Here is a 143387-nt window from a genome sequence, read left to right as displayed (position 1 = left end):
TACAGGTGAAAAATATATAGAAACCTAATTTAATTTAATTCCCCCCTGAAGGAGATTTGTCTGTTACCTCAGCTTATTCCCAATGTGATTACATATGAGATTATAGTGACATTTTTTCTTTATAAACACGTCATGGTTTTAATCCAAAGCCTCTGAGGAAGCAGGATCAGGCTGGATTCACGGTTAAAAATATTGATTGTGTCATTATTGTGAATTTCTTTCCTCATGTCACAGTCGACACGTGACGAGCAGGAGGACGAGATTTGATCCTGCAATCCTGTTCATTCTCAAAGCTTATTTCCATCACCATGATTTTTCTTACATTGCTTTCCGTCGATTACTCTGTACTGCCTTTATGTATTTACCCGCACAGCGAGGCTCCCTGGAGTGGGCCGAAGCGTCACAACACATCAGTGACTCAGTCACGTGCCTCACGTCTACTCTGGGATAAGCTGTTTCTGAAAGACGGCTGTCTTCAAGGTTAGTCTTAATAACACAAGAAAGGCAGCAGATTGACTGCTAAATAAGATCAATGTCACTGTCAAATCGTTTCCTTCAAACGACTCTGGAATGTAATAAAACTTTTAAATTGACACAGATTAATGGTTTTAAGTGTCTGGTCACAGTTGGTAATTAATGTCAATTGTCTTTCAAACTGGCTTTTATCTCGGTTTGTATCCTGCGGCGACATCATTTAAAAAATAAAATGTCATACGATAAGGTTTGTGCCGCTATGGATCTGGTACTAAAAAGCGGGTTTCATGAGAATTTGGGCAGGTAGGTATTAACGGAAGGTTTGGTTTCTTTGAAGGAGAGTTTTCTAATGTATTTATCCACCATGGATGTCAGAGTATTAACCACAGTAGATGGTGGTCAGCACAGCTCCACACACAAAAAAAATAACTGAACCAAAAATGTTGACTTTAAGTTTTTTAATTATTTCAATGTAATTTTATTAAGCAAGTTCAATGTGTGGGTCCCTTTTAAATCAATGTGCTGTGAATAAATTAAATAAAGTTAATGCAAACATTTACATAAACCATATGCATTTATTCAGTTAAGGTGAACTTTCACATAAATCCTGTCATAGGTCTTCAACAGGGGGTACTGCAAGGGGGATCGCAAAATTATTATTATTATTTTTTTTATTTTCCCCCACAAATTTAAATTTCTTTAAATGCACATTAACTTGAATCCAACATATTTTTGTAAAAGACTAAATGGAGTCAGAAGACATTACCTACTGGTGCACATATTTGAAATAAAAAACTGAATATTTGTACCTATGTATTATTGAATAGCTTAATACTGAATGCAAAGTGATAATAACACTGCAGATTTATGAATAGCACTGGGATGAGTTTGATACAAACATAGTAGGTAGGGCGTCCCTACTTAAGCTCTCCATCAGTTTGGCCTGAAAAATATTAAAAGACCCTTGCCCTATGTGTTTAAGAATATATATATATATATACACACAATAGTAATGCACTTCAAATATGTTATCCTCTCTCCTGTTAAAATCACAAAGCAGATCTGCAAACGTTATTGGCAGTAACTTCGAAATTAACTTAACATCACAAATGAACACATAACATTGATCAATCAGTTAATTTCTGATTGTTCATATGAATGATTTTGGTGAGTTCTTCTTCAATAAGATAAAAGTGATCAATGAAGTAGTCAATGAAAGACCAAAGAAGCATGTTCCTCCAACAAATCTATCCCTTCCAAAAGCACATTATATGAAGAATCCACAATTTCAAGCAAATTGTAATTGTTGGGGACAGCTCAGGTTGTAGATGAGGCCAAAAAGCATGGCATATCTGAAGGAAATACTTCCCAGCTTGCATAGAACATCCAACATCCTCTGGCTTTTCCTCATCATCAGCACACATGAAGCCCCATGGTGGTCTGTGCGATGTCTCTCTCAGCTTCATGCAAGACTGAAAGCTCACAGTAAAACCCAATTACTGACGAAGTACTCCGTGATAAGGGTATTTCTGTCGTCACCGAGATAAGCAGAAAGACTTCAATATTATAGAACATATATATATATAGAATATAGAATTAATATTAAAGCTATGCATTTTCCAAGACCCTTTCCAGCATTTAACCCCCATGTGAGGTGAAGAGGAAGGTCGTAAGGATAAATAAAGATGCAGGGCATAGAAAGGAAGATGAATGGGAGGAAGAGAAGATGGAAGAAAGACGGGAGCTCACTATACATTTTCCCGCTTAGAACATCACCTACAGCAAAATTGTTATGTGACACTTTTTTCTTCTTGTAGCTGACGTTTCCTATCCCCAGGAGCACGTCTCACCGGCTCACAATCACTCATTTGGACTCACGAATAAACAAAACTCTCCCGCTTCACGGCGCCGCCATGTTGGCTTGTTTGGAACGCTCATTCCACTTCTCTGATGCTAGGAGCCCAGTGGATGTGTGCGCTGCTCTCACACGTGTGACCAGTGACTGAAATTATCTCCCTGGTCTCCAGACCGACGCGTGAGAACAGCTGCACGGCCGTGATCCTTAGGCTGTGGTTGGTGTGTCTGCGGGAGAGAGCCCAGCGGCCTGGCGAATAGTAGGAAGCATTTGCCCAAGCAAATTACGGCCCACGGGCTCGTAGGAGTACTTTTTTCTTTTTTCAGGGGGGTGCAGATAAAATGCCTTGCTGGTTTTGTTTCTCAATACGGGCAATGGGACAATTTGGGTTTTCTGGCTCTGTGAATATGCATCCCTTGTAATTTTGTTTACACAGATCTCGGGTGTCTTTGTGAGTTTTTGTCTCCAGGTGTGAAATATTAATTTCCATTTTCATCCCATTTCAATTCAAATGCATCCCTTATTAGATCTTGGTTCCCCTCTCTACCACGTCTCGCCAGATGCATTTGGACTTCAAACCACAGTTTTTTCGCCAGTCTGCTCGTTGTGTGTTGTGACAGTGCCTCTGACGCTGTGCTGAGCTGCAGGTCTGAGGCTGAGATGGAGGGGTAGTGCTGGCTCACACCTTGCCCTTTTTTGCGCAGAGTTCTAATGACCGATTTAAACACCCCATTGCTGGATGTGAAGGAGGAACTTTTTAGGATGTCAAACTTGACGGGATATCCCAGACCGGAGAGCGATATAACTGGCGGCACGGAGGTTTGCCGGTGGCATTCTGTACCGATGCATAAAATGAACAGACCTGATTTAGGCTCTAGGCATCATAGCTGTCAAAAGCTGTTGCCATTTTCTCCTCCTCTAACCAGTCTCTCAACACGTTCATGGCCCATGCTGTGTTCTTCTTAGTGTTTTTTTCATATCTGTCCACTTCAATTTGGTCAGTCTGTTCAGTTGTTTGTGCTTTTTCGCCTCTCTTACCATTTCTGAGGTTGTTTTTTTGTTGTTTTCTTCTTCTTCCAGTGTTGTGTCTTTTCCAAATATATTAAATGTTATATTAGAAAAATACTCTGTTTTGCCTGTTATGAAGTGTGCTCACATTTGGTGCCGATGCTGGATCAGTGGCGGTTTGTCGAGAAATAAATACCACCAAATGTTTTCCTATTTTTTACTACCGTTTATCATCGGGCGAGAGGTGGGGTACATCCTGGACAGGCTAGTTTATTACTGGGCTAACGCATAGACAAACAACCATTCGCACTCATACTTCAGTGTTAGTGAAAAATTTGTGAGTTTGGTTTTATTGTACCACTTAATTTATCTAAACCAACACCTAAAGTGGAATTTCCTAAAAGTGCTGCGTCTCCATTACTCCCAAACCCAAATATTACAACCAAAAACTGTTAATGGAAACACCTACATTTTAATAAACCTCTCAAATAACCTCTCAAAACAATTCCCCGTCACCAGTGTCACTGGAGATGGGGATTGTGACCAGTTCATTTGATGTCAGTTTCCTCAAAGTGACATCTCACTTTACAAGAATTTAAGAGAATTTACGAGACTTTATGAGAGTCACAGCTCGCTCGCAAAACACCATTCCTCGAAAAACCTCATCAAAACGCAATTGTACTTTATCGGAATTTTGGAATCACTTTTTGGATCACTTTTATTTTGTGAAAAACTGCAATGGACAAGCAGCTACTGACAAAAAACATTCTACCCTTAAATGGTTGTCAGTCGTAGACCAGAAACTACTGAGATCTATAAGGTGAAAATTTGTCAATGGAGTTTGGTGGTTGTGAAGAGAGCATAAATCAATTTATCGACTCTGGTTCCACGTCATTAGAAAGTGTTGTCTGATAGCACAGTGGACATCAAATCCTAAAAATAGCATCGACTTAAACTTATTTTAGTTGCATCCTTGTGGATTTGCTGCTGACCTTGTTCATAGTGCTTCATTGCTTGGCTTCCGTGCAGGTACTCGTGTCTCTAAACTGGGACACGCTGACCATTATCTACTAGGGAATACACTGACTATGGATAAGTACTTCATACGAACCCACTTCACGCTAACCTTCTCACAATAACGCTAACACACGATACTTTGCAGGTATAAAAATACCACGTTCGACATTTGAAAAAGGTTTATTTTCAGTTACTGAACCAGTTTTTTATGCATTGGTGCCAGCTTATGTTCAAACAACCAGTTTATGTCACGCCCCCACGCCTCTCCTTCCACACGCTCTTCCTTTTCCCCTCCGACTCATTCATCACCTTCTGTATCTCACCCTCTTCCTCCGTTCCTCGATGCATTCAGTCACCAGCGTGAGTGGTTGTGGGAGGGGGGGCAGAGTACGCCGCCACATGCAAAAAAAAAGATCTTGCTGTCACTAATTCAGCAAGATCAAAGGTTACCCACTTGAAGTCCATTCATTACCATGACACGCTGTGTTTGTCAGGAGCAGAATGTCAGACCAGACAGAGACTGAGGCTGCTCTGCATTTCGTTGCAGAGCAGCCTCAACATTTTACGCATTCCTGCTACTGTCACTAATTACACGGATCAGGCGTAACATTATGACCACAATATCGTATAGGTCTCCCTTCTGCTTCCAAAACAGTTGTGGCTCATCAGAGAATGGACATGGTTGTCCTGCGGTGTCTAGAAACAGAATATTGTTAGTGGGGGCCATTGGTTGAGGGGAGGGGGCTCTGTGGATCAGGCTTTTTCCAGTGCATCCCACAGATACTTGATCAATCAACGGGCTGTGACTGGTTTGCTTGGTAGTAACGTGTTTCCACTTTAGTATTTCCTGCTGCTTCTCCATATTCACAATTTTCGCATTGATTGTTTTAGATCAATAATAATGGAACACAGAGGAAAGGTTAACTGAGAGAGGTTCTAGATGCAGAAAGTGAAGCAGGAAGTAGACTACTAGATTTGGACTAGCATTAGCACTAGACTAGTATAGGTTATGGCGACTAGTCCCCCAGAGGCATAAACTTAAATTCTATCCACACAAACCAGCAGAACATTGTTTAGTCACAAGATGGTCAACATTATTTACTTCTTTTGCCAGTGTTTTTAGTTGCTTTGTGTTTTTAAAATGGTCAAATAAAAACAAATGTTGAACCTTTATTTACTTTCAAGCTGTCCAAGTGTTTGCGGTGTATTTAAATGCAACTTTCTGGTCCATTCTCAGCCTTGTCACAGTCTGCCTCCAGAGAAGCTTTAGGGGAATCCTGCAATAAAGTGAAACAAAGAGTTGTGATAGTCACTAAAAACGACCCGAGAGCTGGAGCAGGAGTAGAACAAAGGTGTTTGGCTTTGGTGGGGTCAGGTTGTAGACTTTCTCCTCCAGGGACATGAAGTACAGGGGAGGCTGCCTCCTTCAGTGACAGGTGATGTGACGGGGCACAGTGCAGTGGGCATGACACATCACCATTCAGCAGGATCAGCAGAATGTGACTGAGGCCCAGAGGTGAAGCTGACAACAAGCAAAGGTTACCTCAATAAAACCTGAATTCGAAAGTGTGACATATATTCTAAAGTTTGAATGTGTATATTGAAAATATTCAAAAACCTGTAGTTAAACTTTTCAAAAAAACAAAACAAAAAAACAACTTCAAATAAGAAGCTGCACCTTGATTCACAAAGCAATTGGAAAAAGCTGATTCTACAGCTGGTGCAGTAAATTCAGCAGCAGCTGAGCGTATGGATGACGAAAAAACAAGATCTAATAAACCAAACAGAAACTGACCCGACTGAACTCCAAACATGTTTAACCTCTGGGCGGCGATCTCTTGACCGTGCTGTCAAAACAAAGAGTTATCTTTTCACTTTAGAAGTGCCATAAATGTGTGTAAACATTTGCACTACAGCCTGAAGGCTTTTAAGACTGGTCTTTTTGAAACTTGCAGCATTGTTGTTATTTCTTTCTCCAAGATGTTACTCCATCGCAGCAGCCCATATTGAATGCTGCCTTTCAGCACATTGTTGAACACGCCTTTCGAGAATATAATTTAAACCGGGGTGAACTCTCGCTGTGAATTCACAGAGCAAGGAGTGCCGAGACCAATTATTAAATGCTTTGAAGAAGGGAAAAGAAGAAGGAGGCAAACCTCCATCCTCCCCTACATATCAAAGCTTCGCCTCAGCAACATTTTCCAGTCGCCCATTGAACATGCTTTTGAACAGATAGACTCCGCTCTCTCGTCCGTGCAGACAGCTAAACAGATTAGAGTAAGAGCCTATCTTTTGTGATTCATGACTGCAATACAAACTTTTACCGACATGTAATGAAAGTTTGTAGGGAAAAAGAGATGTCGTAATTAATCAGTGTTTACAGCTCGCTTTTTTTTACTGTACTGTAGCAAGCCGTGTCTGCCTCTGCTACACGAGACGTGCTGTGGAGGACGCATGTTGCTCCGACAGCTGTTCAGTCTTACAAGCTGCTTTGGCGACGACTCATGCATGAACAAGACAAGATGGCCAGGTTGGATGTTACTGTGACTGGTATGAAGTTGGAGCTGTATGCAAAATATGCTTCATGCTCTGTCACACCACTACAGAGTACAAGATGCTCAACGGTACACCTCAACGGCAAGTAAATGTTGGACCCCCTTTTGCCTTCATTGGATAGTTTCAACAAGGTGTTGGAAACATTCCTCAGAGATTTTGGTCCATATTGACATGATAGCATCAGACAGTTGCTGCAGATTTGTTGGCTGCACATCTATGATGCGAATCTCCCGTTCCACCACATCCCAAAGGTGCTCTATTGGATTGAGATCTGGTGACCGTGGAGGTAATATGAGATGATATGAGCTTTGTGACATGGTGCATTATCCTGCTGGAAGTAGCCGTCATTAGATGGGTACACTGTGTTCATAAAGGGATTGACACGGTCAGCAACAATACTCAGGTAGGCAGTGTGCCAAGAAAATATCCCCCACACCATTACACCACCACCACCAGCTTGAACCATTGATTCAAGGCAGAATGGATCCATGCTTTCATGTTGTTTACGCCAAATTCTGACCCTGCCATCCGAATGTCGCAGCTGAAATTGAGACTCGTCAGACCAGGCAACATTTTTACAATCTTCTATTGTCCTGTGCTGGTGAGCCTGTGTGAACTGTAGTCTCAGTTTCTTGTTCTTAACTGACAGGAATGGCACCTGGTGTGGTCTTCTGCTGCTGTAGCCCATCTTCTGGATATTTTCTGTTTTTTGGACTGTCCTTTGTAAACCATAGAGATGGTTGTGTTGGTTCAAAGTCACTTAAACCCTCTTTAGTCACCACCAACAAAAGGTCACACTCTAATATTTTGTTGGACCGCTTATCTTTGATTACAGCACGCGTTCACTGTGTCATTGTTTCGATAAATTTCTGCAATGTCACAAGATTTGTTTCCGTTCAGTGTTGCATTCATTTTTCATCAAGATCAGGAATACGTCGTAGTGCTAGATGTTTTATCTGTTCATATCAAAACCAGGACTCTGGCTTCTTTTAAGTAATCTCTGCAAACATCTGTCAGCTTTCAACAGAATTCACGGGTACAGTAAAACCACCCCTGACCTTCTGTCCAGCCTTTATCTGTATTATGAAGAGGTCGATATGGTTTCTGCTTTCCACGTCCCTGCTGGGAGCCACCGAGAAATGTCAATAGCGAGCCGAATTGGAGAGTCACTTCAAGATCAAAAGGCTGACTCTGAACTCATATAAAAGCCTGGCCATTCGCCGCTTCTCAGGGATTTGAGCGGTGTGACAACGTGAATACAGATTGTTTGTGCTTCTACTCTGCCATTTGTAATTTGGGCCTCGTTGTTTACTGGGATTTACTTTGAGTGTAATGGACTGGAAGAGTCTGTTATAGTTAGCTGAGGCTTTCGATTGTCTTAGTTTAGGTGTCTTAAAAATACCCCGTGTGGTTCGTTTAGAGAAATTAAAAAAAAAAAAAAATCATTATCAGTAATTGATTGTTTACACTTGATGGAGCAGCAATTACTGTAAGCCACTAATAGTGCTCAAACAGAGGTCTAGAAAAAATATTCAGAGTGGTGTAGTGGAGTCGTGCCAGAAGAGATTAGTTAGCCTATAATTAGATTCCACAATAATTACAGGGACTGTACTACAAATTATGCTGCTGGTAAAATTGCCCTCTGTGCTGTTTTAGCCCACCCTACGCCACGTCTAATAATTTATTTAATTTAATTCCTTTACATTTCTAAAACTTACCATTTTGGGACCAATTAACATGTGTGAATCTGTGCTGTAGGGACAATTTGTATGTACGGGTGTTTCTCCCTTGCTCAAATTAAAAAGGCTATAAGCTTATTTTTGGGGAAAAAAAAATATTGCAAATTAAAGTTACGATGCACACAAACTGGACAAGGTATCTTGGTGCAGGCAAACAGCCCGTCCCATCCCCATTTCAAGTGTAAATCACTGCAGGTGATTCGTCTTTGCAGCTAATCCGCTGAGGCTGTGACCCCCTGCCCTAAGGACTGAAGAGCCCTTTTTAATTTAAGTGAGATTCCAGGATCGAACACCATCTCGTTCTCTTGCTCGCCTGACTTGCGGGTAACAATACCTCCATTACAGCGGTGAAAGCCACCTTAGTGTCACCTTTAAAAGCCACTACCTCAATTTAGGGGAATTATTCTCAAGGGTTTTTGATTTCGGTGTTGTGCTTGTGTTTACCTTGTGTCACAATGTCTCACAATGTGCGATGAAAAAAACATAAAACTTAATCTATAGGTTGAAATGGCCTCAGTTTCAGTTTAGGGTCCACTTATTCACTCTGTTGTTAACTCTTTGAAATGCTTCGAAACATTCAATTTTTGTACTTTTTGTAATCCTGAGCTATTTCAGGACACCTCATCAGGGTGACTCAAAGTTGAGCCTGCTGGAATGAATTAAGGCCAAATCTCAATGCTATGAGCTTAAAAAGGAACCCAGCGCTCCGTGTTAGACACCGTGGTAGACGTGAGTATAAATAGTGGAACCCCGGCTGGTGGGATTAGCAAGCCTTCACAATTGCCAGCAAAATGACAGAACAGGGCAGGGACAGAAGAGGAGATTTATTATTTGCACACAGCATTGTACAGCCTGTAATTGTTGTGATATATGTTATTATATATGTTACATGGCGGGGAATAATAAAGTTAATACAATACAATCATGTGATTATTATTAGCTCAAAGCCCCACACATGTTTGAGTGCACATCTTGTGACTGCTCTCGCACACATACATACGAGTGCATGTGCTTGTGTAAACCAGCAGTTTCTCTAAATATGGACCACATGTTGTTTATCTCATTTATGTGTTTTTCATTTTCTTTTGTGCGTACGTGAATGATTTTCCTTTCCGGTGATTGTATGAGACTGGCACATACAGTATTATAGCAACAGCAATGAACCTCACACTGCACATGGCCACATGCACGGATCAGCCACAACATAACGACCACCTTACTAATATTGTGTAGGTGGACATGGGCCTTCTGAGGGTGTCCAGAGTGCAGTTAGTCTGAGCCTTTTTAGTTGTTCCTATGTGTGTCTGTGTCAGGCTGCCATCAAGGAGTGTTATTGGGGTGGAGGTACCTGTTCTGCCAGGTCCAGCATATTTCAAGTAGAACATTATATCATCACAAGATGATTAATATTACTCACTTCTCCTGTCAGTGGTTTTTAATGTTGTGGCTGATCGGTATAGTAGAGTAATTCATGTCTTTGTGCACACACAAAAGGTGACTGGAATTTAACTAATTGAAGGTAAAATACCAATAGAGTTAATGCAGTTAGCGCTGTGTAAAAAATGTGTGCAGCTGTCTCTGCACGGTGACACTGATATGGTTCCTGCTGTTATATGAAAGCTGCAGGTTGGCCCCAGCGGAGACTCCTAGAGACAAACTACATGCAACAAACTAAACTTTAGCCATATGTAACCCATATTATATTACTTCAGTTGTGAGTCTCATCTGTTTCGATGTGTAAGTGCTAAGTGAGCAAGCAAAGCACCCCAGGCTGGGGAGTGCTCCATAGCTGCATAACGTATTGCAGCTTTTTTTGTGACCTCAGCCAGTGATGGGTAGGCCACGAAACCCAAAACAATGCGGCCACTCTCTGTGGGGTTGAGACAAATGGCGGGGTTGGATGATAATTCTAACACTGGAGAGAACGCACAAGAGGCTGCTTTCACTTCCCACATCATGATTTAATCCACTGTTAACATGCTAAACATGTTTAACTTATCTTGTCATTTCAAAGAGACAAAGGTCCCTCTTATCTATCTGTCTACCCTCGGTCAAAAACTATAAGTCACACACTTCCCCCTTGTGTTTCTTTCTCTCTGCTTACACAGAATCCCATCTCATCCTGTTTGATGGCTCGTATCTCAGTGGATTAATGGAATCGCAGGCGGAGGCAGAGGTAACATACATCTTTGAGGTTTGCTTTGGGTTATTTCCTCCACAGGTACTTTAAACTGAAGAGACTGCACAGAGGTCATAAATCAGTCAGTCATATAATTTCTATTGTTTCACTGTGATTTCTGTTTTATGGCTGAAATAAAAAGCAATCCATTTCCTCATACATCCTCGCAACCCTGCAAAGAGGAGCCACGTTGTGTAAATGAATCAGCCGCTGTGGTCTCTCCGCTCTCCTCTGTGTGTGTTTGTTGCTCATACCCCTCCAGTCACTCAGTCACACAGACCCGAAGCTCTTTATACATCCACGATGGCTGACAGTTGGCTAGGGGCTATGCACCCACTGCCCTAAGGCTGAAGCCCTGCACACAACGGAATAAGAAGAAAACGGGCACAGATAAACACACTTCTAGTGGAGATGATACATAGAAACTGAGAGGAACTAGTTTTCTTTCTTTTCTTTTTTTAAATTAATGTTGTGGTTGCTAACTGGTGGATTTTAACAAGACAAATACATCAGTTGTCATGTTATTGTACAACACCAAAGACAACCAAAAAAATGTTCTTTATGTGTCACCTTTGCATCCGCAGTAGTGTTGAACATTTTATAGTAAGCTCACAGATCCAGGTTTCTGATCTTCTCCGGAGTAGCTGATGCCAAGCAGAGAAAAATATCACAGCACCTCCTGTCTTTGATCCTTTTAGATGTCCGTGAATTGTAGACAGTGACTGGGCTGTCCTGACTTCAGTGACTAATAACATCTCATTATATTTCGCACATTTTCCACCAGCTGATTGGAAGCACTTGGAATGTGGCTCATCTTAAACGTTTAATCAAATGGAAGTGAGACCAAGGTCACTCTTCAGGTTTTATATAACATCATCCATTCCTTTTTCGCAAGATAACATCACTGTGTGTTGTGTAATCGTTAGCTTGAATCTATTTAATGACCGAGCTTCTGCTCCAGTCGAGACAGCTGCTAGCGTGGCTACAGGTGTTCAAATTCAGCCTCCCGACCTCACATACTACAGTGCATCTTTAACATTAACGAAACATTTACAGCAACACAAACTTGAAAGTTTTCCTCATTTCACGGAGTAATGCTAGCCGCCGTTTTTTTTAATTGTGAAGAATGTACTAATAAACTTAAAGCCATGCTAGAGAGTGCACTTAATCGCAATTCATAATGTCAGCACATTTACCCTTTAGTGCATTTAGTAGCACTGAACACAAATTAACACTGAGGGGGTTGTCATTTTCATTAATATGTAGTCATCAACAAAAATATGACCTCTTTGACTTTTTTTTTTTGCCATCTGAAGGATCTCATAAACACTGGTGTCTGCTCAAGCTGCCTCGAAGGAAACATGTGGCTGTTTTGCATAATCCCTGCCTTAAAGTGGAATGTGTTATGGATATGAGCAGTATGGTCTATACTCTGTGTCGCTTGTGCGGTTTTCATGCAATTTCATACAGTATGTTGACTTGTGAAATTCTGGTTGGACAAAATACAATAAAATGTGCTGATCAGATGATGTGGCCACAAAATACAGTAAAACAGCCCTAGAGTATATTAAATATCATAGTAACATACAAACATACAGTATACCTCAGTCTTATTGGGTCCTGTATAAGTGTTCCTTTTCCTTGAGACTGAACCATATGAAGATGGAAACAGTGCACGTTTGATGAAATTGTGCAGGGTCAGAAGGTACAGACACTGCATGAATTATACAATGTGCTATGTGAGCTGCAGTCTTCCCCCACTTTTCACTGGTTCTACCTAAAGGTTCAACGTGACGTGCGTCCTGGAGACGTCAGGTCAGGTCCCCAAAACAACAGTGTGCGATGATTTATCCTAGAAATGCTACTTGTAGTTAGTGATGGATGTAATTTATCGCACTCACCTGCTTTTTCACTCAGAAATATCTGTGTTTTCACATATTCTTTTAAACCTGAAGGTGTTCATTGAAAACCGGCCTACTGTTCAGGCTTGATAGTGTGAAACTGTTAGACTATCACCTGGGTTTTTTTTCTCCCATCAGTCTGCATCAGGAAATATTTCAGTCTCCCCGGGATTATGGCCTCTCAGATGTGCATAAAATGACAGCTACTTTATTTAAATATCTCATAGGGAGAAGTAAGATTGTGCTAGAATATGTCTGAAAGTGGTTCCTTTGAAAGCTGCTCCCAGTTATTTGAAATAACAAAGGTGACATCTTTAAGGGAAGCTTTCAAAACCAAATGGAGCGTATATATCTTTTCGCAGATTTTTGTCAAATTCTGGCATTTCCACAGGGGTGCACCATCAATACAGCCATGCAAACCAGTTATTTGGGACCCCAGGGGAAAAAAAAGAAGGAAAAAGAAGAAAGGATGCTCCCCTTTTGGCATATTTTGTGATGACAACCATGAACCCCTTAAACCTATTCAGGCTCTAACGATGCCCATTTTCCCCTTCTATCTGCCCAATGACAGATATTGCTAGTTTGGACTGGGGGTGAAAGCACACATAAATGGTTTTCTAAGTTTTTAGTTTGAGTGTATGAATTAATTAATGGATTCAGAGTGTGCTGAAGGGCGTACATGCAAGAACACAAAGTGTCTTTTGAATTAACAGAAACTAAGAAAATAAATCAGAAACCTGTAATTAGAGCCCAAGGCATGCCGCAGTTTTTATGGTCTTGTTTTTACTACGCTGCCTACTGAGTCAAAGCCGCCCCAAATTGAAAGGAAAACACGCATATATTCAGTTTTTAACTTTTTAATAGAATCTTCGCCTTGTTTGCTATTTATTAGCCATTGATAGTTGAGGCACCATCTCATTCACTGGTTTGTATTTTTAATGTTTTCTACATTGTAGATTCATACTGAAGAATTCCACGTCTCAATGAACAGCCAGAATATGCTGTATATTTTAGATTCTACAACATAGCCCCCAGTTAGTCAGCAAGAAGGTCTGGGTTTGGATCTGACTGGGGTCTTTCTGCGTGGAGATTGCAGCTGTGATAGGCTCCAGCACCCCTTCCATGACCCTCCAGGGGACAAGCAGTTATAGAATATGAGAACATAACCCCCTTTGCTCTTTCAGACAGCTTCATGAGGGAGCCACCTGGAATGATTGTCCAACAGCACCTAGAGGTGCTGATCACTCATTGGATGCTTTGTGTTGACTCATCTGTCCAACTCATCTCAAACCATCTCAAATGGGTTTAGGTTAGATGATTGCGGATTTGCCCTCCTCCTTAGTGAAGTAGCCCTCACATAGCCTGGAGGTGTTTGGGCTCATTATCTTGTTAAAAACAATCGTGCTGTGATTGCCATGCTGGTTAAATGTGCCTTGACTTTTGATCTCCACCTCCATGCTTCACGGTGGGATCCACGTATGTAGAAGCCATCCGCTCACCGTTTCTTTCCCTCACAAAGATATGGCCGATGGATGTGAAATGTCCAGTTTGGATTTATCAGATCAAAGATTTTCATTTGTCCAATGTTCATTCCTTGTGGAGATGCATCTTCCACTTGAACTGTTTGAAGGATTTATTGGGGCTCAATCCTGAGGTGCTATTTATTTGTGTTGTCTGAGGCTGGTAACTAATAATGAAGTTACCTCTTATCCTCTACAGCTGAGGAGGCGCTTTGGTCTTTCCTTCCTGGGGCGGTCCTCATGAGAGCCGGTTTCATCATAGCGTTTGATGAGTTTCTCTTGAGCATAAAATCAAAGCCCTGTCATTTTTCTTTACCGCCAAAATATGGATTAGAACAGCAGTCAAACAGGGCTATTGTAGAGAACACTGTACCGACCCCACCTCTGCACAGCACAACTGATGGTATCAAAAACATTAGGAAGACCAGAAACTCCACCTTAAAAGATGTCTTCTAAGAGACAAAACCCTTTTGGGGGCATGGAAGCAAATGACGCATACTTTAAAGAATCTAAAACATCTTCTTAACCTTTTTTCCTTTTTGTGTTTTGATTTTTTGTGTCTGTCTTTCTGTCTCTGTGGCACTCTTTAGAGCAAAGTGCTCAAACAGGTTCACAGTAAAACTTCTAACATGCTAGTGTTTGTCAGAGACATAACACATTATTACAGGATTATTGGTGAAGTTGGATCCAAATGCATGGTACAGACGGAGGCAGAACCAGGAAGCACAATGACTTTAATAAAAACTCAAAATCCAGAACTGCAGAGAAACTCCAAAAACGACCAAGACCAAAACCACGGAGAGAACACCAGGAAGCACAAGAAACCAAATGACGAGACCAATGGGGAAACACCACAACGATTTGACAAAGGAAAAGTAAAACGCATGGTTATATACACACACAGGAAAGCAGAAAACACCAGAAAAACCGAACAAGGTTACAGGAAACATTCCAGCCTCAAATGACACTATGTTCATCACAGTTTAGCTTCTTGGCAATCTAATATTTTCCAAGCATCACTTAACACTAATGTATCTATGTCATGCTGAAAACTGACAACAGTATTGGCCACAATGACATGTAGCATAGGTTTTACTTGTCATTATTCAAAGGCAAGTGCAGGAATGCAAATCTAAATGAACATCTGCTGCATCAAAGCACTTGCCAAACGACTTTGAGGTGAATCTTTTTGTATTTCACAGCCTTCACTGATTACTGATGCAGGATTCCTGAGCTGACATACTGGTAGCAACATGTTTTCCCTTAACCGGCAGTAATTGCCCTCTGAGGGGAAGGACACAGAGCAATCTATAGCAACTGGGCATGGATGAGTAAAAGAGTTACTAACGGATCTTAGGTTCTATGAATTCACCACGGTTTTTGATGCTAAAGGAATATCATTCAGAGGAATGATAACAGTCTAAAAAAGACAGCGGTCAATGGTGATGACAAATACATATTTCCTGGTTGGAGAATGCTGAAATAAGAGATGGGACTGAGGGGATTGTAAAATGTCGGTACACGCCATTTGCATGCATCGATAGTGTTTCAGTAATTACTCTCACAGCCAGGAGCTGGAGATAAAAGGACTGCACTGTGGTGTTAATTTCCACTCCAAAGTGAGTGTTGGCCACTGTGAGGACACGAAAATCTATCCGGGCCATTCATGGAAAACCATTATTCAACATGACACTTGAAATTGTCACCACCTGTTTTATTGATGTCACTGAATGTGTGGTAGCATGGTGCTGCCGTGTCGGGGCGTGGCTGCGAACTCAGACTCGGTCCCGGTATCATTCCATGTGCAAAACTGGGTGGGAGCAGCCTCATTTCGACTTTACATCCCAGCATGACATCTGAAGTGTTGGGAAAGAAGGGAATACATGACCCTAGGCAGAGTCACAGATTTCCATACAGTTGTATAATGTAGCGTTACTCTGGTTTTATATTTGACAGCAGGTGGGGTGAGGAGACAAGTACTACACAAAGGGCAAAGTAACCCATGTTTCCAGTTTTTCTCCAACGAGCAGTATAATGAATGAGAAGCTGCATACATTCTGCATATACTCTATGTTCACCCACTGCACGCCCCCACATACTTGCGGTGCGGTACTGTGCACATTTCCAGAGGGGACAAAATGTTCCGAGGTTGCTTCATCTTATGTCAGTGCACAGCTTATTAATATATTAATGACTAAACCTTTGATATGCTGTATGGACAGAAAGAGAAAGCAGCGTGCTCTTGCTTCTGGTATTTCCTCCATCCTACCCCAGGCGACCAAGCTAAGGTTTTTATCTAACCCCCAGCTTGTGTCCAGGTGGCTAACTGCTCTTCTGCCGCTGCTTCTCGTAATGCCTCAGTTGGCTTTTCTTTTCCTATCCCCTCCCCAACAATATTGAAGAACGCTCAAGGCTGCTGGAGATGGAGAGGACTCTAAAACCCCTGCATCTAACCTCACATGGCATGAATCCACAGCTCCAGCTGCTGTGGCAGCAGAAGCTCGCACTGTGTGAATTTTTCCTCAAAGACCTCCCCAGTTGCTCTGCTTCAGGGACTTCTGTTCCAGCAGCACAACCTGTTTTAATCCATCAGTATGCCCAGTGCTGGGATGACTTTTGCAAAAGCCAAGGTTTGGTTTAAGCCTCCAGAGGCCCTTATTCCATTTTTGGTGCCAGCAACAACAAGCCGATGCTGATCGTATATTTGCATCATCTCCCAACATCCGAACACAGAGTTGCTTTTTGCCAGCTGTCCATATTGAATAATGGCAATCCAGTGCAATTGATTGTGTTTGTATTGATGGAGGAGTTTATCTCAGAGATGATGCAATTGATTCCAAGCAGGAATATTCATGGAGCATTTCTCAATGCTTTAAATATGCCAAAACACAGCAATGGCTGAAAATACTCGGAGACAAGATTTTTAGATTTCATGGTGATAGTCGTTTTGTGATGATTGGTAGTATTCTGGAGCAGACATTCACAGTATATCACCATAAACATGCTTTATCATTTCATACTAGCATGAAATGACAGAACAGGTATGACGTCAATCAAACTGACCGACTGGGTGTGTCCTCCACCCACTTGGACAATGCTGCATTTTAGAAGAGCGGATGGACAATACAATAAAAACTTGCTTGGGATGTTGTGTCAAACTGGGAGACACCTATAATATTCACATGCCAACACACATGCCACTTATTCCTTCATTTCTTTTAACAGACCAATATTTACACACCGGGACAACACAAGACAGATCTGCAGCCGAGCTGTTTGCCACTGAATTCAGTTTACATCTGTCCGTGATCTTCTGCCTGCCTTTTGTGTTAGACTATTCCCATAGGGTTTGTTTGCCAACTCTGACAGCTTTCCTGTTGGAAAGATCTGCTTTTTAACTTACTGCTGCTAGTGCACCACCATTAACCCTTTATAGGGCACTCATTGAAATACTTAAATTACTTTACTTTTTATGCTGGTGAAAACTTAAATTATTTTTTTCATGGAGAAAATCAAGGTTAATAAATTTACCATATATCGTCCCGTGCCCTTAAGTGGTAAACAAATGTAAGCATGTTTTTACAACATAATACACAGACAATAAGTGTGCAGCAGTACGGTGCAACTGCAGTGAACATACATATATTTATGCATAATATGCAGCCTCGTGATTGGCTCAGCAGCAACAGGGGCGGGGCCTACTGTGCACAGAAGGCTTAGATTGACGGGTCTTGGATAGTGTGGTGCTTTGTATGAAACCGTGCACTCCTGTATCGCTAAATGAGTAGAGTACTGACTGAAAGAGAACGTCTTCTGCCTCCATTTATCCCTTTGCTAAAATATGTTGGATTCATGTTAATGTGTATTTAAAGAAATTTAAATCTGGGGCAAAATTAAGCAATGTATGAAAAATGTCTCATCAACCAAACATTTTGCGACCCCGCCTTCAGGACCCATGCGGACCCCCCTGTTTAGAGCATTAGAACTGATTGAGACACTCGCCAGCATACACATTATCACATTAGACAACATTAGACCCCTTCTTTGTGGTAATAAAGCAGTTATGCTCAGCGTTCATACAGAGTGGGACCTAGGAGACCACGTTTGACCCTTTGAATCTGGAGGAGCTACCATGTTGTTCCAGATCACATAACCCCAAACCTAGTCCCACTCCCCTTCTCTTTTTTTATTTGTCAGTAAGCTGCTGTAGCCAGCACCTCACTAACACTGATATATGTTGTCGCACCTCCTTTCCTCTTAAAAACTACACTCCAAAAAAGAGCCTCTTCCTGATTGATTGCTGTGTTGTTTTGGATTCCACATTTGAAAGGGATCAGTGGGTTTTTGTCTTTCCTCTCTTCCCCACCTCTTATCCTGTCAGAAAACAGTTGACTGCGTTTTCCCAGCCCGCCTTTAATCTCCCAGTGATGAGATGGAAGATGTGGAGAGTGTATTTTTCTCGGTTACTGTCTAAGACTCTGGAGGCAATCTGTCAACTCAATCCCCTCCAACCTGTGTGTATGTGAGTGCGTGGACACGTTTGTTCTTCATGTGCGTGCTCCTACTCACTACGCCTGTCACCATTCAATTGTGTGAAGCCACCCATGGTAAGCTCCATTTCTTTTCATGGCTCTGTGGGTTTCTCTGCCTTTGAGGCCGCTTTGCTCCCCACAACATCAGCGGGATACTGGTGATAAGAATTACTACATGAGGTTACAGCTACTATTAACTGTGGCTGACAGACCAGGGGTGACACTGGGGAACAGCATTGCACAACTCTACGGAGGAAGAGGGATGACGTGGAAGTATTGCATTAATGAAATCCCGGCAAAAGTTGGTAATGATCATGTGCACCATCTATTGCTGCACTGAACCATGAAAGTGAGTGAGAAGCTGCTACTGAATGTGATATTGTTGATTCAACAAATGATAAATCTGGACGTCTTGTAACGTTACAGTGAAGCACGCACACTCATCCTCAAGTATGGTTTCAGGAGTACCGGTACAGACAACAATTGATTGACTGTGACAATCGATAGGAAAAATTATTCAAGATCAGTAATTCTCCCCTTCAGAGCTCGCAGCGGCACATGTGGAGACTGCAACTGTTAACCTTGGTAGGCATGCCAATAGATTCACTGGAATGACGGAGCAGGCTCAAGTTTCATGGACTGCTGAACACACTAATCCTTTGTGCCTTTGTTGAAAGACTGCAGCCTCCTAACAGGAAAAACTATCCATGATAATGACTGCCATCATATATTTACATGCAGAATAGGATTTACTCCATTCTTTCTTCTATTTTATTTTAAGTCAGTAGTGTGGAGCCATATTTATTCCACATTACCTTCTAGGTCATAGGTCTTCAACAGGGGGTCGCAAATCTTTGGTTGATTAGACATTTTTTATAGTTCCCCCCATTTTTTAAAATTTCTTTAAATAGACAGGAATTAAACACATTTTAGTAAAATGATAAGGGATAGCTTAATATTGAATGCAAAATTATAATAAAAAAGTATACTATGAATAGCAAAAGGCCAAGTTTAATATAGAATGCATATAATAATAGGTAGGAGGTTCCTACCTAGTGTCTCCATCAGTTTGTTGGTCCTTTACCATTTACCGTGCATTCTTTCATGGCCGCCATATGTTACCTATGTGAAGTCTCCATGAACAGTTTGGAGTTTTAGTGCCATACTTTTTGTAGACTGTGCAGTTTGAAACACAGCACAAACCTCTAAATCACCGCCAATGAACTCAGAAAGCAACACAGACAAGAAGCACTAGCCTCCTTAAGACGCATGTGTTTCTTCTGTCTCAACCATCTGTGTACTTTTAAGAGTCAGCTGTTTCTGTCTTTTAGGGGAGCATTTTAGGGTTATAAATGAGGCTGGCATCACCCTGCTTGGTGCCTAGCTTTCCAGCTACATCCATTATCGCGACACGACATGATTCAGACTGACGTGCTTGTACAGGTGGATTAACAGAAATGACAACAACTGAAGAAAAGCAGTTTAGCTCTTTAGGAAGAAGTGTACTGTATGCAATAGAAAAAAAATGAACAGGAAGTTAATTAAACATATGCAAATCCTTCGTGTTCTCTTCAGGCTCTGTGTGTACGGCAAAGCAGTGATTAACATAATGCATCACGCGGTATTTATCTGGTGGTGAATACACTTTGAAGAACCTGAGTGTCACTCAGGTGGGAAATGCAAATGTCTTTAATCCCCACACTAATCATCCTCGTATTATTGTTGGTGTATTTTTACATCTGCGCTGAACGCTGCACTGTTGATTATTAAATGTCAGTAGAGCAGTCCATCAAACAGCTCCCTAAGTCAAGCCATTATCTTGTGTGAGTGTGCTGCCAGGCATCCTGCCAGTGTGGCTCCGTTCTGGTTATTTATGCAGCAATGCCTTATTACCGAGTAGCGGGTGCATATGCGTGTGATTGATTGCATCAATTTTTTCACCCCTTTCAGGATCTAATATGATGTGAATGTATATCATAAACAGCCTCCTGGTTTTTGGATTTCACCGTGAGGCTAGTCAATCCATGTGAAGTGCGGTGCAATCCCATAACATGGTACATAAACTCCCAAAATACATCTGCATTGTCTTTTTCCCTTTCACATCAGTCATTCACACAAAGGATTTTGCTGCCCCGCTCGTGTTCTCTCACGCCTTTCTCTCACTGTTAAATGTTTGTTAAGTGATGCAGGGTTTTATGTCTGTATTTGTCTGTGCGTATCAACGCGTCCGCAGCTTCACCCTCTGTTGTGCGGGCAGCTTTAGGATGTGGCTTGATTTGATTTGTGAAAATAAAGTAAATCTCAGTGAGTCAGAGGGCACCGACGTGTCACAGATGAGGTTCAATGGCGTGAGGGTTGTAAAAGACTCAGGTGAAGCCTGTAGCTCTTCACTTATAAACATGCAAATCAGTGCAAATAATGGGTTTGTACAAAAACACTGCTAGCATTTGACAAGCTGCTCTGTAAACTGTCAATAAGATAAAAATCTAGTTACTACACTGAATACTACTTTAGAGTCGTGTTTTATAGGGTTATAGGCTGGCAGTGTTACGCTTTACAATTTCATGCACCTCCACTCCATTTTTCTTCTTTTTAATTGTCAATTTAAGGTCATGCCTAACATCCGTCTCTTGACAATCTGAGTTGTATCTACAGATGGATTACAGATACACAATTGTGTAATCGCACTCTGAACCCATATGTAATATATATACTAGATTATGACATGTATGATTTGTATTGATCCGAAAATCAACGTAAACCTCAGTGAAATTTTTCAACTGGTTTAATCACATGATCATGTGCTCCTGACAGCTAAAGCTACAGCGGGTCTCTGGCGCAGCAGTGCCTTACAGCACTACTGTTTAATGCTGCCTATTATTTATGTGGGGAACTTTGTCAGTATTCTGGGTTACTGAGGTCAGAGTTCATGCACATGTTACAAATTTTAAGTAGAGCGTGACCTGTAACCAGGATCCAGAGAACTCTGTTCCAAATCCACCGCATGCAATATTTGCCTTGAACTACATTACTACTTGTTCACAGAAATGTTTTTTTTTTAGGCTCATCACTTAGGTTTTAAACACAACTAGTTTTGTGTGTGCCCTCTAAAAACTCATTTACTGTTTACAACTCATGCTGCATGCTACTCTACCTAGTATATGCAAGGTGTGTGTCTGCATTAAATATGTTGCCCAGGCAGAAATCTCTTCACAGTAGCTGCGTTTTCTAAAATTTCTGAAATAAAGTACAATTGCTCTTTGTAGGTGTTTCCTGGTGTTGTTTGAAAAGTGTTTCGCTCTCGTAACATCTCGTCTCGTGATGCTTCACGATGGTCACATGACACCCTGCGTCACCTACCGTGATGGTGAAATGTGAAAAAAGTGTTTCCGTTGCACTTTTGCAATAAACTTTTATATCGATACGTCTGGAAAAAAAAAAACCATCATGATATTTGTGTCAAGTAGGATGGGTGTTGTAGAGGTGAGGACCCAAACGCAGGACAATACGGATGAGGAGGCAGGGAATCCAGGGAAATGGGGGTTTTAACAAAAATTAACAAAAAGCGCTGCGCATGGCAGGAAAACCAAAAACACAAAAGAATCATCATACATGGCAAGGCAACATGGTAACAAGGAACAAGACGTGGAAACATGGATCTAACTAGGAACATGGGTTAATGACGCAACAAGGAGCAAAGGGAAAGGCAGGGCTATATATACACAAGAGGGCTCAGGGCTGACAAGACACAGGTGAGACGCATGAAGATCGACACAGGTGAGACAAATTAACAATCAAGAGACAAAGAGGCACAAGACAGGAAATCCAGAACAAAATAAAACAGGATACACAACATGACATGGACAGACATGACAAAACCACAAGGAAACAAGATGGATAAGAAACTAGGAAACACGACAAAATAAAAGACAGGCATAGAACCTTGGTAATTTGATATTTTGCGAAATGTCGGCATTTCCATTGCCATTTTTTTATTGCGATAATTAGGTTTTGCACATTTCTAAGAGTAATGGAAACACAGCAAATACCAATCCCGATTCCCTTTTGCAGACAATAAGCCAGTGACATTTCAAGATTCATTTCAAGATTTTAGGGTCAGTCTGTGTTGAAGGTACGGGTTAGGGCTAAAGTCCCGTACCGACTACACTCTTTAGTCTACGTAAATCTTGAGATGAAGATATGTATGTTGGATTTAGGGCCTGAGCAGCCGTGCACAACAACTTTTACGTAAGTCGACCCCGCAGTTCAAAATGTCATGTCCCGGTGGTGATATTTTACTTACTGTGCTCAGAGGACAACAATGCATTACTGTGTTTTCTTTTCGTGTGTGTACTCAGTCCGCTGTTTTAGCTTTAGGTGCTTCTCTTTGTGTGTCGGAGAGCAGAAAGCTACTGATGTCATCGAATGGTACAGAAAAGTAAAGGTTAATTGTCCCTGAGATCTTATTTCACACCCACAGTTGCATAAAGAAATACTGCAGCCCTCATGTTCCTCTGGGTTTGTGGCTCCCACAGGCAACATCTTGTCTATGTTGACCTATTAAAAAGTATCATGTAAAAGAGCTGAAGGCCCCGGAGCACCTTCTGTGAATTGCTCGTGTACGCTGCTGATCCACTTTTTTTATTTAGCTGGATTTTTATTCAGCCTGAAGTTCAAGTAGCTTGTCAAACCCTGAACCATCCAACACACACATGATCTGCACGTAGTTAGTTACACACGATTTAAAGCCTGGATTTATGTTTTTCCAAATTGCATGTCAGAAGGCTATTGAAACCCCTAAATCCCATAGCATTACCACTAATTATCTGTGACTTTCCAGCAATCATTCACATCCATTTCACACTATCATCGGTCAGCTGTGTGGAAGTGAGGAAGGGGCAAGGCGCTCGTCTGTCTAGTTTTCTTTTAACCTTTATTACACCCATATGTTTCAATTCATGGTCATGAAGAAACACACTGCAAAGGACATTTTAAATTATATATGGAATAAACATACATATAGGCAGTTGCACATCTGCAAAATGGACTAAACCTACATACATATGTACCAATCAGGGAACGCCTAAAAGTGTGAGCTGGGCATATTATCATATGGTTTCTGGCCTATCATTAAACTAGACCACCGAACGAGAGTGACGCCCTGCAGAGATCAGTGGTAAAAACTATAAAATCTATAAACACAATAAAATAAGCAAAAGCTGAATGAACATTGCATATGAAAGATTCAAAGGTGTACGTTTGTGACAGAGTAAAAAAAAAAAAAGTAGTAAAGTAGAATAAATAAAATTTACGCAGAAAAAAAATTAATTTAGAAAGGAAGAAAATTTAAATAAAAGAAAAATAATCCCAATTCCAACCTCTTTTTCCCACTTTGCTGAAATGTCATTCATTCATTCGTTTTCTGTAACCACTTGTCCTCTGGAGGGTTGCGTGGGGGCTGGAGTCCAACCCCAGCTGTCATCGGGTGACACCCCTGGAGGGGTCTGCAGTCTATCGCATTCACACTCGCACCTATGACCAGTTTAGCATCACCAGTTAAACTAACGAGGATGACTTTGGACGGTGGGAGGAATCAGAGAACAGTGGACACTGAGAATCAGTCCCTATTAAGACCCTTTTTAAAGTGAGTTATATTTTAAGTGGGTCATGGCTGAGGTGACACTTTAGTTTGAGTTAGGATTAAAGATAGGGATAGGTGGTCTTACGTTGATAAAAGCAGAAATGCTTACTGACAGCTTCCTGGTGAGACCTGGTGTGTTACTCCTGCAGTTATATGTTATTTGGTTGGGATGAAAGTTAAAGTCAGAACTTAATCCCAAAGGGCTGAAAGAAGGCAGCTCCAAACTTTACATTAAAAGTTACTGAAAAGGCTATGCTTGGTTAGAAATTGTGTGTTTACTGGCATGTTAGTGAAACTTTGTTGACTCTCAGTATCATCTGGGCTCATCATCTCATCTGAAAACCCCGTGCAGTTTGAATTTCAGTCCGCCAAAGCAAACAGTGCTGAATCTCAGCTTTCATCAACAAGAACGTGCTCCTGTTCCTCGTGTGTATCCGATAATCAGAGTGATTTCACGCATGACTAAACAGATACATCACGCTCAAGAACGACTGTGATTCTGAATGCAGATCAAGCAGACATCATTATCATCGCTGGGGATGAGTCATTAGTTTGGCGTGCATGCGTCGGCTCTCACACCTTCCAAATACTCGCGTCTGATTGAGTAAACTAGCGTAGCTAAATGAAGGCAAATGAATCAGGCGGTGGATAAGCACTTCACTGTGATTTCTTTGAGGGTTATAAACTTAATGGTCCTCAGAGGATTTTGTTAAATGTAATTCACAATGTCTTGTTTGTCACTTAACACATAAGAAGAAGAAAAAAAAAGGAAAAACATTATTGCATTCATCTATTCCTGCCACTCTGCACCTGAAATTTGCATCATTCATGCTGGTACATGTTTACTGTATTCCATAATGGGGCCTCGATTAGTCCATGACAAAGACAACATTAATTTTCTGTGTTCTTAGTTCTGAACGAGCTGGCCTTCACCTTCTCCTCTGACATCCACTTTCTTAGTTTATGTAAAGATTAAGTTTTACTCAAAACCCCGTTTCTTCTGTTAAATCTAAGAAATCACCTTGAGATGTCTGATAGACAGGCGTCGACCAGCTGTCGAACTTTCATAAGATAAGATAAGATAAGATAAGATAAGGGACTGCCTTCATCAAAAAGGAGGGGGCTGTCAACAGCAGCAGCAGTCTATTTCTGTTTGTTCAGGGAGGTCATTGCTGACAGGATGAAAGATTTTTTAAAAGATGTTTTTCCGGGCCAGTGGACCCTTGCAGCGTTTGCCTGATGGCAGCATCTGAAAGCCGTGATGGAGGGGTTGAGAGGGGTCTTTTCTGGTCACAGACCAGCAGTACAGTTCTGAGAGGGGGTTCTGTGGCGCTCCAATGACTTTGCTGGCTTGGTTAACCGTACAGACGAGTTTTGTTTTGAGTCTAGATGAGAGGAAGCTGTGCCAAGAAGAGTTGTTGAAGGTGAGTATAGATTCAAAGAGAGACTGATAAATGTGTGCTGACATTGAAAGGACCTTAGCTTTCTCAGCAGGTGGAGGTGCTGTTGAGATTTTTTGAAGATGGTGCCTGCATGCTGGGAAAAGGAGGAGCAGTCCGGGTCACTGCCCAGGTACTTAAAAGAGTGGACCTGTTCCACAAGTTGACAATGGATGCTCAGCGGTTTAAGAATCGATTGATCACAAAGCAGCTGCAATAGATAGTGTAACTGTTGTTGTGAAGGACAGACCAGAATTTGCACATTTGGCCCAGCTCCAACTGCCATTTACTGTTCTTTGAAATGAGTTTTGCTGTTTACTTCATTACCAAGTTATATTCTCAAGGAGGCCAGCGACCCGCAGACCACCGCATACAGGCAAACACAGCAAACTCTTCTGTTTGTCCAAAAAGAAAAAGAATCCAATATAAATGGCACCTCAGCTAGTTTTGAGGCCACACCGACACATTCACCAGTGCATTTATATGCAAATAACAACCATTCAGGTATCTGGTTTAAATCTTGGCGACACATAAACAACCTGTTCCCTTGTCAATAATCTGGACATGTGCCAAATGTGACAAAAAAATAAAAAAATAAAAATAAAATGACAGCTGGAATTTGCCAGTATGTAAATACATTTCAGTTTATATATATATATGCTGTCAGGGCCATGCAGCAGAGAATATCTAAATATCTACACATCCGTGTTATTTTGTGACGACAAAACCAAGATTCAGATTCACCAGGATGCGCTTAGAGACAGGGCAGTGCAATGTTAATATCGGCATGCCAGTAAGCAGGTGTAATGTTTAAATAAATGATCAAGCCTGAATCTAAAAACAAAGCAGAGCTGGGGGTAATGGGAATAGCATTAATTTTTAATTGACGTTCATAAATCAGTGTGAACTTGTGGGGAGCGTGAATCTTGTTGCCAAATCTCATAAACAAAACATCTGGAATCACCAAAGAGAACCATGAATACAAACACAAAGCATTGTGTTGAACACTGAAAATTGCTGTTGTGGCTTTATCAAAAATTTGGTATTAATCATTATCTTTAACATCCATACTCATCCTCTGTGGATCTTGAACAGTTGTATTGGATTCAGTTACGAAAATAGATATTTCACTTAAGACATATGTAGGGGAAATAAGTTATTAAACAATCAAGTGTAATAACTGCACTCGTCGAAAGGGGGCACCACTCACAGATTTAGAATCCACTGTGAGAATAAATCAATTAATATTGGATCAATATTAATAATTAGTAATTAATCAATCTCATAATATCTGAGGCGTCAGATATGAAAAAAAAATGTTCTCCTACACATACTAGTGGTGTTAGAGGTGCCAGAGTCCTTAGGGTTCATTTTCTGGGGATCTTTTGTATTTTTCATCATGTTTCACAACAACAATACCAACAGCTATGTTTTTTGTAACATAATTAAAACAATAAAACGTCAGTTTGATAGCAGTTCTAGAGTATCGACTTATTATCTGAGCAAAAATTCAAGTCAATCCATTCAATATTTGGATTTACAACTACAGACGTGGACAGAAAAGGGCACGTAAACTCTGTGTCTACAAAAGAAGAACATCTAATCATTATGTCCGATGGAAGTTAAAATGATTTAATGAGTTCATTTTTTTTCCCCCCACAGGGAATAATGACAGTAGTTTATTATCAGCGAGGAACTGATGTACGGCGAGACTCTACAGGGGTGAAACTAATTTGCACACCTGTCACATTCTAATGCAGTGGGAAATTGAGGTTGTACATATTGACCACCTACTCAGCACGTCTCCTCTCTCGCGCCTTGAAACCTGAGAAACGGACACATTAGGCTGGTGAGAAGGAAAATGAACAATTTACTAATTCCCGTAGCTCTGTTTGAACACAATATGGAGCAGATGCCGACCCTTAGTCTTATTCACATTTCCCTGAATTACATATCTGTGGTTGCTTTTACAGAGGTGATACTTCAGCTCTTTAAAGTAAAGTTCAAGCTACAAAATACGGGCAGATTGAAGTTAAAAACTCTTCTTTGCTCCAATTCTTTGTATGTACAAATATACTTGGCAATAAAGTATTTTCTGATTCTGTTCTCAAAAGCATATTTGTGCCTTTTTCCTCTTTTGCAAACGGTTCTCGTTTCCTTAGATCAATTAATTATAATACGTGTCACATTTCATGAGAAAACCACACTTTGAATTCTTCCTCAAAGGATGGAGTTGTTGATTTATCAGTGACTTGTATTCCAGACAGAAACATTAAATATGTATTGTGTTGAGATGATCCTTGGTTCGGAAGATTGGAGCAGCGAATACAGCGTGCGTGCATCAGTGTGTGGGTTGTGATGTGTTTAATCAGGAGATCGTTCCTGAGTGATTGACTCCTGAGGAGAGTGATGCCTTGGAGGCTTTACCACTCACTGTCAGCATTATCACACGGTGTAAATAACACACTGACGGCAGTGATGGAAGTGGGTGCTTTGTCTGGACACACACTTTTTCCGGTGCAGCGCTGTGTCACCGACATCCTCAGAGACAGGTACAATGAGGAAAAAGGGATAAAGAGGAGCTAAAGAGAGGGATTTTCCCCTGAGAGAAAACAGTTGATTTAACAGTCTTTGACTCTGTGCTGACTCATCTCAGCAGAGTGATTCATGATTTATTGTTTAAAAGTTGGGAGGTTTCCCGCATTTCTAGTAGCAGCAGCTGCGGTCAGCTTTAATTAACGTCAGTTACAATGTGCCCCAGACTGAAGAGTTGTTTTTTAAGTGAGGGGGGGAAAAAAAGAAAAAAGTAAAAGTTCAGCAACACATAATTGTCAAAAAAAAAAAGTCTCAATATGTGTATAATACTTTTTTGAGATACTGACTATAAAGAAAAATCAGTTATCACTTGTCACACTTTTTTTTTGTGTACTGACAACCAGGTAGAGAAGTCAAAGCAGGCAGAATGACTTGAGATGCAGAAAGCCATTAACGATATCAGAGTTTAACCATCTAGTCCATAAGTGTGACTGTCTGACTGGGATGTGGAGCAAGCGGCATGTAAACGTCAAATCTGACTCACAGTAAAATCCAGGACGTGAATACACTCACTGATGAACCCAGCAGCTGTTCAAAGCGAAGTATTAACTCAACACAAGGTTTGAATATGTCTCACGTGAGTTACCATGGAAACACAAATCTCCAGACTAACTTGGTCCCAGAGTGATTAGTTCCAATCAGTCCACTGTATGAACTCCCTCCCTGAAGGTACGTGGGTCTGCGTAGTATTCCAATCACCGTGTGTTATGAATCCACAGCATTACAAATGTAACAAGCAATCTTGACCCACAACCTTTCAGAACGAAACATTTCACCGTTTGTTTACATTTTAAATATCACTCAGAATGAGCAAAACAGACGGATGGAAATTTATTTGAAATACAAGAGGGTCAGGGACCCCGGTTTTCACCATGTGGAGGCTGTTAAGTCACTTACACAAACCAAATAATGGAACTGATTAAAAAAAGGGAATTATTTTGGTTTCTTGCCATAAAATAAACCAATTGGCTGTTTTCCACTGAGATATTTCATGGATTTTAAATGTCATGTTGATCGGCTTAAGGATCTTTGTTGATTTGGCGCTTGTTGTTATTCATGGAACCATAGTGTTTTAATGCTATAGGTCACCTAATTCTGGGGGCAGAAAAGTAAGCTACTGTCGTTTTAATATTCAGATAATAATTGCACATGATTCTGTGAATAGCCGTGGCCTGATTTCATCCTTCACATGGTGTGAGTCTGTGAACAGCAGGGCATGGTGAAAGGAGCTGGTCGCTTTGCTGAGAAGCTGGAGGTTTACAGCCTGTTGTCTGCAGCTCTTCATCTAACAGATCACTGCGGTGGCTCCTTCTTGTTCCATTACTCCTTGCAGAGGTACATACCAAAACTCACTGACAAAACAAATTGCATTTCCTGTGACTGCTTCATGATAAAGTTGTCAGTTAAGTGTATTTAATGCTGCAGATCTGTCTGAGATACTATATACATTCATTTCAGATTTGCTGGAAAAATGCTTTGAAAGTGGATTTGAAGTAATTTGACCTTGTCTGTCAATTTGTATTTGAATGTTAAATCTCAGTAATTCTGCCATGTATGCTAGCAAAGGATGGGGGACCCAAATACAGGAGCAGGTGACAAAATGACTTTAATAAAAAATCCAACAACAGGCAAGGACCAAAACCAAGGCAAGAGCTCAGAAACACAAGGAAGCCTGAGTATAGGACAAACGGGTAAAATCACAGACAACTTGTCATAGAACCAGGTAAAGGCAGGGTTATATATGGACTCACACATGGGCTGATGGAATAATGAGAGTCAGGTGAGACCAATGAGGGCGGAGTACGCAAGGAGAAACCAAGTCAACATGGTGAGGATAAACAGAAAGTAAAACAAGATAAGAAACACAATAAAAAAAACAAACTGAGGCAAGCAGTTTTTTTGTTATTTGTATCCAATTAGGACAAACCTTAAGGAGTTAAAATTATGATGTGGAGACAACAGAGGCAGACAGAGTGTGCCTGAACTGGCTTGCCACGTCTCAGCTGTGTGTTTTGAAGAAGCTCCGAGTTGACTTTATGTAACACTTCAGTTTTAAGAGCTTGTCACTCTTAAGTCTTGTTTTTCCAAACCTCCTTTGTGAAACACCACTCTGACGAGAGGTGTGAAAGAACCGCATCAAAACTGTGACTTCCTCCCATTAATCAAAAGCCGCAAAAAGTGAGACTGGAGTGTAATTTGATGTGTTAAGCTGTCCTTTTGTTAACGTTGACTTGTCCTTCAAATGCAGAATTCCAGGTTTTGTTCATATTTTTATATAAAATTGCAGAAGCCTGCAGCTCAGAGCAGAACTGAAGAGTAGAGTGCTAAACACAGTCGAAACCACCGGGAAAAATTACTTGTTCGTAGACTTTTTAATCTGTTTCTCAAACTTTTTCGTACTGTCGGGTGGTCTGTGTTGAACCTCTAAATGGGAACTTTTCAGCAAATTAGGTTTGGCAGGTGGAGCTCAATGGAGTTTCCATTTGACTTCCTTGATTTCCATACCGTTGGTAGGTTTCCAGCATTCTCACTTTTGCACTGTCTGAATTTTAATGTCCCTGCAGAGCTTACCCTCCTTTTGCGAGGGGGCTTGTACCGATAATGGTGTGCTACTTCTGGGACAAGCCTGGCTTTTGTTCTCAATCAGGATCCCTCCTGTCATTGACTTCGAAACACCTGAGAGGAAGAGAAGCTGTGTTGACGGAGGTGGATGTGTTCCTCAGTGACTTGTTTCTTAAAACAGATGAAGCTTCTTGTGGCAGGTACACTGGGTAAAAACATTGCTGCTTTTATTGACAGACTGCCAGGTTGCCTTTAGTCTAAAGAAAGGAGGGGGGCTGGGAGGAGAAGAACCCATTGTCAGGAACTTCTCCCTAATAATGAAAAGAAATTGGTAGAGAAGCAGATCAAATCAGGATGATGAATGCACTGAAAAGAGGCCGCTCGACGTCTCTGCGGTGCTCCTCAGACACATTCACTTTACATTTTTGCCTTTACACTCAATTCAGACTGCAAGCAGATGACAGGTACAGTAAATATATGGTTTATTTTGTCTTTCGCTGACAGTAGCAGGTCATATTGGATGACTGAGTTTTCATCTCGTAGCAATATGTCTCCTTCACTATAAATAGATGAAATAAATTTGCATTTTATTCAGACAGTTTGCAGCATTCCTGTCTAGGGATGGGCACCGATTTCAACTAGTTGATTCATCAGTATCATTAGCCTTCATGCTTATGGATTCCCCTTATCGATGCTTTTCGTGACCAATCTTTACATCCCAGTCCACATGGTGGCGTTATTGCACCTAAAAGTTGTTTGTCAAGCGCCATAAAACGAAAGAAGAAGAATCTTCACTCAAAGCCACTGACTGTATATACTATGGACAAATTCATCGTGATGTCACCTATTAGATTCTGAAACTCGAAAATGAAGCCCAAAGTGGGCGGAACTTTACTCTGACACGCAGATATTCCAAATATGCACGTAGGGGGTCGTGTAGGATGTAGAGACCCGCCCACCGAACTCCCCGCCACCTGTTAGCTCAGAATATTTCACTCAAAGCGGGAACGCCCTTAATTAAGCAGAATTTTAAGCCTTAATAATTATTCCTGTCGGTCCATCTGTCCATATGCCAGCCTCCTTCTTCCTTGCTTGTGTTGCTTTCCATCTTAGCTAAACGCTAAGAGGCAGTTGCAGATGAAGAAAATTGTATTGGCAGAAAACGTCATAATAGACTTTATACTGCATGCTGCCAGTGAGGTGACACCCCCATTATACAGACAAGTGGAGCAAGTCGCAGGGCTGTGTCAGCACAACAAAACCGCTCCGAAGTATAGAACCAGCAGAAAACAGAAATGGAGGTGCCACGTACAGAGATGTGGAATGCAAATGTGTTTGCTCAGGTGCAACGTGAGTCCAGAAGGCACAGAATTGATTTCGTATTCCTGCAAAAAGTGAAACATACAGTATAAAGGGAAATACATTTCTCCTGTTATCCTACTATCGTTTTTATTGTGTGTATGTGTCTGCCACTTAGATTTAAGGGTTCCTTTATCAGTGAAAAAAAAGTATCATAGTTTGTTGGGTTTTTTTTGACTCGGTTACAGCTTTTATTACTTTGCTGCAGACAAAATTGCATCAGTAATGGCTTAAATTATATGCCTTGACAAGATAAGCTCCAGTCCCCCATGACCTTGGACGCGATAAGCTCATCAGCAAATTGATGAATGGATGGATATTTCATCCTGTATTAAACATCTTGGCCTTTAATCTAAAATTGCCATCTTTCTGCAATTCAGCAAATTTATTGAAATCCTCCTTTTCTATTGAGCCTGAAAACAGCACGGAAGCTTTTGATTTAAGAGCTATCAGTCATAGTGATGGATCATTTTATTCTTGTACCAGTAGGACATTTCAAGTCTGGCTGATTTGGCTGACATTTTAATGTAAATTAAACAATAACTGACCTTTTTCCATCAATTTGTGAGCAACAGTGATTCGATTTTGTGGTGCACATGGCATGAGTGTGCAAACAGCAGGTCTGCTGCATCTTGCTGTATTCCCGCTGTAACACAAATCGATCTGTTGTCAAGAATATGCTAAAAAAGACACATTTTTGATGAACAATACTGGCAGGTGCTACCACTTGTATTTGAAACCACAGGGCGTTTGCTGTGCCTACTTAATAATTTAAGTGAACTCATTCTTTACATTGCTGTAAGGACATACTGAGAACTCCTACAGAAGAAACAGAACTTTAAATCTTTCTCTGCAGTGATGCAAATGAGAGGGTCCAACTCCAGAGAAGCAAAACCCTCCAGTGCCACAAATCTTAAAGGTTGACGTAGCATGCAGTTCTCACTTTTGGACCTTTTTTATATTTAGTAGGGTGTGTAGCATGCCTGCTGGCTCAGAAAAGCTTATAGAAATCTATGCAGTTAGTTTGTCCTGAGGGGCCTGAGAGAGAAAATGTTTCATTTACATGATCCACGTGTGACGTAGATCATTTGCTCTGACTGATAAGTCCAACTCCCGCGGAAGGAAAAACAAGAGCATAGTGATGCTACAAAGCATACATTTACTGGAGAATCTGTTTATTGTAGCTGTTAACTTCACCACAGACATTAAATCATTTATTTCATCCTCGAGCTAGCCGCTGTTCACTACTCCGCAAGCTAGCCGCTGTTCACTACTTCTCGAACTAACCGCTGTTAGCTACTCTGCAAGCTAGCTGCTGTAGGCTACTCCTTGAGCTAGTCGCTTTTTGCTACTCCTTGAGTTAGCCGGTTTTCGCTAGCCCACTGGGTAGCGAACAGCAGCTCAAAGTAGCATGAAGTTCACCAAACATTCAGAAATGTCTTGTTCTTTATTTCTAAACTTCTTCTTAGATCATTTTGTTCTGGGCTCAGCTCTGGTACAAACAAATGGATGAATGATGTAGCTTCAGAACGCCGCGCTGCCATAATCTACTGAGAAGCCGAATGGTTAACACAAGAGATCCCATCAAGTCATGAAAGAAACCTATTAACTTGTGGAAATGGGCATTTGATGTCCATTTTAAACTTGAATTCCTCTGTAAACATCACAACCATAATTTTTATTATGGTTGCCGGCTCGGGTCATCCTTCAGCTGACATCGTGCAGTGTGATCTCAGCGTAACTGCAGATATTATTCAATTTGAGTGCGGTTTTGATGGGTGACCATAAAGTAAGTTGTACTCTTTGAAACGTCTTTGTTGACATCAAGGATTTGACTTTGCTTCAGCCTGGTCCTACACATCTAATGAGACAGAATTGGACAACATTTAGCAAACAAAGCATGACGGATCAATCATTCAGTCTGGACGTGATCTGATGCTAAGAGAGTCCCTCTTTTCTTACAAGAACAATTTGGCTTGTGACACATTCAGTTAAATCTGCTGCCAAGTTCCCTCACTATCCATCATCATAGTGCTTCTAGAACAAATCAACCAAGCTGATACCAGTTAGGAAGAGGGTGGTCTCAGCCCATTTGTGATATCTTTGCAATGAGAACACACATTACCCACGGGCCATTACAACATTGTAGGTCAGCGAATGACTGCAGAGTATTATCTTATCAGAAGTAGTGGTACTTCATATTGAACATGTCCATATAAAGAACAACAGGACAACAATAAATGCCAGTAGTGTGAGGACTGAATCAAGGTTAAAACATTGTAAAATATCGTATCATATTACTCCCTGAAGCATGGACATGTTCAGAGGAGGCTTAGTGAATATACTGGTTCGAAGTATGCTGAGGTTTCAGCTGCCAAACAGGAGGTCTAGAGGAAGATCAAGACAGAGGTTTATGAATGTAGTGAAGGAGGACATGAAGGAAATTGGTGTGAGAGAACAGGATATAGAGGATAGGGCAAGATGGGAGCAGATGATCCACTGTGGTGACCCCTGAAGGCTAGAGTTCAAAGGAAAAGAAGAAAAACATTACTCACTGAATTGGAACAAAATACTATATGCTTGAAAGAGATGTTCACTGGGTCAGAGCCAACAAATACCATACAAATAACCATTTAGAAGTCCCTGTTTGTTACAAGGTTTATATCTGCTCTTGCTATTTTACTTTATTTGTTAAGACAGACGTGTAAACCTCACTCTAGCCTGGTGATAAAAATAAGGGCTTGTTGCATTTCAAAATTCTCACGATTGTCTTTTATCCATATAGGTCAAGGTTGTTTGGACTTTTCCATCTGCTTGTACTTATTTGATTATACTGAGCCTGTGGATAAGATACAAGGAGACAAACGGTGATGTTGCAGCCTACAGGTGTGATTGATGCTCTTGCACTTTTGCTGTGTTTACAGCTGTGTATGGATGCCTTGTGCTCCTACTGAAGTGGTTTGTGTCACAGAGCACATCATAGAAGTTGTCAAACAAAACAAAAGGAGGAAGAGAAATTCTGGCACATCAGTGTTTTTGTTTTTTGACATCAAGAGACATCCCAGGAGCTGCGTTGGCCGTGTTTCTACCATAATTTTTATTATGGCTTGCCGGCTTGGGTCATCATTTGGCTGACATCGTGCAGTGTGATCTCAGCGTAACCGCAGATATTATTCAATTTGAACGGGTAAGTATAAAGCACAATATTAGTTTTATCTTTTATTTACAATAAGGATGTCACCAAATTCCTAAAAGTTGATTTTCAGGCACTTACGTCAAAGCTTTATGTTCAAGGAGACCTTACACAACACCAGACATCCTCATGAAAGATGTAGGAGGAGAAGGAGCCTTGTTGTGAAAGCAAATGCTTTCCACTTTCAGAACAACCGAGCCAAGTTGGAAACGTGGAGATTTAAGCGGATCTCTGTGAGACAAAGCTTTTACATCCCTCGCTAAGGCAGGAATGTTTTCCAGAAGAGTGCAAATCAGACTGTAGGAGGAAAATATTTGCATCAACGATAGACCTGAAATAGATTACTGCAAAATTCATGCCAGGACAAATTATGACGAGAGGAGAAACAAAGGGTGTAAGCTTAAATTGATCATCATAGCAAAAGCATGGAAGTGTATTGTTTGAAGTGTGTCGTGAAAAGTAGTGTGTTGCTCCTGCATGCATTCATGCATCCGCGTTTCTTGCTGGCCATTCAACACATTTATCCCGTCCTTCACAAGCTTGCTGGCACTGCGTCACCTCAAACATTATTAACTCCCTCTGAGCAAAGCTATTCATCATTTGTAAGATTTCCACGGGGTGTTTTGTTTTTTAATCAAGGACTGGATCCCATGCTGAGAGGCTTATTCAGCTGTGAAACAAGGCCCTGTCGTCCCCAGCTAACAATACGCATCCTTAACGGAGAGAGCGGATCACTGACAAACGAGTTCTGCCTGCACACCGAGTAGATAGGCTGCTGAAAAATGAACGCAGGGACAGGAATGAGAAGGAGAAACAATACTTGATAGAAGCCCCCACAGTCCAACTGGACTGGCTTTATCATTTACCATACACCAGTCTTTTTCTGTGCCAGTGTGAATGTGTTGGAACTGGTGTTACAGGGCTTTAGAATGACATAGTGTTTTGTGAGCCTATGTCATGTTACAATGAAGGCTGTGAATTATAGCGTGTCTGCTATATTTCATTGTTGTGTCTTTTAAGTAAAGTTAGAAACAGTACATTTCTTCTAGCGCAACCTCTTCTTAACCTTTTTTAGTCTGGGAACTTGCTCCACCAAGTTTCCCCATCAGCAGAAGTCACAGAGTTTGGAAGTCACTATGCTTGGAGAAGATGTGCTGTTTGTTTTACAGTGACGCACGTTGGTACAACACAATAGCTCTGATTGGTTGTTGGTCTCTCCAGTCGTGTGGAGAGTTACCCCATTATGATATACAAAAGATAATAATCAAAATCATAATCAAATTCTGGTGAACTTGAGGTTTCTGTTAGCAACGTCTTCAGGCTAATGGTCGGGTAACTTAATCTAGGAAATTCAAAGGTGTAAAATCAAAAAGGATAAAGGTCAGTGTCAATTGCAACATCTAATTTATTGAGAAATTATGAAATGTATGAAATCCTTCTACAGTGCTAAATACACTAGCATATGGGGGGTCAGCTGGGGGAACAGCATTGCAGCCGATGACGCCAACAGACTGAATAAACTGATCAGGAAGGCTGGCTCTGTCAGTGGCTGCAGACAGGAAACTTTTGAGGTGGTAGTGGAGAGGAGGACACTTAACAAACTGTTATCAATCATGGATAATCCTGACCACCCTCTCCACCAGATGACAGACAGACAACGGAACTCCTTCTCCAAGATACTCAGACAACTCCGTTGTCTCAAAGAACGCTACAGGAAATATTTCCTGCCTCAAGCCATACGCCTGTTTAATTCATCATCTGTATGTGACAGAAACACTCCGGACATTATTTCTTTTTCCTTCTTATATAAACTTTTTTCTCCAATTCACTTATTTTTAAAATTCTGTAAATAAAGCGTCTATAGTAGATTGTGTTTCTCCTGTTATATGTAGTAGTATGGTATGGTATGGGCTTGTATGGTGTTGAGTGCCAGTGAAATCTCCCAGTTTGGGATTAATAAAGCATCCATCCATCCATCCATCCATCCATCCATCCATCCATCTGCATTACCACTTACAAAGTTGTGAAGAGGTCAGGTGGACTTCTGTTGTGAGCATGGATTATAATGGGATGATTTGTTCTGAAGGCCAATTTAGAGACAAAATACCTGTACTAACGCTAATAAAATTCTCATTGAACATGCAAAACACACAAAATATCTGAACGATAGCATTCAGTTCAAAACTGTGTCTATGTACAGTGGCACCAAGCTACTAGTGACTATAAACTATCAGTAGTTTATTTTATTGATATTTAAATTAAACAATTAGCATGCTCCAAATCCTTTAAGTACCAAATAATAATAAATTCTACACTCAATCTGTATGTGTTTCCCATTGTCTTTTTATATTATGTCATCTTTAAGAGTGAATGTTTGCTGTCAGATGAATCAGTATTCAGTATGTAATACACTTCAGCGGGTTTTGTGATATAGAAATCTCTAAAATACTGTAATTTATCCTCACCATAGCTCAGCTGACATTTATGATCACTCATTTTGCATAATGAGACAAAACTAAAACATTTAACTAAAACTAGTGACTCATAAAGCCCTCCAGTAAAAGAAACAGACTTCCTATCAGCGTCTTTACCCCCCACATAATTTTCTGGAGTGTCATTGCAGGACGCTCCAAACATATTATAAGCAGTCATAAGAAAATCCAGGATGGGCAGGGGGAGTTGACAGATATCGAGTTTGAGAGATGAAGGAGGCGAGCCTTCCAGTGAGCTGTGGGCATTAGTTATTCTCTGTGGCAGGTTTGTCAAGCAAGACTGAAGATATTAACTGCCAGTAAGACAGTGTGACTGATTCACTGAAAGAGTACGTCTCAATATATCATCGAGTTTTGTGGGCGATGAGCGGAGCAATCAGCAGCAGCTTGAAATTTATGACACTTAGTGGAACAAGAAACGATGGACTCCGCCGCTCCTCACCAACTAACCGACTTGTACAACCGCACAATTACAAATCTTGTATATTTTTCATGTTGTTCAGTGATTCACTAGCGAGATGTTAAACTATTATAGCACGCAAAAATAATACTCACCTACAGCTGTGTATTCTGATTAATGTCGGATCAGAGTAAGATCAATACTGTGCTAGTTTATGCTACTAATTCATTACATTTCAACAGGAAACAAAACTGTTCACATGAGGCTTTTTCCAGTTGCCTAAAATGCTACCTAGTTTCTGTTACTGTAGTTAGAGACCCCTTCATGATTTGTAAACAATGTGATGTTTTTTGACGGGCATGGCTTAACTGGATGCAAAACATGATAGCTTGCAAACGGCAGTTAGCATATTTCAGTGGACTGTTTTGGCAAGAATAGACCAGGAAAACGCACAGAGAATATACAGTACTAATACATTAGTACTGTACTGTACTTTATTTTAAAAAGCTGACTTTGACTAATGGGACTACATGCACTAACATCTACACTCTCACTCACTGGATGGATGTTTTGACCAAAGGAGGACACAGAGACGACGAAGTCTTGTCTGTCTTTATCAAGTGAAGCCTCTCCTACAAATTATTATAATAATATTACAAGAATTAAGGGAAACCACTGTGGATGGTACCACTGTGGAGGGCTTGGACACCCCTGAAACACATAATGTCGTGTTAGCTCATGGTTAGCATTAGCATCCACGTGTAACAAGAATCCCCCAAATAATGATTAACCTAACGTAATTTGTCATAACGTTGGTCCAATGAGTGATGGACGATTCGTCAGGACTGCCCACCATGCAATGGGCAGACATTTACATGGACCTAATTGAGAAACCCAGCATCTCCACGAATGAAAAGTTGAAGGCATACAAATCTTTAGACGCCTATAATAATGTCTTGAATGGACATAATGCAAGATTTGCAACAGAAGGATTTGAACAATAACTTTTTTCCATATGAACACATAGGGGCTGTCTTCATGAAGTGAAGCCTCTCATATAAAGACATTGGAGGGTAAAGTAGTAAATGCAACTTCTGCTTGGACACCCCTGAAACATGCAACTAACGTTGACTTACCTAGCAATTAGTAGCATTAACAAGAAATAAGAATCCCCTAATCCCCTTAATGTAATTTCTGTCACAATTTATTCTAACCCATAACGTTTTCCAGGCTGAAACTGATGATACATTACATAAAACTCTGACTTGATATGAAGTGTTGAAACGCGTCCAGTCCTGTCTTTTAATCGCCAAAGCCAAACCAAAGTAGTCTGCTACTGGCAGCAGCTGGTATGTGATAAACCTTCATGTTAGTGTTTTTTATTTTTCAGCTTTGTCCTCAAAAAATACAGCAAGATGACATTTTCATGGTTCATGGTTTTGCCTCCAGTTAACATTGTGACGTCACACTGACGTAGGCCTTGAAGGGGTCTCTCATCATTTTGTATTCACACAGAATGATTTTTAATTAAACAGCCACTTGTTACTTCAAGTGTATTTAACTAAAAATTAAGACTTTATTTGGGAAAGAAAGGGACAATGCACATAAATGAACAGTACAGTGTTCATGTAAACATGCCAGATTATAGCCCGAAGGCTAGTTTCCACCTGCTGTCCCATTGGCAGGTTGGATGTAGCTGTGAGCAGACATGCAGGACGACAGTAAATTATAGGGAGTATTTGCACTGTGTCACTGCAACTGGTACAATACTTAATAAAGGCTTTTTATATTGTTTTTTTTTTTTTTTTTCCGAGCTAGAGGAGTGCCTTGAACTTTTCCTTCAAGCCTCGCTATTCATGCCCTTTTCCAAAGAGCACCCTCGTTATATGCATAAAAAACTTCCCTAGCACCCTGGACCCTGTTTGTTTTTTTCTCTGACAATTCTAAATAACTTGTGTTTAAGCTGGAGAAATAGACCCCATCTATCATCCCCTTGAAAATACCAAATGGAAAACCCAGCTAAGAGTTTCCTATTCATACATCTAGACTGTTTTAGTACTTTACTGTCTCTCACAACACAACTAAAAAAAAAAAACAAACAAACAAAAGCTGGTGTATGTTGTAGCTGCAGTACTCCAACATTGTGCTCCAAAGGTGTTCATTGACTTTATGTTTTCTGCACCCTCTGCCTTTTCCCCCCGCTGCGCTTCATTAAATATTCAATAACTCTGAGACAGCAAGCAAACTTCATACTTGATATAAGCACTTTTCAAAAGAGAAAGCTACGCATTGAGTGCTATATGTATTGAGACCATACCGGATGCTGCATGCAGCAAAATTCATTTTAAAAACTTTCAGCTGTCGATGGGAGTGCATCGTACCATATGAAACAGCTAAGCCCACAAATGTCTCTGGTCAAAATGCACTGCAGTATAATGGAAAAAACTCATATCTATAGGTGGAAGTCGTACTTAGGAGATCAGACGGATGTAGAGTAATCGACCACCTGAGCCAGGGCATGATATAGTCAATAACATTTTTATTACTTAAAAGCCAAGAACAAAGCCTCACTGGTCAGCTACAGTCTGTATATATTTTACTTAACAAGCCAGAGCATAAAGTAAAGCCCCCTGCTGTGTGGCAGCCCAAAGCTATCACTTCAAAGCTTCACTTTTGCTGAAACATACAGTAATTCCATCCAGGAAATTATTTTCAGCACTTGTCTGGGCAGTTATTTAGCAATAGTCCCGAACCACCATTGTTCATCTATAGTCTCTGTTTTCAGTTTTTGGTCAAGTTGGTCAAGTTTATTTGCTGTGGCCAAACCTGGACCTTTCAATGTGTCTGTTTGCTTTTCAAACTAGTTTTCTAGCTGTATTGTATGGAAGCTCTAAGTGGTCACACGTTCACATGTTTCTTCCTCCATTTTCCCGTGAAGTTAATTTTCTCTGTTTTCTCAAGATAATAATCTTCTTATCTTGGGAAAAGTTTTGTTTACTCAAGATCTCGATATATTTAATTCTGTCATACATGACCTGCCACGCTGACTGACAGATGCCCTAATAATGTAGTAATAACAATAAAACTGGCGTAATGTAAAAGGCCTACTGTAGAGCTGTTTGTTTTGTGCTTTAATGTTTGACAGAAAACAATTAAGTTTTCTGGAGATCTCGAGATGAATAACTCCTTATCTCAAGAAAACAAAGCTTGTGTTCCCGAGATAACAAGATAATTAACTTCTCGAGAAAACAGAGGAAACTCGTTATCAAGGTAAAGCGGAGGAAATACTATGTGTAAATGCATGGCCGCTTAGTAACGTACCAAGGGAGTGAGGACCCAAATGCAGCACACTATGGGGAGGCAGGAGTTGGTAAAAAAAATTACTTTACTGAAAACTCACAAACTGGAGAACAAAAGGCACTGGAGGAAAGACAGGTTGTCCATAAACAGGTAAGGACCAAAACGAGAACACAGGAAGAACAAGGAACTGAACAGCAAGACAATATATACACACACATCCATATAATATTTATCAACCAAATACAGATTGTACTGTAGAATATGCTTAAGTTTTGGTTAATTCTTATAAATGACCTAATAGGTGATAGATGAACTTCCTAATTATTCCTTTCTGCAGTTTTCTAAAGCAGCCACATCACGTACCTCTGAGTTTTCCACTCAGTTCTCTGTGGAACGTTATTTGAAAACTTATTATGATTCTGCATTTGGACCTTATTGTTTTGTTTGTCCCACCAAAGAAGTGAAGCCTCATCCACTCACTTATTGTTTGTCGCTATGGGTCAAAGATTCTTCTAAATATTTATAAGCTATTAACCTCACACGGCCGTCCTCTTTGTTCATCTGAGCTGTGGTCCTGATCGGGTCTAAAAATCTTGGGAAAGGTGTGAACACACATCAATAAAAATGACAAAATAAATGCCCACAAAGCACAAACATTGTGTTAGCTTACAACTAGGTCAGCTTTCACATTCATAGCAAAAATACCACTAAAATTGTTTTGTTTTTTTTTACTTTTGTGTCTGGAATAAAGGACACTCATTAACCTAGTTAATGTAATATGCAGCAGTGACGATCAGCCACAATATTACAACCACTGATGGGAAAAGTGAATAACATTTACCATCTCACGATAAGACAATGTTCTGCTGGGAAACTTTTGGACCTGGCATTCATGTGGATGTTACTTAAACATGTAACACTCACCCCATAGCAGTGACACTCGTGGTGGCAGCTGCCATCCCCAGTAGGATGCAGCCTGACACAGACACACAAAAACAGTTGAGGAACAACTCAAAAAACAAGATGTTGACCTGCTCCCTAAATTCACTAGATACCAAACTGATCTCAAGTATCTGTGGGATGAACTGGAACAAGCCTGATCCACAGAGCCCCTTCCCCTTAACCTATAGAGCCCAAAGGCCCCGACTAACAACAGCCGCTGTTGTTAGTGTAAGATTTAAGTAAAAAGTGTAGGGTATTAAAGATAAATAATAAAATAGAATAAAAAGATACAAATACTGGCATATAAAGAAAAAGTACAATGGACTATACAGAGTTTTGAATTGCACAGTGTTACTGGGTTATGAAGTTGTACACAGTACATAGTAAATAGTAGAAGTGTTAAACCTTAAGGCAGTGGTGGGCCATCGGGGCCTTAAGTTTATTTTTCATGAATACCTATTAAATAATTCCTAATGTTCTGTTTGCTTCCTTTCATTTCTTTTCCCCTGGTTGCACTGCTTCCAAATGTGTATTTTCATATAAAAGCTCTTATCCAATCACATTTCAGCCATGATTTGTTGCTAGGGTCAAGGAAACCTGCCTGGAGGCCTTCAGAATCAGTTCTGCAGGTACCGCAGCATAAAATAAATGTTGATCAGACGGTTCCTTTAACCAGTCAGATTTTGAGTAGAGGGCCTGCTAGTGGGCGTGAGCTAGCCAGAGCAAGCAAACAGCATCTGTTATGAGCTGGACGAGCAAAAAATATGGTTGTGTTGATTTAGTAGTTGGTTTGTCACTGAACAGTGGTTGAAGGAGGAGAAGAAATGGATTTGGTTGAGGATTTACTGTCAAAGTCATTTTTGAGACTTTTTAAAAAAAAACAAGCTGGACATCGTTAAGACAGGTCGGGCAACTCAGACGCTAGCAAACCTGTCACAGGAGCAGAAGCCCTGGCTCACAGACTCAGAGGAAAATCATTTGAGTTCTGGTGAGTAGAATGAATTAAGTTTACATCTTTAATGTATCTTTTTGGAATTTTATTGTGTCGACATTGATGCTCCTGCTGGATTTGACATACGTGACAAGGAGACTTTTGAATTGTTTGTTGCTTTATTAATGACATTCACCTCCCTGTATGAGATACTCATCTACAATGCAACGTCCTGTTTTATTGCGTATCTGTATGATGTTGATGGTTTCTATAGCGGTGTCATCAAGATCGTATTGCGAGACGGTGTTTACCCTGGGCTGACAGCAGGTTAGCCCCAGTAGTCTGGCTTTATACTGGTTGGTTTTATTTAGTCTGGTTTTATTCTGGCATTCTGGGCATAGACATAGACGTATATATGTCTGTGATTCTGACTGTGGGTGTGTGTATGTGTGCATGTCGATGCAGAGGTCCATACATCGTAAAACAGATAACTTAGAAAAAGCAGAGATGCAAGGTGCAATAATATTGCACATATTAAGAGTGTTTACGCTTCACACAGTGGAGCAAATGTGAGAACACATAATTTATTGTACCATAAGTGGCTGCAGATAAATAAATGATTATTGTACGCGGGCAGAGTGTTTTCTATTTATGAAAACATTAAACGGGCAATAAAAATATTTTGTACATATAAAAAAAACATTAATACCAACACCTTCAGACTATTAAAGCAATGACTACATTAGCTGATCTTGGTGCTGTGTGGGTTGATCTAATTAGTTCTGCAAAGTAAATAACAATCAGCACTTTTCAGACTGCTTGAGAAGAAAGTTTTTCATTTTCTCCCACCTTTGGCAGCTCCTACGTTTGTGTTTCTCCTTGTTAATTCCCAAGCAAGGGTGGTCTGTTATGTATTCATAACTCCCACCATGCACGCTAGACGCTTTAAGTCAAACAGGAATTTGAATTCTTTTCAATTTGTGTGTAATAAAACAGAACGACTGTAGTTTTTCATATCATTGGAAAGCGCAAGTTTAAAGCCTCGGGATGACTATCAAGGCTCTGAGGTCCAGTTTTCCAAGTAGATGTGCAACAAAGGGGCAGTTTTATTCTCTTTGAAAAGAGGTAGGAAGAGAGCAAAGACCAAAGTATTTCACCACTTCTACCGTAGCCCAAACGTACAGTTACTGAACTGAGTGGACCTTGCACTGATGTGCATTTGTGGAGCTGTAAATGAAGTCAGCTGGGTAAACCTGAAGACGGGTTGTCTGGGAATGGAAAGATGCAGTGAACTGCCTTCCACTCAGAAAGATTAAACGGTGCATTTATATCATAAACTTTAAACTGTAATCCATGAACAGCAGAGTGGGAAATAATGTCCACTTGCACTGACTTGTTGGGTATCAGTAATTTCTGAAGGACATAATCTCGCTGCAAACAAAATCCACTCAAGGAGAAACTACTCAAGAGCTCGACACTTTCTTTGTTTGACCCTGATTTCATAAACCGCTCCAAATACAAAAGCTCATTTAGGCTATTTATATCGCATGAATAGAGGATATTTGTTTTGTTATTCCCATTGCATGAACCAAAAACTTCTCACATTGGGGAATCTTCAACTACTAAAATAGAAACAATTCCCACAGCTGCAAAATACTGAAATACAGACAAGAGTTTCGCGTCATTGCTTAACTGACTATATCCTGGTCTCATTCGGAGGTGTAAGTGAAGTCAGTCTGGGAATGGAAAGGTGCAACGCATACTGTATTAACAAATGTCTTCAGTAGGAGGTAGAAGGCATACACTTATGCCTTTTTGTTATTTAGGAAACATGTTATACAAATCAATAGTGGAAGTGGAACTTTTGATGCATTTTCAAAACAGCGTTTTGATTTATTCTCTGACCGCCTTTTGCAGGTTTCATTTCCAGTGTGAGTTTCTGTAAGTCTGCGTGTGTGTGTACAGCTGTACCCATGGGTGTGTGTCCAGTAGTGTGCTGTGTGCCCCACACCCCAACAGGAAATTAACCGACTGCTGAACAGTGGACGTCCAGCAAAGAAAAAGATGACTGCCTTATTAAAAATGTGTCAGATGCTGCGGGTGCTGGGTTCAGACAACACGGTTCGTCTTTGCCATCTTCTCTTCCTGGTTTAGACATTTGAAATGACAGACACATTTTCCCCTTATTCACATGTGCATGTGTGAACCAAGTCGATGTGATCTCCTGTAATCTAATTACTCTCCGGAGCAGTCAGCTATCTGGTGAGAAAGGATCTCTGGCAAAATCTGGCTTCAGGTTTCATGTTAAAAAATACATTTGTCTTAATTTTTTAATCATTAATAACTTCATTTGTATTATTGCCCATTAAAGCATTTAGATAAATGGTCTTGTATTAAAGTTAAAATGTTAATACAACATTTTGTAGCACAATCCTGGCAGAGCAACAAACACAGAGACGGCTAAAAAGAGCAATCAAATGTCTTCCAATGAGCCGATACTTATTATTCAATACCTTTCAAGGCAGATGCCAAGCAAAGTAGGTATTTGATGACCCTGGAGAATCAGGAGATGCTGGCTCCAGCTCTCAGAGTTGACAATTCACATCTTCGTGCTTGAGACTAAGACAATCTGAGTTTACTGGAGGAATCTGGCAACTGTGTCAGGCCCCCTGAGCAGACAACTGACAAGACATGAGATATACAGTATATACTGTATGTACACTGTTTCTGAAGGGGAAGTAGGAGATGGTACCTGGCTCGCAGAGAACTGACAGGTACTCCAAGTGTCACTATGGAGCCTTCACTGACCATTTATATAGGAGGAGATGACTTTTCTGGTCCTCTCTTAAATCCGTGTTTGTTGACCAGTGTCAATCAAAACTACTTGCTCTAAAAGACACAGGCTCTTCCAGTGTGTCTTTCAAATAACTTTGACCTAGAACGAGATACATTTCTGAAACTTTAAGACAGGGGTTTTCAATGTTTTTCAGGCCAAGGACCCCAAACCGATGGAAAGATTAAGTAGGGTCCCCCACCTACTATATGTGTTTTATATTCAACTCAGCCTAGAGCTATTTATAAATATACATTAATATTATAATTTTGGATTCAATATTAAGCAGTTCAAATAATACATGTTTGAAGTGACCAATTATCCGCTATAAAGCGATGGACGAAACCATAGACTCTATAAAAATAGAACTGCTCCTCCAAACTGAAGCCAAAGTGAGTAGAGCTCCTCCTGGTGACTGGATGCAGTATAGGTCATAAACTCCACCTCCTCCATGTTAGCGGATTGGACTTGTAAAATTAATGTAAAATACATAGAGGAAGTATGCTTCTGGCAATTTTTTGGATATGTTTCAGTTTAGTTTGCTATTTGACGCTATAGAAACAGGATGTGACATAATGGCATCTACCAGTTGGTATGCCCCGTAAAGCGATCCCAGGGGACCGTGAGAGTTGTAAAAGAAAAAAAAAGAAAAAATAAGTGCAGATGTTTTGGAAATTCTGACTGTCCACCTCTTTTCTTTTCTTCATTACCGAACACCTCTCCACCCAGTTCTCAGTGTAACCACCCAGAACGAGGCAGTAAACCTCCACACTTTGGTTGTTTCCACCTTCCATAATGAACACAAGAGGGAATTACAAAGACCGTAAAGTTATTCAGTTCGTCTCGATATAGCCCTGTAAAAAATAATAAAAATTGCAACAAGGAAAAAATAATTCTATCCAATATTTATGTCACTGGAAAGTCCAGCTTGGAGCATTAACCCTGTAATCCCACAGAGCTCAATGAAACTGTACATTTACCAAAGTGTTTTAATGACCTTTACAGCCTAATTACTACCTCTCCTTGCTGTATTTGGTCTAAAAGATAGAAATTCCTACTACAGAACAGAGTTCAAAAACATCAAGACCTGTGTCTGCTGTAGAGTATGGAAAGGTATTCTAGCAGAAGACTGACAGCAGATTACCTGATGTTTTCTGTACTTTCTTTAAGTGCAGCACAATCATATGTTCTGGGTAGTCAAAGATTGACATCATGCATTAGTTTCCCCTCATAGCTGAGTCTTCGATCACCAGTTGGGACAGGATAAGGAGTTCAGAGAACAACTACCGCATTCATGTTATATAAGCGATATACTGTATGAGGTGGTTTGGACTCCTCTGTGATGTATTCCCAGCATGCCCTTGGGCAAGATGATCCTAGGGCAGACCAGCACACCCTAAGACGGATTATATAGCCAATAGCATGTGGCATGGGAACACATCAGGATTCCCCCGGGAAGAGCCCTAGGCCATGACTGAGGTGAAGGACGTTAGGTCGACATTAGAAAGCGGTTAGATTAAGTGGGAACAAGGACAAACAGCTAGATATTAATTAAAGATGTAAAAGATGAAGGTTTAAAACTGTCTTGGTGCAGTGGCTCACAGGCTATAGAACACATCACCACCAAGTGTACTTCTTCAACTATTTAAACATATGCATGCTGATTTTCGATTTTATGGGAAATCTGCCCACTTAATCCATCTGCTCACTGGTAACCTCATGGTACTGCCAATCAGCAAGAAAACGACTGTTACGCAACAGCTGTGCTCATCCCAGAGGTGAATCTACTGTAGGCTGCTTCTCCTTCCCACTCTGCTTCTCCTCCACCTGATTATAAGGCCACCACGATGACTCAAAGATTGCTGTATGGTGACTTGGCACGCTATCGCACCCACGCTGCTGTCGGACGAAAGCTTTGTCCTGCCTTATCGGACTGTAAACCTCTAAGGAATGTGGGGTTAAAAAAAAAAACGTAAATTTACCTTATTTCTGTCCGAGTGCCCGCCACAGTCAGTGGCATTTAGCCGCCAGACTTCCAACGCTTTGAGGACCGACGTGAGGCTGATGCAATCTCTGAAACACAAGAGTTGGCTCTTCTGTTTCCTCCGCACGTAGCCAAGAGGCTTTGTTAAGTTCACCGTAACAGAACCAGAAAAAAAGGAAGGTGTGAATGACTGCTCTGCTCTATTTTATTTTACATACCGTCTTATCCTTTAATACTCTGGGCCTCAGAAGAAGAAACTGCTCTTAAAACCTTTTATATGGATCAGTAAGATTAACCAGACAAAGGATGTCAATGAAAACCAGGGGTTGTTCTTCTTCATGACCTCTGGAGCTAAAAACATGTGAAATGAAAATATGAAATGTGCAAAAGAAAAAAAATGCAGATGTAATCTTGCACGCACTAGCTGACAATGTTTCTGCGCAGCATGGGGAGTCGTTATGCAACAACCTTCAGGTGCAATGTGAGCACAGATCTGCACCTGCATCGCCTCTTTCCAAAAGCAGAGTCTGAATTTTACTGGTTTTGTCAAAAAATTAAAATAAAAAAAAATAAGCAGGTGCCAATTATCTGTGCTCCGAGGCAGCCCACAGGAGCAGCTGCTGTGCAAAATAGTAAAACAGCTCCTGATTTTGGCCTTTATAGGTGCAGCTTGTCAACAGGCAAAGCAGGTGATTGTGTTCACAGCTGTGGGTTTGCTCTCAAACAGGCTGAAGTTTAACAGGCTGCAAAATGAAGGAAAGCAATGAGTCCACTCTCCTCTCAATTAAGACAACAGGAGTAAAGAGCCTCAGAGCACCGAATGTGTCTGTGTCCAGAATTTATGTTCCAGTTTTCAAAGGAACACTAATTTACAGAAGAAAGTTCTTAACTGCTTTATCTTAACATCCGTAATGGCTTGCCCATCTATGAGATTGCCACAGGAAATAAATATAATGCATCTAGAAATGTGCATCAAAATGGACATATTGCTGAAGACGTCTGCACAGCTGCCACTTAAAATGTACTCAACAACCAAATGAAGACGGGGCTGGCAGAAGCATGTTCTATAAAAGGCTGCAATATCTCCAATAAAAAGAAGGTCACAGACTGAGCAGTCATGCACAGAAAAAAAGAAATGGGAATTGTAAACATGCGCCGTGACAAATGGATGAATCTGCTCTTGTAATTGCCACGAGGACCAGGTTCCAAAAATGGCTTCAAACTGGTTTAAACAGCGTGATAATAAGAAAATGTGGACTGGAGAGTGGCTTTTCTCGCTGCTGGAAAGCTTAAACACGCTCCAATGCAAGAACTGCAACTGGTTCGCTTGGATCAATAAAGATGGAACACATCGAGGAAAGGTTAACCAAGGATACAACTCATCTTTAATGAAAATTTCAGTCAGGAAGGTGAGTTTTGAGGTCATACCCAGGTGCAGGACAGAAGGCCAGGGTTCAAAAGAAAATTATTTAATGAATACAAAACCTAACAAAAAGGTGCTGCAGATGTGGCAGGTAAAACAGGAACAAAAGGAAAATGGTACAAAGGGAATCCAGGACATGAGAAATCAAGAGGAAAACCATGGCCCGGAGACATGGAACAAGGAGGAGACTTAAACATGGAGACGAAACAATGAGACAAAGGGAAAGGCAGCGCTATATATACACACAAGAGGGCCGCGGGCTGACTAGACACAGGTGAAACCAATACGCAATCAACGGAAGAATGCAGGAAGCAACACAAAACAGGAAACCAAGAAACTTAACAAAATAAAACAGGAAACTCATAACATGAGCATGAAGAAAGGCACAGACTCGGAATCATGACAGAGCTTATAGCTGCAGTTCCTTGAATGGCCACCTGGAGTCTGTGTTAAAATACTTAGTTACACAGAATTAAAAAATATGTTTAGAGCCAACAAAAGCCAAGATGGTAACAGCCAAAGCTACCAGTCAAATTAGAAAAGGGTTCATCAGTCTTCACACATGGTCAGTTCCTATAGCCAACAATTTGCAGTGCAAGGTATATTATTTGACAAGGGAAATTATTCTTTAAAGACTAAAAAAATAAATAATAAAAGGCCTTGTTTTTGTTTTTTTCAACTTTCATTTTTAATGACGAGATCCCAAGTGCCAGGTACTGCACACGTATCTCGTTCTTTCACCTGAGCAGATGCGTCACCTGAGTGAAAATGTTTCATTAAGGACATTTAATCGGTTTCACTGAGGACTCGGATGAAAGTACAGAAAGTGCTCTTTAAAAAAAAAAAAAAAACATCCAGACCAAAGAATCCCTGGGAAGCGATTATTAGAATGAAATGTATGAAATTAAAATCCAATCTCTGTTTTTTTTTTCACCCCTTTTGCTTTTCTCCCTTCCTGGATAGTTAGAGGTACATGATATGCTGAGTGTGCCCATTAAATTCAACTTTTCATTTTCAGTCCTTCAGGAGAAGCGTGTGGTGGTACGGTGAGTTCAGTGTGAAGCCTCAATGTCAAGACTCAGTTACATTTCTCTGATTTTAAAGGACTGCATTAAAAAAAGATTATAAAATTAACTGCACAAACAGCTTCGCAAAGTCCATCACACAAATGAGCAGAGGGAAAAGATTTTAAAATTGTAGAGGAATAAATGGAAATGAAGGGACTCAAGATCATAAGGTCAAGACTGTAAGCGTCATGAGGCCGTCACGCTTTTTAAGCTGATGCATTGCGCTGATTATGTTCTTTCCCCTGCTCTTCCTGTGCGTTCGACGCCTTCATTTGACTGAAACATGCGCGAGGTTATAAAAGCTCATCACTTCCATCCAGTTTCACACCGCAGATCTGATCGACACCCTCGCTCTTAATTACTCCCTCAGCTGCGCGGTGTTCAGGCAGGAGCGGAGCCACTGGTGTGAAAATACCTGGAGGATCAGACAATTTGAATGTCTCTCATCCTGCTGATTGAGCCTGTCGGGCTGCATGAGACACACATCTGACAAGTTTATTAAGACTGCCATTCGTGCGTTTCCCATGCATGCTGATTGAGGCTTGCAACTCTGCAAAACTCTGTATTCACTGTCAGCCTTAAAACGCGTCTCTCCTCCCTTCGCACGGCGAGCGCGCAATTTGCATTTTAAGACATGCTCGTTTCATGATATTTCACGAGACTGCTGGCTGTCAGGGGGTTAGCGGTGAAGGTGGAACTCTCCGTCGTGCATGCTAATCGGGCAGAGAGGAAGACCCTTTATGAAATTTGTACTGACTCAACCATTATGCCCATTTTTTTGCATGCATATTACAACTCTATAAGCAATAAAGGTCATTAATAGATTTCCGATGTGTGCTCGTGCAATTACATTAAAAAAATGAGTTCTTAGTTGAAATTGCCACACATCTTTTCTTGTGATACATTAGATGTCTGAGTTCGTTACATTACAAGAAAGCACGGGATATATATGGGGAAAGTTCAACTTTCTACAAACTTTTTTTTATCTGGCAGTGGTGATACAGAAAGCTGGATTACTTCTTTTTCACAGGCCTCCCTCTGTCACAGCTTCCATTATTTGAATTGTCAGATAGGATGTGGGAACACATTCCCCAGAAGATGTGTTCCTTGTAAGACAAGCATCTGCACAGGAGGGAAAATGTACAAGTAAAGTGATCCACGGTGGGTGTCCTTGTATTTCAGCCTTGCTGTAATACGCAGTTCAAACCTTTCTTTGCATCACTTGTAGAACTCTGGTATAAAGTAATAAGGGATGAAAAAGGATAGTGTGGCCGCGGATTCCTTAGGTTCTTGGTTGTGGGCACATTTCAGTTTTGAGCTTTGCTGTTCTAGTGCTCTACAAACATTTTCTCTAGACTATATATTTATATATATATATATATATATATATATACACACAATCTCAATCAGCCAACTGTGTCATTGTTGTCAAGCATTCGGCGTGTTCTCCTCTGCCTTTGTCTTTCAACATCATGAAATGAAAACCACAACCACGTGGTGTCACGACATGCCATTTGTGACACGCAATCCATGTGCAATTTCACAATGTCATGTAAACGTGCAAGCGCCTGTGTTCACGTCTCAAACTCACGTCTTACCCTGATGCAGGAGATGTCGACGTCACTGGACCTGAATGGGGCTGCAAATGCTGCTTCGTTTTCAAACGAGCCAGCATTTTCGGAACGTGCAAGGTACTATTTGCGAGATCATCATCACTCCTGTAATATCTGCCGCTAAGTGCCACTAATCTAAGCTAATATAAACGAACGCCACGCATGCGAGCACTGTCTACTATGACTGTCAAGTTTATTAGGTTTAATTTCAAGGGACAATGATCTGTGAACAAAGATGTGTAATTGCCGCCGCTATTCCTGATGCATCTCTAAATCGTGCACACAAGCAACTTCCAGGCTGCTGGAGTCAGCTCATTAAAATGTCAGATTGTTATTTAGTTAATCAGAAGAACCGGTGTGATTTGTTGTTATTGAAGCGCACCTATACTGTATGTTGATACTCGTTTCCTCCGGCTAAAGATGCATTAACCTTGCTTCGTCTGCTTTTCCGTTTTCCACTGCATCCACTATTTACTTGTGCTCCTCATTAACAGACATCAGACACACGCTCTTGCTGTAAAGCTGAAAAAAAATTGTGTCGTGTTGTCGTGTTGTTGAATTACCCTTCAAAGAAAAAATAATTTTCATAAAACGCATCAGAAGGCGTGGCTCTAATTAGCATAAGGCTACATCTGCTCCACTTTGACCCCTAAAACTGTAACTTTTGGAAACGCTGCAGACTCTGGTTTAGTTAGAAAACTTTTCAGAGACACAGTCAGTAGCGCTGATTGCCCCACATCTGTGCCAGATGAATGTTGAATTTTTGCATGACTCATCTGATTATATCAAGACTTAAGGTTATGCATAATTAAGGGGGATGACATCTGTTTGCTAGCTTTTCTTGCTCTGCATCACCCGCCCGCCTCCTCTCCACTCTTGCTCCATCCCTTCGCCCGAGGGTTGCCAGTTGCCCACTCCTGAATTAACCAGAAGGGAACTGCAAAGATGGCGGCGGCTGCTGCCACCTGCCTTGAGCTTCAAAGCCACTCTTCAGAAGCTCAGCAGGTCCTTCGTAGTGATGTAATGATGCAGTTAAAAATCAAGATTGAAGTCATTAGAGGTGAAAAATTAATTGCGATGCCCTTTTTAAACAGCAGAAGGTGTAATCTGGTTTTGTCAGGTAATCACAAGTGATAGTCAGACCAGCTTTAAATCAGACGTGTAGCAGCATATTGGCTTCTCTGTGTAGCAGATATAACAAAGAGAAATGTGTTTTTTGTCTGAGAAATAATTAAAGGAATCTTTTTCTTTTTAGAAAAGAAAAAAAAAGCGAAAAACTCATATCGTTAACCCAGTATCGGAAATCGTATTGAATCATGAGTTGAGTGTATTGTTATATCCCTAGTCCTAGGAGTTTGTGGTGTTTTATAATACGGTCAAAATAATGGTTTAAATAAAAAAAACCTTTTAAAACAATCTGTTTCCCTGTTTTTTCTTGCTCTGGAGAACTTGACGTGTGGTAAACCAAATCTTTTTTTACTCGTCAACACCTGCTGCTGCTTTAATACTCTTCTTATTTACATCAGTGTGAATTACATCCAAATGCCTCCCTATGTGTGCAATTACCTTTTAACCACTGCGTTATTGACAGTGATTTATTGTTTGCTCCTGGTGGGGGAAGCCGATCACTTGGCTCGCTGTCACTGCTGATTCCCAAGGCGCGTCACATACAGAAGAAACCAGACAGGAAGCGGAAGATGGCGAAAGGACAGCGAGACGGACGAAGGAGAAGGGGGTTAATGAGAATCAGAGGCGGGGAAGCAATTTAAGATGTTCGCATTGCTGACCACCGTCAGTTGTCATGATTAGTGGTGTGATTTGGTTTCTCTCGCACCTCATTGCACATCTGTCTCAACCCCTCTCTCTTTACATCTCAAATAAATACGTTTTATCACATCGGCGCTGCTGCACATTAGCTTGCTCACGTAACCGAGACGGCCACTGATGCGACAAATATAAAACAAAAACAGGGGAGATCTAGAGAGACTTTAACTCAGATGTGCATTCTGTGTATCATTTTGGAAGCATTTGTCTTTCATATGCACCTTTATTTTCTTTATAGACGCATAGTATTAGTTTCTCTGAACAGTTTTATTGTTGCTTTGCCATGTTGCCACTACACATATACAGTAAAACAAACAAACAAAAAACTTGATCCAGTAACATATCCATTTGAAGGATCGGGTATTTATTCATAAATCTTTTTTAAATATAAATGCACAGTATGCCTTTAGCTGTGATTTAACCCTGTTAATAATGAGACCTGCTCTTAAACTGAACTAAAATTAATCTAAAAATGTCTATTAAAATTATTCAGCAGAACTTAAAAGGTGGTTGTGGATCTAACGTTAATGTGGGATGTCTTTCATGTTGCTGACCCTCCTTAAAGTCACCCAGGGCTGTGGGTGGCACAGTCCATCACCATCTTGGCAATGTCTGACCCTTGTTCACTCTAAATGTGTAACATGTGATTCCTAAACTGACCAAACAGTGTAAGTATGGAGGGTGGAACAGCTCCTCAAACGTGAAGCCAAATCAAGTAGAGCTCCCCCTGGTGTCTGACTGCAATATATCCATGATAAGCTCCATCTCCTCCATGTTAGTGGATGGGACTTGGGCCGTAGTAAAACGCTAAAATACACGTCAAATACATTTTTTCAAGGACGGTTTCTGTAATTTTAGGCATGTTGTGTGTCAGTTTTTTGGATAAGGAGTTTTGTTAAGTTTCACCCTTATTTATGCATAACTTTGACATAACAAGTTGACATGTTTATTTCTGCTGTAGAGTTGAGTCTTGTTTTATGTTGTTGTTGTTGTATTCACGTTTCCTAACCTCTTTCATGTGGGAGAAATGGTACATCTGCATGTTTTTTGAGCAAACTAGAACCCTTCCCTGTCAACGTACATCCTCATCATGGTGGCTTAAAGATATGGGCCCGCGTAGAGCATTGCCGCAGTCGTAAGGACAGTCAGTATCAATCTATATACACACAAACGCTGAAACAACCACAAAACCCCCAAGCAGATTCCAGCAAACAATAAGTTGACACTGCCTGAACCAATGAGCCTTCGCTTTTTTCTCACTTCTTTCTCCAGGCCAGTGCTTGAAACAAGGGCAAACTGAGAAACGCTACATTAGTTTTTCTCCGACTCTCATCTAACTATTTCCAGTTTGTCAGACGGAAGAAAAGAACATTGTTTGTTTGTTTTTTTTTCTTTTTGTCACCATGAGGGATTTTTTTTTTTCACTCTTTAAATGTGGCGGTGGATCGGAGCCTTAAAAGAAACTCGTTCTTTCCAAACACTGTGGAGCAACAGCCGAAAGAAAGAGGAAATAATCTCAGGAGAAACTGGATGAATGTCGTGTTTTAGGAGTTATTTAAAATAGAAAATGGTGAAGACATTAGGGGATTCATTTTAATTTCAGGGCTGTGTAAAAACAGACAAGTTTTTATAGCAGTTCATAGCTGACTTGCATCCGTGCTGCTGCTGTGCTGTACACTCAGTGATTTTTAGTTCCCATAGAGAATGTGTCAAAGAAAAACCCGTGATTACCTGCACCTGTCATCATCTCATTGTTTGTTTGGACGAACAATAGATCTATTCAAGGCCCTTCCAGCATTCCTCACCCCACGCCTGATGATTAAAGCCTCATCTGATGCCGAGACCAGCCTTTCTCCTTCCCTTCACGCACAGTTACACACACAACATCAGCCAAGGTTTATCTCCCACTTCTTCTACCCTACCTACCACTTTCACCTGGGCATTTGATGTCTTCGGGGGCCTTTGACACGGAACTGAGGGAAAAGGAAACATCAATAGCCCCCGTGGAAGACGCAAGACAGGGAACACGGTGAGAAAATTCAGCGCCATGCCTCCAGAAACCATCGTGACTCTGCAGAGACAGTGAGTGTGAGGATGAATTTAATTCATGCCACACTCGCTGCTGCTTCTGCTGGAGATGGGTTATTCATGGAAACCTTATTCAAGTGTTGATCTGCAAGCAGCTCATGCCAGCGAACTCCCAGGGGTTATGCTGACTTCTCAGTGTGTGCGTTCTGATGCTAGTCAGCAGTTTTCCTTGCAGAGCAACCACTTGAGAAATGCCCGTGGAAAAAAACAACAAAAACAAAAACTAATCAAAACTTCAACTGTTAGTAGAAACTGGTGACTTATTCGCCACACAGTGATGGCAATTTTAGCAACACTGATTCCCTGCGCCGTCTATGCACAAGGAAATCCCAGAGCCCATTTCATGCACTGTTTTATGTTAATCTGGTGACGTCGGTCCCATGTCTGAATAAGCACCCAGATTCCATTAAAGTCACAGATGGATGTCAGATCTAGTAACATTTACATATTACTTTTATCTGATTATATAGAAAACAGAATGAAAGGACACTGATGAAAACATGGTGAAATAGGCCATTCAGATCAGCCTCAGTGTCTGATCAGTGCCCCACCATTCAGCGCTCGCGCACAGGAGTACGCAGAGTTCATTTTCATGAATAAGGTTAAATGACGTAACCGATTTGAAAATCTAGTGGAAGATTTAAAAAGACGTTTCACGCTGAAAAATTCATTAATTAGGGCTTAATCTGCAAAATAAATGGTAAAATCCATCAAAGATGCAGGCAGTGAGAGAAAATCTTCCTTCTCTATCATGCAATATTTTGAAACATTTTAAATCTCTCGCACTTGCACTAAAATACAGCTTGGAAAAAATATAAATTAATTCATTTTTAAACAGACTGTTAAATTATAAACCATTCCAGAGCCACAGACTATAGACCCCTTCATGGCCTATACGTCACTGTGACGACATGATGTTATTTTTACAGGTAATACTATTATATGCTTTATAGAGTACCTACTGTATACATTGTTTTAAATATTTATTATATTATTTATTATCTTTTATTTTGTTGAATCCAAAGTATGGAGATTTATTTAACTTGTTGACACATAAAAAGAAATTTCAACCATGCATGTAGTCTACACACGTAGTCTCCACCAGTGGGAACCATTTATACTTGCGTTCTCATCAGTCGGGTTAATTTTGGTTTCTACTTCCTGCTTCACATTCAACAACTGAAACTTTTTTTTTTTTGGCTGAAGAAGAGTCATACAAATGTTTGTATTTCCAAACCACCTCAGTTAACATTTCCTTGATGCGTTCTGTCTTTATTGATAAAAAAAAACGTCAATTTGAAACCTGCGGAGATAGAGAAGAGGCCGGAAATCAACGGCGGAAACACGTTACTACCAAGCGGACCAATCACTGCTCTTGTGGCCTTTGTCGTTGTGGCGCGTAGTTATATTTCTGCATGTCAGCTTGGGTTTGCACTATCACGGTAGATACGGCATCAAATCTGTTGCAGAAGCCTAAACCGCCTATTAGACATGTTGCCATAGGAATGACACTCCTTGATGAGAGCAGCCATCCCCAGCAGGATGCAGATTGAGATAGACACACACACACACAAATGCAGGAAATCAGGAACTAGTCGGCAACCTCATCTGTTAACATCCACATTATAGACATGGAATTAGAAGAGTGTAGTACATGGTCCTCTCCGTTTGTTCTTAGCATCTGTTTTTTGTTTTTGGGGATGTCTATATAAAGTTTAAAGGTTAAAAGGGTAATGCACCAGTTGTCAGCCCGTAAAATTGCTAGATGTAAGGAGATAAGTTTTGTTTTTGAATGGGGGTTCTTGGGGATGAGAACCATATATAAGGGGTCTGTAGGAGCTGAATCCCTCTCAGATTCAGCTGTGTTTTTGACATTGTTCTTTCTTGTTAATAAACCTTTTTAAATGCAAAATAAGACTAGTCAGCGGTGATCACTTCTTTCTTCACCACATCAATATACAACAAGAGCAAAGTTTTTTTTTAAACTTTTAAGACCAGACTACAGTGTTTTGCTGCTAAAATTAGCCTGTTCTGCTAACGGTATAATATCCAAGGGCTTCTAAAAAACAGAAAACCCCTCACAGACAAGTGTGCTGAAGATTGTTTACATCCATCAGCGTCTCATCTCAGATACATTATTCAGTGAATCATGTGGCTGACATGCTTGTGCCACAATCGTCTCGTCTTTTTCGGAGCTTTGTTTCTGACCTAAGGAGCCTGGAGGCCTACAGAGACCTTCAGGCTGACATACGCTTCCTGCTTTTGTGCTTGTTAGAGCTGAGCACTGAGTCTCGGAGGCAATTCACGTTGAGGAGCGGCGGCACAGAAGGAGAAACCCGCTGATGTGATGACATGAAAACAGGGATGACTGAGGATATAAATACAGAGGATGTGAAAGCTGGAAACTGTAGAATTTGCTTGTATTTGAAAACAAGCTTTGTGCATCTGCACCTGCGAGAGAAACAAATTGAAGGAGGACGTGCGCATACAAATGTGGATTTCCACCATATGTAATAAACATGTATCCCTGTGGGCTCAATCACACCTACCTACTATTTCATCTTCTGTTCTCACTTTAAACTCTTATGTTTCATTAGATTCTCACATTCTACTCACACAGTGAGATCTAGGAGGAAAACGGAGGAAGTTTCCGACAGAGAGGAAATGGGAAAGACAGTGGGGATTTTAACCAGCTGGCACAAGTCCACACTGACACGCATCTGATTATCTGCGACTAGTGCCACCTTGTAAGACCTCCACTGTCTCTTCGTTTCTGTCTTTCTCTCACGCGCAATCTACGCTTAAATAACCAACTAAAGTCTCTGGCCTCTTGTGGTAATTGGATCCAGCGCGGGCCAGGACGGACGAGGCAGTGACACAGATGACTTCTCTCAGGCTTAATGATGCATTTTTGATTTCTCCTAACTGGCTGCTGGACACTGATGGACACCAACAAGTCAAAGAGATGCCACACAGATGTCCTCTGAACCCTGCACCTCCCCAGATGGAGCCATTAAAGGGTTCTCCCTGACATAAAGCTGGGAAAGGTTCCTGCTTTCCCTTTCGACTTTTCATATCCTAATGAGAAACATTTAAGAGCTGTGGGACACACTCACCGGGAACCGCTGTTGGAGTGTAATGAGATACACTTGGTCAAGTTCAAATCTGAGCTATATGTTCTTTATCCATTATTCCCACGATTCAGAGAGGAAAATATACTTTGGACACTATATCTAACAGTTTTTACCATATAAGACTTACTAATACAACAGTGAAATACCACAAAGCACCCGTACATGATCTGTTCTTTGCTTTTCTCGACATCCGTCCCATTTATTTCACACTTGCCGCTGGATTGTCGGTGCCTGCTGGGGACCAAAGTAAGTGCAGTGTTGAGTTTGAGATTACTAGAAAGAGCGTTCATGATATATTTGACCTAAAGTGGTTTTTTGTCACAACTTCACAGCAGTGTATCAGTTCCCAGTGAGACTTTATCCTCAGGCAAGCACTTTCACAATCATTTTCAGTTATTGCATGTCTTGAAATGAATCTGCAATCCAGGACAGTGTGAACAGTTTCTGCACAGCTGGAGGAAATACTGCACATCCCGCTCAATAACTTCAGCTCATTCAACCTTTTGTCATATTTTGAACTGTCCCTGCATCACTGATCTGCTATTATTATAGATCAGCGGAAGATGGAAATTCAGGCCCTGTTCGCTCCATTTTTGGAGGGAGTCTGGGATGCATTTAACTACATTCTCTCACCATCGTGGACACACATGCATCCTGAAAGGACAGCTACTCATTTGACATCCTCAGATTAGGTGGAGTTTCACATGTTGCTTTGTAAAGTCTGAGAATTACCACAAAACAAAATGGCAAAGAGCTCAGGCATCTGATGAGAGAACACAAGAAGCAGAAAAGGCAAAAGTGTCACATATAGCAGCAAGGGAGACAGGAGAAGACGACAAAATGACTTAAATAACAACCCAAAATCCAGAATTTAAGGTGCTGCAGGAAAGGCAGGTTACCAAAAAAACAAAGGCGAGGACCAAAGCCAAGAGGAGGAAGTGGAAACAGTACTGTAGGACAAACAAAGGTGACCTCACAGACGACTTGATGGAGAACAAAGGGAAAGGTGGGGATATATATACACGGGCAGAGGGTTTAACGAGACACAGATGAAACAAATGAGGGCGGAGCACACAAGGAGAAACCAATCCAACAATCAATGAATGGAGAAAATACAGGAAGTAAAACTAGGCACCAAGGAAGAACTTTAGGAAATAAAAGCTGGAAACACAAGGAAAACCAAACACGGTCGCAGAAAATACTCAAAAGACCATGCCATGACAAAAACAAAATTAATAAATAGAACCGGTATAAATTAACTAATGAAAGTACTGAATGAGACTATGTTTGTTTAGCTATAGCTGGTTAGCTTGTTACCATATTTACCTCAAGGGTCATTCAAGACAAGTGGAGATCTAGTCTAACTCCTGGTGTGAACTGACCTACTTAGAGTTGTCCATTTAGTTTCTTTTATTATTATTATTTATTTTATTTAGTGTGACAGGATCACCCTCAGTCTGAATGCCTGTTGAGAGCAGGGCGGCTTCAGATTCATATTTCCTGTACAGACACAAGTTCTCCTTCTTTTCATCTAACTCCACAGCTCCTAATACTCTCATGCAAGGATTTTCACATAATCACCACCAGGTCATGGGTTCAGTGAACTCTTTACTTTACCTTGGTCGCTCGTTTCGGTGACAGATATTGCCTTAGATATTGATGTTAGATACATGTCTTTCCACTTGAAGTCAAGGATCCGAGTAATACTTATTAAGACAGATTGCCATCCTTCCCATATGAAATAAAGCATCTTGTACTCTAAAGCTGTTCTTTCTCTCAGACCAGAATGTGCTACATCTATCTTTGTATGTGTCCATAATTCAAAGGGAAGTTGCCCGTCTTCTACCTGCAAAGGCAGCACTGAGCAAAACGTACCATACACGCACTTGATAATTAATTTAACCTCTAAGGGCAATGGGTTTCCATCATTTTCTCTCTCTTGCCCCTTTTCTTTTCTCCTCTCTCTCTCTCTCTCTCTACTTCTGCAGGTTCTTTCTCCTCTGAGGTAAGGCTCCAGAGGAATGACTCGACAGAGGCCAGAGGAGAAAGGTTCCTGGGAAAGAAGTGATTTATTCACAGGCATATTTTCAGTTGAACATCATGAATAAATTCAGTTAGGTAAGCATTCATACATGACTCTCTGATTGTTTCCTCTGGTCCCGGCGGAGGAACGGGGTGTTACTGTGTGTGAATGTTTTATTCTTGGAGCCTCTCTGGGTGATATCTCAGCATTCACATTTTACAGTGTGTCTGCCACAGAAATAACTGATCATTGTGTTGGTTTGCCAGTGTAAAGACAATTGTTCCAAATACTTACTCATATGGTCCTAATTTGGCACAGTGTCCTATCCTAATTACTTAATTTTCCTTGCCACCGTTGCCCTCAGGCTTGCTCTGGAGGTTGCAGGCTGGTTTTTGTGAAGCGTCTTGAGACGATTTGTATTGTTATTGGCGCTATATAAATAAAACTGAATTGAATTTCATATTGCTTTATTTTATTATTATATAATTGGTTTGTCTTATACCCTGTGCTGTTGATTTAACATTTGTTCCCTTTCATTCATAATTTCTATTTACATGTCTGCTTTGTTTTTAGCTCCTTGTAACTCTCCTGCAGAACATTGTATAGTCACAAAACGGTCAATGTCATTTACCATGTCAGCAGTTTTAATGTTGTGGCTGATTGGTGTAAATGAAGCATGATTATTTTTTATCTGTAAAATGAGACAGATTAGTTTGAAAAGGAGGTCAAATCATCTAGTTAGTACTGTTTCTATGTATTTGTGAAAACTCACTGTTTAAATTTAGTTTATAGAGAATGGGAGGGATTGGGAAAAAAAGATGGGTATTGACAAACAAGAGAAAATCAGCAGCATAGAAAATGGCCTTATATAATGGACTCCATTCACCTATTCACATTCAGAAAACTTTATTTGTCCCCAGGGTGCACTTAATTGCACACAGAGCAAGCGAGGGGGACATGAGACTGGGTGGAAAAGTTAAAAAATTAAGTAACATAGAATAAACAAATTGGAATAAATTTATAAATAAAATAAATGTAAAACACACACACTTGGTCATGAGTAGTGGAATGACTGAACATTATATACAATATATACATTTGGGTGCAAACTGTTAAAGTGTAAGACATAGGCATAAATATTGCTGCTTCCTGTGAGCAAATCAGTTTTGATTAAAAATTTCAGAAGTATCCATGCATGAGATGACAATACTTTCTGAATTATGTCTAAGGCACACATTTTTCTGTATCAGAAACATAAAATCAATCCTGGTTGTTAAATTATTTCTGGAAATGTGAAGATGAGGATGCATTTTAGGAGTAAAAACCAGCAGCATCACATTCGCTGAAAGGTTCCGCTCATAAAAATACAAGTGGTTCAGCTTTTATTATCGTGATAATGGAGCTGGGATGTTCAAGAGTGGCTCCAGAAGAGCGAGTGAAGAGAAAACACAGAAAAAAAAATATATATTTTTGTTCTGTATTTCATAAGAAGAAGAGTGACGACAGCAGCGGCTGGACTACAGTCAGCAAACTGAATAACAAACAGATACACATCAGACTAATCAGACTTACGTGAACTCAGCTGCACTTCATGAGCCTCAGCTCACTCAGTGAATTCTGTGTCGATCCATCTGGCAAATGTTTTTTGTCGAACAGGAGTCAAAAGGAGTTGGCTGGCATCACAGGAACGGGTAGCTGCGGGTTGACTTCTCAGCTTTAATCAACAAACAGTCGCACCGAACTAGGTAAAACACAACAAACTTAGAAAACATATTTGCTCCCTTGGCACAATATTTGTAACATTTAAGAAAAATGCTGCAAATAAATTGAAAAACACGTTTGCCAATCTCACAACACAAACAGGGCCATACAAATTGGATTGCAAAGAGACAACAAATTCAGAAATATGTGGTAAACAAAGTATCTGCAAACTGCCCCTTTCTCAAGGGGTTGCATTCTTAGATGTAAAAAAAAAATAAAAATAGAATATTGAAAAATATTCTATAAAATATGTGTTGGGTTTCGTATTTCTCCCAGTTACTGTAGAATAAGAAGATGTCTTTGTTGATGTGTTCACTCTTGCTCTTTAAGTGTCTCTTTGTATGAAAAAAGCAGGACACAGACAATACTTCAGTTTTAATAAATGGGTTTTAAAGATTCTTGACTCACAGAACAATCATGGTAGTCACACCAAAGACTGAGAAAAGGAAAATAAGTCAAGTAAAGGAACAGATATAAGATATTTGTGGTTATTTCGGCATGAAGTGACATTAAATTTCAAGTATCTGTACTTTTCACCTCTGGAACTTTGTCCAGTTCATAACTGCTGCATCATTAAAATGTACAGAGCTACAAAAGTTATCACAAAGTTTAATGTAAACTCAAGAAGTTAAACTTTTGAATGAATTATTTGGTTTTACCCCAAAACAAATCTTATAGCGGCACTACACACACACACACACACACACACACACACACACACACACACACACACACACACACACACATCCTTGTACTTCCATCTTAGTGAGGACACTCATTGGACCCTTACCCTAACCCTAGGCATCTCAACTAAATGCCTAACCCTAAACTAATTGTAACCTTTACTCTAAAACTGAGTTTTAACCTTCAAAAGTGAGGCCAGAAAAGTGAGGACCAGCCAAAAATGTCCTCACTTTCCAAAAAAGACTTCACTTTGTTGGTTAAAAATTCAAACCGGCCCTCAGTATGTAGCAAGTACAAGAAAACACACACACACACACACACACACACACATCACATGTCTGCATGTGTCATAGTGCAGCATCCCAGCTGGTGTCAAGTTGTGTGAAATAAAAACTGAAAAAGCTCAGCATGTTAGCTAAAGTCATTATAATGAGGAATGTGGAAATCATAAAACTTAAAATTATGAATCAATAACACGCATACAGTAAGCGTATCCGTAACAGTGGATCAATGGCAATAGCGACTTCAATAACCTACCTATCCTGGGTAAAAACGCTTTATTATACTTGATTTATCATTCACTTCCTTATGAAGCCATTATTTGGGGCCGCTGGCTTGTTTGAGACACACATTTTGTCTTTTAAGCTCCTTAATTGGTCCTTAATGAATCCAGAACCTATAGTCACTTAACAAATGTTATCTTATTTAACAAAAAATAAATACTATCAAAATAAGCTTCCGTGCTTTTCTAGATAATTAAATTCAAATACTAACAAAAATAAATACATGCATTTTCAGAAAACTGGGAAAAAATGTAACTCGCCCATCATGTAAACACCCACACTGGTACTTATTTTTAGCAAAAAAAAATTATCAAAAGAGCAATTACATTGTGTGGGTACGATCGAAATATTTAAATAACCCCATAGGGAGCTACACGGTTTTATTACCGCAAAGTTTAATCACAAAGAGAACTGTACTGAGTGCATTAGTAGTAGCTCTTGAAGGCTGTTGTAAGGCGAGCTGGTGTGCTTATTGGAAAATTGATTAATGGCGCCACACTCAGAACACGGAAAAGGCAGAATCCCCCGTGACTGCAGAACACACAGGCGATACAGAGACACTTCTTTGCTCCTATGGTCATCCATGAGTGTCAAGGAGGGGCTTAAACACAACTGGAGCCGCCTCCGTACACAGCGTACAGGAGAAATCAAATAAATCAATACTGTACGTATAACAGGTTCATTAGTGCTTATCACGACCAGCTCACGATTCTGGGAGCCTTCCCTCCCCTTATTTGGTTTCTTTGGATAAAATTTCCCTACCTGTTATAAGAAAAACGTCCTAGAAAACATACTTTCAAATTATTTCCTCCAGCTTGCAGGTGGGTATGGTGCATGTGCAGGGCTTTTCTCAAAGGCACAGAGACGCACCGCTGTGGTTGAACGCGCGAGCTCGAAGGCCTCATTAGAGATGTTCATCACTGTGTGGGTTTATTTCTATGCATTTTTCTTTCTTCTCTCTACGTGCCTTCTGAGATCTCTCCCAAACCAGTGAACAGAAATAAATCTCTACAGTTTGAAGTCGGTTAAACTCCCCTCATTAAACTGCACACAGACTTCCAAAGCTCTTGCTGCTTTTTTTCTTTCTGTGCAGGAAACGTACCTCCTGTTCTCCTGCTCGTCTGATCTGATTGAAACCTTGTACAGATTTTTGTGTACGGGCACATTTCGCTGATTGGTGATATTTTTCGAAACCCTTGAATTTTTGTTGAAGTTGCAGCTACAGTGTCTTCAATTGAGTTCAGAGCCAAAGTCGTGTTGTTACATCCAGGGTTTTCTCAGTTCTACAATTCCTTTTTAATATTTTAAACTAGGTGGTACCTAAACATTGCAAAGGACACAACAACTCACCAATGTGCTTATTTTAACCTATTAAAAAATTTTTGTTTGTGTTGCATTCATTGAAGGAAACTCCACTCCATCGAAATCTAATCCTGGAAAAGGACCCGGCCTATTCAGCTTAACACGGCTATGGCAAGATATTCAGTCATGACATTTATCCAGAATCAGAAATCTAGTCTAAACCAGACCATTGAGTCCACTTCCATTCACGAGGTGTGTGGGTCTGGGTCAAAGATCCATTCTTTTGTATTTGATGGATCATTTGAAGAGTAACTGCCAACCTCAGTCTCCTCCAAAATCCCAGCTAAGTCGTCCCCTCTGACCCAGTTTGGCTTTGAATGGAGACACTTGATCTGCCAACTTGAAAAAAGTTGTCCTTCTGATTTGAAGTGAGGAACACGCCACATAGGAAAGCCAGTTTTACTCTCTGGATGGTTAAGCCCGGGCCAGTCAGTGCCCCCTTGTGGTGACTGCACATAACTGCACAGAGCGATCATGCCAAGTTTGGTATAATTACCACACAAATTATCTAGAAAGTTTAATATGTATAAGTCAGACAGTTGTACCAGATCATAACGTGTCATGGTTGAGTAGCAAATGTTTTTCAGGTGCTGGTTCATGGTCTGGTAAATGGGGACCAAGTTAGGTGTATTGTCACTTCTATAATATGTTAATGAAAACATACAGACGTGTGAAATACTGGTTCTCGTAGTCCCACTCCGACATGTGCTGACGAATCAAGAACTACTACTACTGCCTTGACATGAACTTTGTTGATGTTATTAAGGAGGTTTCAGAAGTACAGCAGGCTAACACACACACAAAACTGTTATCGGTTAGTATCTACAAAAATAAATGAATAAGGAAACAAATGAAATAGATGGTTTGTTTCACTGCCACGTGCATAATGAATATAATCTATTGGTTTATTGTTTGTGTTTATTTTGCACATGCATGCAATATAGACCCATATTTAACTTAATGTGCTCCAAAGTTAACATTTTGGCCCACGACCCTAAATTCAACTTTGGCCCTCTACTGGGAACAATTTGGTACCACTGATTTTCATAAGACGGTTGAGGTTTGTAATCCCAAATCCCCTTTGATTGGATACATTGGTGCATTTTTATATTTTACTAACTTTTCTCAGAAAACGTTTTTAACACTGACCACAGGGGCATGTCCGTGGATTTTTTTTTATTCTTTAAATGCTCGGAAAGACCCTTTTACCATTTAATGTTAATCCTTCTGGATTCTAAGTAGAAGATCTTCCAAATGAATAATATACCATTTATTCAACACCAGTGTTGCAAATTATTGAACAACAATCTGCTGCCTTGATTCACCACACGCTCGGGATGCCAATGCAAATTACATCCTACGAACGGTGTTGAGCTTTTCAGCGACTGAACGTTTTTCAGCTCACTCTTAATACTCAGCTTAAGGACGGCATAGGCGAGTGTTGGTGGTTTATTCAAACCATCTGACACAGAAACACACAACTTGTGTTAAAAAAAAAAGAAAAAGAGAAAAAGAACAGATGTCTGGCAAGAGAAGATTGTTATATCCGAGTATGTCCTGTGGCTCGTGACCTTAGTGAAAAGGAAATGCATAAAAAGAGCTGGCATAGGGATAGTCTGCGCTCCGGCACAGCGCTGGATAGCCAGCACTCTCAGGGGGATTCTTTAACTGCCTGGTTTCTTTAGAGCTGGTCCATATCTCGCTCTCAGCAGTATATTCCCAAGTGTGTGCGTGTATGCTAAATGCAGGACGAGTTGGATGCATATTTAAGTTTGCAGTCGCTCAAGAAATCTGACTGAATGCTACTCTTGTTTTTCTCACTTTCCTCATCTTGTCTGCATGAATTTGTGCACCGTTTTATTTTTTATTTATTTATTTTCTATGATTAAAGACGTATTACTTTGAAATTAGTTTGACATCAGCACCCTCACAATATCTGCTTCATCACAGGTGATTTCACACGAGCACAACCGCCTCCTCAAAAGCAACGAGCAACAGAGATAGAGATATAATTTATAATTTCACAGCTCTGAGTACAGGGTTCAGATTGATTCATTAGCGCTGGAATTTGTTCTGGATTAGCACCGTCGTGTTCACGTTCGGAGCTGTGCGACTGAATCGGAGGACTTAATAGTTTACGTGAGAGTTCTGCAGAGCAGCGAGATGGACACGTGATCACGTATTTGTTCAAATGCCAGTTTTAAAGCCCGCAGTTCTGTCGAAGGCTGCCTTTTAGATGTCTCTGGCAAAACTTTAAATGAAATCCTAAGGCAAAGACCATCTTTAACAGCCAAACATTTAAGCTGCTGCCAGCAACAAATACCTGGATATTTATTTGAGGAAACCTGTGGAAAACACTGCGTCTTTTTGATGCAATGCGTTGCCTCTGTGTTTGCCATTCTATGCAGAATCAATGCACAGATATTGTTTATTGTTCCTTAGAGGATAATACTGAAAGTAGCGTCCGCCCGGTCAGCTTTGATAGCCCTGCGCTGCTTTTTACCCCTTTCTGCAAAGTCGGGTTGCATCACAAATGAAGCTGCAGGGGGAATCGCGAATGCAAAACAAATCAATGATGCAAGTAGATGAGAGAACAAGGAGAAGCAATTACACCTCCTTCTCCTTTTTTTCTCCCCCATGTAATATTGCAGGTCTAACAAAGCAATTCCTTGTACCGTTTGTTCTCCCTTCATTAATGGTACACTCACTACCACAGTACAGAAATGGAGATGTTCTGCTGCGAGTGTGGGAGTGAAATAGAGGTTGACCTTTTGGTAAAGAGGCATGATCTCATGTTGGCTGAAACATCAGGTTTCTACAAGAAGCGGTTAGCCAGTGTTTTTTATTCTTTTTCCCCCCGTTTTTTTATATTCTGTAATACTGTACGTGCACTATTGTTTTAGATTTCTTTCTATTTAATTGTTGGTTACAAAAGGTTAAAGGGATTTCTTCTGACCCCTACTCCTTCCTGGACTGTAACCGACAATGAATAGAAGATAAGGTGGTAGATATATCCCAAATGATAATGCGTGCATTATTTATCAAAGGTTAAATATTTTGACTGAACTGGAAGAGAGAGGTAAACTCTTTTTAAATGTTTAAAGACGGCACAGCTTCTTTTTATGATTTCAGTATCATGTAGCATGATGCTTTGGTGGCAAAATAGGTTAGGCTGCCAGTATTTCTGCAATATGACAACATAATTATTATATTGTAGTTAGAATATACTATGAAACATGGTGCAATCAATGACAAATGTAGAGTTGCAACATTTTAAGTATATTCCACTTATTATGACAGTATTACATATGTATTCTCTTGCCCTTTATTGACGCCGTGTGACAATACTCCATAATCTCACCCAGACGTCCATGTTTTTATGCATGCACCACTTGTACACTACACCCCCACATTCAGCCTGACATATCAGCCATCTTCAGACATCTTGGGATCCCCATTATACATTAAAATTTGAATTCTGAAGATTTCATCAATATTTGGCTGCAGAGCATCGGTATGAAGTCTAATAAATGTACAACTTGAGGGAGGCTCTGAATAATGGAAAGCTATTTATAATTACCCAATATTATCATGTTGGATTTCAACTAAAACTCCCCAGAACCAGTGGACGTGGTAACCGTTTGCAAATTGGATCATATCTAGACATTTTAGTACCCCGCATGTTTATTTTCACATGAGACAAACCAACAAAAGCTGATGCGTGTTTAAATAATATAAAGACACTGAGCGCAGCAGACAGCAATCAGCCATAACATTATGACTGGCCATGATCACCTGTAAAGAGAATAACACTGAATAACCTGTGAGTTGGTGGGAAATTAACATGTTATTGTCAAGGTTGTTGTGTTAGAAGCTGGGAAGAAATGGGAAAGTGAAAGGATTTGTGCAATTTTAAACAATTACAGATTTTAAAGATGAGACAGCTATATTAGAGCAACTCCAAAACCGCAGATCTTACGTGGTGTATGGCCGGGGAAGCCAGCAAACCAGCGACAGGCTCATGGGTATCCAAGGTTTACTGGCCCGTGTGGTTCAATCCAACAGACAGGCTGTTGTCGTTTAAATTTCCATGATGGTGCCTATAGAGAGATGTGAGGATGCACAGTGCATCACAGTTTGTTGTCGCATGCATCACTTCTCTGGGGGGCCCATGACACCCTGATACAAGAAGCACCCCCTTTACCATTGCCACAGGGCTGAAGTCATTCTGCAACAATGTTCAGGAGGTGAGATCATCAGTCAGTGTGTTTGCATGCACAGCTTAATTAAGCTGTTCTCGAAATTCAACTTTCTGAATGTGGCCCTTGTCCCAGCTTACATGCAACGGAGAAAATCAAATAACTGACGGGAACATGTCCCTCTCCTCTACACTAGGTGGCGATAAGTGTCTTTTCAGCAGGTTAATACAGCCCCCTTCACGGTTGACCTAATACGTCATATAATAAACAAGAGTCATTCATGGCAGACCGGCGTTTCAAACAACAACAAGATGGATAATAGTACATGTTTTTTAATCTCGTACGTGCACGGTATCCCTCAGGTTGTTCTTCTAGCATCTCTGTTCACCTTCTTCTTCCACGACCGGCTTTCTTGGAAGTTTTTGATCCAGGGTCATAGCCAACGTAGCGGTTGTGGAACTTGCGCACACATGTTGTCCAGTTAAAGCCCGATTAAGACATATACATGTCGGAGTTTCTTTCATGTGCATGTGAACGTACTGATCACATTCTTCACTGGTTGGTGGTGTTAATGTTGTGGATGATCGCTGTTTAAAGCCTCATGATCTTAATAATGCAGGCAAGTGATTCAGACTTCAAAGCATAATTCAGTCAGGTCTGCTTTCAGTTTAGCATGTTATTGACACATTGAGTGCAGAATCAGATCGGACGTATTAAAAGAGACTGATTTATTTGTACTGTCTCACACTCTCTATAATAAGGAACTTGTTTATTGTTATTTTTCCCATGAGACTCTTGTGCACGTGTGTTTTACTTGAAAGAAAACGAGCAATGTCAACCATCTACAACTACTCAAGGGTTTCATTTTGCTCAAGGACGCTTTGATGTGCACAACTGCGTGGAGTGTCGCAGCTCATAAAAACATAACGAGTCACAGAGTCTCCCAAGACGTTGTGTTTTGCTACGAGCTAACATGCATATTCTGTGTGTGTGTGTACTTGTGCCAGAGGCCGATAAAGGTTTCTGTGATTGGTCGTTTCGCTTCCTGGGTGTCAATTTCTGAATCCAATAGCAATCTCTGACCACTGCTGTCTCTTCTGACTCAATTTTGCAGGTGCTCTTGTCTGCAAATGGACGTAATGATTTCAGTGCGACCGAACGCACCGAGTTGCAGTGCTGCCATTTTAAATCATTTCAGTTGCGCTCAGAGGTCAGTGAATGTAAGCAAGTCACACACACACGCCCTACTGCTCCCCGTGTTTATAAAAATGCATTACTGCTGCACACCTAGTGCATACATCATGGAAAGAGGTTTTTTGAAAGGCGCTCATGACCTGCCATCAGTGACATTGTGTGGGTTGAAAAATGCGAGGCTGTGTGCAGTAAATTGCAGTGATAAGCCCTCGAGTTTTTCACGTGTATTTATTCGTACATATTACATATTATGGGACAACATGCAAGGTTATGTGAGCTCGAGTAATTGAAAACTGTAAATATACATACCAAATGAGAGAGTGTGAAAACTGTTGACATAGGTGAAATCCACCCTCTATGCTCAAAGTGATCTTTTACTAGTGTAATGACTGAACAACGCGAACAGGGAATGGTTGCTAAAGTAGTGATAGCCTTTTAGTTGTTAACTAAAGTAACTGATGTTACTAGAAAAAGATGGTTGAAATAGTTGAGCAATAGCAAAAGCATAATGACTGCTAAATGGAAAATTTGGTAAAAGAACAACAGTTCAAAAAGATGATGTTTGAAACTGTTCTCCAATACAGTGGATAAAGTTTAAGTAGTTTGTTTAAAGACGCTGCTAAATGGTTAAAATCTTAGGGTATGCACGTGACGTCACCGCAAGTGAAGTCTCCATGGTTACGGCCACTGAGTGGCAAAAAGTGACAGTTGAGCATGAAGATTAACAGCATTAGTTTGTGAAATTAATTTAAAAAATAAGAAGAGCTGTTGCACGATTGACTGGATCAACAGATTTGAAAAGCAGTCAGAGATATATTTTTTACAGATCTGCCACAGAAAAGAGAAGTAAATGGATCACTGCATTACGACGAAAGAACTGGAATCCAGGCACAGAAACCCGGTGTTGTGGTTCACATTTACTGTCAGGTAATATTCATTTATGCTGTATTTTATTTTATTTTTTTTGATGAAGTCATTGCCCCAGACAGTCGTGGTGTCAATGCATGCTCTATAAAATATTAAGTTTCAATGATTCTCATTCAAATCTTATCCTATCATTACTCCCAGTGATTCATTCCTGGATAAAATAAGTTATCCCCAGGCATCTTGGCATCTTCTATCAAAATAAATTAATCCAAACATGAGAAAGTCTTTTGAACGACTGATCCACAAGCTCTGGCTCTCTCTTAAGGCTGTAAATGCCATCCATAGCATTTGTTAGCATGTGTGCAGGACGTACTCAGATCATTTAAAGAAAGAGCATTAGTACAACAATCTTTAAACACAAAGGGGGCGGCGATGCATAATCAGCTGGAATAGCTTTCTAGAATTAACTGAACAGTTCAAACACAATGGCTGAAGCTACTGAAAGATAAAAAAACGAAGTGTCTCCATGAGGTATCCAAGCTTAATGATAAACTGTTGAAATAGCGTGTGAATAAGCAATGACTAAACATTTTAAAAACATAACAGAAAGAGTTGAAAGAGCTTGTTAAACAATTTATATGGTTAAAGTGGTCACTGTTAAGATTATTTGGGAAATGAAAATTAAATAACTGATAAATAAAATGTAATAACAGGTGTAACTCCATAGCTAAAGACAATGGAGAAAATCAAGAGTTAAAAGCAGATCGTTTTTTTTTTTTCTGTGTTTGTATGTCATCTGTAGGTGTGATGCCAGGTTCTGGGAAGTCCCAGGCTAAGGCGTACTGTACACGTGTATCCCTTGAAGTCCAAAAGGATAAAATCTGTTATAGGGTAGATAGAAGGGAGCTCCTAGAATCTCCTAGAAGGGATTGTGGAGTTATGTCAATACACTTGTCACACCTTCACGGGTCTAATCAGGTTTACAGGTATTTTCACAAAGCATGCCGAAGGGTAGCCTCTCTGGGGAGGCCCTTTTTTCGCACAGGATGTTAGACAATTGCTCAGTGTTCCTGTCCTGATGGTGTACCCCTGATCATCGGGTTAAAGATTAGGAATTTGAAAAACGACTATGGTTACCTGTGACGAAATCTCTTGTTCTATGGCGGTAGGGGAGGGGGTCATTGACTGTACATCGATACAGCCAATATGTTGAACAATGAAAACCATTAACGTGAGAAATAATGACATGTATGTCTGTGGACAAATAATATGACTAACCTCTGTTGTGTAAAAGATATTGATTTTTGAATGCATTTCGGCTCAGAGACTTGGATCAGTGATTTTCCTCTTTGGCGTTCACATCTGACCAAACTCTATTTCTGTGATTTCTTCTCGGTATTTTTCTTACTTTCTTATGGTAGCCTTTGGGACTTAGAAATGAGTATCCATTCAAGGATGACGTCGGCAGAGTCTGGAAAAAATCCAAGCTTAATGGCTCAGAGAGGGCAGCTCTCCTCCGGAGAACTTCTCTATGAAAATCCAAAATCTAGCAAGTTTTTATCCGGGATAAATTAGATATTTTATTCCTGCTGTTGCACCCCGTTGTGCTCCCGTTTGCTAATCAGATTCTAAGGCCGTGTCTGGTTCAAAAATGACTCAACAGCATAAGCCCGAGACGGTCTCGGTAGAAACAAGACATCGCCGAAACATTAAATAGAAGCTTAAGGAGCTAATCAGGTCATGCCGGCATGCTGGAAAGCCTTTTTATCGTTGTCATTACTCACCCACTGTGTGTCGAAAGCATAACGTGGTGAAACATCGGCTTCATAAGGCGACCGTGGTGCTGTGCTTCAGGTGCATCGCTGAACAACAAAAAATAAAAGTTGATGAAGCCAATTAAGTTAAACGGTCTGCACTTACGTAGCACTTGTCTATCAGCGGCACTTAAAGCACTTTGCCAGGTTTCTCCTTCACACACACATACATGTGGCTATCTTTGAGAGGACATTCCCCAGCTCCTTCCCCTGACTAAGTGCCTATCTCTTACACTTACCCTAATCCTAACTATAATCTGATTGTGACCTTTGCCCTAAAAGCGAGTCTTACATTTCAAACAGCTTTTTAAAGAAGGGAGGAAAGGACCGAAAAGTCTTTACTTATGCAGACACGTGAAGGTGTGAAACTCAGAAAGATGGCTGTACAAGAACACCCACACAGCCTTGTGTTTTTCTTTTTGAGGACACTCCACCAATATAATCACAGCCGCCCATCTAAACAGAAGTGACAGACATAAGTTGCGGGAAAATTTACACAATAGCCACATTATGTTCCTATAATACCCAAAAGGAAGTGTGAGACAAACCAAAAGTGAGGAGAATTTCTGCTCAACTTTGAAACTCATCTTTGTACGTCACTTTGTGAAACGCCGGAGAAGTCAGAAGAAGAGTGGGTGGCTGTGGGAGTGCAGAAGCAGTTTCCGACAACCGTGGTCTTTTTAATCAGTTTCAGATGGTGTGATTAGAGAAGGATCCAGTGCGGGCAGCGTGGTCCAGATATCTCATTTTTGGAGCCGTCGCAGTGATTTCTCAGTTCTCCGTTTGCATGATGTCCCTCCTTAATGCAGGTATACAGGCAATACAGGCCAGGTAGGTTAGCTTTCATGTGTGTTTACAGTCTTTTGACGAGAGTGACGGCAAGACGAACAGCTTTTGACAACGCAAGAACTCCTCCGCTCCCGTTTCGTCAGTCATCGTCGATGTTTCGTCTCAGTTGGAGGCACCCAACGCGGAGAAATGCCACATGACTCGAACACAATCCCTGCACATGCGCAGCTGATCATCTTAAGTCATCGTCGCGAGGTGCATCAAATCGTTTGTGTGTGGAGACGTCTTTGTTGAATAACGTCCTTCAGGATCCGGCTCAGCAGACAGACGGGAGCCACGTGGTGCTGTCATGTTTGAGTGTATCCAAAAATATCCCCACAACACATGTTCTGTTATTTTATAAAGAGACGAAAAGGGAAGAGAGGAGGCGACTGAAGAAGAATCCAGATTATAAATATGAGAAATAGAGTCACAGTGTGTGACAGGTTCAAAGCACTGAGATGGATACACTATTTTATTTTATCCCAAAATAGCAGAGCTGGTTATATTTTTGCACAACCAGACCCCAAATCTGTTGCATTAAGCAGTTTATCCACTATACTGCATTCCTTTTAATCCAACACAGTGCTTCTTAATCTTTTTTGTGTTATCTCTCCTTAAGATTAAACTGTATCCTTTTGCATTGTGTTGTTGCTGTGTCTGTGGAAGAATGATTTTTCTCTTCATGTCTAATGCTGTGTTCACAGTGCTGGTGATAAACCAACACTCATTTTTAATAGAAGTCGGGGAAGAAGCTGCAAACTCACCCTACACTTGAGTCATGCAGCTGCAGCTTTTCTCAGCGCTTGAATGACGTTATGAGGGGTCAACAAATCAAACTTTATGAGTTAGTTTTTTTTTTATTTGACCAGTCATGAGATCAATCTGATGGGTCATTCACAAAATATGATTCTGTTCCACTTTTCTGATGTTTTCTTGCTTAAATCTTGTGCAAGACTGGATTTTCAGTCTGAAAATCATTCATGAGGAAAAAGGTGACAAGTCCAGACTGTCTTCTATGAGGTCAATGCAATTTTTCTGTCAATCATCTCTTAACAGGTAAAAAGCTTAAAATGTTCACTTCTTTTCTTTGGATCATTGATGACGAATAGAAATAGGACACTGTTTTTATAAGCACGACTTAAAGGAGCACCTAAATTGGTTGGTAATGACCTCAGAGACTGAGCTATTTCAAGCAGAGGAGGTTCAGGACATTTCACAAAAGGGCACTAAAAGCCAACCATCCCACCCCAGGAGATTCAGTTGTTTCAGTACAGAGGTTCAAGTTAATTTCTGGTTGCCCCTTGTAAATCGTACTTCAGAAAAATCCACTAACCACGTGCTGTGCAGTATGATTACTTCCTAAATATAATTATGTGGATAATATTTTCTGGAAGATGTACGTACATCGGTGGAGGGTGTAATTTAAGTGTAAACACTGCTCTCTGCTGGAAGAAAGGCTGAACTGCAGTAGGAAGACTGGCAAATTCTACTACAACCACACTTCTTTTTGCTCGTCCTAAAAATATTGGATTCTGCAAAAGGTGAATGTATTTGTAGCGAATTTATTATGTGGTCATCCGTGCAATTTACAAGTTTATAAAGAAAATACATCAGGTTTTTGGAGGCATAAAATAGAAAAGTGACAAAAATCCAATTAGTGCAATTCTCATGAAACTATGCAACCTGCGTGACTGATCCTTCAGCAAGATTTTGACTGATGTTCAAGAAACACAGCAGCTTATAGACGGAAAACACATTCCCTAGTTCATGTATCGGTACTTAGACCCCAATAAAGGCCAAAGTCTATCCGTTCTGCTGGAGTTTCCCCACCTCTGTACTTCTCTGTAGCAGGTGAAGCTGTGCCTAAAATATTTTCTTGATCCTTTGCCTACATTAAAACCATTCCAATTTTATGTACAAACTTCTCAGAAACAAATGCAAGAAGCGCTATATTGCCGATTTCAGAACTTTAATAACATCGCTTTACAATTTCTAACATAGCTCTTCTAAGTAGTGTTTTAGAGCAACTCACTCGATCAGATTAAGTGCCGCAGGGCGTTTGTGACATGGATAAAATACACTCATTCACTGTGTTGTGCTTTAATCTTAATTTTACTCAACTGTCTGCAGCCAGTTAATTTTACAGTGTAGCCGCTCATTCAGCAGAGCCCCACACTGAATTTTAACTAAATTCTAAAATCCACATTAGTTCTATTTAATTCAGTTCAACTGCGAATTTCAGAAATGAGAAATAAAACCCAAAAACGCTTTCTATAAACATTTATTGTGTTTATTGGCCAGATGAAACCAGCTCAGACAAGGACTCCATATTGTTTCAGAACATCTGTGTATTTTGCAATCTTTGACTCGACGTTCTTCTCTGCCTTCTTGGTCAAGGAGATCAATGTCTTTTTCTTGTTGTAGCGGAGCTTAGCCTTCTCCTTTCTCTTCTCCTCCAGAGTGGCTGTGATGGCCTGGTACTTCCAGCCAACCTCGTGTGCCAGACGCCCAAGCAAGGCAAACTGAGTGAGAAACAAAAATCAAAGTGAGAATGATGTCGCTAGAAAAATTAGACTTGGCAATATTTGAGTGTTAATAGTTAGATCGGCCTTAAGCAAGTACATCAGACTAAAATATTTGTTTTAGATGTTTGTCAAAAGCTTCAGGATAAAGCAACAACTAATCTACAACTCAACTCAGCAATCAGATCCATAATTTTTGGCTCATCAATGAATGATCAGCTTCGGGATAAAGTGCTCATCACTGTTGAGTAAATACAGTTGATGGTAAACTGAAGCAATTTGTTTTCTAATTTTCAAATATTTTGCTAATGAAGTCACTTATCACGCGACCCTTGAATGAACCAACAACTCACCTTGCGAGTGGGCTTCAGACGCACAATCTTAAGAGCGGCAGGGACAACCATGCGCTTCCTCTGTAGATGAAAAACCAACAATCAGACAAAGAAACCAGCAGCAAATCGTAGCATTGACAGAATACGCATGTCTCAGAAAGTTATTATTTTCAAAGTCATTATTCAAACAAGGTAGGTAAGGATTATTAACATCACAGACAGCATGTACTATGGGCAATATACTGAATTAGAAATGTCAGCACACCTTGTCATAGGGTGGGGGGATGCCGTCGAACACCTTCAGCCTCTCCAGAGCAGCCTGACCTCTCTTGGTTTTATGGGGCAACATGCCTGGTTGGTAGAGAGAATTCCACTGAGTTCAACACATTTTAAAACCACAATTGGTGCACATGTATCCTGTATCTTTGTTCCTACACAAATGTAGATTATTGCTCGACTCAGCAATCAGATCCGTAAAGGTTTTTTATCATCAATAAATGGTCAGTTTCGGGATAAAGCGTTCATCATTGTCAAGCAAGGATCTACACTTTAGCTAAGTCAAAAGATCAAGTGCAACGACCAATTAGCAAACCACTGTTTGCCTGTGAGATTCTCATTTACAATAGATATTTAATTTATTGTAAAACAATCAGTTGTTCCTAAATTATAAAGTTCTCAATGTCAGAATCCTTCATTGCTCCTGGATATTTATGTTATGTTTTCAGCATGTTGCCATGTTCTCACCTCTGACAGTCCTCCAGAAGATCCTGCTGGGAGCTCTGAAGTGGTATGGACCACGAGAGGGGTTGGTGTTCATCCTCTTACGCAGGAAAGCCAGGTACTTCACTGTAGACAGGAACAAATCGAATTAAGCCAACGACAAACTTCAAGACATTTGCAAGTGTCAGTTTGGCGAGTGGCGCTCATGTCTCAGATGGTAGTGCATGTAAGGTAGTCTCATGGTCATTGAAACTCGAAATAAAAAGGGGTAAAACATCACTGACAAGCTCTTCATAAAACTGTTAAACGAAATGTGAACATATACTCCACTTACGCTTGTTACGGTAGAAGTTGCCAGAGATGTTGATGCCTTCGCATCTCACCACCACAACTTTGTGTCCTAAAAGCAAAAGCAAACAATTAATAGATAATTAAGGCAAATAAAAATCCAGTCAGCAGTAACGATGGTTTGCTTCCCGTCTCAGATGGTAGTGCATGTGAAGTATTCTCATGGTCGTTAAACTCAACCAAGGCAGATAATGAGATCATCATCGACAGACTAAAGTCCTCTTAAGTTGGAAATAAAAATCAAACACCATATCTTTAAAAACTTACCCAGAAGGACTTGTTTAGCCACAAGGGCAGCAAGCCGGCCAAGTAGATGGCCCCTGCCATCAAGCAGGAGAACCTGCGGGTTTTAATAAGAGAAAGGCATATAAATCAGTTGCATACACTAAACTGTACATTTGACAACCTGCACAGCTTGATTACTACGTAACAGAAATTTCACTTGGTCACCGTCAACTAAAGTCACTAACATTCAAGAATAAATGACTTTTACCACTATCAGGACACTAACGACTTACCGGTTAACGCATAGCGCTAGCTTAGCATCCACGTCAAAGCACGCTGACATTAACACTAATACAAGCGAGTGTGAGATCCACAAAACCCAACTCTTGTAAAAACAATACATAGTTGTATAAATAAATGATATAAAGATCGCCGGCTCGTACTTAACTGTGGATAAATTAACGCTAGCTAGCTATGTAACTAGCTAACTGCATTGACTCGTTAGGGAAGCTGCCATGATGAAGGCATGTTCAGTCAGCCACGGTAAGCAGACTCAAAGATCTCCTAATATTAAGTCTCACAAATAACGCAGAGCAACACAATGACTACGCCAACAAGTCCCACGATTGTCGTCTACTTCGTAACTACAAAAAGCACGATTTTGTGTAGCCTAATACGCCATAAAATGAAATTATTAGTCCGCAGCAGTTGCCCACCTTATTGAACCGGTCCGCCATGATGTGCGAAAAGAAAGATGCACGGGGTTGCTCGTGGTAAAAGGCAGGGGTGGGCGGAAGTGACGAAGTAGTAGATTTCTTCCTTGTGGGATGTGTACGCATGATTTCCAGCGCCGCCATTGACAGGAGGAATTTTAGCTCATTGCTTTTACAGAGATTGTTTTTTTCTTCTAATACTCTGCTTATTTCACAGTTCAGTAGAATTATATACACAAGTTTCTAATAATAATAATTTCAAATATTTTTTGTTGACAGATTGAAAGCAGGACTTGTAATAAAAGCTTCCTGAAGGGTAAATATCAATAATCACATCAAAGCTAACACCTTGTGCTGCTTTTAGTTACTTACTATAAAAGGATATATGGTTCTTAAACTGACTGGTGTGCTTAGAGACAATGAGCATTACTATACTCGTTTTATATTGCATTAAATAATTCAGTGCACCAAACTCATTTTATACCAGGTCTTTCACTATATTAAATGTTCTGTAATTTGTTGCAATAAGTCACAAGTCTAGTTTAAAATAAAGTTTAATTTACTTTATCAGTCCATATCCTGACAACTGCTATGCATGTGCCTCCACATAAAACAAACATTTTCATTTTGGGGAAATTAGAGAATGCCATTGCAAGACAATGGGGTAACACAAATGTTTTAATTTTACGCTACCATGTTTTGAAGTACCAATGCCACTTATATGACCATGACTTTATCTATACATCGCACAAAAAGCTGATGTTGCCATGCGAAGCATTGAATATATTTAGGTTTTTACACTTTGCCATCGTGTCTGCAACACACAGTTCACTGATGAAGTACAGCACAGGGGGAAGGTTGAAAAAGTTGCACCACTTCTGTGACAGCATGCCATGGAAACAACATTGTATTTATGAACAGTTTTAATAACTTTCAAGCATTTACAGAACAACTATCACACACACACATTCATGACTGGCCCGGTGACACAGTGCATGCTGCAGTCGGAGGATTTATGAAAAGGTGTCTGGGACGGTGAGGCTTTATTTATTTATTTTTTGGAAGTGTGCACTTAGTCATCGTGTTTCAGCTTCCTAATCTTTCCCTTATGGCGGTCAATCTCGCGCTGGAGACGCTCAATTTCCTTCTTGTGATGATCAATTTCCTCCTGGTGGTGTTGTTTGAGTGCAGCCAACTGCTCCTGCTCCTTGCGCCTTGTGTGCAGATGGACAGACAGATATCAGACAGGATTAGACAGGCACGTGTGTAGAGACGGAAGACGAAAGGTAATGTATCAAGTGAGGTTCTTTGATGCTTATAATCAAGGCCACATTGGGGTGCAGAAAGAGGTAACACATACTTGAAGTACATCTCCTCCTCAGCAGCCTGCTTCTTCCCCATGGCTCCACCTGCCTCTCTGATGGACCCTCCGCCTCCACCACCTTTCCCTGCCCCTTTACCTAGCTCACCCAGCTGAGACAGGGCGGGGAGCAGTGCAAAGAAGCAAAGAAAAAAAAAACAAAGTTTAGTGAATCGAACCAGGAATATATTCAAATCACACACTTTCAGAGGCAATTCATTTGTTGTGTTTAGTTATTAAGATATGGAGGCAGAGTTACTTAAACCCTGTCAAATAAACACTGAAGGTCAAGATTCATTTCCTCATACAAAAGGAGGTAAAATGGCTTCTTTGTCTGCCTGGTGAAAATGGAGGGATTCAGAACGGACTAGAAAGTGCCTGTGCAAAAACAAAGCAGCACAACCTCAAAGGACAAACACACACCTGAACTCCCCTTTCTGAGTTAAGTCGTGTGGTATGTGACAATATAAACAAAACTTGACACCACTCCAATCCTACCCTTAAATTAAAAATAAAAAAATAAAAAATCTGACACATAATCATAACTATTTTACCTAATACGACATGATCCCTGTCAAAACAGGCTCTTAGGTAGTCAACACTATAGGCTTATCAATGTAAAATTATTATTCACGCGACCGTATAACGGTTACAGAGGGGGTGTTTTACACATTTAACGGATTTTACCTGATCGGATGACATTCTCAGCTGTGAGGTGACAAAACTCCTGATGCTAGGCCTCAGAAACCTCGCCATGTTTGCTTCTTAAATGAGACAACTACACTACCAGCTTTGCCCTTGCTCTCAAAAATATGCCACAGGACGGCGCCATTATTAGCATGATGGGGGGCGGTGACAACAGAGTCATGTTCGTCAAATGATAGGGCGCCGTAAAATAAAAAAACTCATATGTGAGCTTATTAATTATTGTATGATTGTATATTAATTATATGAGCGTCACAAATAATAATGATGTGTAAGGATACAAAAAAAAAGCGATTTCCTGCATTTCCGTAATGGTATGGTCTCAAAAAATGGACAACGCAATACCTTACGTTCTTTACGTAGCTGTTGATCTTACGTTGTTTAAATGTTTTTTTGTTTTGTTTGTTTTCTAACCATTCAGTTTTATTATTATGTCAAACACTGCTGCAAATAAAATGCTTTTTTGCTGATAAATAAATTATAGTACTATCTATCTATCTATCTATCTACATTTTTATTATTATTATTTAAAACATTGCATTAAAACTATTGATCAAAATTATTAGAAAATCTTCAAAAACTATAGATTCCAATGTTTTCTATACTATACTTGTGCATTTATTCGTTCAAGAAATTAATATATTTTAGTTGGAAAAGCATTGGGTGTTTTGGGTGTGACTCTTTGGTAGTAACTGCTGATTAGTCATCCACAGCCACTTTTAACCTCTCTCTTAGTACAGAAATGCTTCACTTCTGAGATGTTGTAAGATTTGCTCTCAATAATGTCTTGCTTAAGATATTTCCTCAACATTTCTATTGGGTTTGGTCAAAACATTAATTTTTGTCTTAACCATCGTTTGACATTTTCTTTTACAATGTGCTCTCATAATGGAATTTAATTTAGTATATTTCTTAAACTAAAACTCGTATTGTATAACTGGATATCATTTTATTGAGACTACACTGTCACAAACAAAAAAAAAAGAGAAACAATCTTATTTTAATTTAATTTTTTGAAGCCTTTTTTTCTGAACAAGCAACCATAACAAGGCAAATGCTTTGAAGAATTTTATTTTAATTTTTCAACGCTGCAATGAAAGCATAGAGTCCCCTCTTAGAACAAACCAAACTCAGGCTCACATGGTGAAAGGAACCTTGCAGACCCCCTCGCCCAAGTCCAATATAAATACTTTGCTTGCCAGACAACACTGGCCCAAAACTATGAAACAAAGAAAAAAAAAAAAATTAAAGAAACATCATGCCAACTTAAAAATTTCAAATCACATTCAACGTTTTTTTTTTCACAAGTCACTTCATACAGCATTACTCTAATCACCAAAGTTACATATATACAGGTATGGTTGGACCCCAAAGCAAAACGCTTTAGAAAAGTAAAATGTTCCCCCCATTGTGTGTAGAAAATGAAAACCTAATTTCAAATGAAATCGGAAGGAAAACAGAAATAGTTGGAGGCGCTCACACTTTGTCACTGTGACGAAGCATCAACAGAGTTCCTCTAAAACGTTTTGTCGTACTGTTAAAGAAACAACAGTTTAACTCGTGAGACAAATCAAGATCTGGCATGAGCATCTATAAAAAGCATTGTCAACAGTGTGTATTGTGGGTGTTTCTTTTAAATGCTCAACCGTTAAGGTAATAACATATTGTGAGAGTGACCTAATAAAGAAATCATTAAGAATTATTCTTATGTTTGCATCTCAGGACCAGGATGTTTTTGTCAATGATCTCTGAATCAGAATCAAATTGTGCAAAAATAACATAATTTCTAAAACAAAACTATCAGGTCAAGCTTCAAAATTTGACAATATCCTTATTTAAGTGCACCTAGATGTATTGGTCACACCAGTGCATAACAGGCGTTTGTATAGAATGAGATAGTACAGGCTCATAGTTTATAGGCTTCCTTGTGCTGATACAATTTGGTTTTGTTTAAAAGGGAACAAAATGGAAAGTAGGGCAAGTGAAGAGAAGGCTAAAACAAGATAAAACGAGATAAAGGGGGGCAGATCAGAAGAAAAATGCAGGTGCATCACAAGGCCAGGAGCGGTCTGCGAAGGCCCTTCGGAGGAGGCGGCGGTCGCTGCCCCCCCTTCCATCCCCGTCAGTCTTGCTTGACGTTGCCCAGCGCTCTGAGGCGCTCCAGGAGAGGAGGGTGGGAATAGTGCCACATGGAGAACAACCAGTCAGCGACGGGGAAACCCAGGTTGTCTTTGTTGAGCTTGATGAGGGCAGAGTAGAGCTCCGAGGCTTTGCCCATAGCGCGTGCAAAGGCGTCTGCCTGGAACTCAAACCTGCGACTCAGGACTGTCAGACAGAAGGACAAGAGCTGCAGAGGGACAAAGAGGGACATATGAAACAGACTCAAAAGAAAAAGAAAAGGTTGAGAACGTTTGCGGACTCTCGTACTCACCTCGTTGTAAGGGGAAAAGATGAACTGGAAGATAATCATCAAGCCTATTAATGTGGGTTGGCTGTCGGTGAAGCCAAAAGCTTCAAACAGCTCCTTGCGTCCAATCAGAACAGCAAAGAGCGAGAAACACAAGAAGGAATTCATCTGGAGGAAGAAAAGTCGGCAGGTGTTACATAAATCATCATAAATAATCAGCCTAGCTTGGATGTTTCAATTGAGACATTGCAAGAACACACTCGAACACAGTTGTCTTAAAGTAGAAAATGAAGCACCTGACTGATGACGATATTCTTGACAGTGTGGCCGAGCTTCCAGTGGCCAAGCTCATGACCCAAGACGGCGAGGATCTCTCGGTTGTTGCATCCTTGTTTCTTGTTCTGCAAGAGTAAGAAAACAACACTGGAGAATTAATCAAAAGAAAATGAATCAACTAGAGTCACCTAAAACTACCAGTTTGAACATTAATAACTCTGTGTGCTGCTGAGGTGAGATATTTAAGCCAGTGGTGTAATACCGGTTCATGATGAATACCAGTATTTTTTTTGTTATGATATGAATTTTTAATACACCGGCATACCGGTGTGTTTGATTCCACAGTGTTCAGTTTGGACCCTTCTCAATGTAGCGCATGGTGCGACTGTGTCACTGTGAGATGTGGTGAAGATGAAAGCAGAATGAGAAGAAAAAGGTGCGGTGTTGGTTGCTTGGGGATTATTAACGGTAACCGGACGTCCTTGATTTCTGGGAACAGTCCCCGTTTTGGATGACCTGTCCACCGGCTGAAGCTGTCCTCAAAAATGTCCACAATATTAGCTTTTCATGAATGAGGAAAAAAAAAAATAAAATAAGGTTGTGTACAGACTAAAATTATTATAGTAGCCTGCAGCTCTGCTACTGACATTACAGACATGGTTGTTTAAATGTATATAATAAATGAAATGAAAAATAAATTAAACCATAATTGTCCCCGTTTCTTCTTGATAACATTTTAAATAACATTTAATTCTTTTCTTTTATCTCCAAGTTGTAAATGTCCCCGGATTTCCACCTCAGCACTCAGTGCTAATAAGGGGCCATGCAAACCTGTTTTACTACTAGTGTGGGATAATTCTACAATATTTACTCATCATCATAGTAAAATAGTCCATCTTTAGTCATGTGATTACATGTGATTATGCATGAAAAAATAATCTAAAAAATACTGTGATACCATTACAATTTTGAAAAATACCGTGATAAACACTTATGATCATACTGCCCAGTCCTACCAGTGTCCTTTCAGTATGAGGAATTTTTATAACAAATTGTATCTAATCTAATCTAATCTAATCTAATCTAATCTAATCTAATCTATTCTATTCTAATCTTATCCTCAAAGTCCGTTTTCAATTGGCCTCAAATGTATAAATGAAATGCATGGCTTTGAAACCTTGGGCTTGGCTTTTGCTTCGCTGGACGTCTCGTCGTTCTCTGGCTGCTCGGGCTGTGGCTCCCCAGCTTTGTTGAGCGGCGAATAGTCTTCCAACAGAGTGTCAAACAGCACAATGCGCTTGTTCTTGAAGAACCCGTAGAAGTACGCATTGCTGTGCGACGATCGTTTGGAGCCTGGAGAACATTGAAGATGAGTTAAGAGTTGTATGTCCACAAACGGCCGGGTCAACACACCTCAAACCTTGACTTCAACGAACGTACCTTCAACTACGTAAACCTTCGTGAGGGGGAAGCTTATGCTTTTGGCCATGGACTCAATCTCGGTCTTTAGCTCTCCTTCTGGCAACGGAGTGAACTTGTCAAACAGTGGAGCAATGTAATCAGCGTAGATGGTCACAAGTACCTTAGGACATCGGAGAAAGTATTAACAAACAATCTTGAACGGAGTAAAATGTCTATCTATTTTGAGCTATTCACGAATTATCCATCACGCTTTGTGTTCTCTTACTGCATTAAAAAACATTCATCACTAACCAGAGAAACACCCAGGGTAAAGAGCCAGGCATAGATGAAGAAGTAGTCTCCACCGATCTTTATGATGTACAGCAGCAGTGAGGTCACAGGCAGCAGGATGCACTGGGTCACAATGAACTTCTTCACAGCATCTTTCAGGAAGAATCCCAACGTCTAAGAGGAGGACCAGGCATCATGTGGACAGAAGACAATAGAAAAAGAGGCATCTGTCAGGACATGTGTGTGTAGTGTAGTTTTATAAGTATCAAATAATCAGTCACAGTTATGACATCTGATTTTTGCAATCTGCAGATAAAACTAATATTAATGGTGACACCTGCTGATTGAACCCGTGCTTCTCCTCAATGACGAACGTGTTGTACAAACTCCAGGGAAGCCCGGTGAAGGCACTGAACAGGGTGGCGAGCGTCAGAAACACGAGGGACTGAGTGATCTCGTACTCCGGACTGAGCCCAAAGCGAACCGTCACAGAACCGGCAACGCCCCACAGGAAGGGGATTCCACCAAGCAGCAGGATCAACTAAAAGGTTTTAAAGAACAAGATGGTGTTAGTATGTGGCACGGGCATAAAGAATGACGGAGATTATGTAAAGCTGTGAAACGCTGCCTTACCGTCCCTTCAGTCTCCGAATAGAGCCCAGACCAAAAGCTGAAGTTGCTTTTGTCCAGCTGATAAAGACGTGACTTCTCAAAGGTTTCAGAATCCATGATCTTTCCCAGCTCCTGTGGTACATGTGTTGTCAGTCTGTATATCCTCCTCTGCAGAGTGGAAAAGAAACGAGCACTGTGTTAAAGTTTTATTCTTGACTCATCATATGGGTAGTAAAACCAGACTCCTTCTATGCTACAGATATACAGTTAGTGTCCATATATATTTGGACACTGACACAAGTTTGGTTATTTTAGCTGTTTACTAAAACATGCCAAAGACACATCAATATGGGCTTAAAGGGTATTTACATCCAAACTGTAGGAAGGCTTTAATTAAAGCTCTTTAATATATAGTCGCCTCTTTTTCAAGGGACCAAAAGTAATTGAGAAGTTAACTCAAAAGCCATTTCACAGGCTGCATGCACAGGCTCATTAATCCTTCATCATTTAAGCTGCTGCTGTGAACCCACAACATGCAGTTAAAGGAGATCTCAATCTCAATCTTTCCATGGAGAAGAAAAACATCTTCATAACATCCAGTAGGTGTATCAGTATCTGAAGACTTAGTGCGAGTAAATACAGAAAGTTCACCACAAGGTGTGAACCATCAATCAGCCTCAAAAATAGAAAGGCCAGATTAGACTTTGTCAAAAAAAAAACTTCAGAAGACACCAGCCCAGTTCTAGTACATTTCATTCCTTGGACAGATGAAACTAAGATCAGCCTGTCCCAGAATGATGGGAAAAAGAAAGTATGCAAAAGGCTTGGAATGGCTCATGATCCAAAGCGTGGTGCATGGGCATGCGGGGCTTCTAACGGCACTGGGTCACTAGTGTTTATCGACAATGTGACAGATAACAGATGCAACCGGATCATTTCTTAAGTGTACAGGGATATACTTTATGCTCAAATTCAGCCAAATGCACTGAAATGTATTGGATGCTGCAACACAGTACAGATGGACAATGACCTAAAACGTAAAGCAGAAGCAACCCAGGAGTTTAAACCTTGAAGATTGTGCAGGTCCAAATATTTCTGGACCTAACTGTACAAGATTAATTATACACATCTTTCATTGTTGACCATCATGCAACAAATATAACGTGCTCAATATTAGTCACGCTTGGTATGTTTTCTACAGATGTGTGACCCAAAATGAACCTTTGACTCTGTTAATCTGTAGCTTCTTCCAAGATTTAGCACATGCACGTCACATGAATGTAATATCTAGAAAATCCTAAACAGTCCTGCAATATGAACCATGTTGTAACAATGTGATCTCTACATAAGCGGCTTGATATCGCATCTCTATGGATAGGAGCCAAAGTAAATCAAGAGCCAGAGGATTGCCTGTGTCAACCTGTGTGTCTAATAAAGTAGATAATGATTCGAATTTTTGATGTACCATTCTTAGATTTGTTATATTTAGTTATATTCGAGAGAGGAAGTCAATCTATTCTCACGTCCCATTTCAATGTGACTTTAACTAACCAGAAATAACTGAGATGAAACTGTTTTCACATTTGACAGACAGGTGAAAGGCCATGAACTAGGCCATTAGCATTTTTTTACAAGCAGAATATAAATTGCTCTAAATCAGCTATATTAGTGACACGAATAACAGTGCGACTCGAAATTATATATTTTAAGTTATGAATAGTTAGCTTTTTTATTCATAAAAGTTCATTTCTATTACAAAGGGGGGAAGTTTGATTAACTTACCTGTCTGTGAGAAAGGTATGCCTCCCATAGGTAGACTGCCCATGAAAATCCCAAAACAGCATAAAATATCTGCTTCTCCACCGGTAGGTCCAATATAGTTTCAATCATTTTTGCTCTGTTGTTGGATCAAGACGGGCTAGCTCTGCAGGACAACGACAGCCTGACTGGTAGTTTTATGCTAGCGGCTACTTAGCTTCCGCTCTATAAAGACACACAAAACTATTTAAATTTGAATTACGGGGAAATGTTTCCCTGGTTAAATCGACAGCTGCAGACAAATGAAACCTTTGCATCCAGTTTCCATTCCTGGGTCACAGGTTTCTAAAGCTACTATCATTCCATTCATGCACTGAGACGAGATGCGAGCCTAGCGGTGTTGTGTAGCGACGAATTCTGACCCCCATGAAACTCCAGCCCATAACTTTGGTTCCGCGTTGGACTACTTTATTTTAAATATTTCACCCAACAAAAACTGTCTTAATGCTTACTGATATCAAACGATAACCAATAAAATAGTGCCGTTTCGTGGCGATTACCTTCCAGAAAATACAATTTTCCCCCCAAAATACTGTCCGCTATACAATTGCTAGTTGTAGAAACCTTTACACATTTCACCCAAAAAGTGAAGTGTGAAGTGTGGGGATGATGCAACATTGTTTCCTGTGTAACTTCCTGTTAGATGTATCTTTGAGGTTTGAAAGGAGTTGGATGCGACCATAAAAGCAACATTTTCAAAATACTGGTGGTGTTAGTGAAGCGAAAAGCGTAGCCTCCAGGTGGCGCTAGAGTCCTCTCACCTCAGCAGAAACTCTGCCAAACCCAATTTTTACAGAAAGTTGACTAGAAATACGTAAATATTTCCAGTGAGTTGTATCTATCCATCTACAGGGTCTCATTATTTTGCATTTAAATTGAGGACATTACCAGATTAGTGGCATTATCATCCCTGTACTACACAGCTCCATGACTTGTCTGATGTGTGCGGAATATCAACATGAACTGATGAAAGTACTTAAACTTCCAGAGGGACACATCATAAAAGCTCCTAATCACTTTATATTGTGATTCAGTGCTGAGTAGTCCCTTAATACCAAACAAAATTACAGTAAAAATTACCACAAACTCAATTGCTGTGCAGTGAACTCAGTGGCTTTTTGGGGACGTGAGTATTGACCCATTGTGACTGTGATAATTCAGAGGTGGAGAACAGCTTTCATTGAAAACAAGCAATGGAACTTGCCGAGAAACCTGAGCAAAACCAGGCAACTCATTGTATTACTGAAGGTTGACTTTTATACACTTTGCCGGTTAGATTTTTTTTGACAACATGAATGGCCTCCTTGTAGTATAAATTAGCTTTTTCAAATTATGTAATTTTCAATTTTCATGACATTCTGTAAATTACTAAATATTCCTTAAGTTGGATTGCAATTCAGCAAAAGGGTCCAAAGCTGTAATTTAAGTGCAACTTTAATAAACCATACATATAAAAAGATAGCCAATCACACAACTCATAAATTTAAATCTTTGTATTAATTCCCACATTTATTTTATTACAAAGGGGTTACATACATGTCTGTCAACATCTGTCCACAGCATCCCAACACTGACTTAATATAAACTGAGGTGAAAAATAATCATACTCCTCGAGTGAAAAGGCCTCGCAATACGCTACTGACCATTTCTAACAATCGATCTGAAAAGCTGTACATTTATCTCAGAGAACTACAGTATATACAATGGTGATAACTAAAAAAAATGGATTTCACTGTGCACTGTTAAACTTCTGTTTATCTTATGCTAATTTCTACAACTCTTCAGTTTGGCAACTTAAAAAAAAACAAACAAAAAAACAAAAACAAACAGCAAACATAACACCTTCCTTTTTGGGAAACATAAAAATACTGATATGTGAGCGGGGAAAAATACAAAGAACTTTGTAGCCGAAGCTGTGTTAAAAATGGGATTGATTCAGCTAACGTCCGAGGATCAGTTTGCTGCTGTTGTTGGTGTCTGATATGGGAAGAGGTCAGGCAGGGTGGTCGTGCAAACGGGTCGCCCCAGCACCACCACAGGTCTGAGGTACTGAAGCTGCTTGATAGCCAGGTCCCCACACCCAGCCAGAGCTTTGTCCAGGATAGACTTCAAGTTTTGGACCGACGTGAAGTCCCCAGTCATAGCGTGGGGCTTCAGCAGTGGGGAGTGGGTGCGTCTGCTGCGGGTGTGAGAGACTCCCAGCTGGTTGTTCTCCTTGACGGAACAGCTGCGCCTGATAGTGTCTCGACGTTTCACTGGTGTCTTGTTTTTGTCTTTTGGACTACTTTCTTGGATGAACTTCAGGAAGGAGGACTCAAAACCGATAGGCTTATAGGCATCGATGTCAAAAGTGCGTGGAGAAGGGCTACAAGGCTGAGAGTCTTTTACGTTTGAAGGCTGTTCAGACAGTTCGTTTTTCCGTTTCAGTGGCTGGCGAAAAGGAGGAGAGGTCACTGAAGTAGACCCGTTTAGCATTTTGCCACCATCTCTGTTGCTCGATGCATCTTGGAAGACCTCTTCAGTGCTAAAGCGGAGCGAACATGGGGGGGAGAGGTCCACAGTGACTGGGCGAAGAAGAGGCCTGATTTTATCCAAACTGAATCTCTCCTCTTGCTTCTGACTGTTGTGCGGCCCTGCGGCCGAGTCTTCAGCGTGCCCACCTGTGCTTGGTTCACCGTAAAGCACTTCATCCGCCCCAACAAGTACACCATTTCTCTCTACGGGCGGCAGCTCGTCCTCTTCCTCCTCTGGGAGCCCCAGCGGATCATGATTACCCTCATCCGGTGTCTCAGTGTTTATGGAGAGCAGGCTCATGGCTGCGGGCTGCTCCTCTGTGTTCTCTGGCTCTGACTGGTACTCCTTTTCGCGAACCCCATTAGTCGAACATGCTTCTGCAACAGTTGGCTGAGCCGAATTCCTCTGAATGAGTTCCTCAAGCTGCTCGGCGTTGAAAACGAGCTTATCTTCATTCCTGACAATATACTTGCGGCGCATACGGTGCACCCTCATGTAGTGACGGTACAAGCTGTTCATGTACGTGACGACAGAATCGCAGTCCTGAACCATGCACGGGTAGGCCACGCGCATGCAGCGGTCTTGGCACAGCTGTAGTGCTTCTTCGTGAGATCTGAAGACGTATCGATTCAAGGAATATCGTCTCTCCCTCTCCTTTTCTGCCGTCCCATCTTTCTCCTCGACGCCCTTGTCGCTCACTTCCTCCGTCTGGGCCGCGACCTCGGGTGTCGGGCTTGACCCCCCGGCCTCCGCGGCAGGTGAACCAGGTTCTTCTTTCTGAGGACTCTGTGGTGCGACTATAAGCTTCTTTTGGCATCCAGTAATTGACTTTTTATGAGTGCTCTGCAGACGTACCACCAGTGAATCGTAGTACTCGCAGTGACTATAAAGTGTGTGTTTTTTAAGAGCTTCGTTGTGGCTGAACACTCTTTTGCAGCCGTCATATTTGCACCTGATCAGCTCAGGGGGTTGCGAGTGGTAGTCACGAGTGTGACGCACCAGGCTACTCTTCAGGTGGTAGGAGGCGCTACAGTTCGCAAAATGACATTTGTATTGGGGCTGAGGTTCGTCCAAGTTTGGGAGAGGTCTTTTCTTGGTGGGCTCCTTTCTGACTTCTGGTCCTTGTTGCACATCAAAATCTTTTTCCAACAAGAGCTGGGAGCGATTGTAATGGTGCACTAACTGCAGATGGCGCACAAGGCCTCCCTGGGTTGAAAAAGCTGCATCACAGTTTTTTGCCACACAATGAAACGGTTTACTGAATTTATCCAGTATATAGCAGAGATTACTTTTGGCTACCAAGCGTCTTGTCGTTCTGACCTGTTGCGTGCCCTTTTTTTCACCCTCTTCCTTCTTCTCCTCCTCCTCATCTTTCTCTCTGCTCTCTGCTTCATCCTCTCCTTCCTCGTCAGAAGGGGAATGATTGGGGAAGTTCAATCCATTTTCGCTCGTTGCGGTTGAATTTTTGGTCTCATGCTCGTGCTGCAAATTGGGGATCTCTTTCTTCCATACGTTCGCACCGTGGTTGGTCAAAGGCTGTGACGTCGCGTCTTTGCTTTGTTCATGCTGCACAGATGAACAGCTCACTTTTTCTACTAAATTCACACTCAGGTTGTGGATGTGAAGATAGTGGGCCCTCAGCACGTGCTTCTGTCTGTGACTCTTGGAACAAAGCTGGCACACGTAAGGTTTAAAAGAGGTGGTTTTCAAGGAAGTCAACATTTTAGCCTGTTCAATGGTACGACCGTGTCTGTTGTTATAGTGTCGCAGTAAGCTGTAACTTTGAGCAGTCCTAAAGCCACAACCTTTCATCTCACAGACATATGGCTTAGCAGCGGCTAATAATTCAACACAGCTTTCTTCGATGGTTACTGATGCTCGTTCAGTTTCATCCTTGATCTTTTCCTCAGGCTGATTCGGCGCCTTCTGAAGCACCACCATCACAGGCGCTGCCATAATTGCCTCGTGAAGAGACATTTGTGACGTATTTGAGTCCGTGTTAGACTGAGAGGGCTCACTTGGTTGGCTCTGAGGCGATGAGGAATTCAGGTCCAGTTTACTCAGCCCAATGAGGATTTCTTTTAGAGCATCGTTTTTTGTTTGTAAGTTTAAAGAGTTTGTTTCATTGCTTTTGGGATGTGTTTGAGTGTTCCTTTCGTCGCCAGCGTCCGGAGGTTGAAATGGAGCTTTCTCATTTTTGTCCTTTTCCTCTCCATCTGGGTTACCTTCAGATTTTACCCCTTTGGACTTAGAGCCCTGCTCTTTGTCGTGTTTGTGTTCTTTATTCTCCAGTTTAAGATGTTCTGGGTGAGCACATTTCAGGTGTCTCTGGACATCTCTGGCCCTGGAAAAAGTCATACCACACTTCTCAAAACCACAAGTAAACTTACTTCCATCAAAACACACAGCCACCAAGGTCATTGTTGCTTTGGGCTCCTTGCTCTCTGATTCCTGCAAAGTGGAAGCACAACTCACCGAAGGAGAGTTTATGACGTTTCCATTTACAGTGTTTGAGTCGAGTGACCTATTGAGACGGGATGCGGCTTCAGCCTTAAAGAGCTTCCGCTTTGCCTTCCTCTGAGCCTCAAAGTCATCTTCAGAGAAAGTCATATTATGTGTGGATAAATGCTTTATAAACTCCTTTTTGGATAAGTAGTATTTTCTACATTCAGTGCTAGAGCAGGTAAATGCAGCATCTCTAAAATGCTGTGCTTCGTGGTGATATATCTGTCCCAAGTCAGAATAAGTCACATAGCAGTCTTTGAGCTCACACTGATAGTTGAGCTGAAAGCCATGAGTCTGTTTGTGGTTGACAAGTTCGTTGGAAGTACTAAACTTTGCACCACAACCTACAACCACACACATGTAAGGCCGGTCACCATAGTGAACTCTTCTATGCTTGCGATGATGGTACGCCGAGACAAGGTGACGCCTACAAAAGACACACTTCTCTCGCTTGTCTCTCATCTGATGGAAATATTTCACATTCTCATCACCTTTGTGCTCTGACTTCAAGTGGACGTATAAGTACTTGGAATGTTTAAATACCCGAGTACATCCAGTTCCGGGACACGGATACTCGTCCCGGTTCTGCAGCTTGAAGTGTTGCTCTATGTAATCGAATGTTACATGCTCGTCTTCGTCCACGTGCTTCTCCTTCACAGTTTTGGCTTGTTGCACAATGTGATGCAATACATCTGGATCGTGTGTGGATTTGTAATACAGCATTAAGGAAGGGTCAACGGTGATCTCACCCGGCTCAATGTCGTCATCCTCCTCCATTGGTTTCTGTACGTCCTCGCTCTGTGCATCGTTTTTGTAAAAAGGTGAATCACTTTCAATGTGTTCTTTGATGTGGGGAACAAGTTCCTTTCGGCTCGTAAACGTTTCCAAGCAAACAGGGCAGGGGTGGCTGCTGTCCTCCGCATGTCTTCTGGAGTGGTGAATGATTTGAGTGTCAGTGACTGACCTCTTACAAATCTGACAGCAGAACTTGTACTTCTTTGTCTCCAATTCTTGGTTGGTTTCTGTTAGGTCACTACACTGCTTCTCTTTGTCTGACTCATGACCATCAAGCCCTCCATTTATCCTACTTGGGTGCCCGGCTTCTACTTTCACTGCTGCTCTGAGCAGTTCGTGATGATTATCCATATCTTCTTTATCTACAGTCTCTTCCTCTTCCCCTTCTGACTCAGGCTTCAACCCCAGAAGAGAGACGCAGTGATACTTGAGAGTTTTCCAGTCCCAGAACTCGGGGTCAAAAGGCCAGTATGCTTTTAGTGCTAGTAGCAACTCGCAGCGCAGCGAGTTGGGAATAACCTCGTTTTCCTGGTCATACTTTTGGTCAGGGCGTAAGTAGAGCTCCTGAAGACAGCCGAAGGCCTCCTGGTTGGGACCGAGCAGGAACTCGGTGAGGTGGCAGGCACGCAGCACTTCAAGGTCGTCTGGAAGAAGGCAGGACATGGTCTTGCAGACGGAGATCCTCATGTCTGAGTCATCCTGCTTCGGAAGTTGAAGGGCTTTGACGCAAAGCTCTACTGAAGCAGGTATCCCATGTTCTTCGGTCTGAAAACAGATAGCGATGTGTTACCATACCAAACAGTGCTGCAAAAGTCAAAACAGGTCCAGTTGGTTTTGCTATTCTGCGTAACCTTCATCTACATGAAATACAAATGATATTACCACAATTTACATTCACACATGTGTCTGTGCTAGCTTTGTTTTCTCAGGCTACATGCAAATAAGATGCTAGAACTCTTTGATCCTAAAGCACGTAGTAATGTACCTAAACGTATTTGTGCCAAGAAAACTGTCACACTCACCTCAGCCTGAATCACACGGACCAGATAAACCAAATGGTGCGTCGTTTTGGCAATGGCACCGAGCTGAAGGCATCGTTCCAGAAGAGACACCAGTGAGGGGTCAAGCCTCCTCTGAAGCTTACTCCACAACAGAGTCAACTCCCTTTCAACAAAAAGGAGCAGAATGAACACACACTCTAAAGTCGCCTCTATGACTAACACGACAACAACTATAACAATATAATAATTATTTGATCAAAGATTCAGAACTCTAGTCTGACTGGAGCCAGCAACAATCACTATTGACATTTACATTAAATCCAGTGCAGATGGAACCTACTCACCAGGAGCAGTAAAGACTCTGCTTTTGGAGCTGTTGTGTCAGGAAGGTTGTGCACAGGATGAAAGCTGTATTCTCCTCGCCCTCCGTCTCCAAATTACATGTGATCTCCAATATATCTTTACAATCCAGTCTGGATATCTATTAAGGAAAGACATGCAATAGTAACTGCTGAGTAACCAATGCAAGAGACAACATCTCGACATCTCTGGTCATTTCTAGACGTAGATAAGGGAAACCATACATAGATTAGTAATTTTCTTGTAAATACAAACCATTTGCTCAGATGAACATTTCTCTACAAAAAAATCAAACCTAATTCACATACGTATGTACAGCATTCGAGAAACATTCAAATACTTACAATCTAAAGTCTCAAGGAGTGATCAAAAATGTGCAACAGTGTACACTAGAGAAAATATGGCTGGTTGGAATAAGAACCATCTGGGAATCAGGGAGGGCAAAACAAAATCACAACCTCGGTTCTCTTATCATTGTTGTTCTATAAGCTTGTGCTTTTATTTATTTATTTTATTTTTCAGTCAAATAATGCACAGCAAGGTCATATTTTGCCACTGTTGTTGTTACAAAGCTGATACAGGTTTTCTTTACAGCGGTGCTCTTCTTTTGTTGACCTTGTTCACAGAGCTCTACATTGTGAGGAAAAGCGATGTTTTGTTTTGTGTTCATGAAGAGAGAAAAACTTGAACCTGAGAGTTCACTGAAATCACACATCAGCTGTGTGGGCTTTTTGTATAAAAAGATTTTCAGATAGCTACCCTGTACAGTAGATTAATTATCACATATTCACTGATGGGAGTAACAAGAAGCAACAAGAACAAAAAAAAAAAAATCAAGGGCATAAATAAATACTATTTTATAGTATATCTGTCTTAATCTGCATTTTTATTAGAGTTTAAAGTAAACAGAAGATATGCCACAAAGAAGAACACGCTTTGTCTTGATCAAGCTGCAGGTCTTCAAGACAAAAAAAAACTCAATTTGCATCTGAATTTGGGGCTCTATTTTTGGAGACGATACACATAACTTTATAAATAGATGCTTTTTTTTAATGTTTGTCATCATCCAAATATGTCCACATTTTTAATTAATTGGCCGTTAATCAGAGAGAGATAGAGAGAAACGCTGTGCGATTCAATACTTTAACTGTAAGACCAGAGGAGGTTTGATCTGTCCTCCGACAGCACTTCACGGTGTCCTGCTGTGACCCCTCGAGACATCTTGTCATTACCATCTGTCTCTTAGAGTTGAAACCTATATATATATATATATATATATATATACACACACACTTAATTAGGACCATCCCTGACCGCCATGATTTTTTTTTCGAAAGTGTCAAACCACATTTAAATTATTTAACACTTTGTATTTGACTTCCCATGGGTACGGTTGACAAAAACGAAAGAAAGCACTTAATGAATGCACTAAAAGACGCAGCCTGTGAAAGAAAGATCTGTGAAAATAATCCATGCCCATTCACAAACACAAAGTGATGCAATACCTCCATTATGGCTTCTTCATTGGGCAGCAGGTGACAAAGCAAAGAGACGTATGTTTGACGGAACGTGGCTTGGTTGGAAATGAAGCTGCATTCTGTGCAAGATTTAGCCAACACCACGGCCTTGGCAACTTCGCCCATCTTCTCCAGATGTTTCACCCGCATCTCCATGAAGCCCTCACCCTCCAAACTGATGTATGCATCAACTAAGGACAGAATTTAGACAATGTCAGAGTAGCACACCAAGTTAAGCACACGGTAGCAACAAGTCCACAATCTGGATAAAAGAATTTGATGCCAACCTTCTTCTGGGTTGGTGGGCTGGCCGGTGAGGAGAGAAGCAAGGACTGGATTGCTCCATGCTCCACCCTCTCCGGTGATCTGGAGTAAAGCCTGGAGGTCTGTGCTTCCATACTGTAACAAGGTGTCGTGGGCAATCTGCAATTAAGACACTAAAATTAACTCCTTGAAGGGCTTTACAGTTGAACTAAATAGGATATTAGCTCACATAACAACATCCCTGACTGCTATTTAAGGCCTTCTGAAAGAAGAATCTTATTTGAAATGACATCAAAACATAAAACAAATATAAACCACCGTGTTTAATATGTTGCAATGGCTAAGCACAATCTAAAGATTAGAAAAATGTCAGTACTTATTTATATTAGACTGTAAATCTAACTATAGTCTGGTAAAAGATTCCCGTGGCTCTTAACAGTAGATCAGATTCGTTCACCTTGCATATGTTGAACCATTTTAACATGGTGTAGTACCAACACTTCGGTGCCCATTCACCACAACAAAGAAAGTTGACAGACACACAAACCAACCCACAAGACTTGAATGATTCACTGGTAACAATATTGTTGTTGGTGAGGGCTGCACAATCATTGATAAAATGTGAGGTGACACCACAATTCTCACAGAAATATACTCAATTATTAAAGTTTTATTGTATATTTTTTATTATAGAGACAGAAAAAGAAATGTGAACTTCACATAAACATGTCACAGCTAGGCTGCCCGATTCTCGCAATGTTAACAAATCATTATATGACGAATGAAAAAAGCATACTAATGTCCTGCACTAAATCCTAGACTGATGAAGGTTATTGGTATTCAGCGTTTGTTTAAAGAACTGAGACAGATGTTGATTTAACTGTGCTTTCATTTTGGAGGCTATGGTTTGTAGCACTGTTGGATTGTATTGTGTTGTACTGACACATGTTTATATTATTTTGGCAACCTGACTTTAGTGAGCTGTGTCAGGCTGACTAACACAAAAGCTTTTGTGTTTAATTGAATATAGATTAAGAGCACCACATTATAACAGTCATGGAGGGGTATTTAGTGCAGGACTGCAGTGCACATTTCACAAGTGTACCTAATGTTTTGGTCTGTGTATAGTGAATACATGTTGAGCACACTGTGTTATATGACAGAGCAGATCAAATAAATTGTAAACTTCAATCGCTGATTGAGGTTTTGAACAGGAACACACCTGACCATCACAGGAGAGTTACAGATTGACTCAACCAGGGGCTAATAAAAAACTTACCATTGCTGTCCACACCTGTGTAAACATTAAATCTGAGGCTTCATTGTCAGAAGGCCTTTAATGACACCAACACAACAGTATTTTTAATCATCGGTTTTAGCAGTCTCTCTCAAATGTACATTACTCTCTGATTTCAATCAAAAAAAAAGCATTAAAATGTTCTCTACCTGCACAGAGTGGTGGAACTGAACCCAGGCTTCATATGGGATGTCATTCTCAGGCACTGATAGCAACAGCTCGAAACAGCTCCTGCAAGAAAGAAATCAACAAGATGAGGACTTCCTTAAACTATGATCAAACCCTATAACAGCAGCACAAGCTGATCCAAAACTACTGTCACAAGGACGTCGCCGTGATCTCCTTTGATTAATTCCTTTAAGAAGATGAAGGTGGGTTTGGAATTCTTCATCCCTGCAAAAACGACGGGAATTGAGATACTTCCTACAACAAATTGATCCTCCCCCCATCCCTTCTCTCTTGCACACACTCACTTCCGCTCTCTGCTCTCTCACACTGATAAGAGCTGCCAGACTCTGTCACAAACGCAAATGCACAATTCTTAACCACACAGTTCTCCTTTTATAACAGCATCTGAACTTATGTCCAGTATCGACAACCTACGATACATTTTTAACTCCTTTTTATTATGCTGCTGTAGGTGTTAAATCAGGTAATGACTTCATGCTGGTAAAGTCTCATTTATAACTGTGTAACTGGACGATGAGCCTTCAAGATCACTCAACAAGGTTACAAACGATCCAACTTAAATGAAATGAACCAAGAATCTGCAGAGGCTGCACTGCTCGTCTTTCAGCTCCCCACAATGGCAGTCCTTCAGTCCATCTCAAAGAGACCCCCGATGACCTGACCAGCACCTATCGGACCTTTGTTGTTGCCAGGCAACCACTGCATCCCAGGAAGCGAACCTTGCAGGGAGATTGTTAGCGAAGTCGGCACCAAACAACACCTTCGGGTCCAATGTTGGTGCTGGGTAATACCCTGACTCCCTTAACATTCATTTTAGAGAGGTTTTAATTAGGTCCCCATAGCATTTTAGGAATCTAACACTAAAATAATACCCTCTTTTCACCAAACTAACCAGTTTCTATCTGCTTTTCCAAAAGAGCTATTCCTTTATCTGTTCATCTCTATGTTAATATTATACTACATTCCATGAAATCTGCAAAAGCAATTACCAGAAATAAATAATATATGTGAGCTGACCTAATTCTGACCTCCAAATGCTAATCAGCACATCCTTTAATACAACATTTGCACCAAATTTTAAAGAAATTCACAAAAATGGAGAAACCATTACACCTCTGGCTACTGTGGTCACCAGTACTGAGGTACCACTTTTACAAAATCATGCAATTGACTTCAAGATCAGCAATGTGTGTAAGAGGAAGCTCATAGCTCATTTTCTCCTTAACACACAGAAGGCGGACACAAAAAACTAGCAACGCAATGCATGTGTGAAGACAAAATAAGTACACGCAGTGCAGAATTGAAATCTAAAAAAAATGAAGTGGACATCTAGAGTGGAAAAAAAGAGGTCATGCGTGCCTCACATACAGAGCTACTAGAATGGAGAATGAAGACATGTGGTTTAGGTGGATTGCGCTGTGCACTTTGTCAGGGTTGTGGGCAGAGTCATGGCTGATTAATAGTTATTTTTGCCGCTTGCAAAAAAACGATTAGCCTTGGTGTCTTCAGCTGTGCTAATCAGTACTAGCATGCTGAATGTGAAATGGCATCTGTCTGGAGGAAATGTCTAAATTAGGACTATATCAGGTAGACCACAAACTGTGGACTTGTGTTGGAAGGTACTAGGGGCTATAATTAAGCGAGGCGGAAAGTCATTATATCACCAGAAAGTGATATGTATAATGACCTAGGGCTGGGCAATATACTATATATATTCTTATGGTATCTTCTGTGATGTTTTGTTGTGTATGGACCCCAGAAAGAGTAGCTGCCACCCAGGTGGAAGCTAATGGGGATCCAATTAAATAAACAATAAACAACAATAAACACAACTGATTGGATTCATTTGTATTTTTTGCTTTTGAAATGTTATTTAAAAAATGCTTAAATCACAAAATTGAGATCATTCCTCCCTCTGCAATCATTCAAAAGCTGTAGTAATAGGAAGTCACTGAAGACAGGAAACAATGAGAAATATTCTACTTCACTGGTATGGAAATGGTTTGGTTTTGCGTGTCTGACAGAAAGCCGACGACTGCACTATGTAAAGTTAGTCTTAGGTTTGTTAAAACAAAACGTCACAGCACAACAAACCTACAGCAGCACCTCAAACAAAAAGCAGTGAATGTTTGTCTCCATGAGATTCTAAAGAATGTGTATCTTAATAGAATGATTTTACAGAAGAACTGGCATTTTTATATAAGACAAAGAAATGTGTTACTCATTTACAAGGTTCAAGAACTCGGGTTTACAGACCCCTTCACAGTTAGTAAACAGTGTGACGTTTTGTGAGGGGCGGGGCTTAGCTGGAGGCAACACATCTCCAACATTACAGCCTGTAAAGGGCAGTTAGCATATTTCAACTGAGTATTTTGGCAAGAATGGACAAGGAAAACACCGATTTTAGAGAATATGCTAATACACTCACTCCCCGAGACCGTGAGTGTTAGTTAAAAAGTTGACTCTGACTGATGAGACTACATTCTTCAACCCCTACACTCTCACTCACTGGATGGACAATTTGACCAAAGGAGGACACAGAGGGGACGAAGTCTGGTCTGTGTTTATCAAATGAAGACTCTCCTACAAAGATGTTACAAGAAGTAAGTGAAACCACTGTGGAGAGTAAAGTAGCAAATGCAACTTTTGCTTGGAAACCCCTGAAACATGCAACTAATGTTGTATTAGTTCGCTGTTAGCATTAGCATTAACGTGTAACAAGAATCCTCTAGATAATGATTAACTTAACATAATTTGCCTGGCTAGTGAGTGATGGACGGTATGACAGGACTGCGCAACATGCAATGGGCAGACATTTACACGTGCCTCATTGAGAAACCCAGCATCTAAACAAAAGAAAAATTGAAGGCACACGAAGCTTTAGGCGCCTATAACAATGTCGTGTATGGAGATGTGCAAGATTTGGGATAAAAGAATATGAATGATGAGGGCACGGAGGGGTTGTCTTCATCAAGTGACGCCTCTTCTACATACTGTGAAGGTTCACAGAGCAAATGCAACTTCTGCTTGAACACCCCTGAAATACACAACTAATGTTGCATTAACATGTAACGTAACGTAATTTTAGTCACAATTTACTTTAACTGAAAGAGATGATTCATTACATATTAATCTTATCTGATATGAAGTGTGGGCATTGTTTTTGACTATCTCACTCCAGTCATTTGTTTTAATCGAGTTCAACCAAATTGTCTATGACTGACAGTGGCTGGTATGTGATAAAACCTCAAGCTGGTGTTTTTGATTTGTCAGTTTTGATATCCCAAATACAGCAAGACGTCATTTTCACAGTGGACAGTGGCTGTGTTTGCTGCAAGCTTCCCTCCGTTTTGCCTCGAGCTAAAATCGTGAAATCACAGTGATGTAGGCCATGAAAGGATCTATAAAAAAATGCTGAAAATAATGCAACGTAAATGTGAAGCATTGGGTCAGGTTAGGGTGCAGTTGGTGCAGAAGCATTGTTTAACTCAACAACAACAGAACTCTGGATCAGCAGCACCATGCAGCCTGACGTGTGCCTGATTTTACTGCGCTAATGTTATTGTTCTGCTCAGCAGTGTCACTTTAAAACACTACACACTGTGGCCTAAGAGAGCACACTGGAGACCATTTTGATAAACAAAAATTCAAATGTTTTTATTCTGAATGTTTCTCCAACCACTGCCAAGCAGTAGCACTTTATTTTAAAAAAGAAACTTATAACTATTTGTTTTGAAGTTTTTCATTTATTTATGTTCATATCACATCAAAATGTTTCTCAAGATATGCTGATAACAGGATGTTTCAAATTTAAATAAGAACATGCACAAAAGGGGCGGTGTTTGGCTCATCCAGTTGAGCGCCCGCCCCATGTGTTGAGGATATAGTCCACCCTTCTCTGCCTCCATTTCCTGTCCACCTCTCGACTTGACTTTCAATAAAGGCTAAAATGCCCCCCAAAAAATATACTTTAAAAAAAAAGAAAGAAAAAAGAACATGCACTTAAGAGTTTATGGGTATAAAGAAGCCACTCTATCTACTTACTCACTTGCCTGTTCATTAGGTACATGAAAACGAAACTAACCCACTCAAGTGAAACAGTCCTGCACCAAATCCTCCTTCGTGGCCGTTGCATTCATTTTCACTTGTGTATCCAATGAACCGGTAAGTGAGTGTATATCTCATAGTGTATATTTTTACAGAAACATTTTTCAGTACTCACAAAGCTAGTCTCTTCAAAACAAGGGCCACTCTGTCGGACTCTGCAGTCAGGTGGGATCGGGCTGCAGCAAAGCAGTTGATGGACAGACAGTAGACCTCTAGAAGAGGCAGACCGTGCTCCATAGAGTTCCTGCTCCCAGCATAGTGCATTAGTGCCTGTAGAAACACACAGCGACAACAACATGTCAAAAAAAATTGCGATAAAGCATCAAGAAATATAGTCAGAAACATGAACGGGATAGGAAATCAAGTAGGTGACATTTGGGTGGATGTACAGGGGTTTTCCACCTGTGGGAGACACCCGTCTTTGTCTGATTGATCCCAGTTGACAATGTCTTGTGTGAGGTGCTCCTGATTGGGCCTTAGGGGACTTGACTGTAAAACATATGGCAATCCTAAATTTGCACAAAAAACCTGACTCTATAAGGTCACCTGTAATGTGCCACACTTTAATATACATTTTGATGAGCCAAAACAATGCTTCCACCCAAATGTGTGTTTGTTTCACTAATTTTAAATAAAATATTGTTTGTGATAACATCAAAATAAACCAGAAACAGAAAGAGACGGGACGAGCAGGGTCTCTAATTTGTCCATTATATTACACCCTGTATGATCAAGTTGGTTGGTCTACATTGCCCACTCGTTGGCTTATTCATTGCTACACCTATATTTACAGGGAAATTCTTCTTCCATCGTACCTCTGTATCCACATTTCGCAAAAAAAGCACTGGAAACTATTTTTTGAGGTCACACCACACGTTACTGCTATCTGTTCCTAACGTTAGAAGAGAAAAAGGTAAAATGGGTTTCAGGTATTCAGCTCCTTCAGCCGCCTGGAATATGTTGCAAAATGATCTAAAAATTGAGGAGTGAGTTGATGCTCATTTGATGTTTTTGAATACATGGTGAAGGTCTTAGAGGTTGCTTTAACCGTTTGTTCATGTTTTAACTACTGTTTTTTTTTTCTTTAAGCATAATCAAGTCTTAATAACGACTTGTGTGTAAATTGTATTCCTGTTGTATGTGATTTTTGTTGTGTCTCTGCCACTTCCTTTGTGTTTTGGATGCACAGCTGCCTGTCTTGGCCAGGTCTCTCTTGAAAAAGAGATTCTTAATATGAATGGGGCTCGGTGAACTAAAAGCTAAATAAATTTAAAAAATATCAAGAAATTGTAATGAACAAGAACGCGTTTCAAGTAAATATAGACAAGTCAGCATGTAAACAAGTTAGTCACCTGAACATGGGTGTCAGGCACACACATTAAATCAGGGTAGTACTATCAATATCCCAGGAGTCTCATTTGCCAGAGAGTGAAACCACTGCTGGGTGGTGGTGTTTCAATCCACAGTGGCGCTAAATTAATTCCCCGCTGCCTAAATATACAGCCTCCTCTCAAAGGAAGCCAAGAATGAAGTTTTGACTCCCGAGACCTACATCAGTGAACTAATTACATCGGGGCTACTTCCGCTTGGAAATGAGAGGCACACAATTATTTGTCTAAAACACGCTGAAATTACTCTGAATACGAAACAAATATATATGTAAAGATATTTTTGAAGTAGCTGCTTGACCATACACACTTTAAATTAGTCTTCCTTCCCATGTATGTGCAGAGGTTGCTTCATAGCTTGAAAATATTTTTTTTTTTTTAAAAAGATGGTATCTTTAAATTGTGTAACTGACTTTACAGCACAAAATAATCCTCCTATTATCGCTTTCCTTCCTCTACAGCTAAACACAAAGTGGTTATTTCAAAGTAAAGACCACTGTCCATAGGAGAAATGATTACCAAGACAAACAGAGAACATTAACAGCAGCCCCTGTCAAAATATGGGACTAACGAATAACTCTCCTCCACTATCCACCCAACTATCACTGGAAAGCTCTAGTGTGACTAGTGTAACTAGTTTGGAGCTTCTCCAACGAGGGGGACTCTACAAAGTGAAAGCCAAAGTAATTTCCCATGATGTTTTTACCAAATAGGAATGCCATGTTTGTAATTTTGCAATTCATTTTTTAAAATTATTATTATTATTTTGACTAGAAGAAACTACAGAATGGCAGATGCACAGCAAACCTGAGCACAACAACAAACCCACATAGCTGCGCAGGTTATGACAATGCCACCAGATATAAGGAACACACTATTTAACACGTAAGGACTAAGGGCATCTTTTTAAATTGACAACAGTGTTGTTGTTGTAATACGCCCCAGCTTGCTAGAAGATGTGGATAAACATACCGCGGTGAAGCCCCGCCCCACATACATGCAGCTATGCATGATTTGCAAACTGTGACAATGTCAAGTGCATGAAAACATTCGTTGCAGACTTCCTGCTTTTCCAGTATGTTCAGGTATAGAAATAAAATTGGGCTAAATCAGAGCTGTATCAATTAACGGAACCAGACAACTTAAGCTGACACACATGCAATATACCTGTCAATGTAATTAGCCCAATGTTAGAGATGTTTTGACCGAGGAATAAAATGCATACATGAACGATATATGTATATACATTTATAAGTTGTGCATTGGTTTGCATCCCTGATCTAAATATGACCTGGTGGCTAGCGGGCTAACAGCCGTTGCTAGAAAAAAAAAACAAAAAACAATCCTGGTGTAGCTAACGTCAGGCTAATGGTAGCTTCGATGTTGTAGGTACACATTACCTGACAGAAGTTGTCGCAGTACTCCGTGGAAGATGCTACAGATATCTCTTGTTGCCTGAGTACATCTTCGAAAGCTCTCAGCGTGGCCAGCAGGGTTTCCATTGCAACCAGGGTGTCCTCGGCCGTGTCCAGGGCCCGGTCGCTCCAGTCGTACTCCGGCTCGACATTACTCTCCGCCATCTTCACTCTCCGCCACGGCGCGTATGCAGTGTGCAGTCTGCCGCCGCCTTCACTTGCTGTCGGAATATTTAAAGCTCTCAGTGGAACTGCCTCTTTTTCCCCACACCGTCTCTGTTTACCATTATGTTTCACCCCGAACTCTTTGCACGTGTTTTAACACATTGACTGTGGCCACGAGTTTTGTTTTTGGCATTTCAATAAAGGCTGCTACTATTTATGGTCAACTTAGGTGATACTGAAAATGGTAAATTACAAAAAGCACAGGAAGGTAACAGTATCACAGTAGCCCAAGCATAAATCGCTACACTTTTTTTTTAACAGGTAGCCCATAAATAAAAACTGAACACAAACATGCAATTTATTTTGAGCAAACACATATCTGTGAAACGAATGTGAGGCTTTTCATTTATTATTATTATTATTGTTTCTACTTATATCATATTATTTTATTGTAGTAAGTGATAATTTGGAGCAGCATGCAAACATAAATAATAAAAACGTAATTTTGCATGTTTGTATGCTATTGTATCACTAATATTATCATTTAACTGTCATATCTTTACATTATTATCCTCCTAGAATTTTTAAAACTGATATTTGGCGCCCTCTTTGTTTGAGAAGGCGTCGTTGTATTTAACTCTTCTCTTGACCCGGAAGTAGATGTTATTTCTCTCGGCCACACGTGGGAAAGGTAAGTCTGAAAACACATCTGCGAAGCTTTCTAGAAACTGTTTTACCGAATGATTACGGTTTTGTCGTTCACTCTGTTTATCCAGTATGCCTATAAATTGGTGACAGTGACACAAAATGAAACGTTCTGGTGTAAAACTTGGCCACGTAACACTTGGATGATCTGTAATGCAGTTGGTAAACAGAAGCGCAGGTTTTTAGTCGACGTTCGTTGGAATCTACTGGTAATCTTTAACTTGACAGAAATTAAGACTTTGTAGATGTATGTTAATTCTGTTAAACCGACTTATTTGTGTTGATCTCTGCAGACTAACAAGTCTCATTTGACCCAGTCTTGTAGGGTCCTGTCATGGGGAAGTCTAAACAAAAAGGAAATCACAAGAGTGACAAGAAGAAGAATATCGCAAAGACATGGAAGACGAAGCGCAGGACCAAAGACTTGGACCAGATCCACACAGACATGAAGCCCGAGGTGGCAAATAAACTGCTGCATCAGGAGGTGGACTATGATGTGACGGGATGCGCACAACACTACTGCTTACACTGCGCGTAGGTGTTTACCTATTCACACATCTCACACAGCTTTCCCAAATGTGGTTTGTAAATAAAACCAACACACTACACAAGCTGCAGCAAATGCCCAGACAGTAATCGTGGCACTTGCATTCATTTGCCAAAACATTAGGTATCCTAGTGAAATTCATTCTATTATATCTGAATGCATTCGTTTTTCACTATTGTCCAATGAGCTTATGAGAAAGTGCTCATTGATCTGTTCATTGTGTACAATTTTTTTTTTCAGTTAATTGAAAAAGGAAATATTTATATATATATATATACATAACTGACATTAGACCCAAAAAAAAGCTAGAGTTAGAGTTAGCTAGAATTTTATTAAACTTTATTTGAACTGAACAAATTTCGTAAGAAAGGTTTGCTAAGCAGTGATATGTTTAGACATTTTTCACACCTTTCTTACCACCTTGGAACTGCTGACATCATTTCACCTCTGCTGTCTACTTAATCGCGTCTTCTATTTATATCCTGCAGGAGATATTTTGTGGATATGAGGTCCTTGAAAGAGCACTTCAAAAGTAAAGTGCACAAAAGACGGTAAGGCCCCTGTTGTCCCAAGCAGATATTTTAACTGACGATTCTTTATCCTGAGTCAGGTGTGTTTCATAACTTACCTCTCTGCCTCCCTCCAGGTTGAAGCAGCTCAGAGAGGAGCCCTACACCCAGGCAGAGGCAGAGAGAGCCGCAGGAATGGGCTCCTACGTCCCTCCAAAAGCAGTTGAAGTGAAGACACAGCCAATAGAAGAGGACATGGACTGAGCATGGGCCGTATTAAACCATGATGGACTGATTATATGTATAATCTGTATATATTTATTGTCGTCACAAAGTCCAGAAGCATTGCTAAATGCTTTTTGTGACAGATAATGTTATTTCTTCAGCCAGCTGTGATATAGATCTGGGTGTTTAATATCGATCTACAGACACAGAAAGACTTTTCACTATAATCAAGTGCAGCATAGTACTGATTCCACAAAATTATGTGGAATAATGAATGATATCCAATTGGATAATTGCTGAATGGGTGTTGGAGGGATGCTTTTCAACCTTAAATAAATGAATAAATAGAGTCTTATTATTTTCTTTGTGAATTTTTACAGTGCAAACAAAATGATCTGACATAAATACGCCCTTTGTTTTCATTTGAAATGCATGTTATGCATTAACGTCACCATCATCATAATCATGTTGAATAAGATTCACTTCACAGGCCCAAATGTTCAGGCGTAACCCAGAATGTGCATTAGCTAGAGGCTTTAGTCCAGGTCTCTGCTGGCAATGTTAAATTTTAGAGATTTTAGATTATGGTTCAATAGAAATTAAATTACCTCGGTAAGGTCGTCTTTCTCCCTACACTTTCTGACTTTGCTGAATACTCACAGGTCCAACAACGAACAAATCAATAACAATCCTGTTTAAAATGATTGAACGATGATGAACAATAGATGCTACAAGGGTATGTCCGGTGGCGAAAGTGTAGTAGATGTAAGTATTGAATGTCAGTAAAGAGAAGTAAAAAGTTGCAGAGAATGGTAAAGTGACTCAAAATGTTACCATTCTCTGCAACTTTTTTATTTCTACTCCACTTCAGGCCTATATCAGAAGGTTATTTGACAACCACATGATTAAGATTTTACAACATGCAGTATACACTTGTTATATACTGTAGTAAAGTAGTAAGGTAAGGTAACAGGAGCCTCCTATTGGATAATTACTGCATAGGTTATTATTATTTTTCAGCTGGAAACAAGTTATTTAATCCCAACAATTAGTAGCTTCTCATTTCTTAAACAACCATGTGGAAAGACACGTCCCGGGGTCGTGGAAAAGATGTTAGTCTGTTTGAGAAGGGTTAAATCATTAGCATGCATCAAGAAGTGAAAACATTTAAGGAGATTACAGAAACTACTAAAACTTGGTTAAGAACTGTCCAACGCATTATTAAAAACTGGAAGGATAGTGGGGAACCACTGTCTGTGTAGTCAGAAAAAAATCCTGATTGATCGTGATCGATGATCACCTACATTTTGGTGAGAGGGCTATGTTTAATAGTGAAAGTAAGAGCATTTCCACACATACAAGAGAACTCAAGGGATTGGGAGTGAACAGCTGTGTAGCCTTAAGAAAACCATTAATCAGTGAACAGAAACCACACAGTTTGCTCAGTGACATAAAGATTGGGCTCTGGAGCAATGGGATCATCATGCAGCTTGATGAGTTCAGATCACCCCCATTCAAGAGGGATGGGGCATCAGGGTAAGAAGAGAGGCAGATGAAGTGATGCCCCCATCATCCCTAGTGTCTACTGTCCTATGGGGCAGTGCTATGATATGGGGTTGCTGTAGCTGGTCAGGTCTAGGTTCAACAACATTATGCCCAAAGAATGAAGTCAGCTGACTACCTGAATATAGTGAATGACCAAGTTGTTCCTTCAATGGGGGTTTTCTTCCCTGATGGCATGGACATATTCCAAGATGACAATGCCAGGATTCATTGGGCTCAGATGAGTGGTTCGGGGAGCATGAGACATCATTTTCACACATGGATTGGGCACCGCGGAGTCCAGACCTGAACTCCATTGAGAATCCTTGGGATGGATGGATGGAAATAAATTATGTGACACTGCAAAAGCTTCATATTAAAAACAATGGCACAACGAATGTGTGCTGTAATCAAAGCTAAAGGCGGCAAAATATTAGCGTGTGACCTTTTGTTTTGGGTCAGGTAGTGTATTTGAAGTGTTGTATCTGAGGAGTCGAAGTAAAAATGAATATGCACTCTGCCGATGTATACATTTGCATTTGTGCTGTTCTCTTATTACGTTACTAATATATTAAAGGTAAATTCAGCAGAAACAGAACATTCTGCTTGTAGATATTTAGCTGAATTTCCAAAAGAAAAAAAGACAAAATAATGATAGATCTCCTTGGCTGAGACGTGTAATTAAAGCTTGTTATAAGACATTCCTTGGACGAACAAGGCGACCCTGCCCCTTTAAATGTTGCATTCATTCAACGTGCCAAGTTAGGGAGGATATAAACTGTAAGTTCCGGTCACTTATTTCAAAATAAAACTAAAGTGAGAAACATTGGCCACAGTTGCCTCCACGATATTGTTCGCTACTCATTCATTTTTATTGCAAAATATCAGGTTTTGTTAATATTAGCATAATCCTCACAACAGTATCTCGGAAATGTAAGCGGAAAGGTTGTCTACGGTTGATATTTGGCCTGGACTGAAAACTTGATTTGTAAAAAAAAATCTGAGAATAGAACCTCGATGAAATCACTAAAATTACACTTGAGTATACAAAAAAATACGTATAACAAATAACGGTATAATTTTTGCTTTCTTCATAGGTTAACGTCTGTCTTTGGATTTGTATGAACATCCGTACTTTTATTTTGAACCTGTGGACATTTGACATCCGGTCTAACGCGTCTGTTAACTCGCCAGCTTGTTGTGTTTTAACTACATCCATATGGCTCCAGATGAGATGTGGGAAATAAGAAATCTGTGCGGCTAGCTAACGCTTCACATCCCCTACCAGCGAGGGTTACGGCCGGGAACAGACCTGCGATCCCCGGCTACGGGATAAGAGAAGAGTCGGTGGATTCCTCACACTTCAAGGAGAAAGTTTACACTGAAGGATTACTACTGGCAGCCTTTCTTTGGACCTTATCTTCCGACCATGTCCTCGTCTAAATAGCTGTGGTGGAGGTCGAGGATGGCCGCAGACGTGGATAAAAGAACCCCCGAGGAAGTGGGCGAGACTTCCCCGCAGAATGGGCACCGGACCCCGGGCTCTGGGTCCTGGATCTACCGGGGGATGTGGACCCTCCTGGTGGTCTGTGCTGTTCCCGCTTGTCGCTTTCGGGATCAAGTATTACCAAGATGCCCAGCTCATCAAACGTCATGTGAGATCCACATCTGTAATAACACGCCTCATAGTTTAGTGGTGATCTCAACTATTTAACAGAAACTTTGCACTGACCTGCTGGTGCATTCAATGACCTGTGATTACATGAGTGAAGCAGCGTTTTCCTAAAACCTTTGGTGGTGGTTGTCTGACATCCGACACCTTTCAGCACCGCATCTGCAGTTTTTCCATTTCATGGTGTTTTATTAGTGGGGTGGGTCCTTGTCCCAGCTGGTTAAACTCAAAGCCACAGTGTAAATCTACACTTGTTTGGCTTCAGAGGGTCTCCAAGTTGTTCTTGCACCTCCCTCCCCCTCTGTCCCTCCATTGTACAGGCGCTGGCAGGCACGCATCTGTCTGGGAAAGGGTGGTCTGATTGAAACACATGCTAGGAATCTGTGGCCTCTGGGCTGATCTTTATCCAGGATGAACACTCACACAACAGGGGTTTAATTGTGCAGCACTGCAATGCTGATTTCAGAACACATTATGCTGTCCTTTTGTCGTTATCTGTATAAATAGTATTTTAAATCAAGAGGTGGCCTACTGTCCTAGTTTTCATGCTGCATTCAAAGTCTCCAGAGCGTGTCAAATGTCAGTAAGGACAAATCTAACATATATGTCCCTTCCTATAGGAAGAGAGTGTTCGAACTCTGGGCGCCGAGGGCCTTTTTCTTTTCTCCTCCTTGGACACCGACCGTGACCTGTATCTCAGTCCGGAGGAGTTCAAGCCCATCGCAGAGAAACTCACAGGTACAGTCGTGTTATCTTTCCTTCTTTCCGCTTTACCCACCCTTTCTCCCTGGAGGTGCACATAACCCGACCGCTTCTCCTCCCCACAGGGATTTCACCCCCGGTGGATTTCGAGGAGGAAGTGATCCAGGATCCCAACGGAGAGACTTTGACCTTGGAGGCCAGGATGCAGCCTCTGGTGCTCGACACCATGACCAAAAGCAAGGACGGTTTTCTTGGGGTGAGACAGCACAGCGGCTTTTGCTGCAAAGCCACTGCGCAAGACGCTCACTTTACTGCCGTTATTCATGAAATTATTATGGTGAAATATGCCGACATATAGATTCTGAATGTCTGACTCAGCAGGAGAATTCACTTCCTCCGTCTGTCTTTCAGGTGTCCCACGGCTCTCTGAGCGGACTGCGGTCTTGGAAGAGCCCTGCAGTGCCTTCTTTGTCATTCTCTGCCGGGCAGTTCAGGGTCTTCCTGCCCCCGAAGAACAAGATAGAGGTGGGAGACACGTGGTGGGTGATTCCCAGCGAGCTCAACATTTTCACTGGATACCTTCCCAACAATCGGTACCACCCTCCCACGCCCAAGGGCAGAGAGGTACCCCTAAAAATCCACCCCTCTAGTTATATTAACTAATTACACCGGATACTCATGGCTGTTCCTCTTCTGCCGCAGGTTCTCATCCACTCCTTGTTGAGCATGTTCCACCCGAGGCCCTTCATCAAGTCACGCTTTGCTCCGCAGGGCACAGTCGCCTGCATCCGCGCCAGCAACGACTATTATTATGACATAGTCTTCAGGTGAGGAGGCAAAGTGGTGCTTTTTAATTTTTTAGCTCTTTAATTTCTGAAATTATGCGTACTTTGCATTAGTGCAGATTTATGTCTAGGACATAGAAATAGTTGATATCTTTCAGCTTGGGAGGAAGCTGCTGGTCTCAGTTCTGATGCAGCTCAGTGCTCATTTCTATGTTTTATTAATGTAGCCGAAACCGGTGCCTATTTTTGAAATCAACCACTTCACGATGCTATTTCTTACTAATTTAAGACTGCGCTTCCACATGAATATAAAGTGACATGACCTTAGCCTATCTACATATTTAAAGTCTGTGCAGTTTGACTGTAGTGACGTGAAGAGAATGAGAGTTTAAAGAGTGACGTTACTGTGCGCACGACCTCTTTGATCGACTCCTTTGCGATTCGTTCCGTCCGCCTCTGCAGGATTCATGCAGAATTCCAGCTCAACGATGTCCCGGACTTCCCCTTCTGGTTCACGCCGGGACAGTTCACTGGCAACATCGTCCTCTCCAAAGACGCGTCTCACGTCCGCCACTTCCACCTCTACGTCCCCGGTGACAGGTGAAAACCTCAAACACGCCGCCGCACGGTGTGCGCATATTCCTCCGCGCAAGCAGACTGTACTGAAGCTGTACTTGTCCTCCTGTGTCTCAGGTCTCTGAACGTGGACATGGAGTGGCTTTATGGAGCCAGTGAGAGCAGCAACATGGAGGTGGACATCGGATATCTGCCACAGGTACACAATGAAAAAAAAAATCCTTATTTTACTCTGATTTAGTTCATGAAGTAAGTTTAAGTCACATTAAACTCATTGGGCCTAATTACTCTCTAAGCATACATCTTGCGTCAGGATGTTCGTCTTCTTCCTGTTGTTGTTCTTATCATGTCCTGTTGTGCAAAAAGAATTGCACTCCCATTTGGCCTATTTTCTTATCTAACAGCACTGACTATTATTGTAATTTACTATGTCAGAAGATATTCTGCAGAAAAACAAACAATCGACATCAAATGAGAAATTGTGTTTCCAGTTAGAGCTGCAGTCCTCAGGCCCGTCCACGCCCTCCATCATAGTGGACGAGGAGGGCAACATCATCGACAGCCGAGACGGCAGCACCGACCCGATCCAGTTTGTCTTTGAGGAAATCCACTGGACCTCGGAGATCAGTCGGCAGGAAGCCGCCCGGCGCCTGGAGGTCACCCTCTACCCCTTTAAGAAGGTAATGGAGGAGTAGCGCGTGTGTTGTTGCCGCTAGGACGTGGCAGTTTCACAAACGTGTCGTCCCCACTGTGCTGCTTCACAGGTGTCCTACCTGCCCTTCTCAGAGGCTTTCGAGCGAGCCGAAGCAGAGAAGAAGCTGGTGCATTCCATTCTGCTTTGGGGAGCTTTGGACGACCAGTCCTGCTGAGGTGGGATCATTAACGAGTAGCTGGGTTTACAGCTCTGAATGCTCTGCTTTAAAGAGTGGAGAGTTAGACATTTTAGTTTGTATTGGAACACAAACTATAGACACTTAAAAAAAAAAAAGAGAGAGATAATTTAACTTTCAAAAGGAAAAGTAACACGCTCTTACATGTTGCACTGTTAGCACGGTTACATGTGAAAAATAAACTGGCTGTTGTGTGTATTGTTTGTCATTTTTTAAGTCTTTTGGTCTTTGCCTCCCCTCTTTCCCTCCTTCAGGTTCGGGGCGGACTCTCCGGGAGACAGTCCTGGAAAGTTCGCCCGTCCTGGCCCTGCTCAACCAGAGCTTCATAAGCACCTGGTCTCTGGTCAAAGAGCTGGAGAACATGCAGGTGAGCAGTCAGCAAGGAAAACGTCCACATTCAGTAAGCACACCTGTATATTAATACGATCCCGTCCCTTTCATTAGGCTGATGAGCAACACCCTGCGTTGAGTGAAAAGGCCCGCTTACACCTGGAAAAGTACAGTTTCCCTGTGGAGATGATGTTGGCACTGCCCAACGGGACCATTGTAAGTATAATCAAATCGTGTGTGAAATCCAGTAAAAAAAAGAAAAAGGTATACATAAATGTTTTTTTGGACATTTCTATATTGTACGGCTATGTTTCTATGTTTCTACAAAACCCTAAAACTGAGAAAAACAACATTTATTCTGGAGAGGACCTTTCTCCTACACCTAAACAAAGGGCGGTTGCAATCTCCAACATGACCACTAGTGGCCACAAAATCCTACACACTAGTCCTTTAATACATAGGTCTTCAACAAGGGGGCCGCAAAATCTTTGGTTGATTAAACATTTTCCTGCATTTTTTTAAAACTTTTTCCCCACAAATTTAAATTTCTTTAAATACACTTTGAACTTGAATCCAAAATCCTTTTTAAATGGAGGCAGAAGATGTTTTATTTCAGTCAGCACTTCACTCATTTAGTTTGCTTCTGTCCGCCAACTACTGAATAAAAAATGAATATTTGAACCTTTGTGTTATTTGAATAGTTAAATATTGAATGCAAAAGGATGATAGCAATGTATATTTATAAATAGCACGTTTTATATAGAACACATATAGTAGGTAGGGGGTCTCTACTTAATCTCTCCATCAGTTTGAGGGTCTTTGGCCTGACAAATGTTGATATTAAGATATTATCAAGTTATTGATTTTCTACATTTCTTAAAGCAATTAAGATGGCACGTGCAATTTGTCCATCTTTTCTGCCTGGTCTCAGGTGCACCACATCAATGCCAACTTCTTCTTGGACCAAACTGCCATGAAACCAGAGGAGGAAGGAGCAACTTTCAGCTTCTCCACCAGCTTCGAGGATCCCTCCACATCCACTTACATTAACTTCCTGAAAGAGGGACTGGAGAAAGCCAAGGAGTACATGGCACTGTAATATGTGTGTGCGCATGTGTTTGTGTGTGTGTGTGCGTGTGCAAGAATCTAAGATACTACACGGGAGGAAGTGGCGCCCATTCCTCTGGGTACTGATCCAAGATAAGGACAAAAACAAGTTCATCAGTGTCGGCAGCTGGAAGGGAAAAAACAGTTTTTGCCTTCTGTCCTTTTTGTTACTATTTATTTCCCTCTTGGCCGACAGATGAGGTTTTCTATACAGTATTTGTACTGTTGGTAGTGTACTATTCTTGTCAATCCTTACATGCATATTTTAATGGGATACAAAGGCCTTGCACAGTGAGCAGAAACAAATGCCCTTTCTGCTTGTAGCTGCTGATTAATGACCAGGCAAGTCCATCACCACATAGTGTGGTATCCAGTGTATCTTGTTTCATTTGTTTTTCTGATATTGCATGTGCAATATTTTATGACCGAGCCGGGTTGCGCTGCTGCTGAGCGTACCCAGAGACAGGGCGGCTGCTGTCGTTGCCTCCGGATTGTGTCTCTGCAGCTGGTGAAGACTTTGCCTGAAAGCTCTCTCCGAGCCGGGTAACGCCTGATGTTCTTGCCGAGGCTGCCGGAGGGAACACCCTTCTCTGGACTCAGGGGACAAAGGCAGCAGGCGCAACTTAACAGGCACATAACACGATTAATTAAGTTTTTTTTTTTTTCTTATAGTTTAAAGCCAAATGTTGAGATAATTTTCTGTTCAGAGGAAGATGAAACCACACCAAAGAACACGTATGCAGTTAACGTCATTGGATGCTTTGCTACTCGCTACGTATTTATTTAAGCCGGCGGAACAAAACGGCCATACCTTGCTAAACCTTTTGATAACTGAACCGAAGGACACGCCATTTAGTCTTCACAAAAAAATAATCGGTTTGCTTTAGATTCCTGAGCAAAAGGAAATTATTTTTGTTTTAATGATAAAAGACGATAGTCTGGACCTGCAGTTAACTGAATCTCACTTCATGTCTCATTCTCCCCTTTGTTTTTTAATTTTAAGTCAAACACAGAAAGATTTGTGTCTTCAAATTTTGTCCGTAATTGGTTACTTTTGAGTTTTGCCCATCTCTGCCTCTTTGGAGCCTTTTTGCAGCAAAACACTGTTACCGTGTAACCTACCAGTGCCATTGTTTCTCAAAAGGTGAAATAAATTTGTTTTTTTTTTGTTTGTTTTTTAGAACTGCCTCCTCTTTGCATTAACATACAACAATCAGTCAAACAAAATTCACATTGTGCCGATTTTTATTAACTAATCTACAGTACTGTACAATCTAAGCAAAGTAGATTTGTCTATTTAGAAGGAGCGCAAGGGTAACGGATACAGCTGAGAGACGAAGCTGCATGAATCTGAAGTAATTCTCAGGCTTTTCTTTCATGTCCATGAGTGAAAGAGCGGCTGAGAGCACAGGGACGCATTAGGCAGCGCTCGAAGTGAATGAGGCTCTAAGGACCCATTGCAAATACAGATGTTCCTCGGTGGAGAAGCGTTTCTCATTTGTCAGACTATGTGCTGTTTACAAATCCGCTGAGACTAATGTGCATTTCTAACCGTTACATGAAAGCAGAAACATGCATCACCTATGAAGACATGTCCATGTTTACCAGATAAACGAACAAATATTATTAAGTTATTGATTTACAGTACGCTGACAGCAAAGTGCAGTCTCTGAGACTTGGTATTCTCTCCGTTCGGACTCGAAGTTTCAAGGAATCCAGTTTCGTAACAGTTCGGCTCTACTTAATACAGTAGGACTAAGCCGGGCTGCCAGATCCACAGGAATGAGTCAACCGTGAGACAGTCCACCGTCAGTCTGGGACAGCCAGCCTTATTCAGTCCAGCCCAGCTCAAGTCCACAGCACTTAATCACACGGATGAATCCAGCAGTTTGTGGCTGATATTTTATATGGATTTTCACCACAAAATGGAAGGAGCGGCTGCAACAGTTTTTGTTTTTTTCTTTTTTTTTCCTCAGTGACACAGTAAAATGCTGTCTTTGATTAAAGTCAATCCGCAGCGACAGGGGGAGTCGAGGTGAAGGGTCTTCCGGTCTCCTCAGCTGAACGTCCACACCTCCAGCTCCATGATTCGGAAATCGTCGGTAGATGAGAGGCAGCAGTTGTTGAAAGTGTAGCAGGGGCTGCTGCGGCCCAGGTACAGGTTCTCGTCCACCCACAGGCCGAAGTGACCGCTGTGGATGAGACAGAAAGAGACGGTGGCTAAGAAAAGGGAACAGGGACTTGTTTTTTTTAATTTATTATTATTTTAACATAACACGTAAGTATTAATCATGCAAATTATAAATATTACCTCCCCCCACCAACAGCAAAGGAGTCCAAGTCTCCTTTAATGAAAAAGGAGTTCTCTCCAGTCCATCTGAAACACTGCAGAGAAACAAGACAAAACTGTGAACCAGTCGTGCACAGAAGCACTGCCTCCTCTAGGTGGAATGCAGCCATCCTTAATACACACACTTCTTATACACCGATCAGGCATAACATTATGACCACCTTCCTAATATTGTGTATGTCTCCCTTGTGCCTCCAAAACAGTTGTGACTCATCAGTAAATGGACATGGGCCTTCTGAGGGTGTCCTCTGGTGTCTGGTGACAGGATGTTGTTAGTGGGGGGACTTTGGGTCCTATGGGTTGAGGGGAGGGGGCTCATAGGATCATCCCACAGATACTTGATCACTTTGAGATCTAGTGAATTTGGACGCCAGCTCAACACCTTGTGCCGTCACACACACACATTTTTGTGTGTGTGTGTGTGTCTGTGTCAGGCTGCATCCTGCTGGGAATGCATTCCGCAAACTCATATTGTGCTTTCTTCCATGAAGTATCGCATGTACTGAAGTTGTGGACATTTTTCCCATGCTGCTCATCTTTCACACTTTAGAGGTCTATTGAATTTCAAGTTTAGGTTTGGCTCCTGGCTGAACTAATAACGCAGCAGCATCCTGCTCAACGTGGCTGTTAGCTTGCTCACCTTGAAGCGAGGGTGCAACATGAAGACGAACGTTTCCCCCGTGCCGTAGAACGTCTCGCTGGGCCTCAGTGGATGAGAGAGGAAGGCCCCGAATATCTGATGAAGAGGAGTCAAAGGAGACACGCACAATAAGGAAATGCAGCAGCTACAAAGATCACCTGTATTGGAGCTGACGCATGGATTGTTATTTTTGTTTAGTTTTTTACCTCGTCGAGAGCATCTTTTATGATAATAAGCACAGGAGACTCTGTAACACCGAGTTTCCTGTAAAGGGATTTGAGGCTGGCGCCGTGGCGAGACGTACTGTAAGCCAGCTGCCACGTGTGGCCGACCGTCCTGGGTGGAAGCTCCTTACAGAGCTGGGAAGAGAAATTAAAAGAAAAGAAAACAAACATAAATCTGTGGTATGCAGTTAAACAGAATTTATTCCTAAACTAACAAGTTGCACCACACAAACCAGTTCTAATGTTATATTTGGTCGTTAAATATTTACAGGCAATAACTGGCAGCGTGTTAATATATGACCCATGTACATACAATGAACACTATTTACAATGTTACGCAATAACGATGCTGATTGAAGGTTGAATGTGATTTGTTATGCAAATATAACGATTATAGAAAATGTTGGTTGACAATCACTGACGTAAAGCTCCAGCGTCAGGACTCTTCACTTTATAGAGCTGAACGTTTTATTGCTTGTTGAGTGCAAAGTCTTGATTTTTATTACAAATATTTAAAAAATCCTCTTTTCAAAAGAATTTTCACTTTCAATTTATCTCATATGTTGAAATGAAGGAATAATGTTATCTTTTAGATATACTGTTCAATAAAACCTTTTTTTCTCCATAATACACATTTAGTTTTATTTAGTGGGTTTTAAGAAATGTTACACCTGAACATTAATCAAAACTAAGAGTGTATGAAAAGGTACTTTGTAGTCAAGAGAAACACCTTTGTTCATCTTAAACACACACACCAATTCCCCACCAATTAGGGAAGCTAATTTCCAATCACATTTGTTCTATTTGTTCCAGTTTATAACACTCATGAGGCGAGGATCTAGAGACACAGTGACGAGGTATGGGAATCTCTGCTTTTATGCAGACGATGTGATCATGCTGGCTTCACCTGACTATTCACTTGGGATCTTTTGGAGTCTGCACCTCCAAATCTGAGGCCTGACCTCCAAGAAAATTGCTTTTTCTACAAGTTGGGGATGAGTGGAGTTCAAGTATGTCTCTAGTTTAGCCACTAGTCACTGAGAATGTCCTCCTTGATTTTACAAGCAATCAGATTCACAGCACACAGATTATTTAGAAGTGTTCATGTCCACACTATCCACGTGTTACTCACCTCTCTGACATGTGAGGCCTCCAAAATCTGGCTGCTCTCTACAATATTACCGAGCCCTTCGGGGTCCCTGTCAATGACCAGGGTCGGCTTATCCCTGCTCTCTTCCATCAGCACCATCTGCCAGATAGACATTGATAAGTTGACATAAACCAGTTTGTCGGCTGCTGGCTGAGAAAAACAAACAACTCACAAATAATAATAAAAAAAAGCACCTGTTTCCCTATAAAGTCAAAGTGGCCTCTGTCTCTTATTGTTTGCTCCTCTGTGAGACCAGAATGAAGCTACTCACCTCCCAGTCATCCCCTGAGCTGTGCAGCCTCTGGTACACCTCCTCTTCATCTTCCTCCTCCTCCTCCTCCTCCCCTTTGTCCTCAATGAGTACAAACTCCTCTTCCTCGCCGTCTGCCTCCCCCTCATCCACCCCTTCCTCAAGTATACACAAGTCAGGCCGACAGTGTTTTAAGTAGGCATACAGCTCGTCGGCGCTACGGTGAAGAGAAGAATGCAGTCGCTCAGAAATGTTGAAAAGGCAAACAACAGCGGCAGCTGCGTCAACACGGTGAGAAATGAGACACTACCGCGAGCGGACTTGGAAGCTATCGCCATTGTATAATGCGTTCTCCTTTTACCGAGGCAGATCGTCCAGTTTTTATGCTTCGGTGAACCTCTTCAGCGTCCGATTTTTAGTCACAAAAATCATCACACGAGTTAAAGCGTAACAGCCAGAGGTGCGAAGGTGTTGTATTTAAACTCAAATCATTTACCTCAGTCAGAGCATAAGTAACTCACTATAAAACACAACACAATAAGCTGAGCACCTGCATTCAAGTATCGATGAGTTTTTAAAGGAGCAGTCATTCCCCAGCATGGACTTTAATCGTGCTATATATTTACATTACTGATGCATTATTGATCTTGATCAAAGGTCAACTACTATAACTTAGACTTGTTTTACTGTCATTCAACAAATACACCCTCTGTGCATTTATTAAATGAGATTTCATTACTTTGGCTCACAGACACATAATTTGTCTACAATACACATATTTTGTTGGTCAGCTCTTACTCTGACATCAAACTTGTATCTGCAACATGGGTGACTGCAAACAGCCAGAGTAGCACTAAATTCATATTTATATAATACGCAAGCATAAGTGGCTCAAATTTCGACTGGAGTCAGCACACGCCACCTCTCAGCACTGTCAAATAGTAATTATTCAAATGTAAGTGGCAGAATGATTTCGTTTGACCTTGTTCACTGGGTGGACGTGAAGTGATTTTTAGAGTTTATCGCATCCTCAGTCCTAAAGGTCAAGAAATACTTCACGTTGTGAGGTAGTGAGTAGTAAAATGTTGAAGTGTCCCTTTAAAACAACAATCTTTCCTTTATTATCTTGTGTAATAACCTATATTTACATGTTCTCATGTGCAATATACACATATATGGTTACGCGTATTGTATTTAATTTCCTATTTGTTGCACTTTTTAATATTTACTCGTATTTAAATTGCAAATGTAACAAATGTGGGATAAAAGATAACATATCTCATTAATTGTACCTTTCTTGTGACAGGGCGAGCCAGGCATCCCTTCTGGGCGAGGTTTTGGCTGACCCCAGCTGAAGACCTCCAACTCCCTTTTTCTTTCCTGCAGACGGCTGAGCCCGCAGCCGCACAAACATCAAACCCCCAAGAGTGCCCGCTGACAACCTCTGAGGAGCTGGGAAACAAACGTATAGTGAAGAAAATGAAAAAGAAAAGTAACACATTCATAAGACATGATGATGGGTAGATGGGTACCTGCAGTCTGACTCTTCGCAGAGGACCTCTCCGCTCCATCGGTGTGCAGCAGCTCCGTGTTCACCTGACTCGCCGCCTCCTGACCTACGCAGCAAAAGGTGGCAGCACTGCTCAGGACGGCCGCCCCCAGGCCGCCTACGGACGCATCCGACAGCACCTCCAGAGGGCCGCCGTCCAGCTCCCGCTCAACCTCCGCCATGTCTCTGCTCTCCGCCGCCTCCTCGTCTTCAGAAGCCGCCTTGGTCAGGCTCAGAGCCAGACTGGATAAGTCTGCTGGAGAAACAGGCACCAGAGCTGGGGCCGACTCCCCCTTGTGGTTTGGGAGGCTGCCTGCTCGGCCTGTGGCGGTTTTCAATTTCTGGAAAAGTTTCTTTCCTTTTCTCCTGAAATAATAACAAACAGCCACATTGGTATTTAATGTACTCAGTGTGTGTTGTGTGTTTAGGGACTGCGACTCACTGCTGACCTCTGCTGGGAGGTGTTGAAGTGAACGTGCGAGATGTCCGAGAAGAAGGAGACAGATGCCAGGTTGTCAACAGAGCAAGACAGAAGGTATTCCTCCCAGCCGTGTTCCGTTACCAGGGGATGCGTCTTACACGGGTCAAAGAAGATTTTATTGCAAGTCACCAATAGGATACCTGAAACCACACCCTGACAAAGAGACATGGAAAACATTAGCTTACATATGTCTGCGAAAAACTGAGATGGGACCGGCGTTTCTTCATTCTCACCTTGCGGTCGGTGATATAGCGGCAGAACAGTTTGAGGTACGGCATGGCCTCCGGTCCCTCGCCCTGACAGCACTCCGGGGGCAAAGCCAGTAAGCACAGCTGCCCGTCGGGCATCGGCACCGCCTCCACATCCTGTCAGCATCACCATAAATGTTAATTAAAGTCAGCAAAATATGGCTTTTAATAAACAACAATAATATTTTCTTGAGCAAATGTATCATAAAACGCTACTAGTTCTAGTTTCTAACATATTATTACGTGCCGATTTTTATGGAATAAAGTGGAAACTACTTGGAGTTTTTTGAAGTTAAATTGGAGATTTTGGAGATCTTATATCCAAGGCAGGACTACAGTTTACGAATTTAGCTACTAAAACAAGAACAAAATGTAATTATTTTCTAAAAGACTTGAAATTAAAGCTAAAAACAGGATGTTATTCGTCAGAGTTTGCCGCCTCCCCCGGTGTCCACGTCATTTCTGAACATGCACAGCACAGGGTCATCATGTTTCTGTCTTCCTACATTCAGCCTGCTTCATGACACTGTCTTGTTTTGTTGCTCGTTTCCACGGTAACGCGGTCTATTCATTAGAAAAGCCTAATTTTACTCCACCACAGCTAAAATGTGCCTAATAACCGGAAAGAAAACACACGCAGATCCCATTAAGATGAGCAGCGAGAAATGTGATTAAGATCCGTTTTTGATGTAATCCGATTATCTTTTTCTGCTATGACTTCGTACATTCAATTATTATTATATTGGCTCGCGAGCATCTGCTCAAATGCACAAGTGCGGCTTCTGCGTTTTCTTAACCCGGAAACAGGCCCTTTATTGTAATACCAATATTAGAATTTCAAAATACTCCATTACAAATAAAAGTACGGCCATGAAACTGAAGTATTAAGTATCACGAGAAATCGATGTTGAAGTACTTGTTATATAATATTATATAAAAGAAATGTGAGTGATTTATTACTGGCTTCATGACTGACATGGCAGAATAACTATACAATACTCACATTAGGATTAACTCCTTAATTAATTTTAAAACATTATTCATTTATTATTTTAATGAGTAATCAAGATGGCCTAATATTAAAACAATGCACCATGTTGCATTCCTTCATAATATCTAGGAAAAAGCTTTTGTAGAACATTATTACATCACAGTGAAATTGACCTTTTGTCTTTTTGATATGAAATGACATAACTGCTCAGGTAAGAGCGTAATCACTTCATCACTGAGTCCAACTCTTTATAGTTGAACAAAGTCCATCGATGATATCACATTCACAAGAATTGAATAGACACATAAATACAGCAGCGTTCAACCCATGAACAAATACCAAGCAAAGGAAGGTAAAACTATTGTAGTGTCTTACATAAAACAGTTTGTAGATCTGACAAAAGATTTTCCATGGGTTTTGTGAAAATTACAAATGCGCATAGATGTGGATCGGGTTGCATTTTGTGTAACCTCCCGATTGCACCTCATTCTTTGGTTTCACATTTTACACAACGGGAAAGTTTAAAGAGGAGACCGTTCGTCACCTTCTGATTTGACTAAATTTTGAACTATTTTTACATTTAAACATGAAGGTGACCTTAACTTGGAAAACTTGGAAACAGCTCTGCACAAAATATTCCACAGTGATGAGATGACATACAATAAATCCTTGTCTTCCTCTGACATTATGCCAGCATCAGAAGCAAAAAAAAGGGGTAAATCACTTCTCCCAACCTTGACACACGTACAGAATATTTTTGGAATTAGTCCCATTACATATATGTACAGTATATATATATATTTTTTTAATTTGAAAAGTAACTACTACTACTCAAATCTGTACATTGTTAGTTTCACCGCTGCTTTCTACTTTAGTTAATAAGCTTTCCACATTTAACAACCAGCAGTACAGTACAGTTTGTGCTCACCAGTAGTTTGTCATATTCTGCCTCTGGTGAGGGACACGGCGGCTGAGCGGCGAGTGTATCCAGATCTGCCTCGGCCTCCGGCTTGTCCTTAGCCAGCTCTGGGTGAGACGACCATTGACCGGTGTTTTTCCCCTTCGGAACGACCAGCTGCTTCAGAGTGGAAGCCATGATAAGAATAGCCGTGACACTGACACGGAGATACTGTGTAACCCACTGACTTCCTCTTTCTACAGGGCTGTATCCCCCTCACCACCAGCGCTACCACCACCTCTTCTGTTTGTTTGTGGTCATATCCGTGCTCCAAATGAGGGCTTGTGAGCTTGGAACAAGTGCTGCGACATTAAAGTGACAGCAGCTAAAGAGAATATTATTATGAAATGTGCTCACGGGGATAGATTTTAGATTGCACACTTCCTGTCTGGAGCTGAATAATTGCCATCATAAGGCAGAAAGAGGGAAGGTCCTGTTTTGCATTTCAAATCAACAGCTGCACGGGCGTATTTATTTCCATGCTTTGACACTCATAACATACACACACCAAATGTCACATGTCACATGTCAGGAGCTCACGTGTGCTTACAGTTGACTCTTACCTCTCTGGGGACGAGGGTGGCAGGTGAGGACAGTTGTGCGGACGCTTGGGAGGGACCCATTTTCCCGTCTCCTCCCGAGGACGCGGCGGTACCGCTGAACTTAGATGAGACGCTGAACACCGTGTCCCCCGGGAGACCCTGCGTGGAACGAAGAACAAGAACATCCCTGAATGGACTTTTCCAGTAGAAGATTAAATGTGATCAAGTCATACTTTTCAAAGGGTAGGCATGTGACGTCACGGGAAACGAAGTCACCATGGTTACGGCCACCAAGTGGCAAAAAGTGACAGATTAGCAGCATTAGTTTGAATCATAGACTTTAATAGCAACTAAATTGTAAACCTGGTGTTGCGGTTCTCATTTTGTGTTAGGTAATATTAATTTATGCCGTATTTTTTATTTTTTTTGATGAAGTCATACCTTAAGTTACTTCTTATGTTACGTTCTGGAGGGCTGTCAGATAAGTTTGTCAATGTTTTAGTGTAGTTAAACTGTAACTATTTCAGTTCCAACAGTAAATAATAATGAACTCAATATTTGTGATCACCTCTCGTCATTCTTTTAACGTATTAAAGTATTATACGGCTAATGTTACTTCTCAGTAGAGCTCCGCTAGCATTAGCATCTTTTATTTAGCTACATTTACCATAACTGAAATGAACTAAAACCAACTGAAACTGAGGCTAATCCACTTTTCCAAATCCACACTAGTTCGCATGGATCATTGTCAAGTTCAACTGCCCTTAATTTGATCTGATAATCCACATTTTCCCGGGTCTCGCTGTATTTACTGATACATTTCACCATGTTTTTTGCCACTCAGGGGGGTGTGTCCCCCGGCAGCAGTGACGTCAATGCATGCCCTCTGTAGCAAAGGAGACTAAATGCAACATCAGTCTAATAGTCATGAAGCACCGTGTGACCTTTGAATCAGTTTTTCATTCGCATAATAGATCGACTTTTATGGGAAACTTACCAAATGATATGATTGTTTGCGAGTAAGCGGATCAAGTCAAACCTGTGGGAGTCAAACATCACAACTGTCACCCGCTGACAGATGGATCTGTTGACCTAAATTAGATAACTCGCAGCTGACAGATTATTTGACCGCGGAAAATCAGTGCGCTTTTGTGTAGGCGTCAGCAAGCAAATGTTTCTTAGGAAGTCTTCGCAAGTGTGGTTTCAGTGGCATAAACCACGATCGCGTCCTCCATATAGTATCATTACGTGCTCATCGCTCTTTTTAGGTTCAACTCTGATGGGTGTTTAGTCAACCCTCAAAATATTGAAAAAAAAACACACAATAAAACACTGTCCTACTTCCCCTCTGATGTGCAATCAATCACATCACACTCTATGTAACATACGCATAGAGTGTGATATTAACATGTATTAAATACAGTAACAGTTCTAGCTATTAACGCCCTTTCTAGAAGGATGAAAGCGGCAAGATTTTGACAGAAAAATCAACACTTTCTTTTTTTTCTCAACTCATAATGACAAGCTCAAAACCCCAGCTGACAAATACCTTAGAATGAACGCCTAAGAACCCATTCCTCCGGCTGTATTTGTTGAGGAGGCTCTGAAACAGACTTGGTTTTCCCATAGCGTCAGAGAACAGCCAAGGCAGCTCTGACGCCTCTGAACCTTGGACGCTCTTTTATCAAAACCGTTTCAGGAGCCATAAATTGTGAAACTAATTACCGGCCACAGCGCACCCGATCAGACGTCCCATAAAAGCAGCAATTAATTTAGTGTTCTCTTACCTGTTTCCACAGCTGTGGCCCGCGAGAAGCAAAATTAAACCTGTGAAGACGAAACCATGTGACTCACCTTGCCACTTGCGCTGTCATGTGATGGCTCACACACATGCTGCTTTGTCACAGCACTATTCAGATCCCAGGAAGTCCCTGCGAGGAAAAAAACAAAAAGAAAACTTCCATCAGGCCTTATTACATAACACCCAGAATGCAGCAGGTATGAGGAAGTAGGACCTACTACTGCAAGCCACACCCACTCAAATGTCGGCCCAGAGACGAGAATAACTTAATGCAAAGGCTGGAATTTGCCTGCTCGTGCCATAAAATGTAAATGTAAATTCAAGACATTTGGCTTTTGCCTGTGAAGGTTCACAGTCATCCAGGACGTAGTGGACTGACCAGTTTCTGGTCGAGCAAGTTTCTGGTGGGTGTGATGAGTTTTCCCATTTAAACCTCAACTTCCCACTAGTTTCTCAGAACTGAAGAAGCTACTCATATGAGTGGCGAAACATCTTCAAGAAATACTACAAGTTCTCCAGCTGCCTTTATTCAACGCCTTTTGGATTTTGCAGACAGTCTACACCCTGTCCGCGGCCCAACGCCGCAGGAGTACCTTGCAAGTAGTACTGCCGCAGCTTGGGGTTTCTAATGTGGGGGATGTGGTTGAGAGGCCGGCCGACGGCGGGCTGGCGCTGGCAGCCGGCGGCGGCCTCCTGCACGGCTCGGGCCTGCGGCTGCGTCTCCCAAGGAGGCTTCGCAAACTGCGGAGGCTGAGAGACGCCGGCGGGCAGCTTGGATCCCAACCTGCGAGATGAATAAGACCGTTATGTTATCACTGTTGACGTGATGACTGTGAATCAGTAGCTATTAATAAAAAAAAAGGGGAACAGAAATCAGATTGCTTGCTGTTTATTGACAAAGTATATTTGCTCATTGGGAGTTGCGAGTTTGCTAAAATCACACGGGGACAGCAACGTGAGGTTTAAACCTATATTGACTGTCTGTAAAGCAGCCACCAGATTTATCTCTTGCTGACACATTCGCTGCTAGTCGGCTTGAGGGAAAACAGGTTCAAATTTCTGAACGACAAGCGCAATTATGAATAGAGCTGTTTGATTTAATGTCGCATTAATTAAGAGAAATTCCACACGTGTGCACATTTTAAAAGCTGGGCCACCAAACAGAGGGCTACCACTTTTCCCAAGTCTTGCTTTCCTGTGTTACTGTTGCTAAGTTAGGAGATAGAGGGAATAACCAAGTATTCAAATAGTATTTTTTCTAACATTACACTCTATTATGAGAGGTTTTCATTTTTTTCAGATGGGAACAGACCCCCATGTTTCTCTTGTTTATCTAATCTAGCAAAGGACAGTAATATAGGAAGACATAACCTGATGGAGGGTATGGAGCCCTCTGGTGGGGGGGCAGTAGATCAGAGGGCCAACAAAGGGTCAACTAACTAATCTTATCAGCTACATAAAATCGGCATTGACCTTAAAGACTACTTAGCTGCATGCTGCGATCAAGTAACATAGAAATACAGTCTTTGTCTTTATGGCCGAGTTTCCCTCACAGGAATTTGAAAAGATTTTGTTGTTTAGAGTATTTGAAGTGTGAATAACAGAGTGGAGCAGCATTTCATGGTCAGTTATTTATAGAGGAGTAGGAGTTGTCTGTGCAATGACTAGAGAGAGTGCCACAGTTCCTGGCAAGCTGTTTCAGCTTTCACCCACATGATGCTCTGTGATGGAGTCCTTCCCTGATGGGGAGGGGGGTGGGGGGGGTCCAGCTGATGGAAATGTGCCTTCTTACCTCTACAACAGACGTGCACGTGTCCTAATCTAAAATCACGTCCTCGTGAAAGACTGAATTGTTGCATGTTTAAATCTGTGGAACACATGCAAGCCAAAGTCGTCACATGTCCGCTTTCTCTTTAGCTAATCCACACATTTAGAGGCCTAACCTGGACTTGACGTTGCCGAAGTAGCTGGTCCTGGTCTTGTCTCTCTTGGGCTCCATGGATCCTGAAAGCTCAGGTCTCCTCACAGACTGAGCCATCTTTTTCCTTTAGTCGGACGCTGGCAGCTGTGGCAGATGCAAGGGAATCGGGGGCTCAGCTGGCATCCTTCCTCCTCCTTTTATTCCCCATGCCTACCTTCTGCCCCAGTTACAGCACCTACAAGACGAGGCAAGTCACACAAAAAAAAAAAAACGCAGGCTGGTTTTACCAACATCCATCAGACACGGGGAGGGAGAGCTCCTGCAGGAACATGACCCCGTAAGAAACTCATACACTCAGCAGGATAATGGAGCCGGATTTCCAATTCAATAAAATCGAACCATGTAATGAGCGTAAGAGTGCACTTAAAATCAATATGGGCTTGCAGCAAAAGGTTGCAGACCAAGTGGGACAAATTAGATCTGTTTTGCACTTGCACATAGCTTAACGTCTCTCATATGTGCAATGATATTAAATAGGCCTGTAATATTTTGTCTAACAATTGATTAGATGCTTTTTCCGAGCATTCTCAGTTGCATTTATACATAAGATAAACTATTTTCTTATTATGAGAAACGAATGCATCAGGCTACATCCTGCAAAAGACTGATTCCTGCCACTCATTCTGTATTCCGAGGCTCACATCCTTCTGGGTGGTGATTTGTCTATCACGTCTGAATTAGCAGTGTTAGCTTAGCGTTGCCCTGCATACCTGAGCAGCTTCTGGAATTACTCGGTCATAAGGTAAAGAAAAGACAACAATTCGCTTCCTGTAAATGATGCGGGTGCCGGTGTCATCGTTGAGGAAGTAACCATTTGATGCGACATCAAAGAATGATCGAGAGAGTTGGGGGGGAAAAAAATAATAATTACATCCGCAGCAGATGTAACAGAGAGGATGGATTTACAGGAGCAGCAGGTTGAAGTGAGTAGTATCTTTACTGACCTGTGTATTGGCCAGGGATGGAGACGGGTGGCGGTCACATGAACGCGTCTTCATATTGCAGTGTTATGATATCACTGCAGACAACACTAACAAGTTCAATACTGTCGCTCCGCCCTGTGCTCAGAGATTCGAGATAGTTCCTCCCCCGCCAGAGGGCGACCGCAGCGAAGGCGGAAGTAGGTGCGTGTGGTACATCTTGTGTTTTGAACCAAATGTCTCCTCTCTGCTCTGGTCATACAGTATAGTCGTGGTGTGCGATACCGCTAGATTTGGTATCGCTCCGATACCAAGTAAATACAAGGCCAGTATCGCCGATAGCGATACTTTATTTTTATTTATTTATTTTTTTTTTTTAAACAATTGAAGGAATCAGTCCTTTAAGTGTTTTTGTGATATGCCTTTTGGATTATTAATCGGGTAAAATTCAGTACAGAATTTGGGCAAAGTTTATGAGTGCGTTGAAAATAAAATAATAATAATAATAAATAAAAATAGAAAACAAATGTCCAGAAACAACACAAAATTATCACTTGAGAACAAATGCAGGTACACGTGAAATAAAATGATTTTTCAGGCTACAATGCAATTATAAAACTCTCTCTTCATCACACTTCTTTCTGTTTTAATAATAAATAAGAGAATATTTATTTTATAATAAATAATAAAAATATATTTTATACAAACAGAAATATGTATAAATATGTTTATATAAAACATAGAGTGCAAAATACATTTTACAATAAACAAAGTGTACAAAATTATCCCTTCATTCGCACAAGAAATTAGAATTTGAGTATCGATATCACTACATTGGTATCGGTTGATAGCATACCCTCAGGTATCGATATTATCGATATTTGGATCGAGCAGCCCATTCTGTCGAGGGCATGTCCTCATAATGCTGTCTCCTGTTCGGATAACATTGTCTGGTTTCAAATAAAAACTGAAATCAGATTATAGATATCTGACTTTATCCACAGACCAATGCTAACATGCCACCTACACTTCTACCCCCATTTATTTTCGTTTTTCATCACTGTCACATCACATAAACCCTGTTCTCCAGCAGCTTCACTGACTCCCTAAACCCATCATATAAAATCCTCCTCCTAACATTCAAAGCCCTCCACAGCTTCACTCCTTCATAACTGACTGAACTTCTCCATGTCAACACACTCAGTCTAACTCTCAGATCATTATCATTCATCCATCCATCCATCAGCCTCACCATCCCTCCTGGCTGCATGCATGACCACTGTGGGGTCCAGATCCTTCAGTCATAACATTGACACATCATTGAACATCAGTCATCGTATCCTTTTTTAACCAAATCCAACATCTGGCTGTCGAAGCACGGTGGCTGCAGATGGAGGTCTCAGTTTCCTCAAGCCACCAAGTTCATGCTTATGGTGTCTAGTGTGTACCCTGCTTCATGATCACATTCTGCCGAGGACATGACGCCATAGTGTTCAATTGGACTGGATTATTTTGGGAGGTGTTTCTAATGTTGTGCCCACCCTGTTAAAACACAAAGGGGGAAGCCGACGAGTACAAAAAGTCTCCTGGACAACATCACCAACCACTCATATGGACCTCAAATATAATCGGATTTATCGACTGTCACCGCCGCATCTCCACCTAACGGAGGAGCTGTTGGACCGGTCCAAGTCACAGGCTGCAGCCAATCAGATCGCAGGAAGCTCACAAGGCTGCAGCCAATCAGATCGCAGGACAGGGAGGCACAGGTTTCCGGCCTAAGTAACGACAACACTCAAAGACGAAGAGGAGAAGCTACGATACCTGGAAGCTGTAATGATATAGCTTTGCATGATTCAGCGTTAATACATCGTAGGTTTCACTCTTGCATCGTTTAACGAATCTTCTGACAATAGGCGAAGCAATACCGATAAGCGTCGGTCGTGTATGTAGGTGAGGGTCAAAGCGGGGTTACTTTTCGGTGCTGTCTGTGTGTTTGCTACCCGTTGCTAAGTTAGCTACCGGCTAACGGTAAACTCAGCAAGGGTAGACACAATACACGGCACTAAAGCTTGTTTAAACAAGCATTTATTATCCTCTTTTATTCACAGTAACGCCGATTAAAGCACCACGCAGCGTTATACGTAACATATACAGGGGGTGTGATTATCTAACCATTTTTAGCATGATTTCTATTTGAGTTTTGTCAAAGGTTGATTTTTATGTCCCCAGATGAGATGATTAAATTGTAACAACGCCAGCTGACTCGGCAATCTTTTTATGATACTTTTTTTATTAAAGTGTGGGCTAGCTAAGTAAGCTACGATAAGAGAATATGATACTTTATTGATCCCCGTTGGGGAAATTCAAATGTTACAGTGAAGGATAGCTATATTATAGATTGTTTGTAGGCCTTTAAGCTCTGTTCTTACTGAATAATACAAACTGAATAATACAAACTATCACTTCTAATGATCCAAGCACAGCTCCAGTATGCATCTTACTTTGCAAATTACTAAAACCAGCGACATGGTCTGTTTTCAAGTTCAACTTATAATTTTTTACTCATTTGACTAACTGTTTGTGAGACGTTGAAGTGGCAGTGGCTTTAAGTTCTCCTCCTGCTTGTTTCTTTCGACAGATGCTCTAACTAATCACTGATTTATATTCCAAGAATTGGCAGTGGCACTGACATGGCATCTGTTTACTGAACCGCTCCATCTTCAGACGCTGCTAGCACCAAGCTTTGGTGTGCCCCCTTCCCAACGAATGCGACTGATCCACCGTCACCATGGAAACAGAAACGGCAAGTAGAAAGTGTTCTGCAGGAAGGACTGGTGCATTTTGTGGAGAGTCCAATAGCCTTTTTTTTCTAATGTTTTGCAGGACGTTATACCAATCTGGCAGAATAAGCCTCATGGATCCACTCGCAGCGTCGTGAGAAGAATTGGTTCTACTCTTCCACTCAAACCTCCACAAAGAGCATGCTTCCAGGTACACACATTATCCTGTCGTAGTCCTTCTATCTAGTAATTTTATTCACATTATTGATACCGGGCTGCTCTGTACAGCATTAACTGGTGTTAACTTTGTGGGTTAGGAGCTACCGGGCCTGCCTCCTCTCCGGCCGATGGATGGTCCTATGGTTCCTACCTTGGCAGACATAGCCTGGATTGTTGCAGATGAAGAGGAGACATATGCCAGAGTGAGGTACGTCAAAGCCTGAGAGACAAACGTGAAGGTTATGGAGCACTGCCAAGTCATCATTGCATTAAGTCAGACTCTAACTTATTAGGTGCACATGTTTAGCTGAAAGGATTGCTGTGTAGCGGTAAAGTATCACATTTTTGTTGCTATTTTTGTTGTTTGAGCTCTTTGTGGATTTCTGTAGTATTTCACAGTATAGATTTGTCAGAGTTTATACTTGAATAAGCTTTTTCTTGGCAATCAGTAAAAAGTATATCAAAGACTGTGCAGCACAGTGAAAGACAGACTCAATGGCATTTAAGATTTTAAGCTGCTGTTCATCATTATTTTTTTTTTCTTTTCAGGAGTGATTCGCGTCCCCTAAAACACGAGTGGCGGCCCACGCCTCTCCTGGTGCTGCACAGAAACTCGTCTGTGCCCAACTTCCGCCGTGAGGGCAAACGTATGGAGGGGCTAAGGAAGCCCGGGGTGACAGCACTGAACCGGACCACAGCCCTGCAGGATGAGCTCAGCAAACTACGCGCGCAGATCGCCAAGATTGTTGCAAACGATTCTGGTATGTAACCCAACCAGAGACGTTCCCAGGAACACTGTGGCAACAGAGGGAAATTTATACTTTGTTTATTGATTCTGAAGACCGAGCCTCATAAATTAGATTTATGTTTGTTATTGTCTTCATGTGTGTGTGAGTCTGATTCTTCCATTGCCATGTTAGCTGTCCTGATTCCCTAAAAGCTCTTTGGTATTAAGTCTTCTTGGCAGCAGTTAGTAGGTCAGCGACTAAAGATAAGTTCTGGTTTCGTGGCAGTTGGGCGCCAACCTTTGAACAATTCAAAAAAAAAAAAGGAAAGAAAAAAAAACAATGAGAAAGTATCACTATTCAAACTGAAATAATGAGTTTGTGATATGATCTTAAAGGCGTGTAAAAGTATCCGCAGCTGTCAGACACAAGCAAGTTATAGTGGCTGTAAAAAGTCTGTAAAAAAAAAAATGACCTGGTTTCTAATAGAAATCAAACAAGAATAACTCATTTCAGAATGTTTTTTTTAATCTGTATTTAAAAAATGACAAACTATGAAATGCCACTGAAATCCAATGTGAGACATTCCATAGAAAGCTAAAAATAAACAACCTGACCTATCTGCAAAACTTCGGCCTATTTACTATGTGCCACATTATATTGATTGTTTACTATTCACTTGAGTGTCTCGACAAGTTCTTAAATATATGCAGATTGAGCGCAGAAAGTAGTTTTTTTCATAACATCTAGACCGGAATTAGAGATGTCGAGTTGTTCACTCTGTCTGGAACAATGCTGAGATAGACAAACTTCCCTAAACACCAGCTGCTGCAGAGATTAACTCAATTAATCTGCTCCTTCCTTTTCCCTTAAGGCTCCAACCCCCTCACCCCTGATCTGCTCTCCCCGGATGATACCAGCATGAGTTTCTCCATGGCGCCTTTCGAGACGGCGCCCTACCAGCCGGCCGCCTCGGCCGCCGCTTCCTTCGTCATCAGCGATGTCACGGAAGAGGAGGAGGAGGAGGAGGAGGAAGAGGAAGAGGAGGATGAAAAAGACGTAGTCTCTGTGGTTTCAGAGCTGGTCCCCGACCCTCTGCCGCCTGTTTCCATGACGGCGTCGGCCACCTTTGATCTGGACAGGCCCAGCATGGACTTCCGGGAGGCAGAGGAGGATACAGTGTCCCTGTCAAAGTCCACTAGTTTTGCAGATGTTATGGACATCCTGAAAGACATGAACCGCATGAAGATGAGCAAAGACAGGTAAGAGACGTTGGTATATAAAAAGCTGCAAAGTTCACAGCTTGTTTTGGTCTTTAAGTCTCAGGTTGTGTGTTTTTGGTGTGTCACAGGTACAATAGAGGCTGCACGTCCCTCAGAGAGGAGGACTCGGCCACTCTGATTTCAGAAGCTCTGAGGAAAAAGTTTGTCCTGAAGGAAGAAGATGGCGCGACCTTGAAAAGGAAGTAGCCTCTCACACGTTAATCGTCGATACCCGATCCTGCTGCTCCATGTAAGTCAGGAGAGGGCAGCTCAGAAGTTTCTTTTATAGCTTTTTTTATAATGAACCCTTGATGGCAAGTGGTAGGTTATCGTTTTCAGTGGCAGAATGTTTTTGCTTAGTTTTTTTTTTTTTTTCTCTCTCTTCCTCATTATTTTTAGGCCTTTACCTGTGGAATATGTATCCATGGACCCACAACTTTGCTCCTCAGACCCAAGGCAATAGAACAAGAAGACGTATTTTCATTCAGTTAATTTATGTTTATTTAAGGGACTCGACAGGGACTTGGTTGACTTGATTCTTATGATGAACAGTCACGTGTCTGGGGTGGCTTTTCATCAGGCTCAGAGAGGAGGACTTGTGTAAAGTGTCCCTTTAAGAACCGTTTATTAATTTTGATTTCAGGAGTCCTACGTGAGTTTTTCTTTTTCCTTTTTTTCTCACAGATGCAAATAAGTTTTTTTTTTCAGTCATGTGAAGAAGTCCTCTAACATACTTGAAAATATTTCATGTACAGAGAAAAACCGCTCTTGTGTACATGCAGAGATGTACTGTAGCTTTTCACCGCGTGAGTGAGAGCAATGACTTTGCATCTTTGCAGTTTGCAGTCGATTTGCAATTAGTTTGCAAATGTGTGCACATCATCGTCTACTTTATGTCGCTCGCTCCCACGCACACCTTACGCCTGACCCTTTCATTAAGATTAACAGACTGATAGAAGCGTGGGACTCTGACTTTAAGAAACCAAACCGAGAGGAGTGTGAATACATTTATGATAAAAGTTTGAAGAGTGAAGTAGGTGCGTGGTGTGTAAAATCAAAGAACATTAGAGTGAAATGTTCGCCTACTGTTGTTTGACGCTGTAACGACAAGCTTGTACAGGTCTGTTTATTTACATATCTCCCCGTGTGATGTAGAATGTGCTGCCTGGAAACCACCTGTACAACTTTCTTTTTGTTTTGTTTTTTGACTAAAAATGTGATTTTTCTTTGGGGTGATACAACTGAGCTATGTGTATGCGGAGTATTGAAGTAGCATGGGTAAAAGAGTTTGGATTATAACCATGAATATTCTCGTTGACGCCTTACCGCAGATCTGTTGCCTGTTCAAACGCCTAATTTTATTCCTACATTATGTGCCATGGGTTTGTTTTCTCATTGCCTGCCCTCTGTTTCTCTTGACTGTGCATCCACAACTATACCCAAACATTTGTTACAAATAAGCCCCTCGTGTTACTTCTTCGATATTCACCATCACATTTATGCTCAAACGACTGGGAGTCCTTTAGTGTAGTTTTGCTGTGAGAAAAGATGCTGCTCAGCTGTTTGAATTGAACAAGAACGTGTCCTTACCTGTGCCACTGCAGTCAAGTTAAAGTGTGCTATGTCTTGTCGGAACTCACAAATTCTTTTCCTCTTCTGTCAAAGCAATAGAGTGCAGCCTAGTTAGCCAAGACAAATACTATATGCAAGGATGGCGAACACATACACTACCAGTTGCCTCGCTATTACTAAAGACAAGTAGAGGGGAAATTTACCACCTTTGTTTTGCTCTAGTTTGAGAGTCATCTTTGTACCTCTGTGTAGCATTGAGCTCACCATCACATGTAACGTTTTGTTTCTTCTGTTTGTTCTGTCATGTAAGGACTTGTAAATAAAGAACGTGCTGATGTTTTGAACCGGTGTGTGATTACCACGCAGTGAATAATGTCACCACACGAGGGCAGTGCAGGTGAACAAAACGGACGACGTGCTTGGTTTGTTATTTAATAGGATGGAACTTTATTCACAAGGGAAATTTAGGTGTTACCGAGGCCAGGAAAGATAGTTCAAAAACAGAAGCTGGATTAAAAAAAAAAAAAAGGGAGTGAGAGACCAAAAAACTATAAAACATATTCAAGGTGCAATAAATATTTAGAGCCACTTAAGTATCTAAACTTGAATTGATGGAGGTCGAGTGCACACTGTGGATATCATGAATATCATGAATACTGATAACGGCATTGCTCTCAAGCACAGTGCTGCACATAATGTCATGATAAATGGGTAAAATACCGGAGATACAGGAGATGTGCACTTGAGAAAAACAAATGTTCTTGCACAGGATGAAAAAAAACAAAAACGCACACTTCCTGATTTACAGAGGATTGGGGTGGTCATTAAGGTGTGGAGGAAACTAAGCAGTGCAAAGAAATAACGTTAAACAGCCTGAGCGACTTCTGGTAGTATCCCTATGCTTTTTTTTTTATGTCTAGAAATACTCAGTACAAAAGTAACTATAGCATAGCAGAATGTTTTATTGATACTTCATGCATAGCAATGGTGGTGTAATAGTTAGCATAGCTGCCTTCCAAACAGTTTACCCGTGTTCAAGTGGCCATTGCATTGCTTTCTGTTCTGGTTAATAGACATTTGACGTGCTCTCAAAACGTCTCATGCTCCCATGATCCTTTGCTGGGGTGCTCTGAGCAGGCATCCAACTCCTGAAACTGCACCCTGGATGCTGCACAGAGGCCGGTGTTACAAAAAGATCATCATATATATATATATATATATATATATATATATAAGAAATCCCTATCTTTAAAGTACATATTAATTACATTAAATAAAAAGACTAAAATACTTGTACCTTTAAATTGGACTTCAGTGCACTAACTGAATAAACACATTTTTTCACTTATTTCTTACTCCTCAAATAGATGTTGCGCGGTTTATGTGCCTCACACGCAGAATAAAACTTGACAGACAGTTGTAGCTCGCGCTACCTCTTCACTTGATTACTCCATCAAGTCTCCGTGCTCGCACGCCTGTAATTTCCAGGATTATTGTTAACCCATTTCCTGTCCTTTCCCAGGATGATAGGGCCCCTCGGTGAGTCACAGTCTATTTTCTGCGAGAGTCCTTGGCCTACTTTGTCCCTCTTCACCTCCACGGTGGACTTCCTGCCTATTTTAGATGCAGGGAGATGTCTGTGGAGAGCTCAATTAATAGGGCTCAGTGTCACAATGAGGCTCTGTTGAACCTAAATACAGGCCCTTAGTTCAGAGTGACATTGACACATTTTCCACACACTTGTGAGGAGAGTTTCGAAGCAGGCTGATGCACTCTGGAATGAGAAGCTGCGAGATGTTCCCAAGGGGCCGTTGAAAGTTGAAATTTCAATAAAACCACCCAACTCACATTCTCACACCAATGACGTGTGTATTTGCATAGGTTAGCCTTTTTTCTACAATGGGACAGTGTGACTTGACTTGAAACACAAAGAGAACTACTTGCTCCAGACTTGACTCAGCATTCACACAAACTTGAAACCTTCAGGCAGATGTTTGGCAATTCCTCCCCCGCGCGGGGCGTCATCTTCAGCTGAGTTCCCGTCTGCGCTAAGTGGCAGCGAAGCAACTAACAGGTAGAGTATCTGTCATCGTGGCGGCTCGGCATGGCTCCTCCATGTCCCTGAGCCCCCGAGCGTTTTGTCAATGTCTCCTTACGTTGCTGGAAGCTCTTCATAAGGAGGCAAGTTGCTGGAAACGGTGACAGCGTCTTTGTGGTTTTCTCCTGCTGCCCAGCGGCATTCGTTCACGTTTCGAAGAGATTGCTTCTGAGGTCCCTTTGTGGTGAGAGAATTGGAGGAAGTTTTGCTTTGAGTGGAGATATTGCTTTCTGGTTTTGATTCGTCTGTTCGACAAATGTGCCGAGCACCTGCAACAGCAAGTAGGGTAGGTTTTTTTGTCACAATCATCTTACACCAATCTGGCATAACATCATGACCACCTTCCTAATATAATGTAGGTCTCCATTGTGCCTTCAAATCAGTTGTGACTCATCAGAGAATGGACACGGGCCTTCTGAGGGTGTCCTGTGGTGTTTGGTAACAGGATGTTGTTGGTGAGGGGGGGTCTTTGGGTCCAGTGGGTTGAGGGGAGAGGGCCTCTGTGGATCAGGCTTGTCCCAGTGCATGCCACAGATACTTGATCAGTTTGGGATCTAGTGGGACCCAGGTCAAGACCTTGTCCTGTTTTTCAAGTTTTTTTTTTTTTGTTTGTTTGTTTGTTTGTTCCTAAACTGTTGTTGTGTGTCTGTGTCAGGCTGCATCCTGCTGGGGACGGCTGCTGCCACCAAGGAGTGCCATTGCGGTAGGATGTGGGCGTCTGGTCTGGTTTAGGTGGGTGGTTCATGTCTAAGTAACATCCACACCAATACCAGGTCCATGGTCAATGTAATTCACTACACTTGTCAGTGGTTTTAATGTTGTGGCTGGTGGTGACTGAACCTGGGTTATGTAGAGGCATGTTGACCTTTCACGGAATTTTAATCACTAGATCTTTGAGTGAACATTAGTGTTTCAGATAAGATTTCATTCATGATGGATGGACTTCTGTACACACATATGTACAAAGGTCCACATGACCTACACTGAAATGACAATACTGATACCATTTGTTGCGTTTAAAGTTGAACAAACTTGATTTTGAATTATATTCCTTACATTTTCCCTGATGGGAATTCTTTGAATTTGCTTCAAGATGATAATATTAAATATATTAAATGTTGCTTTGAAGGCATGACCCTTTCACAGTGTTGATTTCCCATTCAAACAGTGACTAATAATGAACTGATGATTTCAACCTCAACCACACAAGAGTTTTCTGACCACAATTTGATTTAACAAATTTGTGTTAGAGTTTGGAAAAAGGTTCGTCACTGTGGAATCTGTTCGCTCTTCTGCATAAAAATAACAGTTGTCTGCACTAAACAGCCTTTAACTGAGGAAATACCAAAGCACATGGAGTTTCATGATGATCAAAACAACTCCCATACTCTGATCTCCTCATTATATACACTCAAGGGAGAAGACAACCCATGGTAACTAGCTTTTTCATTCAAAAACTCCCAAATTAGCATCAAGATGTCTGTTAACCATGGCAGCAAGACCTTATCTGCTAACATCTACACAATGGTGTCTGTCTTCACACCGACTTGATGTGGGCAAGACGTTTCAATTGTGTCTGAAACTGAAAAGAAAAAATCTCAGAACGTGTAAAAGCGGAACAGCTTTTATGTGTTTGTCTGCAACGCTCAGTTTGAGTGTCATCATCCGTGTATCGTAGCAACAACCCTCTGAATGAAGCGGGAACTGAGTGGATGGTGACAAGGGTCTGGGGGAACACGAGCGCTTGCAGCATCTGCTGCTCCCAACCGCCCACCCGCCCCAAGTGTCACCCACGCATCCGCCCGCGTCACCAAGACACAAAACTAACACTTATGACTCACAACGGCAACAGCGCCATGAGAGCGGCTGCAGAGCCGTTACATTCACTCTGGCGTTTCTATTTTTGGGCCTTTGTGGAGTTTCTGTCTTATTAGTGGGCTTGCCCTTTCACCACGATTGCTTTGTGATGCAAAGTAAAGTGTGTCCATAAGTGGAGCTGTTGATAGCGCTTAAGTGCTGTGTTGCCTTTCATTTAAGAACCTATTGATTTTTTTTTCCCAGAGTTGAAGCTGCCATCTTCCCTCAACAACACCGCAACATCTGTAACTGTGTCAGACATTATTTATTCAGTATTACATAATCTTTTTGATTTGGAGCTAAATTGCTCCTTAACAGATCCAACTATCTGCCTTCTTGAGAATTAGCCTAAATTAGAGAGAGTCCACAAGACCGTTGTTTATGAGAAGCTAGCTAACTTGTTTCTCATTAATCTCGCTTTAACATATTCTTCTTGTGTGATGCAGCTTTAATAGAGGTTACATTGGAGACTATTGCGGTCCCCCTCTGCTATTTTCGGTATTCACCCTTGCTAAGAGTGCACAAATGTGTTTACACCAATGTAAGCTAATGTAACGGTTATGGCAACAAGGTGTGCATGATTATAATGCTCAAAAGATTTAGTTTGAAGCTGCGGTTGGAATTTTTTTACGTCATAACAAATCAAATAGTTAAGAATACACGTCTTCCACTGTACCGTGGGAGACAAATGCATTTCACTGGGTTAGTTTGTCTGATTTTGTGCGCTAAATGCAAATGAAAATCTGAATTAAGCGAATTAAACTGTTGTGTTAAATGGCTTGAGATTATGTGTGGTTGACTGCAAATAAAACTAGCGGTGAGTGTGTGCTGCTGTGGTGACTTCTCTATATGTAGCCTGTCAAAATTGAAAGCACCACACATATCAGTGCAGAGAAAGTTGGAGAACGCTACTAGAAGAATATTAATGGAAGTATGAGACGTACTGCATTTCTTAGTTTCTCCAGTTTCCGGGGCATATGACCACCTGCTGGCTGGCCTTGTATTTAATGAAGCAGCGTGTTTGATTTCTGTACTTTAACTGTGGCCTTCAAAATGTGGAAATTATAAGATAAACGATAAAAAATAAATAAAGATAAGCAGTGCAACACGAACTGTGCGATGAGGAGGAGATGCCAAGGGGATCTAGATGAGGACAGCAGAGCACACATGTTTTCAAATCCATCATCTCACACCACTAATTGGAGCGCGTCCTCACCATGGCCTTGTTTTATTCTGCAGTGAGTGATGGACATTCATCAGATAAAGTGTTGAAAAAAATGTTTAAAGTAATTTTAGGATTGGGACATTTCAAGATATAATAAAACAACCTTTTAGTAACCCAAAAATGTTTTAACGAGTGGTTTTCTTCCTCACCCACTGACCCACAGCTCTGAAATCACATCTTTCATAAGACATTGTTGAGACTGTGTGAGTTCCAGATGGTACCCCAGTATCGTGGCAGTCATTCATAAATAATAAGGTTTCTGTAGAAGAGGAAAGTCACAGCTAGAGGACAATATGCTCCCGAAATGCTCTCTAATTTATGATCAGCTCTATTCACTTTATTTGAATAACATGTTAGATTTTTCCAAATACTGTTATTTTTCATGTTAATAAAAAAAAAAGAAAAAAAGAAATTTGAGTCCATCAATTTCCAGGTACTGATTGGAAGTAAACAAGACTTCTCATGAAATGGACCGTTACTGAGAAGACAAACTAAACAGAATAAAAATAAAAAATAAAAAAATAAATGACCAGAGCCTGTGCCACTAACACATTTTTATTTCTAATAATAAGCCAAGCTGGTTGGCTATTAAGTTTTTATATATATATATATATATATATATATATATATATATTCGCCTGCATAATTTGGACCAGTTTACCCAAAATTATTGAGCCTTGAACAATAATTAATGTCTCAAAGGTCAGATTAACCTGCTGATCGGTTCCTGGTGAAGACAAAAACGCAAATAAAGAGGCATAACTTGAGATTTTTCTGCATTTTACCTGTGATTACCAAACTATATTCAAATACCAATAACAGCTGCCCATTTAACCAGGTTGATAATCTGGCTTTGAATGTGGTGCTACAGCAACAGACCGCAACAGACGAAATAGACCAGTGGTGCAAAAAAAAAAAAAACAAAAAAAAAACCCCAATACATGAGTTATGATTAAAGACATGATCTAAATTTTCAGGAAACGGCACAGAACGTGTTTGTGGCTTGCTCTAAAGTTCACTTTTAAACACTGTGGCTATGAGTATTGCAGCCATGTTGCGTACGTCTGCAGCTCTGAAACTGAGGGGGGAATGTCCTGAAGCTCATGTTCAGTATCATATAAATATATAAGAATCAAAGGCAGTAGAGAAACGGAGAGCAAACACGCTCCCTTGCTGACACAGAAACTGGCATAGCAACCAGTAAAACGGAGCTAGCCATGCTTTATGGGGATTAGCAGCACAGTTGGAATCCGTCTTTAATAAATCAGATTGTTTGGCTGGACTGATCCTAGACTATAAATAAAACAACCTCCTTGAGGCCAGCAGTGTGAATTAAGGAGTGTTGTGTGTTGATGTATTGTGGTCCTGTGATCAAACCTTAGTGAAAGTACAATAGTCCAACGAAGGCTTGTGGTGCTGTATTTTAACTGTTTGAGTTCTACAATGTGACATGTCTTATCTATTAATTGTTGGACAAGCCTTTTGTAGAGACAAAAAATTCAATGAAAACATAAAAAAGAAGATGAAACCTCAGTTAGAAAACTCTTGCAGTAAAAAAAATATATACTGGACTACTCTTTACAACTCTGGTAATACTATATTAGATTAAAAAAAAAGTCATTAAGTGGCTGAGACAAAGGGTTGCTGTATTTGTTGGACATGCTGCTCAAAGATGCGCCAAGAATCCCAAAAATACGTTGAAATTCATCTCATCTCATCTTCTACTACCGCTTATCTTCACAAGGGTCGCGGGGGGTTGCTGGAGCCTATATTAGCTGTCATCGGGCGAGAGGCGGGATACACCCTGGACAGATCGACATTCTAT

The 143387-nt window shown here is 41.0% G+C and overlaps 8 protein-coding genes and 5 non-coding genes across 26 annotated transcripts; 3 read left to right on the top strand and 10 right to left on the bottom strand.

The window, feature by feature from the left end:
• Nucleotides 1–77164: 77164 nt before the first annotated feature.
• rpl13a (ribosomal protein L13a) lies at nucleotides 77165–79857 on the bottom strand. Its single transcript, XM_047611097.1, has 7 exons — nucleotides 79763–79857; nucleotides 79089–79161; nucleotides 78808–78873; nucleotides 78498–78599; nucleotides 78019–78104; nucleotides 77775–77834; nucleotides 77165–77421 (listed from the first exon to the last, which is right to left on the bottom strand). Exons 1-7 carry the CDS (start codon nucleotides 79781–79783, stop codon nucleotides 77212–77214), a joined length of 618 nt encoding a protein of 205 aa, XP_047467053.1. The 5' UTR covers nucleotides 79784–79857; the 3' UTR covers nucleotides 77165–77211.
• On the bottom strand, nucleotides 77593–77668 carry LOC125024301. The gene has a single exon (XR_007114736.1). It is a non-coding gene; the product is annotated as a small nucleolar RNA SNORD50 (small nucleolar RNA).
• On the bottom strand, nucleotides 77900–77976 carry LOC125024299. Its single transcript, XR_007114734.1, has one exon. It is a non-coding gene; the product is annotated as a small nucleolar RNA SNORD34 (small nucleolar RNA).
• On the bottom strand, nucleotides 78209–78286 carry LOC125024300. Its single transcript, XR_007114735.1, has one exon. It is a non-coding gene; the product is annotated as a small nucleolar RNA SNORD50 (small nucleolar RNA).
• On the bottom strand, nucleotides 78678–78760 carry LOC125024296. The gene has a single exon (XR_007114731.1). It is a non-coding gene; the product is annotated as a small nucleolar RNA Z195/SNORD33/SNORD32 family (small nucleolar RNA).
• LOC125024297 lies at nucleotides 78949–79032 on the bottom strand. The gene has a single exon (XR_007114732.1). It is a non-coding gene; the product is annotated as a small nucleolar RNA Z195/SNORD33/SNORD32 family (small nucleolar RNA).
• Nucleotides 79858–80297: 440 nt separating the features above from the next.
• atp5if1b (ATP synthase inhibitory factor subunit 1b) lies at nucleotides 80298–81973 on the bottom strand. The gene is made up of 3 exons (XM_047611098.1): nucleotides 81807–81973; nucleotides 81120–81232; nucleotides 80298–80973 (listed from the first exon to the last, which is right to left on the bottom strand). Exons 1-3 carry the CDS (start codon nucleotides 81873–81875, stop codon nucleotides 80832–80834), a joined length of 324 nt encoding a protein of 107 aa, XP_047467054.1. The 5' UTR covers nucleotides 81876–81973; the 3' UTR covers nucleotides 80298–80831.
• A 906-nt stretch (nucleotides 81974–82879) lies between these two features.
• zmpste24 (zinc metallopeptidase, STE24 homolog) lies at nucleotides 82880–89154 on the bottom strand. The gene is made up of 9 exons (XM_047611694.1): nucleotides 88594–89154; nucleotides 86833–86979; nucleotides 86537–86740; nucleotides 86221–86373; nucleotides 85948–86089; nucleotides 85685–85860; nucleotides 84528–84632; nucleotides 84256–84399; nucleotides 82880–84171 (listed from the first exon to the last, which is right to left on the bottom strand). The coding sequence occupies exons 1-9, from the start codon at nucleotides 88699–88701 to the stop codon at nucleotides 83947–83949; spliced, it is 1404 nt and encodes a 467-aa protein (XP_047467650.1). The 5' UTR covers nucleotides 88702–89154; the 3' UTR covers nucleotides 82880–83946.
• An 891-nt stretch (nucleotides 89155–90045) lies between these two features.
• Nucleotides 90046–106176, bottom strand: rlf (RLF zinc finger). Its single transcript, XM_047611221.1, is given in 9 exon segments — nucleotides 90046–90610; nucleotides 90613–95208; nucleotides 95466–95607; nucleotides 95789–95925; nucleotides 97310–97512; nucleotides 97609–97744; nucleotides 99032–99113; nucleotides 103294–103448; nucleotides 105967–106176. Coding segments are annotated over 9 exon segments (5673 nt in total). The 5' UTR covers nucleotides 106147–106176; the 3' UTR covers nucleotides 90046–90568.
• A 549-nt stretch (nucleotides 106177–106725) lies between these two features.
• Nucleotides 106726–108487, top strand: znf593 (zinc finger protein 593). 2 transcript variants are annotated; one of them, XM_047611189.1, is made up of 4 exons: nucleotides 106726–106837; nucleotides 107169–107385; nucleotides 107887–107949; nucleotides 108045–108487. In XM_047611189.1, the coding sequence occupies exons 2-4, from the start codon at nucleotides 107186–107188 to the stop codon at nucleotides 108169–108171; spliced, it is 390 nt and encodes a 129-aa protein (XP_047467145.1). In that variant the 5' UTR covers nucleotides 106726–106837; nucleotides 107169–107185; the 3' UTR covers nucleotides 108172–108487. The 2 variants fall into 2 exon arrangements, with proteins under 2 accessions (XP_047467145.1, XP_047467144.1); XM_047611188.1 differs by lacking the exon at nucleotides 106726–106837 and adding an exon at nucleotides 106899–107060.
• A 2371-nt stretch (nucleotides 108488–110858) lies between these two features.
• On the top strand, nucleotides 110859–116916 carry selenon (selenoprotein N). Its single transcript, XM_047610934.1, is given in 13 exon segments — nucleotides 110859–111271; nucleotides 111273–111329; nucleotides 111967–112084; nucleotides 112174–112304; nucleotides 112460–112672; nucleotides 112751–112875; nucleotides 113296–113433; nucleotides 113527–113608; nucleotides 113901–114089; nucleotides 114174–114279; nucleotides 114554–114666; nucleotides 114744–114845; nucleotides 115561–116916. Coding segments are annotated over 13 exon segments (1674 nt in total). The 5' UTR covers nucleotides 110859–111139; the 3' UTR covers nucleotides 115729–116916.
• Nucleotides 116917–117683: 767 nt separating this feature from the next.
• Nucleotides 117684–129959, bottom strand: si:ch211-15d5.11 (nuclear receptor coactivator 7). 4 transcript variants are annotated; one of them, XM_047610931.1, is made up of 16 exons: nucleotides 129846–129959; nucleotides 128864–129076; nucleotides 127514–127704; nucleotides 126974–127050; nucleotides 125141–125278; nucleotides 124548–124697; nucleotides 122614–122745; nucleotides 122349–122533; nucleotides 121883–122265; nucleotides 121643–121802; nucleotides 120372–120567; nucleotides 120083–120199; nucleotides 118933–119085; nucleotides 118727–118822; nucleotides 118048–118121; nucleotides 117684–117928 (listed from the first exon to the last, which is right to left on the bottom strand). In XM_047610931.1, exons 2-16 carry the CDS (start codon nucleotides 128956–128958, stop codon nucleotides 117793–117795), a joined length of 2283 nt encoding a protein of 760 aa, XP_047466887.1. In that variant the 5' UTR covers nucleotides 128959–129076; nucleotides 129846–129959; the 3' UTR covers nucleotides 117684–117792. The 4 variants fall into 4 exon arrangements, with proteins under 4 accessions (XP_047466887.1, XP_047466886.1, XP_047466888.1 ...); XM_047610930.1 differs by lacking the exon at nucleotides 129846–129959 and adding an exon at nucleotides 129612–129752; XM_047610932.1 differs by lacking the exon at nucleotides 129846–129959 and adding an exon at nucleotides 129612–129752 and having other exon boundaries at nucleotides 124548–124694.
• A 1589-nt stretch (nucleotides 129960–131548) lies between these two features.
• On the top strand, nucleotides 131549–136726 carry mtfr1l (mitochondrial fission regulator 1-like). Of its 10 annotated transcripts, XM_047611344.1 has the most exons (8): nucleotides 131625–131774; nucleotides 132463–132627; nucleotides 132708–132815; nucleotides 132922–133031; nucleotides 133373–133584; nucleotides 134423–134810; nucleotides 134900–135060; nucleotides 135210–136726. In XM_047611344.1, the coding sequence occupies exons 2-7, from the start codon at nucleotides 132613–132615 to the stop codon at nucleotides 135015–135017; spliced, it is 951 nt and encodes a 316-aa protein (XP_047467300.1). In that variant the 5' UTR covers nucleotides 131625–131774; nucleotides 132463–132612; the 3' UTR covers nucleotides 135018–135060; nucleotides 135210–136726. The 10 variants fall into 10 exon arrangements, with proteins under 10 accessions (XP_047467304.1, XP_047467299.1, XP_047467295.1 ...); XM_047611348.1 differs by having other exon boundaries at nucleotides 131549–131693; nucleotides 132549–132627; nucleotides 132729–132815; nucleotides 134900–136726; XM_047611343.1 differs by having other exon boundaries at nucleotides 131549–131693; nucleotides 132549–132627; nucleotides 134900–136726.
• The last annotated feature ends 6661 nt before the right edge of the window (nucleotides 136727–143387 follow it).

This window comes from Mugil cephalus, chromosome 17 (assembly GCF_022458985.1).
Source record: "Mugil cephalus isolate CIBA_MC_2020 chromosome 17, CIBA_Mcephalus_1.1, whole genome shotgun sequence".
NCBI classification, from domain to species: Eukaryota; Metazoa; Chordata; class Actinopteri; order Mugiliformes; family Mugilidae; genus Mugil; species Mugil cephalus.
This window is presented reverse-complemented; position numbering and strand designations above follow the sequence as displayed.

Excerpts from the sequence above, each read along its gene's own strand:
- rpl13a (XM_047611097.1), bottom strand. The coding sequence starts at position 79,783 with ATGGCGGACCGGTTCAATAAG. Across the intron at positions 78,600-78,807 it reads CAACTTCTACCGTAACAAGC|TGAAGTACCTGGCTTTCCTG; the intron begins GTAAGTGGAGTA and ends TCCTGTCTACAG. Across the intron at positions 78,105-78,497 it reads CTTCTGGAGGACTGTCAGAG|GCATGTTGCCCCATAAAACC; the intron begins GTGAGAACATGG and ends TCTACCAACCAG.
- atp5if1b (XM_047611098.1), bottom strand. The coding sequence starts at position 81,875 with ATGGCGAGGTTTCTGAGGCCTAGCATCAGGAGTTTTGTCACCTCACAG. Across the intron at positions 81,233-81,806 it reads TGAGAATGTCATCCGATCAG|CTGGGTGAGCTAGGTAAAGG; the intron begins GTAAAATCCGTT and ends GCCCTGTCTCAG. Across the intron at positions 80,974-81,119 it reads GAGGAGGAGATGTACTTCAA|GCGCAAGGAGCAGGAGCAGT; the intron begins GTATGTGTTACC and ends TCTGCACACAAG.
- zmpste24 (XM_047611694.1), bottom strand. The coding sequence starts at position 88,701 with ATGATTGAAACTATATTGGACCTACCGGTGGAGAAGCAGATATTTTAT. Across the intron at positions 86,980-88,593 it reads CATACCTTTCTCACAGACAG|AGGAGGATATACAGACTGAC; the intron begins GTAAGTTAATCA and ends TCCACTCTGCAG. Across the intron at positions 84,633-85,684 it reads AAGCAAAAGCCAAGCCCAAG|AACAAGAAACAAGGATGCAA; the intron begins GTTTCAAAGCCA and ends TTACTCTTGCAG.
- znf593 (XM_047611189.1), top strand. The coding sequence starts at position 107,186 with ATGGGGAAGTCTAAACAAAAAGGAAATCACAAGAGTGACAAGAAGAAG. Across the intron at positions 107,386-107,886 it reads CACTACTGCTTACACTGCGC|GAGATATTTTGTGGATATGA; the intron begins GTAGGTGTTTAC and ends TATATCCTGCAG. Across the intron at positions 107,950-108,044 it reads AGTAAAGTGCACAAAAGACG|GTTGAAGCAGCTCAGAGAGG; the intron begins GTAAGGCCCCTG and ends GCCTCCCTCCAG.
- si:ch211-15d5.11 (XM_047610931.1), bottom strand. The coding sequence starts at position 128,958 with ATGGCTCAGTCTGTGAGGAGACCTGAGCTTTCAGGATCCATGGAGCCC. Across the intron at positions 127,705-128,863 it reads TTCGGCAACGTCAAGTCCAG|GTTGGGATCCAAGCTGCCCG; the intron begins GTTAGGCCTCTA and ends TTCATCTCGCAG. Across the intron at positions 120,568-121,642 it reads CTCGCCCTGTCACAAGAAAG|CGCCGACGAGCTGTATGCCT; the intron begins GTACAATTAATG and ends TCTTCACCGTAG.
- mtfr1l (XM_047611343.1), top strand. Across the intron at positions 133,032-133,372 it reads GAGACATATGCCAGAGTGAG|GAGTGATTCGCGTCCCCTAA; the intron begins GTACGTCAAAGC and ends TTTTCTTTTCAG. Across the intron at positions 134,811-134,899 it reads ATGAAGATGAGCAAAGACAG|GTACAATAGAGGCTGCACGT; the intron begins GTAAGAGACGTT and ends GGTGTGTCACAG.